The sequence below is a fragment of the Gobio gobio genome (genome assembly GCF_949357685.1).
Source record: "Gobio gobio genome assembly, chromosome: 18".
Classification (NCBI taxonomy): Eukaryota; Metazoa; Chordata; class Actinopteri; order Cypriniformes; family Gobionidae; genus Gobio; species Gobio gobio.
In genome coordinates, this window is record NC_137111.1 from 10,306,757 (window position 1) to 10,450,935 (window position 144,179).

General features: G+C 40.1%; 1 protein-coding gene across 4 annotated transcripts; it reads left to right on the top strand.

Moving 5' to 3' along the window:
- Positions 1-20,780: 20,780 nt before the first annotated feature.
- On the top strand, positions 20,781-87,234 carry meis1b (Meis homeobox 1 b). 4 transcript variants are annotated; one of them, XR_013818449.1, is made up of 13 exons: positions 20,781-21,434; positions 22,627-22,847; positions 23,973-24,114; positions 24,301-24,351; positions 24,730-24,780; positions 25,607-25,753; positions 35,165-35,276; positions 50,170-50,315; positions 68,283-68,359; positions 80,505-80,563; positions 81,458-81,654; positions 82,060-82,153; positions 85,525-86,821. XR_013818449.1 is itself a non-coding variant. In XM_079842935.1 (13 exons), the coding sequence occupies exons 1-12, from the start codon at positions 21,423-21,425 to the stop codon at positions 82,116-82,118; spliced, it is 1,167 nt and encodes a 388-aa protein (XP_079699061.1). In that variant the 5' UTR covers positions 20,781-21,422; the 3' UTR covers positions 82,119-82,153; positions 85,525-87,234. The 4 variants fall into 4 exon arrangements, 3 of the variants coding, with proteins under 3 accessions (XP_079699061.1, XP_079699060.1, XP_079699062.1); XM_079842935.1 differs by having other exon boundaries at positions 81,458-81,547; positions 85,525-87,234; XM_079842934.1 differs by lacking the exon at positions 82,060-82,153 and having other exon boundaries at positions 81,458-81,547.
- Positions 87,235-144,179: the final 56,945 nt, after the last annotated feature.

Genomic DNA, 144,179 nt, shown 5'->3' on the forward strand with positions numbered 1-144,179 from the left:
CTCTCTCTCTCTCCCTCTTTTTGTGGGTCCTACAAACAGTCCGACTCCTTTCTCAGCCATTGGTTCCTAACCCAGATCAAATGTTAGGGTTTAAAAAGCTAAAGTCTGATGTGGATGAGCAACTGCCCATAAAACACTTTAATCCCTAATGCTGTAATGTATTTAATTTCACACTCTCTGATGCTGTTGCCCCTTTTTAGGATTACTGAGGGTGGGGGCTGGGTCAGGGTCTGGGACAGAGGGGGCCACTCGAGCCCTTCCAATGCAAAAGATGAAGATTGAGGACGCCGCTCTAAAACAGTTGAGCTCTTCATAGAGCTGGATCCACAGAATGCCACTGCACTATTTGGATGCTTGTATTTAAATTGGAGCGGAGGGCTTTAAAGAGAAGGGGAATGCAATGATATCTGCATTGTCCTAAACCCTGCTTGAGAGACCCGGGCAAATCCCATTGAATGCGTGTTACTATGGAGCTTCATAAAGTTGAAGACCAATATAGTTGTGCCTTTATTAGATGAGGATCTGCACAGGCGGATGGGATATTGGATGCAATAATTCCCTGCTAGGAGCGCACACATAGCCTCTTTTATATCGCCCTCTAATATCCAATTTACGGGCGAGAGGACCTCAGCCAACTGAGCCCACTAAGTTAAAATGCAAAGTCTTCAGCGTGAGATGGAATTAAGGCCAACTTTTCCTCTCTTGTGTTTGCCAACACTTTTGAGGTTTAAAGAAATATGAAACTTTTCTCTTTTTTTTCTCTCTTTTCCCGCAACTGAACACAACAACTAACTCAGTTGTGAGATGAAAACTTGCAGCTTTGTGGTTTCGCGTGTTGTGCGATAAAAGGGTTTATATCGTGTTTGGATGACTGTGTGTTTAATTAAAAAGTAAATTAAGAAGATGCAAAGTTAGCACTGTTGGACATAGTAGCCGCTTACAGTTTCCTTTGGACCTATTAGAATCCCGTTATTCGGTTTAGGAAAATAACTTAAACTTAACTTTGTGCTCTTGACAAAAAAAAGAACAGACTTCTATCAGTTTAGACAAATCCTTTGAAGGCATTGTATTCAAGTGCTTTAGTTCTCCAGATCTTTGCTTGGTTCTTCTAAGAGGTTTGTTTTACAGACACACACACACACACACACACACAGTCACTTTTTCACTTTCTTTTGCTGTCTAATTCTCCCATGAACCCTGATACAATCACTGCCAGCGGATGTATTTACTCATAACAAGGGCTTAGCTGAAGCCCTGTAAATAAGAATATATGGTGATTTATACGCTAAGCACCAAGGATTGTGTTGCCCTGCTGGTTTAAGCATTTTACACTTTGATAAACTCACCCGAGGCTCTCTGCCACTTTGGGTACTAAACCCCAGTGTTGACCCAGCCCTGCTGCCTTTTGCCCTATTAAGCAGGCAAAACCAATCTGATAAGCGCACATGCCGTTTTCTGGCTCAAAATGTTATTTGTGCTTGCCATGTAGTGTCTAGGTGGGAGTTGTTGTGACGATTTTTTGTGCAAAAATACCACTGAAAACAATGACAGAATCGGTTATCTCAACAAAAAAAAGCAAACACTTTCAAAATAATGCTGATTTCACCAACACAGCTGACACCAACATTGTAAACCCGAATAAGTTGACAAAACTCAAACAAAATGAGGCAATCAGTTGCCTCAAATTTTTTAAGTTAAGAAATTTAAAGTTCAAGTAAGCAGAACTTGCAGATTTTAATTGTTCTGAGCTTGATATATGTGAGTAAGCTCATTCATACATTTAACTTAAAAATGTCATGTAATATCAATTTTTTTATAGTGTAAACTAGACTAGCTTTAACTAGCTAATTGGTTACACTGTGCTTTGGTAGCATTAGTAAAGCACTTGCTGAATGAGGACAGTAATATACATTGAACATATATCTGTTCTCAAACTAAGCTCATGCTCCACGCGTCACCATGATGGCAACACTACAAAAAAACATAACAGAAACTCTTCTAAACTAGCATAACAAAACATTAAACACTACTAAACGTTAATCTTGCACAGAAAACATAATATAACACTTCATTTTGGCATTTACTGTCCCTTTTTGAGTGTCATGGCAATGCATGCTGGGAAATGGAAATCCTAGCCCAGGTTTGGTTAAATTTAAATTTGTCTAAATGAAAAGAAACAAGTTGATTAAACTCAAAACAATGAAACAATTCAGATTACTTAAAGTGTGTCAGTTTTGAGAACTCAAAAGAAAAGGAAAGTTCTATAAAAGTGAATTTGTTTGGGCTAATTTGTTTAATTTGAGTTGGCTCTACTGAAACCAATTCATTATTTTGAGCGTTAGGGGTTAGGGTTTGAAAGCTAGCTTGAAATAGGGGACGTTTACTGCATTTGTTATTTACTTTCGTGAATGCAAAAGCTAATGACAGTGTGCAGAAGTCATAAAACAATCGTCCATCTTATTATTTGATCATTTCTTCTTGATGGTTTCATGGCCAAGAAAATGGAATGAAATACTGGGCATGTCAATAGTGGATCCATAATGACTGTGCTCTTTGGCTTTTGCTTTAGAATAATTTAAAAGCTTAGTAATCAATAACTAATCTTGGCTATAGTCTGATGAAATGAAATAAAGTGGTAAATGATGAGGTACACTATCATAAGATACACTCACACCTTTCTTAGGAAAAATCACTATCACAATGACTATTCGCTAAGGTTTTTTTCCCTGGCATTGTCTGTCGTTTGGGGTGGAAAATCTGCTCAGTTCTGCGGAATAGATTTAAAGATGGCAGTTTGTTAAATGAGCTGCATGAAATCTTTTTCTAAATGACTATGTTTGTCTTGTTTTACAACAACAACAAAAATCCAATTGTCTGTAAAATAAGAGGAATTAACCTGAAGTAAATGCGTAAACCAAGTGGGGGAAAAACTGTAAATGCACGAACAAATAAAATGTCATCAAATTTTGTTACTTTTTTCTTGGTTTTAAGGATACTTTTTTTTTTACCTACAGTAGTAAAGTTAGATAATTTTAGAAACATTACTTGACATTTATGAGAAAAGAAAGCATCACCAAGTTTTGTCAAAATATTATAGTTTATCAAATATTTTGTAGAATTGTATGAAAGATCGATTCTCTGGAAATCTGCAAATATTTTTTTGCGAGTAAAGATTCCCTTTAGGAATTTCCAACCTAATCTCGCAGCAATTCGTACGTATTTTACGAGGTGGCTATGAGTGAGTGAGGTCGAACAAATTCATGTTTTTTGCTAAATCGTAAGTATTTGACGAGTAGGTCAATTCGTATGATTTCGTATGAATTACCTACCCCTAACCCCGCCCCTAAACCTACCCATCACTGACAAATCGTACGAATTGGTAGTGAGATATGCATTGGAATTTCTGAGGATTTTAAACACCACAATCTGGAGCAATACAAAAAATAACTGTTGAGATCGTGCTGAACTACTACATGTGTTGATTTACAGTGGCCCCAAAAAATGTGAACACTGTCTGAATGACATTGCATTAAAATACACTGCCCGACCAAAACATTTAATATGATTAAAATAGGCAAATGCTTAACTCTTTCCCCGCCAAACACAGAATTGTCCATGTTTCCATGTTTTCACTGTTATATGCTAGGGAGCGCTATTACGCATCTTCTGAATGAGTACAGAATCTCCTGATCAAAACACAGATGAAGAAGACGCAAAAAAACAAGCAATCTTATGTAAGCAGATGCATATGTAAAATAATTTAATGAAACTTACCCATATTTAAGTGTTGATAAAAAAGGAAAACTTAAACACTGTTTTTTGTGGCCGGGCAGTGTATCAACCACGTGGCATCTGCAAACAAACTCTTTTGAGCCATTTTGGCAATGTTTTTGAATCAACTGGTGTTTTCATTATTTTTAGTGGATGTATGAAGTCACATCGTGTGGAGAATCACATTAACTATCGGATCAAGAAAAACATATTGGGGGACTTACTAAACCTTATTAAACCTCCGTTTAGTAATCCCAGAAGGTGCTCTTTGGTTGGGTTTCAAACTTGTATTTAGAAAAACAAAGAATCCAAGGCACTTATTCCAGTTCAATCATTTTAAAAACGTTTAACATTTTCGAACCAGAAGAAGTGCCTTGGAGTCTTTGTTTTTCTAGATACATAATTGACTATAACGTTTGACAACCAGTATTATCTATTTTTATTATTTTATCATTTAAAACCAACAAGCATCCCTTTGTGAAGTCCAAATACTTGGGCCACTGTATGTAAAGGACATGACTTTCACAGTGCAACATTTGAGGCATGCAGTGGAGTTCGGCTGCTTGCATTTATTAGCGCAGGCCCATCTGTAAATGTTTCTGGAGCTTTAGTGTGTAGTATTTAGTGGACATGCTCACAGCTGCTTTGAAACAGACCACTGCTTTGTGCAGTCACCCTGTGCCCTCTATGACCTCTACCTGCACTGCAGAGCAAACAGAGAGTCAGGAGAAGAGAAAGGATGAGAGAGAGAGAGAGAGAGAGAGAGAGAGAGAGAGAGAGTAAGAGAGGAGGGCGCTGGCGGAGCTCTGTTAATTCTTCCATATCTAAGCCTCTTTGCTGAGGCTCTCTTTGTCTTCAAAGTCCGAGTCATTAAGGACTAATCCTATCACTCCACCTAATCTGAAGTCGTGGAGTCAGAGTCCAGCTTTCCCTAAAATGGCCTTTGTAGAGCACAAATAGACATGGTTAAGTTTTAGTCAAGAGCATCCAAAAGTGCCTCTCTCCCATTTTGCGACCCCGGTCCTTAAAGCTCAGTCCTCCCAAAAAATTTAATGGAGTGCTGTTAATGAATCTTCCCCTCTGCTCCTCTATTCACTCCCGCTCATGGGTCTACAAGCCCCACAGGGGGGTGGGGGGGGAAGAGCACCGCTCACTTTCACAAAGAAAAGCCAAGTTTGAGGCCTGATATACTGGCCGAATCAAAGAACACAATCATTTCTAACTACATTTTTTCAAAAAAAATCTGGCCAAAACAAAGTTTGATTGGAGTTCGCGTCGAGAGTTCAAAACACCTAGTAAAATCTTTCAAACTAGCATTGGCCTGTGGCAATTATGTAATAGGTAGGTGTGGTTCTGGGGCTCCGCCTTCTTTGACGTGGAAATATTCTCCGGTTTATTTCATCTGTTCAGTCTGTTCTGTATATCTGTGCTATATAAATAGATGTGATTTGACTTGACTGGAGTGCGGAGCTAGTGCAAATGTAACCGGTCCTACTCGAACCGCTTCGAGCAGGATTCAAATCGTGGTCTCCTACGTGGGAGGCGGGCGCGCTAACAAGGAGCCTAAATACCACAGCCTCTAATGTTAGTCGCTAGTGTGCCACTTGAGGCCAGGGGAGTGAGGTTTACATGCACAGCTCTTACTGGCCTATGTCCGTTAGAATCCCCCCATCCCATCCCATCCCATAAACCTTACTCCTATCCGGGTCACGGCACCAAATGTAACCGGTTGTACTCGACCCGCTTCGAGCCGGATTCGAATCGTGGTCTCCGGCGTGGGAGGCGGGCATACTAACAAGGAGCCTAAATACCACAACCTCTAATGTTAGTCTCTAGTGCGCCACTTGAGGCCAGGGGAGTGAGGTTTACATGCACAGCTCTTACTAGCCTATGTCCGTTAGACTCCAGTATACCGCTGCAAATGTCTTTTGAACTTTTACCCCTAAGCAAAGAATGAAAATAACTTTTGCTTTATAGTATAAAAGGGCCTTTATTTTGTGGAAACCACCATCATAGACATTGAGACGGACTTGATATTCAGACTGTTGCTTGATCAATATGTGCTTTTCAATGATTCTTAGACTTGAACCTGCCATCCTGTCTAAACTTGAATATGTGGCCACATCCTTGTTTTCGAGCGTGCTTTATAGAAACATGACATCTGCCAGCATGGATTTTCCCCAGTTGTGTTTGAGGACAGCTGTTCCTAAACACACTGTTCAGGCATAGTTGTCTGGCGTATTAAACCGTTAAGAGAGCATTGCTCAAATAGTTCAAACCATTTGATTCTGGAGAGCGTGCACTGGAGGAAAGTGTTTACATAGTGTCTTTCTGGGGTTTGTTAGCCAGGCTGTTGTGGAGAGAGTTGGGTCTGCTCTGGTGAACTCGAGTGCTTTTGGCAGTTACCCACCCTACTCGACTAAATGTGGCTTAATTAGGCTCAGACAAACTTTGTAAACATGTTAAGCTAGCCTGCTAGTTTATGTGTCCCTTATCAGGAGCTGAAGCAAAAAAAAAGAATGATAAAGAAGTAACCCAAAGCTCCATTGATTGGTAAGTGAAGAACTTCTTGATCTCTATATATTTACGCTTGTTTTGTCTTTCGTCATGCTTGTGAGAGCCAAGTTCTTAAAAATGTCCTGGCAAGAATCTTGTCATGAATATGTCTGGGTCATATTTCATGCCAAATATCAAACAAAATTAATATTTTTAGAACCATTCATATTTTTGGCTTTTATTGACAAGTTAAACACATTTTCAACTCATCATCTGTGCTTCCTTTGCAGTGTAAAGACACCTAAAATGCCTAGAAAGATGCAAGAAAGAAAAATCAATTCAAATTCAATATGGAAATAAATTCAAGAAAGAAGACTGATAGCATTTTGGTGTGAAGATATTACAATGAGTTCATTCTGTTAGTTTGAGGGTGAAAAGCAAAGGCAAACAAAAATTCGGTCACATTTTACTTTAAGGTCTAATTCTTACTATTAACTGGCTATATACTACGACTTTTGCCTCAATAAACTCCTAATTACTGCTTATTAATAGTTAGGAAGGTAGTTGTTTAATTTAGGTTAAGGGATCTAGAATATTGTCATGCAGAATAAGGCATTAATATGTCTTTGGCTGGTATATGCTTTACTAATAAACAGCCAATAACCTAGAAATATGCATGCTAATAAGCAACTAGTTAATAGTGAGAACTGGACCCTAAACCAAAGTGTTACCAAAAATTTGTATAATGTAAATCATTGGGAGATTTTTAAACTTTAATCTTAAATTTCTTAAGAAATGTACAAAAATTGTTTTATCTTAATCTAATTAATCATTAGATTGACGCTTCTCCAAGACTGCATTTATTTGTTTTATATATATAAGTATATGTATATTGCACTTAACTACACTGTAAAAAACAAAAAGTTGAGTTAACCTAAAAAAAATAAGGCAACCAGCTGCAATGCATTTTTGAGTTTACTCAACTTCATTGGTCGAAGTTGTGCCAAATTATTTTTGTTCAATAAACTTCAATAAACTTATTTGATTAAGTTAATTATACCTTCCTCTGTAAGTTCAGTAAGGTCATCTAACTACCAGTCTAACTCTAATATATAATATTTATCTTGCAATATGGTTATTTTCTCTTTCTTTTAATGAAATAGTATATTGTATATTTAATGCACATAACACATACTGTATAGCCATCTTCTGCCTAAAACCTAGTGTCTGTCTTTTTGCTTTTATTGTCACTGGAGAAACAAATGAAAACCATGTGTTGTTCAAGGGTAATTATGGTGCTGTAAAGTGACAGAACAACAAGAGTGTAGTTTTACTGTGCCGTAAATGCAGGTACGAGTCTTTATCAAGGGATCTCGTGTTGCAGGGATGCTGGTCTGGGAACTCCTGCTCATGGAGACAGAAACGGCCCTCACTGCGGCTCCAGGGCCCCCACCCACACCAGGAATTACGCCAACACCAAAAGGTCAGGGGTCAGTCTCTAAAATGTTTATGCTCCGTCCTGTGATTTTGAACTCCCCCCGCTATTTTGGTAGGAGCCCCAAATTTCAAAATGACTTCAAATGTGTATTTTTGTTGTCACAGGCTCAAACTCTGAGAGACTGCTGGGGTGTGTTTATCAACACTGTCTCCGATGCTAAAGATCAACGGCTGCTCTCAGGAGTTATGGCTACACCGTATTGACTGGCAAATAATGGTGAACATAATGGAGGCTATGTTTTATTTTGCTTAATTATAAAATCAGGGTTCGTTTCGTTCCAAGTCAACATTTCTTTTTCTTTTATTTTTGTTAAGTTTAACTTGTAGCCCTAAAATAATTACAGCTAAATAAACTACAACTAATACAGTTTAAATAATAACAAAAACTATATAGACATTTTAAAATAAACAAAATTACTAACAATTACTAAAATTATATTGTATAAATTCTTTTCTAAAGAAGAAGAAATTGTGGAGTATCATGCATACTTTTTTTAATAAGGAAAATATCATCTATATGTCAACAAAGTCACAGATGAGGGACACGGCTAGCTCACGCCCATATCAACCTTCTTGTAAAAGCCACGCAATCACTATAGGGGTGTAAAACTCTGACAGCTTGTTATCTTTCAGTGACAGAAGCCAAATCAGCACGGCTTACCGAACCAATGTAAATCAGCGGCGTAAAATAAGCAGTGGCTAAATCAGCCAGAGACAGAGAGGCTCTTTGTTGCAGCGTGCAGATTAATATCTTAAGCGTGTACCATTGTTCAGAGTTATGTCACCAGCGGCCGTAATGATATCTTAAATTAATGAAGTGATGAAAGCAGCGAGGGAGAGGCCTGTGATTTACAGGATTGCTTTTAGCTGATGCACACCGCCATCAGTGGAGATAAATCAGCCGCTGGGAGCCATGGGGGAAAATGAATGGATCTGCACACGGGTTTACAGTTCAATTAGTAAGGCACAAGGACGCCAGCGCAAAGTAATTCGCCCGGCCAGGTGTTTGGATGAAAGAAGCAGCAAATGAAACAACCGAAGATGTATTTTCTGTCGGAGGAGCATCTTAGGACTTTGCAGAGTTAACGTCTGAGTTATGCTTGTAAAATAGATATACAGCAAACACCCCATTTAATATATATATATATATATAATGATGTAGCAGGTGACAAATTCAATCATTTCATGGTGAAGTGTGTTATTTCTGCACAGAGATAATCAGTTTCTAAACAAGCTTTCCGAACAGTCCCAGACAGACAGTCCGAGAACACTTTATTTTGATAGCCCACTTTAGACATTCAACTAACCAAGTAACTTTGCAACTACATGTCAACTAACTCTCAGAGTATTAATAGACTGTCTGCTCAATATATGTTAACACTTTATTTTAATGCTCCCCAACAGACATTCTACTGACTATAAGTAACTTTGCAACTTATCAACGTATTATACTAACCTGAACTCTAAACCTAACCTAACAGTCTACTACACCCTACTAGTACTCTAATGAGAGTTAGTTAACATGTAGTTGCAAATTTATATAGTTAGTACAATGTCTAAAGTGGACCATCGAAGTTTAACCGACAAAGCCTGCTTCAAACTCACGCCATTGGTCCAGCTGACCGAGATGCAGTGTTTTGATAGAACCAAAACTGACAAATGACTCTTATTGTTGCCTCTGCATGTGCTGAGAAAATATTTTAACAGAAAAAAGATGAAACCCAAAAGTCATCATGAAACAGAAGTCTGCAATTGTCTTTTTTTCACTATTGTGACCAGGGCTTGACATTAATGTTTTTGATCACCAGGTTTTCCAAAGTTATTAGCCACTCAGCATTTTCACTGGCCACAATTTTGACATTGACACCATGGGGGAAAACCGCCAAATAGATATTTAATATCATCTCATAATTTGGCAGCAGGTATATTAGGCTGCTGTCACTTTAAGACCTGATGGACGGATCCATTATACTGTTACACATGCGTGTTTACGTTCACTTAAAACATAACTAACTGTGCATTCACACCAGACGCGACTTGCTATTCACGCGTAGTTGGACGCTTAAACATTTTGAGTTTACTTGCTTCATTCGTGCGTGAAATTCACTTCACAACAGACATTAATTCACGTCATTGGAGGGGCTTCTGCTCCAGTCTCGTTGCAAAATGGCTGACATGGATTTTGTTGAGAGGGTAGCTGCGCTTTATTTGCTATGGATATATATAGCTCAAATTGAGTAAAGAGCGTTTTTTACAACTTACCAGATTGTCCGACCTCCTCACTCACTTTCTTCCAAGCAAGGTCCTTATTATTCCTGTTTCTATAATAATACGAAGATGTATCGTACATGTATCCACATACAGCATGTTTGATTTTGTCCTCCATTTTTGTTCGGATTTCTGCCTCAGCTCTTAATCACGTCACTATTAGAGCAAGCTCCTGATTGGTTAACACGGCGCGAATATCCACCAAAGTTTAGTTTTTTTCAACTTGCGCGATTAACACGAAACACGTGTTACATGTGTCAAACGTGTCATTCGCGCCGCTACATTCGTGCGAATTGTGCCGCAGAATGTCTATTTGCGCCTTTGCATTGACTTAACATATAAATCACTAGCGCTTAACGCTTCATTCGCGCCTGGTGTGAACGCACCATAACTGTGTTTACATGAATACTCGCCAAGACTGACATTTTGTCATTATTTTGCATGTATTTGACTGTTTAAGCGCAATAAGCAGTGAAAAAGAACTCAATTTAGTACTGAGAGGTGGCTTTATGTGCGCACACTTTGGTTGTGAGCACAAAATCTGCAGGAATGAGTAAAATTATGCGCAATCCCACACCAAATTTCAAGCCCTGTCACACCAACAATATTCATCCTGAGCAAATGAAAGGAGTGAGTGAGGGGAGGCGGGTTTGTGTGTAACTCGCTGTCGGAAAGATCATGAGAGAGCGACAAAGCGCAGCTGGTATGGTGTATCTATTTTGCTGAAAATTAGTATTGGGAGCGTTATTTCAGTATCGATATGTATAGAATTTTTTATATTTTTGACAACACTACATTGCGCACAGTTTATTATTTCAGATGCCTTTTTAAAAGAAAATGAAATGTGAAAAATGTATATTATAGCCTATATTATATATAAAGTTCAACCCGCCAAAGGGGCAAGTAGAAGTGACTGCATTACACGCCACTGCTGAAATACGTCTGCATTTGGCAGGTTAGCGGGTGTTAATGTCAAGCCCTGATTGTGACGTATATCCGAGTGAAGCAGCTTCTCGAACAAGAACAAATGTAGGCCGGGACTTGATTTTATTCATCTGGAATTGATTGGATGGTTGTGATGTCATGTGAGTGACAGGTTGTCCCGTCCTCGCGTCAGTAAACACGACGTCAGAGAAGAGATGTCGCTGCAAGAGGGAGAGGAAATAATTTTGATTAAAGATTACGAGGACACATACGAGGACACACAGATAAATCATTTATAATAAATACTGCAATATTCAATTAAAAAAGGAGGAACTGTCAATTTTGATTTCATGGTGACATTGAAAGATTAAACATGTGTTACTGCTAATGGCAAAGTTAGCCCTAATTACTACCAACCTGAGACGGTTTCCTAGTAAAGCAGAATGACCTCCACATGCCCTGACCTTCCTTTTATTCTGCCTAAGAGGCAGGCTTAGGTAACTACTAAGGTAACTGATGCTTCTTTTTCAGAAAATCAATAATTAAATTCAGTCGGACGCGGACCGGTGGCCTGCACCTGAACTGGAGTTTTGTTTCCCATTCCCCCTTAAAGTGGTCCAGCATTCTCTCCAGATTACTTTACACCATGTCAGATCGCATACACTACCAGTCAAAAGTTTGGACACACATACTCATTGTTTATTTTTGACTTTTTCCCACATTTAGAGTAATAGTAAAGTCTTAATTCAAATAACTCAACTGGAAGTATCAGAATTATAACACTCAAAAAAATAAATAAAATCTATCACATATTTGAGCTTATTTTTGCCAGTGCCTCAGCTGGACATTCTCTCAACTAACTTCACGAGGTGCATCCTGGGATGCAGTCAGACACTTGTTGACTGGTTTTCTTTCACTATCGGATCCATCTCATTTTTTTTTTTAAATGTTTTAATTAATATATAGGCACCATTGATATTCGTCAGCAAACCTAAGATCTTGTTGAAGATGACTGGTAGCATACATAATCTATGGTGTTTTTTTATTTGATACGTGATGACAGCAAATATTCAGAATGTTAAAAAGATTTGGTTACACTTTATTTTTAGGTGTCGTAGTTACAGTGTAACAATATATATGTAAGTACTGAGTAATATTAATTAACAACACGTACTTACTATACACTGTAAAATCGAATTAGTTAGACTTAATGCTTAAAAAAGCATGCAAACCGATTGCCTTTCAAAAACAAGTAAAGTGAAATAGGAATAGTATGTTGTGCTAACAAATGTTTGTTAGTATAGTTCACTTAAACAAGAGTTCTAGTAACTAAAAAAGAACTGTAGAGAATACTTGATCTTTTACTTTAGATTTACTCTGGACTTAGTATTTCTACCATTGTTGTGTTGTGCGTGCTAAATGTTGAAATGTGTGTGCAAGCATGATTAACTGCATGATATTGTTACAAATATAGAGGGATTATATGAATCCGATTAAAAGTTTCACAGGTGTTTATGATGTAAGTGTTAGCAATAAAATTGTAAACGATCATTATACGACATAAAGGGAAATATTACATAGGTTAATTTTAAAAGGTGACCTTAATTTCTGACTAAATCATCAACTACAGTAAATGATTCAGTCAGAAGCATTGGTGCATCAGAAAGAGAGTTTTAATAATATAAATGTTCCAAGTTCCAAAGCAAATGGAACACTAATCACCATAATGGCAAATGACAAAATGGCACTCAAACTAATCAATTCATCTTAACTTGGGTTTTCTGAGTAAACAATGAATAGTATGTGAATAGTACAGATTACTAGATTTTTACAATTAAGTTAAGACATTAAGTAAAGTTAACTAAAAAGTGTTAGTTAGAATCACTGTTGGATTTTACAGTTAAGGGTTGGGTAGGATTAGGGTTTCGTTTGAGGGTTAGTTGCATGTAATGATGCATCATTTACTGTAATTACTACGGTACGTGCATGTGACATATGTAACAAGGACACTGTAAAATAAAGTGTTACCATAGATTTATATGACAAATAAATCCTGTTCTTTTGAACTTTTAATTCATCAAAGAATCCTGAAGTTTCCTCCAAATATGAAGCAAATATTTCAACATTGATAACAATAAGAAATGTTTCTAGGGCAGCAAATCATCATATCAGAAGGATTTGTGAAGGATCATGTGACATTGAAGACTGGAGTAAGGATGCTGAAAATTTGCAGGAATACATTTGTGAAGAAATTTTTTTTTTATTTTAAATTGAAAGATTTCAAAATATTACTGTTACTTGTGATCAAATCGTTGCAGCCTTTGTGAGCTTTCAGAAGTATTAAAAATCATAACTTTTGAACAGTGTTGTAAATCTTTAAGGTCTTGCTATAACATCAATTCTCAGCTGTCAGTTTCCTGTATATGTTTAAAGGGTGTTTTGGCATTACCATGTTGTAGTTATCACCTTATCTGATGTTGTTTTTTGTTGAATTGAGCTGTAAACTCATTTAACGGGGTGCTGCATGTGACCGGGGTGTAAACTTCACTCTCAGCAGCACCTCAGTGTAAACCACATTCCCTCTGGCCCGGCTCAGCGCTCCTGTTCCCACACCATTTGTTCACAGACGCAGTCCCGCTTTCCCGTGGCACGAGAGGCTCACCTTGAGACTGAGAATTCCTTCTCTGGTGAACCCATTTTGTTTTGTACTATGACATTTCATTACATAATTTTTGGATGTTTATGTTGATATTTTTTATAAGCTGTAAATCTGATTACAGATCAGCACACGACCAGCGATGTTCGAGCTGCCTGAATGCAGCCTGTATCGCTTTGGAGCACCTCTCTCTCTCTCTCTCTCTCTCTCTCTCTCTTTCTGGTTTAAGTTTCCATTAGGGACTCGGCGAGACCCACAGCGTCAGAGCCCATTCAGTCTATTGTTAATCGAGAGCGTCTACAATCAAAGTGTGGAGTGTTTGGGTCAGAAGCCTCAGCGATTGTGGCCTACCCCAGGGCAAGAGTGTGGCCCCCAGGGACTCACGCTCACCAACCTCCTTTACACCGGGGACTCGAGTGCTTCAAAGAGCTAATGACCAACTCCAGAAATATTTGCTTGATTGAGTGTGTGGTTGACTTGAAGGCTACCTTATTTTCTCATATTGATCCACAGGTGAGGTCTTCTGTTTCACTTACTTAAAAAAAAAAAAAAACTCAGCTATAGCTCATCAATCAAACTTGTTTAACTATTGAAATGAAATTGTATTAGTACATTTTATATTGAAATCAGTTTCATGGCTTTTATTCCATGCCTGTTGTCATTGAGATCCTTTATATGCTAGTTTAATAATTAAAATGAAATTGTAGTTGTAAATTAAATATTGAAATCTGTTTTGAGAGCATATGTTATATATATGTTAATGTACTTAAATTAACTTAGCAGATAGAAATATTAAACTAAAAATATTGATGACTCATCTTGCACTAATGGGTGTTTCCAAATTTTGGTCAAATAAAATGCTCTTCAGATGAGGATGTCCCTCCCCTTAATAGTCAATCAACCTTGTAGTAGGCCTAGTATTCAATTCAATTCAGTTTACTGTATTTATAAACCATGTTTAAAACAACCATGGTTGGCCAAAGTGCTGTGTATAAAAAGAAGGAAAAAAAATAAAAGCAAAAATCTAAAATTGAAGTAGTACATTGCATATTACATTTCATTTTAACCAACAAACAAAAAAAAGTTGTCTGGCTTTTATGCCACGTCTTTGAGCATTGAGATCATTTGTATGCCAATGTGCTTAACTTAATTTAGCAGATAGGCATAATTAAAATAAATGAAAAAAGACACAAAATATTGATGACTCATCTTGCACTCATGGGCGTGTCCAATTTTAATCAAATAAAATGCTCTCCAGATGAGGAATAACCCTTCCCTTAATACTTAATCAACCTTGTTGTAGTATTGTATTGTATAATATTAAAAGTGCTGTCAAATTGAATAATCGTGATTAATCGCATCCAAAATAAAAGTTTGTGTTTATGATATATGTGTGTATATAATTATGTATATATAAATATGCTCATTAATGTGTATATTAAAGAATTTTTGCATGTGTATACTTTATAATATAAATATTTTATAAAATATAAACAATGATGCACACATGCGTATTTATATATAAAAATAATTATACACAGTAGCCTACACACACATATATTAAGTAAACACAATCGTTTATGTTGTATGTGATTAATCGCAATTAGTCGATTTGACAGCACTAATATATATATATATATATACCAAAATTGCAGCTGTATACCTTTTATTCCATGTCCGTTAACATTGGGATAAACTTTATGCTAGTGTAATTAAATGAATAAAAACAGACCAAAAATACTGATGACTCATCTTGCACTCTCAGGCGAGGACTTCTTAATACTACCTGCTTTGCAATATCAAGAAGCATGATGTAAAAGAAAGGCTACTGGCTGTAAAGGATGTAAAGATTTTAATATGTATTAAATTAACTTGCTCGGCAAGCAAGGTTTTTGAAGAGCTATTTCTATCTCAAACCACCCTCAGGAGTCATGTTGATAATATTTTTGACAAATGAAACTTATTTTTAGGGTACCGGATTTACAGTCCATACTCATGTAGGCTATTACCTTAGTTGGCATTAGTGGGATTGTACAGTACATCCAAAAAAAAGTGTCATATAACTTCTGAATGTGAGGAGGCGGATGTGACGGTGTACATGAAGCGCACTGGCCCGGCCCTCAAGGATGGTCTTGATATTAAGACGTCGCGTGTACGGACAGAGCGCCGCTGAAGAGCTCATTAGTGTGCCGGTACTCGGCGCCCAGGCCCGGCTCTCTCCCTGTGTCCTTGCGCGAATATATGGGTCTTCACACGTCCTCCGCTAAAGCACTCTTTTGCCGTCACCCCTCCTTTTTTCCCTCTTCTCTCTTTCTCTCAAAGGTGCTGATCAATTCACAGCCTCCTCCGGAGGTGTGAGACTCATCCCTGCACTTTGTGATTGGCTCAGGCGTCACAAACCCTCGGTCGTCCTCTCCCGTTCTCTTTTCTCCCCTTGTCGCTATCTCTCATTGAGGGCAGCGGCCTACTCTTTTCACCTCTGGGCTCTGCCAGCCTGTGGCTAAGCTCCGGTCAAATGAAATCACACTAATCAAACCCCCCCACCTCCTTTCTCCTCTCTCTCTCTCTCTCTCTCTCTCTCTCTCCCACCTTCTCCTCCTCCTCTCTCGTGGCTCTGAGCCCATTAGCACACCTGAAATAATAACTCAAGTGACAAATGTTTTGGCACTTATAGCTGATAGACCAAGAGAAAGGGTGGGATAGAGCACACCGCGCTCTCAGAGACTCAGACACGGTATTTTCCGATCCCAACTGTGTCAACAGGCAAAGCTGACACATTCAGAACTCATGTGAAAACTTGATGTTCACAATAAAAACACAAATTCAAGTGCAGTATGTGTGTGTTGTTTTAATAGAAATCTCATTTTCAGACATGTACAGTGTTAGTTTCATTGATAGTAATTTTCAACAAAACAATTCAATTCAACAATACAAACTTCATAATATCTCACAAGTGATTTTCTTTAAGCTTTTCCACCTATTGATCTTACTGCAAACTGCATCATATTGTACAATCCGATAATAATCGATAAAACTGATTATAATATTTCAAACTTTAAGGTAAGAAAGTAAACGCTGTCGTATAATTTGCGAAGTGCTGTTGACCCTTCTGTTGTTTAGTTTTTCATTATTATTATTTTTTGACAGACGTGCGTAGATGAAAAGTAGCTATTATAAATACCTGCATATTTATCTTTTATTTATTTAGACTTATAATTTTCATATTGCTGTTCTTGTTTTACTTAGTCCTAATTGGTGTTTGTCAGTTACGGGGGAAAAAAAAGATTTACAGCCAAAAAACGTAAGAAATAAACATGCAATTAATTTTGTTAGCTAATTAATAGCGCGTGAACGCAGGCGAAGTGTGACATTTCTGAAGTTTTGTCATTACCGTTGTTTGTAACAAAAATGTCCAAAGGGCTACATCAGTATCATATCATGCGATAAACAATGCAGATTTTTTTTAGTAATAGAGGGATAAACATAAAATAATAAAGACTGAGCGTAAACTGAATACCAGATTTTAACCTTTGACGGATCTGTCACAATGGTCCGTCATCAAACTTTGTCAAGCAGTTTTAAATTATTCACGCATTCTCCTAAATTGTCATATTTGGTTATAATCATTAATAAACTAAGAATTAGTATTATAACAATGATCTAAGATTAAAGCGACGGCAATTCTCCTGTTTTTGTGCATGTCAGAAAAGTCATTCCGTCTCTCATTAAGAAACAAAGAAAGAAAATTCTGTATGTTTCCAGTAGAAGGCGCACATGATCAAGCATACAGGCCACTGCGAGCCTTTGCATATGAAAAATATGTTTTTCTTCTGGATCTTGTGTAGTAGTTTACATTATTGCAAATCCAATTGGCCTGCAGTACGTTTCTCAATTAAGAAGGTTTTGCAAATGAAATAAGACCAAACTGAATAAAACAACAACGTAGGCTAAAATTAAATCACAAATCGAAATAAAATCAAAACACACTGATTTATAACGTATAATTAGGCCTGTTCATAAACATACAATAAACAAATGCTCACTGTCAAAATAGCGCGTTCTTTTCAATGTTTCCAACTAATAAATCGTAAGTAATCTCATCCAAATCCAGTCGTTTAAACTGCACCTGTAGAATAAAAAATATTTTAACCATTGTTTTCCTTACTCCGAGTATTTGTACTTAAATTCCTGGACGCAGTGCACGTTCATTCAGGTGGCCTGGAAAATGTATGAACCATCAAAAGAGCCCAAAGTTTTTGTTTAGTTGTACAGCCTTACCGTGCACGCATTTATTTCCCCCCATATTAGTAAATAATTATTATCTTATTATTGTAGCTTGTCTAAAACGTCTCCGTCGAGCGCTTGGACAAGGAAACGCATAAACGATTATTTGAATATTCAAACATTTCAACATTTGACAAGCACTTGAAACACGCTGTAAGAGCATTATACCCAGGCAGTGGCAAGATTTAAAAAAAATAAAAATAAAAGTTAGTAGCCTGCTGTTTTATCCCAGTGCGTCTTACCCATTCCCGACAGTCTTGTAAGTCCCAGGCAGTTGTCAGCAGTGGAGAAGGCAGGGTTCACTGCTGACTGGCCCCTGGTCGCAGATCGCTGCGGGGGGATATAAAGGATGACCTCCGTTTGACTTCTGAACCACAGCGGCATGTTGCTTTCAATGGAGAAAGATTCAAATGAATAACAAATATTGAGGTGGAATGGGAACTTTTTTTGTGTGTGTTTGTAATAAACATCCACACGCGTTCCAACACGTTCTAGTTTTCAAGAGTGACTCAAATCTGCTAGATGGAACTGCCGAATTGTTTAAAAGCTCCTTGTTTTTAAAAATAGATCTATTTATGGTATAGCTACTTCATATGTGTGTATTACAGGCAACTTGGTACACGTGCTCCTATATTTGTATATATCATGCTTTATTAAAGTGTCCTTGTTAATGTCTAATTATACATTTAAGTTCTGAGTAATGTTAATGAACTAAATGTAATGGTTTAGGGTCAGTTGCATGTAATTTAGTTATTACTATAGTAATGTAACGCGTAACAAGGACACTGGAAAATAAAGTGTTGCCATATTTTTAAATTAAACCTATGAATTAAGCCCAAATGAGGACTTTGAATCACACTCGACCCTATTGTTGTACAAATGCTTTTCCATGTGATAATCAGTTTCCTCAACTTTATTTTGAAACGTTTTACGCGGAACGATTCACATCTCTTTCTAAGCCCAAATTATCCGAAACGATGGCATGGAGTCAGTGATGCGTGCTGCAATCTGCTGACCCTCACTAAAAGGCAACCTAAACAGTGAAAGTCCATGCCCTCATTGTGCTCTTTAGCGTCCTTTTATAGATGCTAATTGAAGGAACTTAATTACTTTATAATGCTATTCTGGTACTGTGACAGCAGTTAAGCGTTTGGGTAAGTACAGCTTTCATGTCGTCCCGTTTGCTTCTCACATAATTGAGACAAACACAAAACTAATGTTAAGATTACAAACATCAATAAAACAAACGAGTTGACTCCGGCATATATAAATGCGTTACATCTATAGTACTGGAATTATAAGATTTGTTTTTAAACTATAGCATTATTTTAGATAAACTTTATTGTAGACTTGGAAAAGACAATAGGCACTTACCAATTAACGCGTGCGTGTTTATCTGTCGTACGGCGTTGGGTTAGTCGTATATCTGTTACATTTGCTTCACGAATCCTCTCATTTGTGTTTAAGTCCTCGTCAGATCCCGCACCCGCGCGGCGCGCACCCTTCGTTTGCCGAGCGCTTTGGGGATTTGATAGTAATTTCATGCCTGTGAATGCGCGCGGCGGATCCTACCGCCGCTCTTCCGCGGGAAGCGAGGGTTGTGTGATGCTCACGGCAGCTGATAAGACACTGTTCCTTGCATTAATCGCTTCTGATCGATGACAGATGCTCCTCAGACAAACTTCATACACCTTGTCACCGGGTCAGTTGTATTGCCCACAATGGTGCACTTCAGCCTACATCAGTCGGTGTATGTTTAAAGCCGCTTATTCGGCTTTCATTGGAGCATTTTATGGACGATGTATTATTTATAATAACAAAGAGATTCCTTTATTTAGGGGGGGGGGGTGCATTTTAAATTGACCAGAACACAAACCACCTCTCCAAACTGTTTAAGCAAAAGGGAATATCTTGCACATCACTGCACAGACTGACACTGGAATGCCTAAATTATATCCACAACTTTGAACGATATAGAAATATGATGGTACTGCAAATGACAAAAATAGCTCAATAAATAAAACATTTAGATTAAAAATGATGAAAATCTTGTCTTCGAGTATTATGTGTGTCTGAATGGGTGAGAGAAGGAGACTATGTGGGAGAGAAAGAGAGAGAGAGCAACAAAACAGAATACCAAGACTACTTTTTCCCTCCAGATTACAGTATTTTCATTCCACCCTTTCTTCATTTATGGAAGCATATCGAGCGATAAATTAATGATTGATCATTCTTTGAACCAATAGACGACTTGATTCACTGTAGCACGCTTTCATTGGACACTGCACCAAACTCCTAAGATCCTACAGTAAGTGGATGAGCCCATTCACAAACGGCGGGGGTGTTTTGGCTCAGAGCGCGCACAGCACTGCCGAAGTGCAGCATATGCTGTTTCTGAATAATGATGTTTGTGTGAAATGCAAAGTAAATAGGCATATGGTTCCAAAAAAATCCTGATATTTCGTATTATCCATGCCGCACATTTCTATAGGCTCCCGCGTAATAGCGCGGTAAACTTCATTACGCAGCTCAAACAGGGTGTTCAAGTTTCTCCCATGTTGTAAATAGCATTCTCCCTCTCGGATTCTAAAAACATAACAGACAATGAACATAAGCAGGTCTGTGACCTGATGTAAAAGAGCCCACGCTCCTCTAATGTTCATATTTGATGTAAACGCCTAAACGACTTGAGAACGCAGTGCCGTCTCGGGACGCAACGCGGTCTCTACGCGTTATACCTCGGCTCGTGTTGAATCGTGGTAGTGGTCTGCGCTTTTCTGCGTCCCACACAATCCACCCCCCTGCTTTGGCTGGAACTTGATGTGGCCCATCGCATTGTGCAAGACGCGACCTGTTATGGCCACCACTACTTCCGGGTTTCAGCAGTCTGGTCCAGATTCAGCTGCTGAGCCGCGTTCAACACACACTCATTGTACACAAACGGGGAAAGGCAGCTCGCAGCTTCGATCGTGGCTCCTTTAAGAAAAACTAAGCCAGAATTATCAGCCCACCTCCTCTTGATCTCATTTAGAAGCTATTGCATAAAAAATCAACTCAGGAGCCGAGAGTGATCAAAGAAACGAGAGAGAGCTTCATTTTTTGTGCATTTGAGTAGTATTCTCGTTAGGGGTGCTAACCAGTGGAAGCGCGCAGAGGATCATCATTCATTCAGCACTTTGACAAGCTCGCGTTTGATTGATTGACAGCCGGAGTGGCAAAAAGCCATGAGATGCGCTAGTTTTGTTTGACGGGCTATTTTCACGCTGCTTTGGAAAAGAAGATTTTGCTCGATCCTTGTCGCTGTCCAGGGGAAAGAAAGCGAACGGGACTTATCGGCGAACGCGCCTGGCTGAACTTGTGGTGAAGGACTGGCTTCATCGCTCGCTTGAAAGAGGCGTTTGGATTTTTGTTTGGGGGGGGAAACAACATATCCCGCATTTGGAATTTGCGTTGTTCTTTCCTATTCACCCTGGCCTCATAGGGGATATATTTTTGATTAAAGGAAGACGAGGGAGCGTGGAGGGCGATGGCGCAGAGGGTACGTATCCCGAAAAGTTTCCTCGAGTCGTATTGTTGAAAGCAGTTGGAAATACTGAAACGTGGCCGATGACAGTCTCGCAGTCAAACTTTCTCTTCTTTTGCCTGCCAGTGTTTTTTTTTTTTTTTGACATCGCTCACTTGCGTGCATGTCTCTTTTGGGACACTGAAACAATTTAGGGAAAACGACAGGGAACAATTCCTCATTTCCAAAACTATGCTACTTTTACGTACTGCACTTGTTTAGGTATCTCTTATGTAAAGCTTTTCAACTTTCATAACTAATACATGCTGTGATAATACACTGCAAGAATATTGACAGGGAGCAAAAATCATATTTTTCTCTATATTCTATATAGTCACTTTCAAATAGCATGCACAATGAAACAGTTGTGCGCTTGAACTTGTAAAGTTGACATTTGCTGCTTGGCCACTTTTTCCTTTGCATTTGTAATCAAATGTAAACAATCACAAAGTAGATTTCATCGCAACCCTCCGACCTTTTGCTTTTGATGGTGGAGCTACAACAGCTCCCTGCTGTCCTGCTTACACCTCTGTAGATTTCCAATTCAAATGTGTCATGTTCTCATCATAACAATATCTTGAAACTTATAAGAATCACGATGAATTATCAGTGATTGGTTATTTTAAATAAACTAATCAAATATTACATTTAACTGGAAGGCACGAATCGACAATGCTAATGTGTGTTTAATCAGACTAATCTTAATAGTGTTAATATTTGAACTGGCATATCAAGCATTTAGTTTGACAACAATATAATAGGCATACACACGTTATTACATGCAAGTTGCACTTGTGAAAATAAAAATGCACATCAAAAGTAGCACAGTCGTGTGATATTTTTGTGATGATCTCAATTAAGCTGTAGCTCAATACTTCATGTGAATGTGTCCGACGCTACATTCTAAGTCTGTCTGTTTATTAAAAAGCACAAGATCGTTTTTATGTGTGCAATAAATGGCATTTTTGTGCGCATGCACGGGATAGTGCATGTACAGTTGATATATTTAATTACTTTGTAATAGCACAACAAAAGCCATATTTATTTTTTTAGTCCGAGAACATCCGATGTAGCTGCCATTTATATTTTCTTTTAGTGTAGTTTTTGTTCTATTTATGCATTCTGTGAGAGTGACAACATGGGAATGTTGCCCTTCGTGTGTGTGCAGTACGAAGATATACCCCACTATGGGATGGACGGAGTAGGAATCCCGAGCACGATGTACGGGGACCCGCACGCTGCCAGATCCATGCAGGCTGTTCACCTGAATCACGGGCCCCAGCTCCACTCCCACCAGTACCCGCACACAGCCCACGCCAACGCCATGCCGCCCAGCATGGGCTCATCCGTCAATGACGCTCTAAAAAGAGATAAAGACTCCATTTACGGGTACGTGTAGATAGCCAAGACTTATATTTTATGATGAACTTTGCCGTAATAGTTTCTGTAAAACAGTGAGAACTTGAGGCGCCATGAATGTTTAGTTTTTGTTTCCAAAAGTCGCCCCCCTCTCCTCTTTGTGATTAATGCATCCTTTTAAAACCATGTTTTACTGATTATTTTACATTGTTGTTGTTGTTGTTGTTTAAATGTCTTACTAATATTTAGTTTTAAACGTCAATATTTAAGTCGATAAATATTGCATTAAAAAAATCGGGTAGCACTTTATTTTACAGTCGTGTACATACTATGTACTTAATAATAACTGGGTAATAATAACTAAGTACTAACCATGTAGTTACCTTATGTTACCCAGTACTTTTTTAGGCAAGTACACTGTAAGTAGGCTACACATACTGTAAAAAAAAAAAAAAAAACGCTTTTTTTCCGTTTCCATTTTAACTTTTTAATTGTTAACATCAGGCCAACTTGTTTGTTAAATGGATAAAATAGATATGTTGGACAGATGTATTCCCCATACGATGGTCACTCTTAAAAAAAAAAAAAAACATAAAGGATTTTTCCCCACATGTTCTGTGCAAAACTATGGATGTGCGGAGTAACTCCAAATGCGTCTAGAATACAAAAGCTGCTTTCGCATTGAGTTCTCGTCACAGTGCTGTGTATAAATGTTGTTGCCGTTCGAAATAGTAACACGCTATAGAATTTCCTCTCATTCATTATGGATTAGATACGTCCCTAAACATTTACTCAAGATATAGGCCAACTATTTGAACCATTAAATTGCATGCTTGGCCTAGACTCAACGCGAGCATTTTAGGTGCTCTAACCCTGTACTCCACTGTTTATATCGACTGCTGGAATCCAATTTACATGTGATTTGACACAGTATTATGCACAATCTCGTTATAGTGCAAGTCGCAGGATAATAATCGACACGAACAACGTAGCCTACGTTCGAGCACTTTATATATTATCGTGGCGCTAGATTTGCTAGTTAGTTTAATATACTTCTCTAAAACAAGATACTTCTCTGCGTTCTTACACAAGTTGTGAACTGTTATAAAATGTCCTGTGCTAATCCAGAGCTTGACCTCTGTGCTTTTATTCCAGGCACCCCCTGTTCCCACTTCTAGCACTGATTTTTGAGAAATGTGAATTAGCCACTTGCACACCTAGAGAGCCCGGTGTGGCTGGGGGCGATGTGTGTTCATCAGAGTCTTTCAATGAAGATATAGCAGTGTTTGCAAAACAGGTCAGAAACTGGTTTATTGCACAAAAAAAGTTTTTGCGTGTTTTAGTTGATGTACCGTAGGCTATACTTTAGGTACACCATGCTATGATAATACTTTATACATATGTGATGATTAATTTGCGTAAAAAAAAATGAACGTATTTTTTATCTCACAATTGTAAATTATTCACATGCATATCGTCTCAGATTCGAGCAGAAAAGCCGCTATTTTCATCAAATCCTGAGCTGGATAATTTGGTGAGTGCCAATTATTATTATTATTATTATTATTATTATTATTATTATTATAATTTTCTATTTGCATGCAAGTGTTTTAATGTAAAACTTTTATAAAAAATGTTCTGTTGATTTCTTGATAGCATTGCTAATCATTATGGATTATTTTTTTTAATTCTTATGTTGATGGAGGACACACGTCCCTCTCATTAAAACACGGATTAAAGTGATAATGTATTCATAAATGAAGTATAATCTGATTTAATTGCAGTGCATCGCCTATGGTGGCTAATCTCAAATCGTAAATGATCCTAAACGTCTTAATTGTGAAACTATCGTTTGTTAATTTCGTCACCTTTAACGCGAACCCCCTTTTCTTCATTTGTTCATTTTCCCCAGATGATACAAGCCATTCAAGTTTTACGGTTTCATCTTTTGGAGCTCGAAAAGGTAATCAAAGTTTAGCCCAACTGGCCGGTCCTCTCTTCAAACCTATGGGCCTCATCTGCATAAATGTATTTTTCCTGGTCTGTTGTAATTAGTGTCAAAATCAATCACGCTGCCTATTTCTCCTCCGAGTTTAATTACAATGCTTCCGAGGCCACAGATATTTCAGAGCAGGAATTTCAGCGTTTCTCCGCTTGTTGTGTTTTGATCCTTTCTAATATGACGTTGATGGCACGTTCTCGCGCTTATCTGTTATCAGCAATACACTTTGGAGGAATTTTCTCAACACCTGTTTCCGAGCCTATCAAGTGATTTATCGCCTAACCATATAGCTTTACGGTATTGAATACTACACACAATAACCACTGGCTCCGAGTGTCCTGATATTTGCATGAGCCTCTAGGGTTATGCGTGTGCTGAGATAACGCGAGATTTTAGGCATTCAACCATAAATGAAGAATTCTCCCCTCGCCACCGAATGTCATCCACCGTATTATTCCCGTGTAAAGAGGTGGTAATGAAATAACTAGACGAAATTAAACAGTTTACCTTAAATGTCAGTCAAGCAGGTCATCTCTCTAATGGCCACAACCCCGGGAGCAGATGAATTTAACACGGGTGTTGAATACGGTGTAGCCCGTGAGTCGTCTTGTCAGTGTCAATTTTCTGCGATATCTCTATTTTGAGAGGGAGTAAAGTTATTTCCCATTCTGATAGCTATCAGAGAAGGCCTTTGGGACAGGTTTTCCATGTCAATAGGAGTTCTGGATGCACTTGTCAACTCGCTGTGATGACCCTTTGTGATTTTTATTTCCATTTGCATCTATAGGTACATGAACTTTGTGACAATTTCTGTCATCGGTACATCAGCTGTTTGAAGGGGAAGATGCCCATCGACTTGGTTATAGACGACAGAGAAGGAGGATCAAAATCAGACAGTGAAGAAATCACGAGATCATCGGGGCCCCTTGATCAGGTACGTGAAGGAGTCCATTTCTTTTCTGGCCATTCAGATCGCCTTTTGGGTCACTTTCTCTGCCTCGTCGTTATTTGCATATGATTAAGGCTTTTAAATTCCATCGGATTGAAAATTTTTGAATAATGTGGCCCATTATTGCTTCATTACGGTTTGATCCCGGAACTGACCCGAGGAGATTAGCTCGTGAAAGCATTGCCATAAACTTGACCTGTTTCTTGTCGATTTTAATTTAGTCCTTTCCCTCTTCTTTTCTCTCGTCTGCCTTTTTTTTTTTTTAATCAAACCAAATGGTTAGGCTATCTATGGTGTATTACTGAAATATCACGAGCCTAATGGAGACATATAATATAGTAGACATTTCGAGATTTGGTGCTTTGGTTTTCTGCTGTTGTTCACGCTTCATTAGTTGCCTTGTCAGTGTTTTTCCTCAGACAAGAGCGCGCATTTGCTCAGAGTTCTACATATGCAGCGCGCGTTCATGTTTGAGTAGTACTGTGGCGTACAGTATTCTGTGTGTATAGGAAAATATACATAAATGGAATTTTGTGCCTCTGTGCATTTTTAACTATATTCTGGTGGATTCTATGACGTTTCCTGAACTTTACGCACTTTAAATGAAACTTTTACGCGGCCGTTTCTTTTAGCGCGACACGTCGATAATATTTATTTAAAATGTAGGCCACCTGTATATTTTTTAAACATTAATAATACGAGTCCTGGGAGGGGTAATTGTTTAAAAAAAGTGGTTGTATTAAGGGGATTAGTGGATTCACCAGCATAAAAAGTAATGAAGCGATTAGGCTAAATAATTGAAATCCGTCATCTTCCATATGGCTGAGTGATCGAATAAAGCATTGACCAGTTTTAGCTTTCCAACGAGTGCGTCGACCAGCTTTTATATGAGGAAGAGAAAACTATCCCATTCATTACTCAACGACCTCTGCTTGCGTATTTAGTCTTCTATCTCGGCTGTATTAATGATTATGTTAATGAGCAGATATGTGCAGATAATGCTTTCAAAGGCAGAATTAAATGCATAATGTCAATTCTGTTTACAACTCTTTTAACAAAACTCTATCAGAGAGGGCATGTCTATTATTTTTTTTTTGAGCAGAGATGAATCTAAGCGATGGAAATAAATTAGGCTTATATGAAGACCCCTGGGTATGCAGGTATATCACTTGATAAGAGCAATTTATGCTTTGCTCGAGGGCACGAATTCAGATCTTTAATTGACTTTAAGATGAAGACGTGTCCTATATTTTTTTTTCTTGATGATGTCTAACGTCTAATAAATATTAGGGCTTGTATTAGGTGTTTACATCTTCATGAAAGTCTGATTCCCCAATGTAAACTGACCAACTTTTCAAAAGTTTGCTAAAGCGAGGGAGAATCTGTTTTTGTTTTATTATGAATCGTACGTAAATGCCGCTGGTTAGGATTGTAAAACTTGAAAAACTTTCAATATGTCTATTTTAAAATAAGTAACTATGTGGTGGGCGATCTCTGTGTGTTTTTTGGTTAACAGTGTTAAAGTTAACTTCACCGAGTAGCCTATTTGACTCGAGGTCCTATATATGTATTTTACATCTTTATTTTGTGTGTGTGTGGCTACAGTTCTGAGCTTGCGGTGACATCCCTAACGAATTTGCGTCGCTCATGCATTATCTCGTTCCATATGTATTTTTAATATATGCCCTCGGGCATAAAGTCGAATTGGACTGGGGAAAAAAAATCTCCTTTGTGTAAATTCTCAACAATGTTAACAAGAGGGAGAGAGGCGGTTCATTTATTCAAAGGCCAATTTATTCCAACAGGAACGCTGCAGCATAAGAAAATCAGAAATATACATAGATTTTATTAAAGTCTGTGGTCCAGCGCTGTTCTGTGTTTCGTCCTCCGTGCACCGAAGCATCGTATCAATAATGTCTCAACTCCAGCTTTGCATTGTTTTGCAAGTATCGAGTGAGGAGAACGAGGGCAGAGCTCAGGGGTGAAAAAGTCAGAGCCTCTCTCTCTCTCTCTCTCTCTCTCTCTCTCTCTCTCTCTCTCTCTCTCTCTCTCTCTCTCTCTCTCTCTCTCTCTCTCTCTCTCTCACACACACACACACACACACACACACACACACACACACACACACACACACACACACACACACACACACACACACACACACACACACACACACACACACACACACACACACACACACACACACACACACACACACACACACACACACACACACTCTGTTGAATGCGGCCCAGCCAGTTTGGATCACGTTGTTTTCCTCGTACTGCTGATAAACGCGCGGCCATATGAGCCTCAGGTGCCATATGAGCGGAGGGACTAGTTAACAACCAGTTAACCCCTTCACTGCGGTCTTCATTCTGGTCTGATCCTGCTCAGGAGTTTTGTGTTGTTTGACTGCTACCACTTTATATTATAATTGTACAATTACCACAATAATGGGAAAAATAAATTGACATAGGCCTATAATATAAAAATCTAATATTAAGTAGTATATTAATTAAACAATATGAGCGCTAATGTAAAGTGACACACACACACACACACACACACACACACACACACACACACACACACACACACACACACACACACACACACACACACACACACACACACACACACACACACACACACACACACACACACACACACACACACACACACACACACACACACACACACACACACACACACACACACACACACACACACACACACATTTTTTAAAACTATGTTTCTCTAATACTGATCTGATCACAGGCATGATCAACCTTCAAGTGTATTTTTGTAATGAGTTTATGACAGTTCTTGGAGAAAGTTTATATCAATATTTTTTTAAGTAAAACAACAGGTAACCTAGTATTAATTAACTTGAAACTCATCAAATGAAATTGGTTGTTTCTGAATTAAAAGGATGAAATACTGACTCAATTGGTAAAAAAGCCACTCACATATTTTCATCTAACTTTTAATGAAAAAAACTTTTAATTTCTCTAAAATGATTTGTAAGATGGTAATGACATCAGTATAGACTGTGACTTTTTTTCTAAAACACTGAATTCATTGAGATTATATAAACTGAAATTATTAAATTAATTTTTAATTTTTAATATCTTCTTTGATATTAACACTTTGGTAACACTTTACAATAAGGTTTCATTTGTTAACTTGCATGAACTAACCATGAACAATACATTTGTTACTGTATTTAATCATTGTTAATTTTAGTTAATAAAAATACAGCTGTTTATTGTTTTTCCATGTTAGTTTGCAGTGCATTAATGTTACCAAATACAACTTTTGATTTTAATAATGTGTTGGTAAATGTTGAAATTAACATTAACAAAGATTACTAAATGCTGTAGAAGTATAGTTCATGTTAACTAACTAATGTTAACTTATGAAACCTTATTTTAAAGTGTTACCGACACTTTTTATGCATTTATTATCAAGGAGAAGTTAAAAAGTCAGGGGACAAACCGGAAATAGTGGAAGTATGACAAATTCAACTTTTAAAAAAATAGTGGAAAAAATAACATACAAAGCTACAATAAAAATATAAAGCTAATGTACATTTTAAAACTGCTTGGTTAAAACTAGAATGATAAACTTTAAAAACAAAGTTGTCTTTTCTTTTCAACCTAAGAGACGGAAAAGTTATTGAAGAATCACCCATGTATTCCTCATGTGTTACAATTATCATTTAAATATTAAAAAGTGTGCTGTGTTATAGAAATGAAATTAGTCGTGACTGATTGATTTTGATACAAGCATTTATCAACTAATAGATTTAGTGTCGTCAGAGTAATGACTTTATCTTTTGTTTCGGCATGTTTATTGCCTTCTTGTGCCTCAGCGCAAAGGAGGATAATTTGTTTTCCGATTGGCTGGCTCATGGTAACTTGTGACGTATTTGCTCCGTGCTGACGCTCAAAGTAAAGAGTCTGAACACATTTCCATGGGCTGCAGCGTTTGCACAGTTGTCTTTAATTGCAGAGAGGCACTGCCATTTGCTAATGAACTCAATGCCATGAAAACCTCTGCAGTGCTTAAGACTTCAGTACTCGAGGGCTCTTTAGATTATTCCATGCGGCCTGAAGAGGGGTTGAAATAATTGAAATGCTGAATAGTTTCTCTGTTTGCAGTTTCCGTGCCGTTTTGTTCAGGGCCAATTTAAAAACTAGGGGTGTTATTAAGGAGTAAGCTATGTTATTGACGAGTCGTATAGAGGCCACCCAGAAGCTGCACCATTTTTCTGATTCAGAATATCATTTTGCATGATTTCATCATAAGCTCGGCTTTTAGCGAATGAGAACACGAGGCCTGTTTTGAAGGGTTGTATAAATAATGTCCCCGTCATGAGAGATTCTTTTGGTCGTACTGTCGAATGTATCACTTGTGCTCAAAGCAAACATCTTTTTACACTCTATTAATTCTGTCTTTTTTAAAAATGCATATTTGCGTCTTTTGATAGTACAGCTGGGCAATGTTACGATTATTATGTGATATAATCGTTGTCTTTGTTGAAGTAATGAGAAGTAAATCTTTATCTGGACAAATGCTGGCTGCTGTCAAAGATTCAACAAGTGATATAAAGAGGAAACGGGACTGTTTTACCCTTTGAAAAAGTGCCAGGAAAGTCATATATGTGACCCTGGACCACAAAACCAGTGTCAATTTTTTTAAAATTAAGATTTATACATCATCTAAAAGCTGAATAAATGAGCTTTCCATTGATGTATGGTTTGTTAGGATAGGACAATATTTGACAATCTGAGGGTGCAAAAAAATCTAAATATTGAGGGAATTACCTTTAAAGTTGTCCAAATGAAGTCCTTAGCAATGCATATTACTAATAATAATACATTTGTGATATATCTATGGTAGGACATTAACAAAATATCTTCATGGAACATGATCTTTACTTAATATCCTAATGATTTTTGGCATAAAAGAAAAATCGATCATTTTGACCAATACAATGTATTGTTGGCTATTGCCACAAATTTAAAAGGCGCGACTTATGACTTATGGATCATATATATGTGATTGATTAGTTCAATTGAAAACAGGCATCGCTCTGAGTTCATGAGATTTATTACAAAAATAAAAGAAATAAATAGGGTCCCACTTTATATTAGATGACCTTAACTACGATGTACTTACATGAAAAAATAAGTACAATGCACTTATTGTGTTCATATTGAATTGTAAAACACTTTTGCTGATATTGAGGTGGGAGACAGGTAAGGTTAGGGACAGGTGTGGTGGTATGGGTAAGTTAAAGGGTAGGGTTAGGTGTAAGGGAACGGTCAACAGTGTGTAACTACAGAAATTAATTACAGATGTAATTACGTGCAGGTCATTTTTAAAATGTAAGTGCAATGTAAAAACATGTATGTACTGTATCAAATGATTCATTCAAACGTTAGTACGTAGTAGTTAAGGCCACTTAATATAAAGTGGGTCCAAATGATTCATATTTATATAATGTTGCTTCATGCTAAGTGTAACCTTCTGTCTAAATGATATAGTTTAGTTAAACGTCCTTGCAGTTACAGTTTTTACATGATTTGTCTAAGACGGTGGTCTACTTATAAGAAGTGAAGCTTGAGGATTCCAGTCTTTAAACCAGTGAGGTGAAAGCTTTTGTAATTAAAGGAGACGTGCGATTCTCCTACAGTGGGTGACTCTACTGGTTTTTAAACGAGATCTCTCACCCACAGGCCATTTGAAGAGATTTCGCTTTCTCTGTAGCCCAAAACGCCCTCCTCCCTGATTTTGCTCCATTTTGCTTTGTACGATTTGTTAAAGGAGGTGTTTGGGGTATTGGACTGTTCTAGCATTCACCCTCCCTTTTTTGTTTGGTGCATGCCATTACCACATCCATTCATTTCAGAAGCCCTAATGCTTCTCCGCCGAGTTGAACCAACAGCCACGTGGTCTGTTATCAACACTGAGGATCTCGGCCTTATCAACAAGCCAGGGTAAACAAATAAACAAGTGTCCTGAACAGATTTAGTTTTTGGTTGCAATCCACTGGGCAAAGTTCATGTGTGAATCTTGTGCTTCCCAAGTATTTCCCAGCAGAGCTTGAGTATTTTAGTGAGCTTGTTCAAGTGTCCTTGCTAATCTGGTTTGATGAGGCATATAAAACTCTCTCTCTCTCATTCTCCCTCTCTCTCTCTATCTCAGTCCGTTTTGTTGTGCTATCTAGATAAAGCTAGAACCAAAAATAGTACAATGTGACACTGGTGAGTCTGTGTTAAAAAAAAAACAGAGAGAGCGAGAGAGCAGTCACTGTGGCATGAAATTGTAAACATATACTGTTTATGAGTTTTCTTTCCCCTGTGAAGTCTACAGTAACCTGAAACATTTTTCTTTATTATTATAAATGAATTGGAAGCCCAATATTCTTTGCATGAGTGCGTGTATAATGTGCAGAGAAAGAGAGCTTCCATCTAAGACCCAACACAATGAAAATGCAATGAATTGGAATGCCTCACCGATCATAGCAGAATCAGAATTTCCAGCAAGGAAAATCTTTTCATGGCGAATTAAGTGGTGGAGGAAGAAAATGGTAATAAAAAAAAAAAAAAGAGGAAAGGCACAGATGACAAACGCTTCTCCCTGGGCTACGCACTGCAGATTTAAGAACTTTAGCTAAAGCTATGCAGAATAGAATGTGGAAAATTGAATTTACTAAACAATTAAGCATTGAATTAATCTACATCCTGCACTGGAGAGAGAGAAGGACATAAGGAGGGAGAGAGAAAAGGAGCAAAACAGGGAGGGGGAGGGGACGAAGCCCCCCCACCTAAAAAAAAAAAAAGAAAAAAAAAAAAAGCACTGAATAAATTCTAGCTAGCTCATTAGAGGGACAGTGAATATATCAAGTGTGTTGTTGTGTGCAGCAGGACAGCATTCTCTCCGCCACGGCACTCATCTCTCCTGTAACCATCTGCATCCACACCGCCTCCACCCGCTGTTCGTTTTGGCCCACATATTTACTCCTTCTCTTATGCGCCTGTGTGGTTTCCTCTGGGTGTCTGTTAGACGGTGGACTGCTCTGCGTTTTGGGGGTTTTTCTTTTTTTTTTTATTTGTATTAATTAGCTGTTAGATCTGGGGTGGACGAGATTGTTGGGGCAGTTATAAATAGACTGGAGTGCACCCTGGAGATGTCACTCACCCTCGGCCGAGACCCTCCCCCATTCCCATGGGGCCGAGCGACAGCCTCCCACAAGCCCCGCTGCTCTTTTGTTCAATTACAGTTAATGCTATAGTTTGCTATTTTCTCCGTTCTAATTATATTTTCAAGTGGGATTTGTTGTGCATAAAAAACATCCTTTTACGTGTGGAGACTCTTGGGTTCTCGGTCTCCAGGGTGCTGTACCATTCTTTTCCACAAAGCTCTGAATAAACAAGTTCCCTCCATTTCTCTCTCTCTCTCTCTCTCTCTCTCTCTCTCTCTCTCTCTCTCTCTCTCTCTCTCTCTCTCTCTCTCTCTCTCTCTCTCTCTCTCTTTTTTACAAAGAGTTGAAGAAACTGGCAATTTCAGTTTTAACTGTTTGCTCCCTGGGCATGTGTTCTACATTACCTCTTACGGCATACTTTTGGTATGCTGCAGAATACACAATTTTTTTGTGACTGTTTCTGGACTTTTTTAAATGTATATGTATATATATATATATATCTCTCTAGAGCAGCTGGCACTATTATGCCTCACAAGTATATCAAATGCAAAGGCAAATATATCAAATGCAGTTTGGTTTGTTCCATCATTTTTTTTTATAAATTCAATATTTACCAAGAAATGTTTTGTGTGGTTTTCATTCCAAGAGTACAGTAGAAATAAAATGCATCAATATTTACACGTTTAGCTACTTTGGGAGTGTCATATATAGTTATAAAATCAAAGGAGCTAAAACTTTCTCTTTTTTTCTATGCATTTGTCCTTACATCCATCCATTTTCCAAACCGCTGTTCCGCTTATACATTTATGCATGTTATTAGACATAATTATCAATAATGAAACCTTTGGGTAACTTTATTTTAAGGTGATATAGTTACATGTTACTACATGTACTTACTATAGTAATAGCAGTAAATTATGCATAATTACAAGTAACTAACCCTAAACCAAACACTTAACAGTAACCCTATAGTAAGTACATGTAGTTAATTAATATTACTCAGTACTTATTCGTGTAAGTACAATGACCACAATCACACATTTTTTTTTCACGGCTATGTTTTTGCAAAACTCTTCTCAGATTTCCACAGAAATGAAAAGTTCTAAAGTCCTTCCTGATGTTCTACTCATTCGCACTTTTTCAATATTTTGTCTATTTTGATTATACTTTCAGCTATACTTTAGCACATCATCCCAAGAACTGTGAATATTCACCTCAAAATCTGCATTTAAAAAGGCAAAAAAAAAAAAAAAAAAGATTTCCTGGGCCTGCTCTTGAGCATTATCATCTCTGATGCTGTGGCCTTCATCTCATATTTTCCTCCCACACTAATGTTACTTTTGTGGAGGCACCCTGTGATAAGAGGCAACATCTGTTTTGTTCTATAGTACAAGTAGGCCCTGCATGGGGCTGAGTGTGTGCAGGCCTCGGCTCGCCATTGTTCCGTCCACTTCTCTTTATCCCCATGTCTGCTCCATTTGCCACATACCATCCGCCCAACAGCTGACACTTTCTCTCTATTATACACCTAAGCTTAATTGTCAATAGGATTTCTCTCTCTTTTTTTCCTCCTCCTCTTCCCAACTTCAAGGAGAATGGCTCTTATTTGATTTCATTTTGATTCGCTAGGCCAGTGACAAGTGAACAGGCACACACACACACACACACACACATATATACCCTCCCTCGCTCTGGGATATAAGAGAGATGACTGACTGGCTCTTGTTGTATTCAGAGTTAGCCAGTGCATGTGCATGTACAGGCATACACATCTTAGCTGCTATTGCTAATTCTTCTTTCATTATGGATATCCTGTCTTGGGTAATACAACTTTTTTTTAAACTTACAATTTACTGTGTGTTAATTAAAATAGTTCTGTATAGTACCTGCCTTCTGTTTCGTTTTGTGAAAGTCTAAGGAAGCCAGCGATTGTGTGCGGTCATTAAAATGCTCCGTGACAGGGTTTGGTTCATAAGTCTTGTGTGCTTTTTCTGATTGAATTGCCGTGTGATGTTGTAGGGACTGGTACAAGAGGATGGAAAACAACGAAATGAGGAACATCTGATAAAGCCAGCTGTCTTTGTAACATGGGACCGTAGCGTGTGCATGTTTCCCTGTGATCTGATGCCTGATTGTGAGCCTTACTCTCTCTCTGTCTGTCTCTCTCCCCTTCCGCACAGACCTCATGGAACAGAGACCATGATGATACAGCTTCTACACGCTCCGGGGGCACACCGGGACCATCCAGCGGAGGACACACATCGCACAGCGGTGACAACAGCAGCGAACAAGGTAAGGTTCTGAGACATCCTTTGATGCATATGTAAGAGATAATGCACAGTCAGCACGTCATTATCATAAAACAAAACCTTGACAGTGTCATCAGGACTGTAAATTATCTTGCATGTTAAACAGTTACTTACCGATGAAATAAATCATGGGAGATTGATTTAGAAAGAGAGCACCGAGTGAAACGAGAGAAACTAGTATGGGATGACGATCAGTTGAATAGTTTGCATGATATTTGATTGACCAATCAGAGAGCAGTGTAAAAAGTATGTTTCTATGAAAGTGTCACTGTCTGACTATGCAGATGTGTCTAGCTTACCATCTGAAGCCAAGCTTGTGTATGGAGAGAGAGCAGGAGAGAGTTAAAGCAGATGTTTAGGCCGCTGCTGGCCGGTGATGTGGCGTAGGTCCATCAGCTGGTTGTGATAAGACTGCATTAATGAACCTTCTTCTAAGCCCATCTAGACAGGGTGTCTGAAGAAAGCCGCTGGTGATGACAGTCTAACAAAACAGATTTTACACTGATGAAGCTTTAAATGTTCTGTTATGATCCATTTTCAAAGAGAAAGCATATATTCTCAAGAAACACTCTTCTTGGTGGGATTTCCCTCTCAAAGGAATGAAAGCCAACTTCACTCACTTCATCATGTCTGTAAAATTCAAACTGTTGAGTCATTTCGATTGGCCAGTTGTGGGGTTTAGCCAATGAGAAACGGCGTAGGAGGTGCCGAATGGTGGAGTGGAGGAGGGTTTCAAACAAACTGTAGGCAAAAAGCAACTTCATTTATTATTGAGAGGGATGTCAAGGCAGCAGTTTGAGGGCTGCACAGCCAGCAGGCAAAGCAGGATGAGAGCAGAAAGGACCACATTATGTTCCAGATGACTGAGCAACGATTTATATACCAGCGCCGGTTTTCCCCCTCCACAGAGAGGGAGAGCAATAAGAGAGAGGCCGGCCTGGCCGAGTCGGTCAGATGGCCGATGACTAATGGCCGGTTGCTCGCCACACTCTGATTGGATGCCTTAATGAGCACATTTTGTGCCGAGTTTGGGCTCCTGCTTACGGTGACCTTTGCTCTTTATTGACCAAAGTGACACGTCATTTTTCACATACTTCCAATTATCGCCAGGCTTTTAATGTCCACTCCACCCCCCCCCCCCCCCCCCCCCCTTGCTCCCCTCATGTTCCCTCACCCCAGTGTTTTGGATGAGTGTTTGTTGTGTCATGCGCTAGCAGGAAGGGCCGCTGTGAGGCTGAGCTATGAACCTGGATGTATGCTGAGATTGTTCAGCGTGAACAAATGACCCGAGCTCTCCAGCCCCTTCGGTCTTATTCACGCCAGTGGAGGTTTAGTGGAAGTATTATGTTAATGTGGGTTAATTGCCGATTGTGTAAAGCAGTGCTGCTATCCGCATTAGCATGTTCTGTAAGGAGTGACTTCATAATCCCAATAAGACCATTATTCTGCTGTTAGCCAAGAAACTCATGCCAATAAGTCCCCAACTGGTCCCCTCTCTCACTCACTTTCTGAGACTGCTTCTTCCCATGTGCTTACACTTATAATTAGCTTTAACACGTTATCTACCTTATAAATATCTATAAAACCACTGAAAAACGAGTCTTGTTGCTACTTTGCTGCATCTTGGATTCATGAATGAAATGAGAGTAGCTTCTATGCAATAGCAGCATCATAACAAACAGTCCTAAGCTTTTGAACTGCAACGGAACATTGTACCCACACGCATAACATAATACATCTGTAACCCATCAACATAGAGATTGGCACCATAGCTGATGGTTCTAGTGGTTGCCATCCACACCATGTTTTCCATACCGCACCTAAATAGCATCTTGGTATGACTGAGGACAGCGTTTTCCTTGTTCATGATTCTGTGCCCTTCAAAGTGCGAGTGTCCCCCTTTAAGGGGGGAGAATAAAGCCCGCTCCTCCCTCACTGCACTCACAGAAACTTTCTAGCGGAGTCCAGAAGAGACTCAGTCCGGCCCATCTCTAATTAGACCCTGTTTAGTAGCGTAGCGTGCTCGCATGCACCCGCCTTTGTTTAACAGCTGCCCTCTCGGGGGACATCTTTTGGAATTGTATCTTGAAGCCATCTTTTCTGAGCATCCACCCTCAGTGGGTAAAAAAGAAAACAAATCATTATTATGGACTGTTGAGTATTGCTCACTCCGGACTCTTGGCAAGACCAGCGCCCACCCAGATTAAAAGAGACACCCTTGGGCTGCAGCGAGTACGAAGGCGATATGAACCCCTACCAAAAAAGGGCAGGGCGCGTGGAAAATGACATGCTCTCACATACGCAGAGATCATGCTGAGTGTTTTGAAAGGCTTTGGGTTTCTCTGCCTCATCAAAGGGTCTGGGAACAAGGTGATGACTACAGGAGTCAGATATGTATCAGCAATTACCAGGACCCATTTGCGAAAGGCCCCATGTGTGCCAAGCCAAATAGTTCCTGTGAGGCTCTTGTTATTGTCTGCATAAATTTACAGAGCCTTGGACTCCAAAACTGTTCTGCGGTACAGTCAGAGCTCAAGTGGGTTACTCAAAGTGAGTTAAGAAGTTCGACCAAACTCGTCTGGAGTGTCTATTGACGAATGCGACCATTCAGCTGTGGCGTAAACAGGTCAATGTACGGTAAACCCCAACTGAAACATTTATGCGTGATACATTTGGAATGTGCTGTCCTGTGAATGTTACACGGACTCGTTTAGTTATATTACTTGTGTCGAGAAAAGCTGCAGCTAAACTTCATGCATCAAACGAATCATTATTTCGTTAGATTGATTGTGGTGAGTGCTGTTGTCATCATTGACTTAATGGTCAGTTTGCTACCGGCTTGTGTGAAGGTCAGTCTGAGCGAGAGCTCTGATTGGCTCCTGGCCACCATCTCCGCTCTGCGATTGGCTGACATCTGAGACTGACCGGCAGACATGGCCTCTGACAGGATGCCAGCGAACCTCTGAGGCTGGATCCGCCCACCGAGCCCCCGCCTCACGTGTTTGTCAAAGTCACCCGTTAATTGCAACGATTGTCCAGCAGACTGGAAGAACCCTGCCCCTTTCTCTCTCGCTCTTTCTTTCTGTCTCTGAGTGCTGCCTGCATGCCTTTGCATTTCTCATGTGCTATTTTCAGTGCTCCCCTCGATTGCTGAGTGCACTACAATGCTGATCACTTTCCTTTTTGATTTTACAACAGGGTCCTGGCTTTGTTTAGCTCAGTCACTTTGAGCTGTTAGGAGGACGCTTCGCTCACTATCTGGCTGCCCTTGCTCTTTGACTTTGTTTTTTTGCTTTAATCGTGCCTGGTGTGTGCGGATGTTGTGCTTCAAAGAGCAATGGGAGCTCTATGTTGTCATTCAGGTGTAGTCAGTCAGCGGTTGTTCCTGCCTCACTAGATTCTCCTCTGTGCATGCAAAAGTGCTACACACAGGAGGGGGAGGTTGAACGCTCTATGCTCTCCCCGTGTATCAGTGGCAGCACGTTAGTGGGGTAATCTGGTTAAATCAGAGGCATAATGGCTGATAAAAGGTGTGCGGTTTTTATAGTGCAGGGATCTAAGACCGGCAACGGGCGGCCCGAGCAGCCCCTGCTGTTTTTCTCTCTCATTCACATCACACATCACATCATGCACACCCACAGAAGGAGCAGAGAAGAAAGAGAGAGAGAGAGGGAAAGATATAGAGAAAGCAAGGGATCACAGGAAAGAGAGCAAGGTACCAATTCCAGTAAGTGCAGGTAGGTGTTTGGGAATGCACATGCTTGACAAGAAGTACGAAATCAAAGAACTGTTTTTATTTCACACAACGCATCATGTTCTCTCTTCCAAGCCCTTTGCATGATGCGCTCATGAATTTCACATTGGCTGAATTGTGCCATTACGACAAAGTCATGGAGATTCTAGCCGATGTCAGTGAGGGACACGTATGGAGCCGTGTCCTCAGGAGTCAGGAGGTTACCTAGGGGAATCTGATCCACTGACGTGTTTATGACCCCACTGAATCTCAGTAGTGATGGCACAGCCAACAAACTACCACTTGTTTCTCTGAAAACGATCAGCGCCAATGGCTTTATGGCCCTACTCCTGATAAGACCGTATGCACGCACAGCGGTCCCATGGTTAAAAAAAAGGGGAAACGCCACTGGTTCCCACACCAAGGGACAGTTTGCCTTTGGGATTAGGCTGATGTCCTGTGTCATGTGGGAAAAAAGGAGAGTGAAAAGTGAGAAAGTGCAAGCAAACAACCTTCCCCCCTCCTTTCCCCATATATCAGCTGTTTCTTCTGCTTTCCTAATCATTGCCTTTAACTAGCTTTCATAGCCTGATTGAGCACCTTGTCTCTGGGCAGATAATACTCATAAAGCTGGTATGATAAAGTGTCACTGTTGTGTTTGCTCTTCTGTTTGCTCTGGGATTTAACTACTGCTGAAGTACTTCTCTTATCCCCCCCACCCACGACCATGTGAACTCTGGCTATAGCGCTACTGACATCTTCTTCTTCCTCTATCCACTGTGCTTTCTCTGAGCTTGATCTGATATAAGAGTTTGGTTTAATGTGGTAATGTTGCATCTCTTTTTGTTGTTAAGACTCTCGTCATCCTCTTAAAGGTTTTGTTTGTGCCTCTAGAATTGAAATTGTTTAAGCAACCCAACAAGTCTGTTGCGAGACTACTGTTTATTCGAGAAATGGAAGGGGGAGTGCGTGAAACATGTTTGAAAGCCATCATAATTTTTGCAATTCTCTTTGGTACCACTAGTAGAGCAGAAATCCCACACTTCGCCTTTAAGGATGTTTTGCCCCAGGGAGAAGGAGTTTCGGGTTGGAGTCATTTGCTATGTGATGTTCAGTTTAAGTGGGAAGCAGTTGTAAATTTAGATCATATGCTATAATTGTGGTGTGTTAATGATGTAGACACTTTGCATCCGTCTCCATGTGTACAGGAAGTCCTTCTAAACCAATCCTCTCTTTCTTGCCAAAACCAGATTTTTGGTGTTTGCTGAATATCCCCTTCACAGCCACTCACTGTCATCATCGCGCATCTGCTTGTACATTCTGAAAACGTGAAATTCTTTCATCTTATTTCTGATGTTCCGGTTAGTGACTAAGTTACTGTAGGATCACATTGACTGTCGGATTATTGGTCATCAGTAGAATACCGATAATTTAATATTGAGATAGCTAGTTGGAAAGGGCTCTTTTTCGTATAAATACACTTCATTCATAGTTGATTCATCAGATGCAGGGTCACTGTTTAGAGGGGTCATGGTTTTTTGCGCAATTTCTGTTGCTTTTCCTGATCTGCTCCTAATGGCTGGGAAACTCCATGGCTCCATTCAAAAAATCCCCACGCTGTAACCCCGTCATCTGATCTGTGCCGTAGAGGTTCATGTGAATTTGGCAAATCAGCGCAGCTCATCACTGATGTGTCACAATGCATTAGGTCTGCTTTAGAAGACCTGAGTGAACATTACTCAGCACGGTCCTGGAGGAAAAGTGCAAACCCACCGGGCGTCTATCAGATACGCTGTATCCAAGTTTTTAGGAAAGAGCTGATATCACCCAATGAGATATGCTATCACCGTTTGGCTCGCCTGATAAAGAGGGCAGGAAGGCCAGAGCGGGGAGGCAAAAAGGAAGGGAAAGGAAGGGAGGGATGGAGGGGGATGCTGGGAAGAGAGTTTAAGGAACAGTGAGTGACAGTAAACAAACAGGCTTTAACTCTTTGTTCATTAATCAGGTGCTCTTGTGTGGCTGTGTCACATGCACTCGCCTTAGTTTATTTAGGCCTTTGATAAAGAGATTAGCAATCTCTTTTCGGGTTATCCTCTGCCTAAAAGATGTCTCTTGTTGACGATTCCCTTTTACGATATCCCCGCTGACCTGTTGGAGCTATTCTAGTCATCCATGATGAGTGCCTGATAGATTGTCTTTGAATAAAATTAGATTAAAAGTATAAATCTTTCTGCAGCCATTGCAGGAAAAAACATTATCCCAGCAGGATAATCCTCCCGTGATCTGTAGGGATGTACATTCTTTCTCTAAGCAGGAGGCCAGTCTTTTTATTAGCGGTATCACAGTGGGTTTGAGTCCAGCTTAAAGCCACAAACAGTATTGTGCTAATTTTAGCCTCCAAAGAGGATGAGGATGAGTAGCCTGCTGCTAGTTTGCCATATGCTGCCCTACCGATAATACGGCACGAGGAATATTTTCCTGCCGATAGTGACTGGGACTGTGCGTGTGAGGTCCTTGGACTGTTATAAAGACATGTGAGCTTTCCAGAAGAGATATGACGAGGAGATGCTTGGTAGCAGGTCAAAATGTACTCTCTTATAGACCAAACTGTACTCACTGATTGTCAGTTTTGTCTTTCTCGTCATGTTTATTGACATTTTCCAGTGAATTTTTAGTATGTCCTTTGCTGTTTTCCCTGACATGTTAATTTAGCCTTACAAATAACCATGTATTTTCCACCACTTGACAACAAATAAATAAATTTGGACACATCAGAGCTTCAAACGCAAAGACCTTTAATGCATGAAGCCCAACAAAGAACGAAGAAATTTACCAGGCCTTTTTGGAGACACCCCAGAGAGCCAATTTCATGCAAGCAAACACCACCAAAGCTCCATATTTGGGGAATTTGGCTTCCCTTGCACTGTGTGCTAAAGCTATTTGACCTTTGTATTTGTCACCAGAGACTTCTCACAGAGAGGGATTATTTGCTGGGGTGCTGGTGTTTTGGAGTGGCGGTGGACGAAGGTGTGTGCAGATGGAGGCCGGTGCAAAAAGCACCAGGGGGAGGGCTGTGTTAACAACGGGCCGAAAGCTTGACCCAGGACTGACCCTTACTAAACAATCCTCTCCCAGAGCCCAGCCCTGGTCTTTTGACATGGATACCTGCTGAAGGGATTTAGGGGGAAAGATAAAGACCTCCTCAAGCGTTTTTTTAAGATTTAAGGAGTGAAAGAGAGATAACAAACAAACAAAAGATGTATGCTTTTCGAGGGTGTGTATGTGTATGGAGAGAGGGTGTGTTTGCTTAATGTGTGCTTTAGAGAGAGTGAATGCATATGTGTGCGAGCATGCATGTGCATTTTTTTTTTCTTTTGCAAGCCGTAACCTGATCACCAGCAATGCCCTGGGAGCCCGAATGAGTCAAAGAATGGCAGGAACCAGAAAGATTCCCAGCTTGATAACCTAAAAAATGCCCCAAAAATTCCTCAGAGCTGTTCCCTGCTCTTTGTGAATATATGCGTAAGTGCGTGCGTGTGTTTTGTGGTCTCAATAGATGACTGGACAGCCGAGCTGTAATGGTATCGCCCACGTCCAGCCGTCCCTGCTCTGTTGCTGTCAGGAAGCAGACGTTCAGCCCAGCTCCGTTTCCGTCACTTCCAGCCCTGAGCCTTATCTCCCTAGTTCACCCCAAGCTGATAGAACTACAATTCCCCCACATTCCCTCTGCTCCACTTCCTGTGGCCTCAGCATGTTTGACAGGGGTGAAATTGAGGCCTTCGTTAGACTGCAGAAAGTATAGGCATAATGGATATGCCACATTGAATGAAGGAGAGCCTATTAAAGAAATGCCCCCTGATGTTACAGTTCAACCTCAAATTACTTTGTAATTGTACATTCTTAACCATTTTTTTCACAACCAAGGGGTCAAGATTTGGCTGTTAGCATGGCTGTCTCCATTTAAGCTCCATTCAAAATGGGCTTTGTATTCAGGACCCGTGAAAAGGTTTGAAACATTACATTTTTTGTAATGCTCTTATACTCATTAAGGCTGCATTTATTAAATCAAAATACATGTATCTTGTGAAATATTATTACAATTTAAAATATTTTAAATACATGTAAAAATGTAATTTTTTCCTGTAATGGTAAAGCTGAATGTTCAGCATCATTACTCCAGTCTTCAGTGTCACATGATCCTTCAGAAATCATTATAATATGCTGATTTGCATTTATTATTAATTATTATTATTATTCATATTATTATTAAGTTGAACACTGTTTTTACTGCTTAACATTTTTATTTTGTGGAATCAATGATAACATTCAAATATTTTTGGTATACTTACAAAATTAATACTTTTATTCAACAAGGATGCATTAAATTGATCAAAAGTGACAAAATGTTACTAAATATTTATATTTAATAAATGCTTTAATAAATGTAGTAAATACATTTGACTAAATGCAAATAAATGCTGTTCATTGAACTTTCTAATCATCAAAGAATCCTGATCCTGAAAAAGTATCATATTTCCACAAAGATGTCAAGCATCACAACTGTTTTCAACATTGATAAAAATGATAATCAGAAATCTTCTTGAGCAGCAAATTAGCACGAAGGATCATGTGACACTGAAGATGCTGAAAATTCAGCTTTGTCATTACAGGAATAAAATAGTTTAAAATAGTTATTTTAATTTTTGTTATAATATTTTGTAATATTACTGTTTTTACTGTATTTAAAAAAAAAATGCAGCCTTGGTGAGTATAAGAGACTTATTTCAAAAATATATGTTTATATTAAGTCACCAGCAAAATGCCTGGAAGTGTGTTCTTGTAGTTCCATCAGCCAATCTGTTTTCGGCATCCAGAATTATTAATCACAAGGCATATATAGCAGGTTGTCTATCTGTCCAAGGAAGCTATCCAAGCAGATTGAATTGAGATGAATGAGAGTACTAGCTGTTAACTTTCTCCAGTTATTATACACCCTTTAGGGAAAACGGGGGTCTTCGTTAAACTGCAGTATGTACAGACATAATGGATCTGAATGCAGAGCAGCTTATCATTGATAGAGGAGCTATTTGATGTTACATTTCATCGTTTGGATGACTTTTTTCTCCATCTTTTCTGTAATAACAGTACCCGCCTTTCCTTTATAAGCAGGGATCATTGTGTGTAATTCTGCCATACAATTCACTCTCCACGTTAACTACATTTAACAAACGCAGGGGAGGCCAAGCAGACTATTATTAGAAGTGAAATACCCTCACATTATCTACTGTACTACAGCCCAATGGATGGCGATACGCTGTAGTTGGGGAAAATCCCTGTGCATTAGAGCACTTATCTCAGCCTGTGTCATTTAGATAGCTGCCATGTGGAAAATTATCTGCCAGAAGCCAATAATGAAGACGGCCGCAGTTAACCACACGGCTCTGGTTCCGTTTTGCTCATTACCAAAATATACCAAAAAACACAAAGGAACAATACAAAAGCGTTTGTCTTCGAGCCTCTGTCTGTTACAGATATTGAAAAGTTGCTGTGCTCAATTGAGTCGGAGGATGGGTGTCATGTCTTTATTCAGCTGCTGCGTGTGTATTGTTTTAGGTTCACCTAGAGTAGATGATGAGAGGTTTAAAAGCGCTCAGATGAGTTGAATTCCGGGCAGATTGCTGCAGTAGTGCTGTTGTTGCGACCAGCGAAGGCTCTTAGCTTTTGTTTGCGAGCCATGTTCCTTTTTTTAAAAAACACTTTCCTCTCAGCCATCCGGTCTGCCTGGATATCGAACAAAGCTGGCCCTGGAGAAGGTGTCAAAAGCTGTCTGAGAGAGAGAGAGAGAGAGAGAGAGCGAGGAAGAGAGAGAGAGCGAGGAAGAGAGAGGGAGAATAGAGCATGTATACTCTTTGTGAGTGTGTGAGTGTGTGTGTGTGTGTGTGTGTGTGTGCATTGCCCCGGTGGAATCAGAGGACTCTTAAAGTGTTCCCGTTTGAACCTCACCAGCCTGCCTTTTCTGCCCGCCTTATATCTTCAGATTAAAAAAAAATTACAAAGGAGAAAAATCAATAGTTACACAGTAAAAGTGCTCGACATGAAAGGGTAAACTCAGGGCCCTACACTTTCATTTGACCGTTTTCCCCCCTCGACACACGGACCGGAGGAAGAATGAAAAGAGGAGGAGGGGAGGGAAAGGGAGAGAGTGAGAGAGACCTCAGTTTAATGCTGTGTTTGTGCCCCTGGGCCTCAGTACGCTTTCCAATGTGTCGGGGGCTTCAGTGGAAGTGACCCCTACACAGACATGGACGAAAAAGAGCCGTAACATTTGCAATGACATTTTTGCCATCACCTGTGGGTATGTCAGCGGCCTGATCCCGGAGACCTGGGAATATGCATGAGGGGCTCTCAGCTAGGACTCACGCGGATGACTCCGTTTAATTAGAAGCATTATAACACTGAATACGAGCCACATTATGCATTACCCTCTCTGTTTGCCCCGCTGCGAGGCGGTGACAGAGACGCACGAGGTACGGCTGAAAGACTTGTAATTACACTCTTTTTCCCCTCAAATTATGAATTACAGATCTGTCACTGTCATCATATATGTAATAGAAGGGTGGGGGGGGGAACAGTGTGATTATTTAAGATGCCTGCAGTTATTTAAATCCGTCATTATTTACTGTCATTATTTAAAAGGATTCCCGGGTAATTACAGATTGCAATTATGACTCTCCGCAGATTAGTATTTACAGTGCTATTTTTTCTTCATAATTATAAATAGAAAAAGTATTTATCTCAGCAAGTTGAGCAGAAATATGCACAGCTACGCATATCACAAGACGCATGTGATCAGTTCTCAGAAGCAATCGTAGTCAACGCAACTAAAGATCTGCCACATCGCCGCCATGTCGCATCTCATTAAACCCTCTACTTTCGTTTATATGTCTCCTTCCAAGTCAGAAACTGGAGGAGCTAAGGCCATTTTGCTGGAGGAGCAAGTGATTGCAGTCAGCAGACCGCTACTAATGTTTGTATGTATTTTAGGAACAGAAAATGTATGGTGGGGCAAGCGCGCACGGCAAGCTCCCTGCTAATCTGAGTGTCTCTTGTTGGGAATCATACCGCAGGAATTCCTGCATGTTCAGAATATTTTTGAGGTGGGAGGCGCTTGTGACCCATGCAAAGGGAACCCCCGCTGCCTGGTCCATTCTAACCATGTGAATGGCCTGAATACAATGAACCCGGCTTTATCTTTTCTTCCCCGACCCTCCCCTCTTCCCATTCGCCCACTCTCTTTATATGCGACTCTCTCTCTCTCTGTGTGTGTGTGTGTGTGTGTGTGTTAGAACGAAGAGTGTGTGAACGTGTGTGAATGTGTGCATAGTGAAAAGAAGGCGGATGGCAGGCCCTTAAGGCTGAGGTTTTGCAGGACCAGGAAAGCCGTAGTACAGTCATATGAGAGTGTGTTTGAATGCTAAGGGAGAGTGAGAGAGCAGCACAGGTCACCTGACTCCCTCCGCAGGGAGAGGCCAGAGGTGCTCTAGAAATCATCCATGGACCAAATGTGGTGTAAAGCAAAAGCCAATCTGTTTCCACAGCCCGGCCCCATCCATCAGACCATGGCCAATAAAATGTAGTCAAAACACTTCTTAAAATTGGGCAAGAAGCTGTACCGCATGAACTATGACAGCCTGACTTATCCAAATGTTGAAAATATTAAAATTAAGCCCCGATGAAAAACAGCACGTTGTTATCCCCATCTGCACCACTAATGGTACCAAATGCAAAAATAACATTCCCCTGGCATTCATTGCTTAGATAAACCGGTAGCCCCACCCCCAATCTCACACCATCCGATGCTATTAAATATTACACACTTCACCTTTAAACTAGCTTTACCAGCAAGTTCTGCTCTCTGGATCTCTGGCCACCATCTAGACCCAACCAGACAACTAACTAACTGCTCTTTTCAGCAGAGGTGGCAGATCTCCATCTAAAAAATGTCACGTCAAGTCATTTTTGTAGCATGTAAATGAATGTTTGACATTGTGCTCGATGGATCGGAAGTGCCACTCTGCTAATTTGTAAAGCAGCAGAAAAACGGATGGCACTTTGGAGTTGTCTATGCACGAGGCAAGAGGAACAGGTAGTGCCCCCTTTGAGTAATCAGATCATAACAGATTAGCCTACATCTTTCTGATAATGTCAGAAAGCGCCTTTAGTAAGTTAGAGAGAGTGGTGGAGATAGAGAGCGAGAGCGAGCGAGAGAGATGGGCTGGAGAGATCGAGAGAGCGGGAGACAGGTATTGAGATGGAGTAGATGAGCCAATCAGAAGAGCTGGCTGACAAAGGCATGTTGGTAAGCTAACCTGATTTTAGCAGCAGCCAGGCATCTAGAGCGTCATAGGCTGATCTCACACACGGATATGTGTGTGTGTGCGCGCGTACGAGGGGGTCATAAAAAATTCTCTCCCTGGTTAGCCGCGGGGCATCCTCCTCAGCCTCTGGCCTGCTCCAGTCACTGGCCTGCTCTCTAATTGCTGCATAGACTCCACCACACATGGCCAGATGAGATGACATTTTCTTCTCTGTCAGTGGCGAACCGGACCGCGCGTCCCCCTCCCTGCAGTAGTTGCTAAGACGCTGTCATAACCCATTAGCAGTTGGCCAAAGTTCGCCCGTGGCATTTCCTCATGGCATCAGCGAAAAGGCGCATAAATCTGCCAGTGGAGCCTGCTGCTGGACTAATGAGGCTGTGAGCTTGTTTATGGACTAGCATCATTTTTATGATTATTTCCACCTTTTCAGTCTCGCCGCCATCATTCGTCTTTATTTGGCGCGGGGAGAGTGCGGAAGCTCTGCAACGGCCTGACATTTTGACACAAAAGCGCCGTATAGACACTGCCATATGGCTAAGCTGACACACCAGTGCTAAAATAGATGCGAAATTAGCCCCAGTCGAATAAGGTGAGCCAGCATTAAATTGATGACAGCACACTGTATGCATGAGCACACTGAAATAGCTAGGTGTCCTCTATCCCTGTTACAGCCCTAGAATCGGTGAGCCGCGAGAAAATGACACCTTTTTAGCCAATCAGAAATGCTCTCTTCTCGTGAACCGTTTAGCATGTTTGATTCTTAAAGATTTTAAAGATTGATTCTCACAATTTAATACTGACATTTTGACTCGCTGTGTAGACACTGCCATGTGCTCACACTGACGCTTCAATGCTTAAAAAAAGAGGTGAAATTAGTCCCAGACGAGACTAAGTTAAATCGGTATCAAATTGCGTCAAAAATGGAAATCCCAATAAAATTGACAGCTTTTGTTTCCCTCCCCCTCGTTTGCCTTGAAGGTGGAGGCCTTCAGAGGTCAGTTTTTAAGGAAAATATTGGGGAAGAGAGGTTAAACAGTTCAAAATGACTAGAAGAGGCGGAAGACCAAAGCTCAAGAGAGCACACACACATCAGAGTTACCTCAGACATCACTCAAACGGCCCATGCCCTTTTTTACTCTTTCGTCGTACCCCCCTTCTCTCTTCCTCCGTCTGACCTGATATCCAGTGTTTGCTTCTGTTTTGCTAACTCGCATGGGACAAGCCCTGGGTTTATTATTTTAGGCTTTGCTGAACACGAACTAGTCTTTACACCGGATTTGGAGCATTTGCTTCTAATGAAAATGGTGTCTTAGATTACAAACTAGCGTTGCCACTGCCCTTCCAGATGGGAGCCGGGAAGTTCTATTTGCCTAAAAACAGTCGGAAGACAAACTGAGCCAGGGCTGTTTTTGGCATCGGTTAATTATGTAATCGAAACTCGCCGTTGACGGCTTATTATAGTGTGACTATGTTTTGATGTCTTTTGTTTTTTTCTTTCTCGTGTCTGTGTGTGTGTGTTGGGAGAGGGCGATTGGGCTCTGGTCAGTTTCTCAGACTGAGGGAAAGTGCCCTTGTGTAAAAGGCAAAGCCATTGTATCTACATAAGTCTTCACTTAAAAAGTCTCAGCCTTTTCTGGGGCTTCTCTCCTAGTCAGAGAGGGCTGGCGGAGTGTTTTATATGGAATGTAGAAAGCCTTCTCTCTCCTAATGGCGTATATAATTCAGGTGCCCGCAAGGCATGCTTTCAGGAATTCTTTTGCCCGAGGTAATGGGGAGCAAAGACTCTTTTAGACCCTTGATTATTCTATTGATGCATGGAGCTGGGAAAAAAATTATCTCCAACCGGATTACTGCAGACATTTCCATTAATTATCAATGATACAGGTGCCTTATGTCGCTGACTGAAAGCTGCAGCGAGAGAAAGAGTTAACCCACCATAATCTCTCTGTACGAATTGCGCTGGGGCTTTTGGAAGCGCTTTATATGTAATCAATAAGTTACTGTGCCTCTGCTATTAAAACCCTTGCTTCGTGCTGCTGTTTGCCTAGCTCGTGTTTCTTTTATGCTTTATTATTTGAATTGCGGATTCATAATAACAATTATCAGAAGTCTTCTCGGTGGGCTCTCATCGAGGGAGAATTGGGGATCTGAATGAAATCAGCGTACGCAAGCAAACTGGCAATGTGAAGCTGAAAAGGCGACGTAAGCCATCTCCTCTGCTCTGGTATGTCGAACTGCCCATTATAAAGCCTTATCGAGCACCCACAGGTTGCTGCGAGCACCCATGCAGCATTGTTATTAAAATGCAGCTCTTTGAAAGGCTGCCGTTTTGTGCAGCAGCCATATTCACCCCCCTCCTTCCCCTTTTTCATAGTGTGTAACTCCCCCACCTGAGGTAAAAAGACACCGGGGCGAGCTTCAATCAATATTTCCCTGGGATAATGAAGACTAAATCTCTCTGTCATTCTCAATTCTTTGGTGACTCACTGTGTTGGAAGGCAGGGGGGAAATGCGACCTTACAAGTCCATTGTACTCTCTCTCTCTCTTTCTGAGCGTTGTGTGGGGGATGAGAAAGGGGGGTTATTTATAAAAGTATTAAAAATGAATGCATTCAGACGTGACGCTTCAAAGAAGCACTATTGTTGCCAGCTTACCCTGTTGCCTAGTTTTTTTTTGGGGGGGGGGGTAAGCAATGCCTGCTTCTGTGTTTCTGTGACTGATCACGAACTGACCGTCTATTGACTCCCTGTGTGTGTTTTGACAGGTGACGGGCTGGACAACAGTGTGGCATCACCCAGCACAGGAGATGACGACGACCCCGACAAGGAGAAGAAGAGGAATAAAAAACGGGGTATCTTCCCTAAAGTGGCGACCAACATTATGAGGGCATGGCTCTTCCAGCACTTGACGGTGAGTTCAGTAAAGGGATCTTTCCTCTTTCTGCTTCTCTTTGAGTATTCTACAGCCAATACTGAATGCTGCACTTCAAAGCCCTTGAAATGGTCTATGCACATGCTTTCTCACACACACATTCACTTTATCTTGCCTATCCTTAACAACACATGCTCTAAGTTTTAGGCCAAGAAATGAAAAAAAAAACAGTCTCAAGCTAAAGATAGGTGATACAGAAGTCGTCACTGAAGTCTACAGTTATTCGTGGAGAATTTTGGGAGTTCTCCATAAAGTGTGTGTCAGCGTATTATACATATTAACAATTATATGGTATATACAGTGGCCCCAAAATATTTGGGCACTAAAGCAACACTTAAAGATATCTAGATGTCATTACATTACATAAGAAAGTGTCACATTTTTTATAAAATAAAACAAATGCACTTTAGAAGTAGCCTGGTCCTACCAGACTCTCGTACATATAATTTGTACAGAGAGTCTGGCCACTCTCCATTGACAAGCGTTAACTTCCTTGAAGGCGGGTACTCTGTTGAAGTTTAAAACTATTGGATCTGCCCAGAGCCACTCTGGATCTGCCATAACCAATCGCTAACGTTTGGTCGTGACGTATGTCATCTCAAACTAGCGCCCTCTGTTACCTGATTGGGCCGGTTAAAATTTGACCGGAGAAAACCAGAGAATATATCGCAAGCCAGGCTACTTTAGAAGTTTGCAAGGCTTAAAATGGAAATTCTCTCTCTATATATAACCCCATAGGTGACCATGGACCACAAACCCAGTCATAAGGGTCAATTTATTGAAATTATCAAATTGGTTTGTTAGGTTATTCTGGAAATCTGCAATCTGAGGGTGCAAAAAAATTTAAATATTGAGAAAATTGCCTTTAAAATTGTCCAAATTAAGTCCTTAGCAACACATATTACTAATAAAAATAAATTTTTGATATAATTACGGTAGGAAATTTACTAAATATCTTCATGGAACATGATCTTTACTTAATATTCTAATGATTTTTGGTATTAAAAAAAAATCGCTAATTTTGACCCATATAATGTATTGGTGGCTATTGCCACAAATATACCCGCCCAACTTATGACTGGTTTTGTGGTCTAGGGTGACATAAATGAAATGAAAAATATATATCAAAATGAAGACAAAGTATTCATAGTAAAATCAAGTAGCATACTTTTTGGAGCCACTGTACATCTAGGTTACATGATGAAAACTGAGTCAGCTGGTTAGTTGAATGTGTTTTGAGGACTGGTGGTTGGTTCTCTTTACTGTGGCTGTCCACACCTGTCATAGAGAAGTGATAGAACAGCACAGGCCATTGATGTGGTTGGCTCTTCCTCTTGCTTTGATGGATTTCACTTCCACTATTTCATTTACCACAAAGTAATCGGAGTGCTGTCAAGACACCACTTATCTCCATATATCTACCCTTCTCACAGGCTTAACGCACCTCTGCCAGCCTCTCTCTCCCACACACACACACACATACACACCCATGTACACTCTTGCACAACTCATAATAATAATGTCTCTTTAATTAAAGACAGTGAAATGTTCACGTAGGTGTATTTTCAATAAACATATTACTTAAGCCTTCACTTGTTTGTCCTACTCTTTATGACTGAAGTAGCTATTATGGCCAGCAGCGTGCATTTTTAGGTGTTGAAAGGAAATGTGTTTCTAACCAAGCTGGAGTCAAAAGGGAGCCCATTTGATCAGTGCCAAAAGCCCCCACATGCTCGACCCCCCCCCCCCCACCCCCCCCCCCCCTTCTATTCTTACATCTGTGGCACAGAAACTATGCCTGAGCACCCCAGAACTTCACCTGCCCTAAGCACACACACATACACACTCAAACCCCCATCAACTACCACCTTTAGCGGCCCCAGGAGAAAGGTGTGTGAAAAGAAAGCCATTTGCCAGTTCACACAGGCACACACATAAGTACTCACAAACAACAGTGTGCAATATCCACAAGAGCACAGACTGATGGAAGTTTTGTTTCCTGTTTGTCTTGGCTGACTATTAAGGTGGACAGTATTGTGTCATTGAGAGCTTGTTCTGTCTGAAGTGTTTGTATTTAACTATACTTTAGGGACAAAACTGTCTCCTGGTAGTTTTCTAAAGCTGACAAAACCTCTCTTTTAGGACATCTTCAAAGTAAAAATGATTCATAAATAGTAAATGTTTTATTATTATTATTATTATTATTATAAAGATGCAAAAAAGTTTCTTTTAGATGTACAGTTAGAGTTCAGGTTAGGCTTCGAATACCACTCTTACTATTGCTCAACAAACACCTTACTCTAAGTAACTATGCCGCGTATCTTGCCCTGTATCGTTCATGCTCTGTATATCTTAAATTTTGTGATTTTTGTTAAAGGGATAGTTCACCTAAAAATGAAAATTCTGTAATTAATTACTCACCCTCATGTTGTTCCAAACCCGTAAGAATTCATCCCGTTCTGAATTCATCTTCAGAACACATATTAAGATATTTCGGATGAAATCCAAGAGCTCTCTGACCCCTCCATAGACAGCTATTTAATGAACACTTCCAAGGTCCAGAAAGGTAGTAGAAACATTGTTAAAATAATCCATGTGACTCCAGTGGTTCAACCTTATTTTAAGAAGCGATTGGAATACTTTTTGTGCGCAAAAAACAACAAAAATAACGACTTTATTCAACAATTTCTTCACGTCTGTGTCATTCTCCTACTCTGTTGACGTAGTAAATACAGTAAAGCGCTTCCAAGTTACGTCAGAGCTATGCCAGAATGCCGGCTTACCATTGGGCGATGCTGTTCACGTGAACACCACGACGCATGCGTGAGATGCTGATGCAGGAGCTGGCCAATGTAAAATGTGTATGAGACCATCACATTCTCATGAAATGCGTATATATAGCACAAATTGTATTTATCATGCGATTTATACGCCAAAATTTGTTTTTACGTGCATATGATACGCATTGTCACCCCATTGGGTAGGTTTAATGGTGTGGGGTACGTGCATATAACACGTTACAAAGTGCATATCATACGCACACGAAAACTGCGTAACATATGCATGTAAAAACTCATTTTGCCGTATAAATCGCATGATAAATACAATTCGGGCTAGATATGCATTTTCATGAGTTCAGGCTGAGAAGACTGAAACAGACGTGAAGAAATTGTTGAATAAAGTTGTTATTTTTGTTTGTTTTTTGCGCACAAAATGTATTCTTGTCGCTTCATAAAATTAAGGTTGAACCACTGGAGTCACATGGACTATTTTAACAATGTTTTTAATACCTTTCTGGACCTTGCTGTCTATGGAGGGGTCAGAGAGCTCTCGGATTTCATAAAAAGATATCTTCATTTGTGTTCCGAAGATGAACAAAGGTCTTACAGGTTGGGGACGACATGAGGGTGGGGAAATAATGACAACATTTTCATTTTTGGGTGACCTAACCCTTTAAGGAATGATGTGCTATTACATTGAAGCAATCACCCTAGCCAGCACTTAGCACTTAGAACACTTAGCAAACAACCACATAGCATCAACCACAAGCAAACACCCCTAACAGCCTTGTATTGTGATTGTGGGACACTTTTGAATGAAATGACAGAGATTACTAGTAGACGTTTTACACTTGACATCAGTATCCAATTCTATCAATCTCCAATTAACTGAAAATGACTGTAAACACTCCTTGGAGAGAGCGCAAAACAGTGCTTGAGATGAAAAAAGGTAAAGAAACCAATGACGTGGCGTCAGAATTCCTGCTAAGAGAGAGTGAGAAAAAAGGGGATCGATTAGGAGACAGATAGAAGGAGGGAGAAAGGAAGTTGACTTTAATGCAGAGACAACGAGTGTTGCTTTGGTCAGATCGAAAACATAAATGGAAACACTTTCGGGCTCTTCCGTAAATTGTACCGCGCTCCTTACGGCAAACATGAGAAATTAGACTCGTTTCACTCCCTGCTTCGAGTGCTTCACTCTGACAGCTCAGCATTTGTATGGGGAACAAAACAACACGCAGCACGTGAGGAACGGATGACTGATCTTACGGACAATGCAGTCGTCTCGCCTTCCGTTTCCAACTGGCTTTTACTCAAAGGACGTCGGGAAGTCTCAACTGGGGCCACAAAGATGTAGGAGAAAGTGTGAGAGCCCAGGATTGATGTAAGAGGTAGTTGTGATGTCCCTTTTCCTCTGAATCAATGTGCGAAGGAACAGTACTCAGGTCTGGCCCTTGGAGATAAAGACGGCAGCAATTAGCAAGCGGCTCAAAACACACACACAGATGATAGCCTTGTGTCTTAGAGAAATATAGATTACATGTGTGTTGCACAGTTCACGGACCAACCGCAGAAAGAATGTGCTCTCTCTGCATGTCACATGAATCAACCAGTAAAGCCATTGTGCTGAGACGGAAGTGTGAAGTGGGTGGCAGTACAAGATTATTCTGATGAGCCATTCGGTGGAAGAGGAGGAGAGGAAAACAATAAGCGGAACGGAGAACGATACAGAGGAGATGGTGAGGGCTTATGGGGTAGCTACACCCTAAAGCTGCTCTTTAATCAGCCGTTTTCAGTTCCCAGTTATTAGCCGGCGTGCAGGGCGAGTGGAAGAGGGAGTTTTGCAGGTCTGAGAATAGCATGGAGAAAGAGAGGGAGAGATGCTAGCTAATTACTCCTCACTCACAAGTGTTTTAGCATGCTGTAAAGCTGGCGTGAACACATTCCAATAAACTTTGTGGCAAAGTAAAAAACAAAAAAACAAAGACAAGAGGCCCTAAACTGCTGCTATTTTTCCTGCTTTAACTGTTGTTAGTTTTTGTTATTTTATCTGAACAAAGATGGTGTGATTGTGCCAGGCATCCTGGAGAGGAATGCTGGGTGCACTGAGCAGCTTTCCTGTTCCCGTGGCCGTGAAATTGGACTCTTTGCCCCCCTCCTTCCCATTCCTTGTTCCCTCCTGATTTTCACCCTCTATCTCACAAACAGTATTTTCTTGTTTAATTTAACAAGAAATGAGTAATAAATGGAAGCCATTGCCCCAAATCCCGCTGTGCTTATGTTTTTGCACTCAGCTCCCCAGTGAAAGGGCAATTTGCAAAATGATGTGATAGAGTAATTAGATGAAAGCCAGGCTTCAGATTGTTGCTATGAAGCCGCAATAAGGACCGATCCTGGAACGGCTGAATATTAGGCTGGCACGACTGTTTGTACACAGAACCGGAGAGCGGGAGGGAGCCTCCATCACAGCTCGTAAAAAGCAAACCACAGCACAATGTGCAATCGCTCGTTTTTTACGTGGTGTTTTGTGTTCAAAATGAAACTGGAAGGCATAATCGCTTTTAATGCAATTAGGCTCCAATTTAGCACCCTCTTCACACACATGTAACAATTCTGGTGGAGGCAACATTCTTGTTTTTTCTCTTACTCGCTGCGAGCACATTTTGCCAAACCTCAACTGTGCTGCATCTTGAGCAGAACCAGGTGTGAAAAACGCTATAACTCATTTCTGCACTCGATGGACTGAATCGTGCAGAGCTGCTTGGACCAGCAGGAGGGGGAACGGGCTGTGTCCTCTTCGGGGAGTTGGGGTGAATTTGTTGCCCCATAGTTGGAGGCTGGAGTCAGGGGGAGAGAGTCGGTTTGAATTGGCCTGCTGATGATTTCCTGGGCAAAATTACAGATGTTCAGCATATGACCTCCTCAAAAAGTAGTGCATGGAAAGCACAGAGGGGTTTTCAAAAGGCTGGGCTTCTCGGTTTTACTAAAAAAAAATAAAATAAAAAAAAAACACTGAAAGAGAGTCATACATTTGGCACAATGCAGTGAATTTTCCTACATGTACATTTTTATTCACTAAGTCGAGATAAGATTTGCACTTACATGTCTCATGGCCTTCAGAATATACTTTTGCATGAATATCTGAACATTTAAGAGTCTATGCTTTTAAATAAACAAACACAAAAACCCCAGTTTTATTCTAGCTTCATACATTCTTTTTTATCTACACTTGAATGTGGGTAAGTTTCATTTAAAAGAAAACACAACATTTTGAGCAAACATTGAGAAAATCGTGTTTTCGTCAAAGACTACAACCAGATCGGTTTCAGAATGGTGATAAAAACATAGATAGAGTAGATCGAGTGCATCGACAGCCCCTACACTTGCACAGTCCTACACCTCATCCTGGGTCGACATTTAATTCAGTTACATTAGGTAGTTTTGATATATATGCTGTTTAATGTTGATAATCACGTTATTTTACATATTCATCTGCATACATATGCTATCGCTTATTTCTGCTTCTTTTTCGCCTGTGTTTTGCGGCGGAGATTCTGTACTCTTTCAGAAGATGTGTAATAGTGCCCCCTATCGTATAACGGTGAAAACACAGAAAAACTGAAATTTCCGTCTCCTTTGTCTCAAAAATGAGGGAAATTTCCGTCAATGTCAGGGAAAGAGTTAATCAAAATCTAGGCACTTGTGCAGGGAAGAAGAATATATGTGGTGGTGTAAGTGCTGTGCATAGCAAAATAAGAGCGTTACAAATTTACTTATTATGACCAACAGATAGATCTACAGTTTTTAAAAACAGAACGAGAAAAGTGCCATTTTATTCATAGTTCTCAGCATCTTAAAAGTTGTCTGTGAAATGATTGAGATGGTGCTGTGTGTTGACATTGTTCAAACAGCAAGACCCGCCACTCATATCACCATAGCAACTGGGTTCCCAAACAGATCTCATCACAAGGGTTTGGACCAGACGATATTCTGCCTTGACCACCTTTTGTTGTCAAGATAGCCTGTTATAACCTCAATGAAAAGTTTTGAGAGATAAAAGTTTTGGGAGATACAATTTTGATTATCAAACATATTTTTTTCTAGACAATATATAATTTCTAAAATATACATTTTCGCAGTGTGCCTGTACAAAATATGCCATGAAGAATACCCTGAAATTACCATCATGGAAGTGTTCAAGAACACGAAGATACAGCAGTAACAAGTTTATTGTCAATAAGAAAAATAAACACCCCCAGAGTTGTCTGTCTAAATAACATCACAGCATCCATTTTGTATAGCTTTAAAACATTATTGTAAGTGAGGCTCTTTAGGCATGGTAACAGTTAGCCAAGAGCCCCCTCTGAATGGGCTGGTCAAAAAAGCCACCAAATCCATTAGAGGTCAGAGGTCAACCAGGCCTTAGATGCCATTAGTCCATGGTTGTTTATTGCCATGTCAGCGCACTGGTCACCCATGGCAACCCCAGCGTGGCACTCCGCTTTTGGCCTGGTGGGGAGCCCTACTCTCAAGTTTTCTCTCACCTCTACCACACAAGGCCAAACCTCAAGAGAGCCATGCGCTTACACGAATCAAATGACCGCAGCCAGTCGCTCCTAAGAAATTGGAGCTCTGAGTGTATATTGTTTTTACATTCATTCATTCATTCGTTCGTTCGTTCGTTCATTCATTTTTAACCAGAGCAGAAAGTCCATGCAGATTAATATTTGCAAATTGAATTTAGCAGCCTAAGGTCGCTGGTTATTTCTTAATTTCATCTAAGTAGCAATGAGTACTAGAGGCGCCACAAAATTGAAATAGCTTCAAGGAATTCTTCAGACAGTGAGGATCAAGCACTGTGGATCTTTGAAAAAAAAATTGCTTCTTTCTTGACTCCGTCTGTACTTTGTTCTTCTGAACTGTGTGTCTTTGCTGTTTTACTATGTTTCTTTCAGCCAACTGGGTCTATACCTCAGCTGTTGTAGCTTTTCTTGGTCTCTGTGGTGTTTTTGTTTGAGAGAGAGGATACATGTTTATTTGTGTGTGAGACATTTGGAAGCAATGACTTGATGCTTTTTATAAAAGTTGGTGTCAAAGAAGAGGCAGCTGAGTCAATCTTGGGGCTGTGGCTGCCCATTGAGGCAGGATGCGCCCCCCTGCTCCCACATCTTGTAATGAAAACATCATCAATTACCCCACTGACAGGCCCCTGGGATGTGGGGCAGGCAACTCTTTGGGGCTGGTCTTTGTGGATAGACAGCCCCCTGCACCCCCACCCCTCACCCCTAGAGAGGGAAAGAGAGAGAGGGTGGAAAAAGACTGTATATCCATCATTGGCAAGGCTTCGAGGGTGACAGCGTAAAAGGCATTGGTGTGTCATGGGTAGAATGGATCGATTTGGCAGACTCCACATGGTGCATGGAGAGGTGGATGGACGCTGCTCTGTCACTGCTGACACAGCCTTTCACAGGCCATCTGTGCTCGTGATTGATGAGCACCACATCAGTAGATCTTTTTCTACCCAAGCCCACCACGGCGTCCCCAACATCAGCTGCACCTTTGGACTGAGGCTTTGGAACAAAGACAGAACAGTGCTTAATTGACACCACTCTCTCTTTCTGCGTCCTGACGCAGTCGGTTGGCTCCCTTCCTCTGTAATGTCCCTGAAAGGCAGTTAAGTTTTACTTCATGTAACCTCTGAACTGTTGAAGCATAGCTGATCCAGATGAGAGCTGTCCCTCAGTCTTCCTCGCTGCTCTCAAGAACCTGACAAATTTATAATGCCCACAGGGCCCGCCACTGTTGCAGCCACGTCATTGGAGAAGATAGTATTCATGTACAATGTTTTCCACTAGTACACAGGTGGGCCTCAATGAATTCCACCCGTCCGGCTTGTTAACATGCACTCTTAGGCACTTTCATTACGTTGTCAGTTAGAGAAAGTTTTACTACGGCCTGCTATATCATAACAGTATTGTATTTCATTATCAGCTACTTGTGAAGGATTAGCCGCTAACTACTGTTGAGTGTGAGATCATGCTAGGCCTGCATGGTCTCCTGCTGCATACCAATCATGGCCTTAACGTTACAAACCATGCTGTCTGTCTCTCAATCCTAGTTTCTGTGTAATCCCATTAAAATGCTCAGGTGTGGTGCAAGGTTCTCCTATATTCAGCGCCTAATGAGCAGTCTGTCTGTCAAATAAATTCAGTAGCCTATTGTGGAAATACAGTAAAAAAATATCTAAAGCCATTCCATTTAGATCTCAACTAATCACTCAGAATATAGTAGTGTTAGCTCGGTTGTCATTGGGATGGACTTATGGGGCATTTAGGGAGGCTGTTAATCAGGGATTACGGTAGATGCTTGATCCACAACTGCCAGAGCTGGGAAGGGCAGAGGATACAACCTGAGGTGACATAAGGACAGTCATATTTGGATGTCTATACAAGTCTACTTTCCACAGCATTGCCAATTTTAATATTTGGGTGTCAGTCCAGCATGCTCTGTTCTGTAATGCATCTTAATCTGAGGAGTACTGTTGGCCAGGGTTTAGCTATGGTCTTGCCAAGAGGTAAAGGTCCATTGATGATTTTAGATGGCGCTATGTGTGGAGATTCAGACTAGGCTTTGCTGATTTACCCTAGCTATGCTGTAATCGTCAGTGCTCAGGGATCTTTCCGCCTGCAGTCACCAGCTCAATACCTTTTACTTACAGCCACTGCAGAGCATTCCCCCACAGAGCAGAGCTCCAGCAGTCTGTCCCAGATACTCTTGGCTCACTCTGTTTGTGTGTGCATGTGCGCCAGTGTATGCCTGATGGATTATATGGCAGCAGAGACGCGGTAATCAGTTTGCACGTTTGCTGAACTAATTTATCAATTCGGTTCCTCCTACTTGTAATCTCAGCCATGCGTGCTGCTCTGAGCTCATTGTGCTTTTCATCTGGGGACAAACAGTTCTCCAGGAGAAAACGGCACTACCCTCAGGCCCCTTGATGGGGCTTTTTCCCTTCGTGAAGGAGTCACAGAACATCAACAGCGTAATTGTCTGGCAATGTGTCTGAAAAAAAGTTAACACATGCACTAATTTCTGCATCAGTATCACCTAGACTGACACTGCTTCCTTTTGCAAGCAAAGTGGGCCAAAACAGGAAAAAGGGGGCAAGCATTTTATAGCCTATCATTAACTGTGCTGTCTTGGAGAGGAGATAAATAAAAAATATTTTACTGTATACCATCATGCGTAAGTGCATAAATAGTTTAATGGAGCTAGCGTGTCCTGTGCACTGAATCCAAAACCCTTTTAAAGTGCCGTTGTCTTTGTTGTCATTGATTTCCCAAGGTGATGAACAAAGGGTAAATGGTCTCAGACACTTAAAACCTCTTAGATTTGTCTTATTTGCCTTAACTTTATCCAGGACCTGGCACGTACTCAACTATTGAATAGGATTCTCTCCATTTAGCTCTGATAGTGGATCTTGACCTTTTCCTGCCGCGCTGAGTGCATGGTGTTTCCTGTCGCAATAAGGGATGCATGGCTGCATGGGAGCTGCATTGAGAGCACCTGCTGATCCATGTCGTCCCCATGGAGATTTGCCGCGTGCAGCCAGGGGATCACTCCCCTGTGTGAGGCATCTGCAATATGCGTCTTGAACCAGACATGGCCGTATTTCATCAGATTAGATTCAGACGTTAATAGAAAGTGTGAGATCACTAGGAGAGGAAGAGAGAGTTGGTCTATGGGCCTTTTTATTTTTCTTTCTCTCTGTTATCAGCGGAGTGTTTTAGCTGTGGTGGAAAAGGAAGCAGACGGAGGCAAGGCGCTGCTCACTTGTTTGTTACGACAGATTAAGTCATCGATTTGTATAAGCTGTGCACCGATGGAGAAGGATCTGTCTTCCGCTCCGTGAGAAAGAGGGAGAGAGAGAGAGAGAATAAAAGGTAAGAAGAGGTGGGAGAAGGAGATAAAATGAAATCGCCAAAGAAGAGGAAAGGAGAAATATGTCTCTGTGTTCTTCCTTCCTTCACTCTGCCCACTTTTATCCAGGCAGTGAAATGGCATAAGGGAGCAATTGTAAAATACCTTTACCTTCTTTTAACTCTTTTCCAACCGTGACCAGGTTTCTCCTCCCCCCCAGGCCATCCATTGAACATTAATTAAAATGGCCAGGGCAAAAGGGTAATTATGATAATAACATAATAATATCGTGCAGGTTATTAGAATTTTTTTGAGGTTCCGAAATTGCTTCCTTTGAGTATCACATTTCAGTGGAATTAGCTAAAGGATAATTTCCTTGAAAGTAAAGGCATTGGAAAGGATTCTTTGGTCAAGGTGCAATATAGTAACCCGATTCTCTTAACATTTAATGCACCATGAGTTCCTGCTCCTGCCACTCGGCCCCCACCTTCAACAAACCCAGTTTTGGCTGTTGGGAGGCAGGAGGGTGGAGTAGCTTGTGTACCGGAGCATGCATTAATAGCCCTGCTTTGCATTTCACTCGCAGTCCTCTTGACAATAGCTAAAACAATCATTTGGGTGTTTATCAGCTTTAAACGATCTCAAGCCGCTCTGATTTTGTGTCAAGCACAGCCGCTGGCTTGCACTCTCCGGAGTGGGTCGGCCGAGGTGGCATGTACCTCTTTGTCTGTGATGCTACCTGACTGACTGTGCTAAAATCCCCATCCCCACAGATATTAGACTCCCCCGCCGAGTGCCAGCAGCCCACCTCCAGCTGCGGTCGGCGTGGCAAGGCACGGCGCAGCTGAATTGCTTTTGAATGTTCCCCCTCAAATAGGCTGTAATTACAAGCTTAAAGAGGTTTAGTGGTCCAGTAAACTACATAATCACCCCTGAATTAGCCCGGGCTCATCAGCCGCAGTCCACCAAGCTCCAGTCAGTGTTTGCTGGCTGGCCCCCTTATTACCGTGTGACTGTGAACAGCAGGTGTGGAACAACATGCATCCCCCTTAAACACAGACTCCCCACCCTTCCACTGGTATCTGTAATGAGACTGAATAAGAGACTGCCTACCCTACTGCGACTGACTTTTATATCAGTGCCTGAACCTGGCTTACCTCTTTGTAGGCGCTTGAAGCTATAGGCCACCTCATGAAAAATATAGCTCTGCTCTATGTAAAGCTATTCAAATACCAGCCACTGTCTTCAAATGAAGTGGCTTACAAATCCGGGTGTCCAGATATGTGTTATTTTGTCTTTTGCCTGTTGCACTTTGCATTTTTGGATGCAACGCCCTTAGCTTAAATTTGATGATGTTGATTTAGAGCATTGTGGGCTTGGACGTTTACACAGATATGGATAGATTTGTATTTCAGCACACACCCATCTTTTAATTTTAGACCTACATTCTGTCCTCAGCTGCCTTCAGAACAAGAGTGCCTATTCCTTACCCAAAAGCACTTGTGTTACACCCTATTCCCTAAACCAACAAAACATGTTTTTAAAAGGATGACTAATTAAAATGCTGGGAACCAAATTAAACATATCCTCTTTTATCAAAAGTAGAGATTAAATGGTGAAAACATTTTCCAAGGGTGAAATTTCCCCAGCTTTAGCTTGTTGTAGTACAAGGATTTCTAAAAAACACTGTGTGTGAATAATTCATGTGCCGGCTTTGTGTTGACTTAGCTCGCTACAAACTTAGTGGTGCTCCCAATGAAGCATTCCCACTTTCTGTGAGCCAGCCAGTCACCAACTCCGCCAGGGCATCTTAAACCCTGGCCTCCAGTTGTTTTCCAAATCTAAGATCTTTCTCTCTCTTTTGTTGTCGTCTCATTGGTGAATCAATCTTAGGAAGAAATTGGGTTACAGAGGCTTTGCTGTTTTGTCTTTTCTGTGCTCTCTCTCTCTCTCTCTCTCTCTCTCTCTCTCTCTCTCTCTCTCTTCAGTTTTCAATATGAAGCATGTTTTGTTTTTCCTTAATGAAGGGCAAAACTTCATGTTTATGCCACGTACACAAAAAGGAATTTGAAATGTCTCAACTTTTCCTCAGCCAAGACAAAGCTCTTAGGACAAGATTTATTGTGCCTTTTTGTGAAATAACACCTTTCAATGATAGAAAATAACGTTGCAACAAAGCTGTGATGCCTCTCATACCTATTTTACTGACGAAGACAACAAGTGCATAATTGTCTGGAGAGACGATAATGCTCTTAGCCAAATATCAAGGGTAATCCTTCCTCCCCCGGCCTAAGGTTTGGGTTGGATGTTGTAGGTGGCCCTATCTGCAGAAGGCCTGAAGCTGTGGCTCTGGTGCAGTTAATGCTAGCAGAGCTTGAGTAGGTGGAGCACTAAACTTCAGACATAATCCTGTTTTCTCAAGGGCCAAGCCACGGAAGAGCGGTGGACGCAGCCCACACGTACAGTGGCTGGTTCTGAGATGGGATATTGAAATGATACTCAGTAGACACCTAGGCCAGAATGGCCCCTGGATCAAGCCTCAGGCATTCCTCAGGGGCAGCTTGGCTTCCATGGGGATTAGCCACAAGGAATATGGAAGTGAGGCTGCAGTAGGAGACCTAGCTGAAATTAACCCTCACATACCTTGAAAGGACCCACTGACCTTAGTCGCCCCTACAACGTATTTAGTGGTAGACATCACATTTCTCTGGGAGATGGGCACTTAGTGGACTCATTGTCAGATGGAGCCACTAGGATTAATTCTGTGACTGTGTCCTGCGACTCAAGATGCATGTTTAATTTTTGTGCCATGCCTCCCCACTAATTTTCTGTGTGAGGAATAAGCACCATGTTCAGCACACACTTATTTTATTAAGTTAATCTTGTATGGAAAGCTTCTTTAATCCAAATCACACAGGATAGAGAGAAATGTTCCCTTAAATAGAACATAACGATAATAACGGTAATGTGGGTAATGAAGGCAGCAGAGTGGGGGAGAGGGGGATTGTGGCTGATTGTAATTAACTGGTTAAATGGAACACAAAAAGATGTGTCCACAGCGATTGGGGGGAGGATGTGTTCAGTATGTGGCCTTAGCCAACCCTGGGAGTCGATGGGTAAAGAAATACTGCTGGGATTCTGGCTTTTTTTTGCGGGGGAAGCAAAATGATGAAGAAAACGCAGAGATGAAAGGAACTTCCAAAATAGTTCTCCCCTCACAGTGAACTAGAGGATCCTGTCTAAGGACCTGATAAGGAGCGCAGCTGGAGCTCATCCAGACCTCCTCCTCCCTGTTCTACATAGACACAACTCTCCCCACAAAAGACATAAAGACCAAGAGTACACACCTCTCATGTTTCTGCTCTCATAGTCTGGGTTGTACCTCTCAGCTTTCAGGGTACAGTGCAGTAAATACTGGAATTCTACCCTCTCCCACGGAAAGGTCTCCTGACACAACTTGACTCCTCATATCTTGGCTGTATTCAAAACAGCATTCTCGGCCATCGCTCTGAATTGTGGGTAAGGAGAGCAGAGTCAACCGAGGGTTAGGGGGGAAGTCTGAGTTCTGTTTCGAGCAGCAATCTTCGGCTCAACCAGTGAGAGCACGAGAGAATGGGAGAGACCTGTTCACCTCTCTTATCTTGCTGATAGGACACGGACTCTACGCTCTTCCCCACCATTCCCTGTCTGAGGGGGCCATGGAGGAAGACCGGGAGGGACAATTGTTGATGCACTGGTAGACACACACACACACACAAAGATAAGATACATGATGGAGAACTGAGCACGGGGAGGATTGTTGGGCATCATTCACTTGGTATCCACCAGTGCAGAAGAGGCTGGAAATTCTGATGAAAGGAGTAGTATATTTGGACAAGACGTATCATTAAGATAGGCGAAGGGAAACAGGGAGGATTCGTTGAGACTTTCCATCTGTTCTTTAGGCAGTGTTATTGCTTTCTCACTAAAGCATCACGAGACCCTGAGAAAACAATTGTCACCCTGTACTGCTGCCAAGAGGATTAAAATACTCAGTCGCTCTCTGACTATAATAAAATCTGTTGGTTTCTCTCAGTTAAACCAGAATCTAAATCACACTGTTTTGACGCATAGAGATAATTTGGTGTTTCGAGACCCAGACAAAGGGGAAAAAATGGTTTCTGAACATATCCACTTCATGAGTTCATGAATGCTTTAATATTATGAAATAAATCAGCAAGTATGGAAAAGATGTGTGTGAAGATTTTTGCAAGAGATGGAATGGAAGAACATTTAGGGATGCCAAGAGGGAGGGGGTACAAATCTGAAATCTGCAGAAAGAAGTTTGCACAGTAATCTGTTTGAGAACAGGCATCAGAGCACCCTACAGATAAGAGATTGTTGCAACAAAACAATTTGTAAAAAGAAAAATAATAATAACCAAAAGTCTGGCACAGTACTTTTAGTACATTTATGTATCCCCTGTTGTGATTGCAAATAGACACTGGACAATTTACATATAAGCCGGAAAAAGATAGGACCTAAGTTAGAAGTGTATTTGGGTGTACAGTAATAAGTGTAAATGGGGCCTCAGTCACTGCTGCCCCATTCTACTCAAATACTGGTGTGGCTATGTTGAGGTCATTATGACAACAAAGGTGAGGCATGTATATGATGCTGTAGGCGGAAGAGCTTGACCCAGTTGGCGTTTGTACAGGAATCCTGTTTGGGTACTGCTGAATGCTCACAGTCGAAGCCACCTGTCAATCACAGAACGAGTCTTTGTATGGGGTTTCTAGGATTTAATGAGAAGTTAGGATAGGATTAGGTTACATTTAAGTTGAGCTGAAACTTGACTGCTCGTTTTCTCCACCCCATTGTGCATTGTTGTAACATTTCATTTTGTAAAGTTGTCTAACAAGTTGCCTTAGTTGACAGTCCTCCTCCCACTACTTTTCTTAAAAGTGAAGCCAGTACACTGCATTCTTCTTTTTATACTTCATCAACATTCTTATGATATTTAACATTTGCATTTTAGTGTGAATCACTCCCCTAGTTACCCCTGCCTTTACAAGTTTGCACCACATCATCTTTGACTCATAAAACGTAGCTGTGGAAGAGATTTCAAAATAGCAGTTGCAAAAGAATCTCTCATCTCATTTCTTCTTTCCAAATTGTGTTGTCTGAGTGAAACGGAATTTTAAAGGTTTTAGTGTAGGAGAGGTAGTGAGAAGAACACAATGATGTGTGAATCTCATCTGGTCCCAGTGTTCTCATTCCTGGAATTGCAGCAGCCCAGAACTGGAGTCATTCGCTGTGGGGCCAGCAGCAGAACAGGCAGCGTTAGTGCTGTCATATAGCCTTCGGCACGGCCTTCCCCCAAAAAGTCACGAGGCCTTTGATTCTTTTGTCCAGACATGCTCTTCAATATAGGGCTGACTAGCCATTGTGCCACACTTAATGCCATACTTTTTCAACACAGTCTGTGTGTAAAATTGAGCAGGACTTCTTTTCCCTCTCAGATGATTTGGTGAACTACAAAACAGGACAGGGATGAAATAATTCTAATGTTGGAGTTGATTTTAGGATTATAGTTGCCATTCAATTTTTGATGCTCACAGGCTTGCTATCAACGATTATCACCGATCAGATGACAGTGAGAGATGCAGGAATGTTGTTTTCTCACATTTCCAGTCCTAGCCGTGCATTTACACAAACGTTATCAGTTTGTAGTTTACATCGATGGACTATGGATGTGATAAGGGAAAAAAACATTAAGAATCAGAAATGGCTGGAGGCGTCACTACAATTATAACTTTCTGCATGAAATAATCCACAGTTTGTTCCAATTACCTACAATTGGATCACATGAAAATGACAGAGCGACAGGAAAACAGCTTGCTTTCTCTGGCAGTACCAGTAAATAAACATGCATTCAGCAACATGAAAGACATTCCAATTTATTATTGCTCAAAAAAAGAGCAGACAACCCGTGGCGCCAACCATTTTTACATTTCTGTTTGTTCATTTGGAAGCCTTGTTCTTATTATACTTCTCAAAGGGTGAATCAGAATCACAATCGGTGATGTCTTCCTTTTAGATCACATAAGTAAAAGCAAATTATATTCACAAGCACCCTTTCTTTGCTGCATACATTGCTCAACCAGTAACTGTGCTGCAGTGTCAAGCATGTTGACTCACTATGGTTTGAAGTCCCATCCATTGTCACAATGGTTGATTTGCAACCCAAAGCCAAGTTAAAGCCCCTGTCTCAGTTAATCTCTAGCAGGTTGTGCCAGGTTTGGTAAAGGACTTAGAAGTTCCAAATCTGTTAGCATAGTGAGGCAAGGGGAACACTGAGCCATTCACAAAGACTGGAGGTGTCTAGGTTTGCGTATTGTGGTGACAAAGCATAATATGAAAATAGTGTCCCATAGAAATGGGAAAGCAGTTATTGCTGTGCTTTGAGGCCATGCACAGGGTTCTCTCAAACTCATCTCTCTCTAGGTATAAATATGGTGTAAACATTGTTGCTCACTGTACATCCCATTTTACATGCTCAGCAGAGGCCTCAACGCAGGCTCTGTCTTGTCTTTTTCGGGAACAGCACATTGTTTAGACTCAAAGCTAGCTAGCTCCATACTTCACACTAACGCTAATATAAATCAAGCCAATCTCACCTCACCTTTATTTAAACAGCTGGATCAGCTCAAATCAAGTTCACAACTTTAAGAACTCAGCTGTATCGAAGAAGCTTATTTTCAGTACTTTGGCATTGTGCATGTTGTTAACATTTAGATGTTAACTGGCTAATCATCAAGAATGAGGGTTATCTTACAGCTTTTATAAAAAGGGAAGAGGTCTGTAAATATATGTGGTCTGTATTCCACGCAAGGCTTCAGATATCCATTCTCCATCATGCATTCATGGCAGCAAGATGACTAGAATACATTTCAGTAAGGTTGCCAGCATAGCACTCTAATTACTGTTTCTGTTCCCACACTTCACTTAACTTTATAATTGGCTTGCCTTTTTCGCTGCCATTAATTACACGATTTCATATTCCATTAATGACTCTAAGAAAGAGACACACCTCACTTTTTCACACTAATTAACAGCTGCTTTGCCACTTTTCCGCACAAACGTGTGAGCAACGTCTCCCTTCTGTACCTCAGACCTTTCGCTCACTAACAAATGTGCTCATTAATTGATTTATTTACAATGTTTCTCATATCATTTCCTGTGTTTTTTTTCTCTCCTTTATCAGCACCCCTACCCTTCAGAAGAACAGAAAAAGCAACTGGCACAAGACACCGGACTCACTATACTACAAGTGAACAACTGGTAAGTCAATTGTACTTTTGTGTTTACATGCAATCAATAGCTTCGCCCCTGGCAAGCAGCTCCTAATGATTTGAATTAATACACTCCCCTCCCCCCGCTTTTACTCGCCCCTCCCATCAGTCTTCCACTTATCGCCTCATCTCCCTGCAAATCAATTCACCCAAAGGGATATTGCCGCCAGGATTTTTCCAACATTTTTCTTTTTTTGTGTGTGTGTTGGCTCATTCAAATATGAATCCCTGTGAGAGCAGAGCCTCTCTAAATCCCCTCTCTCGAAAGCTGTCTGCCCCGCACTCACTGTGACACGGAACTCGTTGTTTCTGTCTGACCAGCTAGTATTTCCCCACGTCAAACGTTCTGTAAAGTTTGACAGAACCTTTTGCACGGGTGCATTTGTTATCAGAGATGGCTATCAGTACATACTTACTGTTATTAGCCGTGTCTAATGAAGGGCCTGAGATAGGGAGTGCAGAGGTGAAACTGAGCACAGGAGGGAACGTTTGATGCAGGAACACAAAGAACAACCTTTGCCACATATTTCTTCTCAACAACCTCGCCAGACCCTCACATGAAATTCTGTTTGCAAACTCTCTCCGCTCTTGTTCTCTGAGTGTCGGAGATTGATATTGCCAAGGATCTGATTTCACGCCCTAATCCATTTTGCTAAATAAACCCGGCCTTGATGTGGGCGCTCTGAACATGGGATGGGTTACTTTACTTTAAAAATGCATTCTGAAACTAATTACTAACCACAAAATAATTACCTCACAAAAGGTAATTAGTAGTCTAATCATCTTTTTAGTTACAAAAGAAAAATGATAGAAACTAAATTACTATATAACGTCCTCATTCAACTGCTTTCCCCCCCAGCAAATTTCTTAACGTGTAAATATTTGTATGAACTTTAAAAGATTTAACAACTGAGACATAAATTGAACAGATTTCACAGACAATCTTCTGGTGTTTTTCAGAGTCTGCAGAGAGTTGTATTTATGGCGAGTTTACACTGTACGATTTTAGCACCGATAGCATCAGATTTCGCGAAATCGAGGCAAATCGGTGCTCGTTCACGCAAGTGACAATCATGCAGTGTGCATTATCAAAGACGCGATCTGAGAGAATCGACGATGCGCCGTCGACGCCTGTGAAATATTTGGCATGCTAAATATCTGGACCTGTCAGAGATTCAAAATTCTGCTGTGTTCTGACTGAAAATTACATCGCTGATGACCTGCAGCCAATGAGAGAGCAAGATACAGGACAGTGGAAGGGTTGGGGAGGAGTTATAGACCAGAATATCAGAAATTTGGTTCGCAAACTTCTAGCTATCATTTTTAATAACAATTCGGATCTCACACACGCGTTATCCTGCGTTATTTCCTTATCACTAGCGTGTGTTTGGTTGTGAAACGTAGTTTGCGGACCAGAGTTGTCGGCAATTCTTCCTGTTATAAAGTCATGCGATTTGTAACCCCCTGTCATCTATCCATCATGCAATGTTAGCAACATGCATGCAGTGTGAATAGAACAGTGATCTGACGACTTTGAAAATTGTGCATTTTGAACTCGTTACTTATTGTAACTGTGACCATAATTGTCTACCGCTTGTAAACTGTAAGTGTCTTAAGGACTGTTCCATAGGAACAAGTACAATAATTGTTTATGGTTCATTGAACTAGCATGACAAACATTGTTCAAAACCTTTCCAATAAAGATCTGTGAAGCTTATTTGTATTTATACATTTAAAGCAATTTTTCAGCAGTCAAGTCACTTTATTTATAAAGCGCTTTTTACATGCAACAAGATTGTTTTGGCTGTACAGCCGCTCTAGAAGAAAGAGTCATTGTCCATTTTACGTAAATTCAGCATTGATTCATATCCGTTGTAAAAATTATTAGTTATTAATTTAGGGGCCATTTACTTGACACCGTTTTCAATTGAAAAACTTTTTATGCGTTCCGGCTGTTCATTTACAGGACAAAAGCGTTTTGGTGGCCAGAGAACGCAAACTTTGAAATAGGTTTCAAAGTGCAAGCTTTTGAAAACGATGCGGTCATCTCCGAGGACACTTCAAAAATCCTCCAGCTCAGCTCAGTTCAGTTCTCATACAACGTTGTCAAATCAGGCAGATCAAAAATATTGTTGAATATTAAGTGTCATCGCAGTGAGTTGGCAACAGTAAAAAAAAAAAAACGAATACGTTTGAATATGTTTTACTTGTGCGTCATGTCATTTACATGTGATAGTTGCATTTATCATAGAAACTGGCAGGTACAAAGGGCACATTGTTATGAACTTGTGCTAAGTGCTATGGGATGCAAATCTGAAAGTTTCTACCATAGTAATTATTGGTAGTACTATCATTTTTTATTTAAAAATGTATATTCTGCTAGCAATTGTTTTAAAAAAAAATGTATTGCTAAGCATATTAAATTTAACTGTAATGCATACACTTTTGTATCCTGATTACATAACAATGTTATTCCGTCGGGCTTCTCAAGCTTATTAACAAACAATCTCTTGCTATGTACACCAGATGTTAGGAGAGCTAGAGAGATGGGAGATGTATTAAAGCCCATTACACAAAATGTAATTTCTGACAACATAATCCTTACCATTGTTCAGTTTGGTACCTTGGAGACAACCGGTGACTAAGAATGAGGATTAATTTACAAAAGTGGCCTATCAGTGGGACGCAGGCTGGCGGACACCGGGGAATCTTGTTGGGGTTATCAATTTCTGTGACCTCACAACAACCCATGGGAGATCAATTCTTTCAGCCATATTAGTTAGCAGAGAACACGCAGGCAATTACTTCACACACCGTCCTGTCCTACACCAGCACTCTGGCTGCTGGGATGACTCATTTTAAGCAGGGTTTGCTGCCTGTGTTGGTGCGGGTGCAAGAGAAAGAGCACTTGTCTAAGCAATGAACCAGAGGTGGTCAATTTAAGCGGTATTAGCCGCTAAACCCTGCATGCTGAGATCTTGCTGCCCTCTCCCAGATTGTGTGCCTCAATGTAGATGAGTGTTCGGGTGTGTGTAGAAGGGCGCAGATGACATGGAAAGTCTGTATGAAAACACAGAGAGGGAGAGAGAGACTCGGCACATTTGGGGTTAGAGAGTAGGATCTGTCATTTCATAGGCCCGTGGTTGTGCTTAGTAGGAAGCTCACCATTGGGTGTCTCCATGGCAACCCCTGGTGATGTTACCTCCTGACCTGCTGATTTTAGAGGCAATTTCCCTAGCTGTGATTCTATTTATCAGACTAGTCAAAGCACAGGGCCAATATAGCTTACTCCCAACATACAGTATTCGTGCAAATCCAAAAAGCATATAGATTTAATTCAATTAGTATGCAAGTCCATCATCTAGCTATGTCTCCGAGCAAAATTTAGTTGATTATCGGACTCAAGGGTGAACATGTAGAAATGTGACACCAAACAAACAACTAACAGATGGAGCTAAACAAGAGATCAACCGAAAACGACAGCTTCCTTAAGCCCTGCTCTCCTAGACTTGTTAACACACATGTACGTGTCCATTATTGATGAAGACTCAGAGAATCCGCGGGCTGAAGATTAAATAAAAAATGCTAAAGGCCATGCGGGGTGCTGATCACTCATGAATTATTGGCGTTAACATAACGTGAGGGACCGCTGCGAATCCGGGTCCACATATTAACAATCGACCCACGTGTTGTTTATTCGACATATATTGCGAGTGTCTGAAAACTATTCCTCAAATCTGGACGATGCGCAATAGATGTACACTTAGTCACACCCTTATGGACACTGTTACGCACACATGAGCAGAGACGCATGCGCACCCGTGGACACGCATGAGCACACAGAGACAGCCTAAGACACAGTGAGCGAGCACGGCATCAAAGAGAGGATGTGGATAGACGGTGGGATCTATTTTTGGAGGGAGATGTCAGAGCTTTGATAGGGATTATGTACAAGCGCATAATGATGTGGAGGTACAGTCGGTTTTTACATCCAAATGCAAAACTTCGAGGGGAGAGTGAGAAAAAAGAAAGATGCAGAGAGGAAGAAAAGTTTTAGCCTTTGACGATAAGAGGAAGCATTCTCAGAACACTCCATAAAGATCAGTGATGTAAAATCAATGGCGGGGTCATCGGGTTTCACATGTTGCCCGGTCTTCCCTTCCTGACGGAATTTAATAATCCCTTTAAAGATGCTGTTTAAACCTTAGGGATGGATTGTTTTGTCAATAAGGCGGCTTTTATGAAAGTCTTAAAAGCATGGAGTGAAGTGTGGCGGGGCTACTTTAGAGAAACAGCGTCCACACACCCTGGATCAGGTTTCTGCGCCTGAGAGAAAAAAGGAGTGAGAGAGAGAACTGGATGACTGGCATGCTTCACTTCTTTGACAGCCAAGCCCGCCCATGTCAAGAGAAGTTGAAACTTGTTCAAGAAAAGCTCTGGATGATTGCTCTATGTGCATTTCGTGTGTAGTATCTGGCAGCGTTCTTATAGCTTAGGGGAAAATGTGACCCCTGACCCAGTAGGTTTCTTGGAGAGGTGATGCACAATGTTTTTACCAATACAGAAGCAAAATCTATGCGCTATCTCAGTTGTTTCTCCCAGACTACAATACGATTTAAACGGAAAGCAAACAGAGACTTGTTTGAGAACAAAGATTGTGGTACAATAGATCTCCACATCTGTGCTTGGATTTGTCTTGCCATCAAGCCAGTATTTTCATTATGAACCTAAACATTTCCCATCCAGATATACTTGCACATTAACTCCTCCTCCTGTGTCAACAATTTGCTTTATATTCCAAAAGGAATTCTTGGAGAAATATCTGAGACAATGTACATACTTGCACCAAACGGAGAACTCAATTAAACCTCTCGAGCTGTAAAATTGAAATGAAGACAAACATAACTAGTTACATAACTATCCACTTCGTTAATTCTGCTGAGCTATCAAAGAGCAACATCTGAGCAATAAAATGTTTCTACAAGTTCTTGTTTTAGACCGTATGTGTGTAAGTGTTTGCTAGATCTATAATTCTGGGTGTAGTGTACATGCACAATTATTTGCTTAAGCTGAGCATGCATGTATATCTGTGAGCGTCACTGTGCATGCATGCATATGTGTGTATGTGTGTGTGCATGCAACAACGGCCCAAAGGACGCGAGTAGGTCTGGGTGAGATGAGCCATAGCCCATGTCCCGGAGCGGCCTTCACACAGCCTCCCTGTCAAGGTGCTTTAGCGTGAATATCCGTGGCCTTTCAACAAAATACCAACACACCCTGGGGTCAAACCACCAAACAAAAGACATATTTACACCAGCGAGACACAGGCATGTGGCCCAACCTACACCCTCAAAATCCCCCTGCTACATCAGGCAAAGATGGAGACAGTGGAAAGCTCAACTCCATGAAGCTGGATGGATATAGCGATTGTTTGCCTTTCTGCACAGTTGGGCTCAGTCTGTTCTCAAGTGTTTGCTAACAATTCTGCCATACTGGAATTTCAGCACTTGCTCAGACCTGATCGCTGTGTTGTGTCAACAGCAGACAAGTTGGAGTGGTTCTCTCTCTCTGTGTGTGTGCATGTGTGTGCGTTTAGTCATGTGAAGTCTTTAGTAATGTGTGTTGGACTGGGTGTGCATATGTGTGTGCGTGTAAACGAGACCAGCGCAGTTAAAATAGTTTCTTTGTCTCGAAGAGAATGTGTCTCTATATGTGGAGATATATGTGCATGGATGGCTCTTTGGCAGTAAGTTGTCGTAGGATATGTGTGTGTGTATGCATGCATTCGTACAGAGTCTGTGAACCATACAAGGGTGCACCCCCCTCTTTCTCTCCCTCTGTCTTACATCACAACAGGCCTCAGGCAATGCCTACATTTTTCTTCTTTTCTCTACTTTTTTCATCCTCTCTTTTGTGGGGGAATGTGAACATGACAGACGGAGGGTGGATCGGCACTAGAGCATATTGGTTATGTTTATAAATCTAGGAACAGATTGGACCGCTGATTAGCGAGCCGACCACTGATTAGCTAATGAGCTTTTAGCATTACAGTGATTGCAAGGTCATGCTGAACTTCACCCCCTCCAACAACAACCACAAAAAATAAGCACACTAGAGCGACACCTCATATATTTATCTATAGGCTATGTATAAAGAGTCAAAAATATTGTCCTAGCCAAAATGTTTCCTTTTAATGTGAAGTGTGTCATGTCTGCACAATTAGCTTCACACCAAATTGCTAAATTAATGGGAATAATTATTTTTAAACGGGTTCCATGAAAACTCCTGTCTGTCATTGGCCGACAAACATAAATTTGGTCATTTTGTATTGACGTCTTACATTGTTAACATGCGTTTTGCAACACCTTACATTACATATTAAATATAATGGGGATTAAATCAAACAGTACCGTGGTACTTGATGGAATGTTGATCTGATACCAGCATGTATGCAGCATGTTTTTGTAAGGGAAGCAAAAAAAGTGACTAAACTTGTCAGAACACAAATCTTAATAATTTAATTTATGGTCTGTACTGGTTATTTAAATAAACACACACACCATCAGTTATTAAAGTAAAAATAGTTTTTTTTACTTAGTTGGTTAGTAAGGCCAGTCAGGTCTTATGTGTAAGGTCTTGTATACGTGTCAATAGAACTGGCGGTGCCAGCATGAGCTCTACAGCACCCGGCAGAGACCACCACAGTGACAGCTAGGCGGAGGACCTATTAAATCTGCCGCCGTGATGTCATTTCCTCTCAAATGTGCCATGCGCTCTGCCACACACACGGCTACAGTTGACATCCCAAGACTGTGCGGTTGTTTGTTTGCATGTTTGCCCAGACAGAGAGAAGCCTCTGGCCCAAGCGCTTGCCCTGCGGCATCGGGCTGCACGAAGAGCCCTCAGAGACGGGCGACAACATGGAATGGAAAGCGTTCCAATGTTTTGTTTGTGAAGTGGGCATGTGATGGTGCCCTCCCTCACTGATGTATTATTGCTCTCTCTCTTTCTTTCACTCTCTCTGGACTGGGTGGAGAATCAGAGGAGAGCAGGCAGGCCGCGTTCATGCCAAGAATGACCTCATAGTCCCCGACTCCAGAGGAGTGGGGAACCGTCTCTGAAGCATATCCAGCACCTCGCAGCAGTTACGCTCCGCTTTGTTTTTCAGTGGTCGTTTGAATGCCGCAACAGAGGTTGATCACAGCAATGGTCTGCTCTTGCCTCTAGCTGGAGGTTTTCTGGTCTGAAGTCTTCACGCACGTTCCAGGCTCAATTGTTCTCTCGAGCCAGTCGTAGCGATCACTGCTGTGCCCCTCTCTCTTTCTCACAGACCGAGTATGTGTTTATAAAATGTGTTCCTCAGCCCCCAGGCGGCGGCCCCACTCTTTAAAAAGCGGCTTTAGAGGGGACTTCACAGCTCTGTTAATGGAAAGGTTTTGACTTTGTTTGGTGAGAGGAGCTTGTGGGGGTGCACCAGGGGTGAGTTTGCTGAAGTAATAGCCAGCCTCTGTTGGAGGGGGGCTGATGCAGCAGGGATTAGACCAGTCCCTACTTGAGACTTCCCCAAAAGCCCCCTTTACATCTCCTCTGTTTTCTTTGGGCAGGCTGTTTGCTCTGCTAGAGTGGGCCAGGTAATCCCGGTAATGTCTGTGGAAATTAGAAGCAAGGAATTGCTGGCCACGTACACACTGCAATGTTTTGATGACTATGTTTAAATGTGAGAGTCAATCCCCAAAATATTGTTCTGTACGTGTACGGAATACCGGAGTCTCTCTAGAAATTCCAGTGGTTGACATGATGATAACTATGGCAAATCTCACAGTTGTACGCAAGAAAACTGGAAGCCAACAGGTTTGGTTTTAGCTGGTGTAAGCAGCTACAGCAAAATTTGCGAATAAGTCCAGACACATGCCTATGTTTCTGTGATTTTCTAGCACCACACCTCAAATGAGCTGTCAAGTGTCTAAAAGAGAATGATGTCACTGCATTAACAAGTAGTTCACATAAGCACTCTGGAGAAAGAGTGGCATCCATCTTTAGCAGTAGTATGTACATGGCCCCTGTTTCCCCAGACCCACCAGAGTGGGTTCTTCTTTTGGGACTCCACCAACCAACAGTCTAAGAAGCAGCGGAGGGGCAGAGGGGGGAGACCTGTGTTATTAAGAACATGAAGAGAAGTGAGAAAGGCAGAAACATGCAGTGCGAGGGGAGGAAGAGGGGTGTGATGTGGCTGAATGGAATTGTCTGAGGTGAGAGATGCAAGCGGGTGTTGGAAGTTGGTCCTTTATGTATGCCCCGTTGCCCCTCGCCTGTCTCCAGCAATGGAACAGGTTAACACCACTCCGCCAGGCCTGGCTTGCTGTGCACTGATTAAAAGGAGTGTGTAAATGTATGTGTGTGTGTGAGCGAGAGTGGGTGGATCGGGGTGGGGGGAGGAAGAGTGTAAATGGAATTTGTGCAGCAAACAGCTGGACTAGTTTATTTAAACACAGGCAGGCCATAGCGACTGACCCCAGATTGACTCAGAGAGAGGAGGAGCCGAAGTGGACTTTATGACTTTTAGGTCGAGATGAGATGCTCGCATTTATGAAATTTGCCTTGAGGCATGCCAACATGTGAATTACTAATTACTTAAGTAAATGGATCTCTGGAGCAGACACTGATAATAAAGTTGGTTTCACCAGAGGGGTCTTATTGCGTGATTAGCAAGTTGAATTAAAGCAGCTACTTCAAAAATGTAGTTTCCCAATGTACAAGTTACACATTATTTGAAATTGTTACACAGTTGAGCTATCATTTTGAAAAAGTAGTTCATTACATTACAAGCTAACAACTACATTGTATAATGTAATATATAACTATTGGATTATTTCATTTATCATTTAATTCATATGATTTAAATGTGGCACCAAAGCTTTCTTAATTAGGATGATAGTGTTGAATTTGAGCAGATACATTTGTAGCTACAAACTTAGAAAGCACACTAATTTAAATAAATATTTTTATTTAAGTACTTTAAAAAAAGACCTAAAATTTCAAACAGGGTTTCATTTCCCTGTTTTTAATCAACTCAATGAACATTATTATGTATAAATATTACTTAGTTTGATGTGTGTGCAAAATACAGTGCAACATTAAAAACAGCAATGTATTTTTATGTCACAAAGAAACTTGTAACTGGAAAAGCTACAATGTTTTAAAAACAGCTGAGCTTCAGTCACACTACTGAAAATGTAGCTATTTATAGCTTGTTACTCCAAAAAAACAGAGTTAGCACTATGACTAAATTGATAATGCGCTCTTACTTCATTTTAACTGATAATTATCCTAAAACCGTAACATCTTTTATGTATTTTCTTTTAATGCATATTTTTACTGGAGATTCCTGTAGAGCCACAGATGCAGATCCGAATCATCAGATCATTCTATTCCATTGGTATTACTGATATGCCTGTTTGTGGGTTTTTAATATACATGTAAATGTAGCTGAGTGTGTTGAAATGTGATTTCATGAGTGAATTTGGTCCTCCGTAGTCATGCATGCGCCCCCTCAAACAGTTTACATCTGAGAGAAAGGGAACGAGCAGACGACGGGGGCATTTCTGAGAAAAAATGACACACTTCATATGCATTTAGATAGACATACTGAAATATAACCTTTTGTATCTTCAATCCGGATCTTTCCAGCAACACTTATTAAATTATTCCCTAATTGGTCACGCAACAAAGGCAGCTGATGAAAAAGACAATTTCTTGCTTTTAATTGGCCATTTCACGTGCCGTTCGTGCTACACCTGTGCGTTTGTAATGAGAGTGGGATATTAGCGGAGGCCCTGGCAGACCCGACAGAGATCAGCTTGACTGTCAGTGAAGTCGGGAATGAGCACTAGTGCTCCAAAACATTACGAAACACACACACACACTCCAACAGAATGAGAAGAACCAAACTGCCCTCTATCAAGGTTCATTTGGCTTATAAACACTCTCATTTCAATCTTTTTTTCTCGTCCTTTTAGTGAAGCTCTGTATTTTTAACCCTCCTCTTTTTATCCTTCTTTGGAGGTGCCACTAGTGGCGTTTTGCTTTAAAATAGCCCCCCATTGTCCCAAGCTGGACTGAATAGTTGGCTTCATTGTGTGCCTATGGGAAGTAGAAACTGAACAGGCCATAAACGCAGTCCTATAGCGCGGAGAGGTCACGCAAAGGTGAACTTTTACTCCTAATGGAGGCTCCAGCTTTAGCCTGGCCCGTATGGCTCTCTGCTCCTTTTGATTGCCTTCTTAACCGTCAGCGCCAGGGCGTCCGCCTGGCTCACAGAACAGAGCATGACCATTCTTTCTCTCTTTCCTCACACTCCTACACCCCCACCCTCACCCCCACCACCTCTCCATCCCCCTGCCTGGTATTGTGTAGCACTTGTCCTTTGTTCCAGCTTTTGGCGCATCTGGCCTTAGATATAAGGAGGAACGAGAGGAAGCTTAAGATACCTTTTTTTTTTTTTTTTTTTTTTTAAGAAAAGAAAGAACAGCCATTTCCACAATTTGAAAAAAAGCAAGCGGAAAAAAGACAGAGGGATAGCGAGTGAGCGAGGGAGGAAAATCCAAACGGCAGAGGTCAGCAGATAGACAACAGTGCCCCCCCTCTTTGACCCCAGCCTGAGATGAAGGCAGTAAAAGGAATGCCTAGTCTGAGACTCCCCCTGCTCTCCAGCCCACTGCTGGTGATAAAACTCCAGACATTCTCTCATTTGATGGTGCACTGCCATGTCAGTACATTCCTCCCCGATCCTTTAAGGTGATTCCGTAGAGTGATATTGGTGATAAATATATGAGAAAGTTGTGTTCTCTGGCAAAATAAATTAAGGAATAAAAAAACCAGGCTTTATGGCACATAACATGAAGAGTACATAAAAGTCACCTTACATTTAAATAAAACAGCCTTGAGTGTATAACATATTGTTGAGTAGTTACATTTATTAATAATAATTATACTTTGAATAAAAATAATATTCTGAGTAACATAGCTCATTATTCAAACTGTAGGCGGTTTCTGGGTCAAAATGTGGCTCACACAATCAAAATTTAGAGTTGGAACGATCCATTTTATAATTAAGAAGCAAGAAGCTTAGCAGATGCCTATATGAACATTTCTTTGTCAGTTAGTTCTGCTCTTTCTCTTTATTTCTCCCTTTCTCTCTTTCTCTCGCTCTCTCTCCCTCCACCCCAAGCTCTCCTCCCTTGCTTTTCTCAGCCTGAAAAGAGGAGTGGAGCTATTGTTTCCTTAAAAGTCTACTAATTCCCCCCTCAAAGGATGAAATGGAAGTGTCCAACTGTGGTAACAGCAGGAGGACATAAATCAAGTTGGAAACCCTGAGCTTAGTCTCCTGGAGGTGACCAGGGTCACGGGGTCACTAGAGGGGATTTAGGCACAACAAGGCCAGAGCACTCCGATGTATGGCGCAAGGAGGTTGTGGGTCAGAAGCTACAGGGGCCAGATATGTTTTTGTCGCAAATGTTATGCACAAAATGCAGAAATGCAGAGCAGCCTGCTCTTTTCAGCGAGGTACAAAAAAAAAAAAACTCCTCATTGAAGCCACAGTTTCATTATTCTCCCTCTAGGGAGACACAAGGAAAAAGAAAACATGGCTTGTACTTGTGTTCTTTGACAATGCAACACTTTTTCTGTTAGCAAACATTTCCTAAACACGTTAATTCCTGTGGTGCAAATCAACTGCGTTACATCTGGCATTGGGGTTTGAATTGTTCAGTGGTTTGAAATAAAGTTGATAAAAAAAGGGAAAGGAGTGTCTTGAACTGCATAGATGGAGAAAAACAACACTTTCTTCAAAGTGCTTTTTGTGCACTTTGCTTAGTAGGCGATATATATTAAGCCAGCGCAAGTTTGTACAAGTCATAAGCTTTGTGAACATTTCTGTGTAATGGAACAACTCTCTGACACTCCCACTGGAGTACTAGAGGATTAGAGAAAAAAAAAATCCCCCAATTACCCCTCTGATTAGTTATCTGGGCTGATCTGGACAGCAGCAGGCATGGACATGACTGTGTTTACAGAAAAAGACAGCAAAAACTCCAGTGACTTTTCCATCATATGTTGCATCTTCTTGTTTTTTACAGGTTCATTAACGCAAGAAGAAGAATAGTGCAGCCCATGATCGACCAGTCCAACCGAGCAGGCAAGTCCCCCATAGTTTCTGTATTCAAGTCCCGCAGGCGAAAGCCCCCTGCAAGCCATGCACCCGGAGGCCCACCTGCCGGTAAATACTTAGCCCAGCCTGGATGTCAACAATGATTGACCACTAAAATCCATCCAATTAACCCAAAGCACTAATCATGCTGACTTGGGCGCTATATAACCCAGTGACAAAAAGAAGCGAGCAAACGCATCCGATGGGTTAAAGTATTGAAACAGTAACTACAACTGGATCCTCCTCCTCCAACTCATTATCCTCCAAAAGTTAAGTGGAGAGTAGTTCGGCCAAGTAAAGAGGATATTAATCAGTATATTTTATTGTGTAGTGGCTGTTTTTGCCTCCTAGTCCAGTTCTTCCTGTTAGTGAACAGTGCCCCTGGTGCATGGCTTGCTGTGGACTGCTGTAAAGTTTATTACCTGTAATAGGGTTCAGGGGGCAGGGTTGCATTAGGGACTCAGTAAAGTTCAAAGGCATTCATTGGGGTTGAGCTGTTGTTTTTGACCAAATAACCCCCAAACACACACACACACACACACTTTCAATAGTGTGAACTCGCGGTAAGTACATCTCAATTAGTTGTGTGGGGGGACAAAAAAAAATAATCACTGTATTTTTTATTGAACAGTTTCACTGCAGTGCTGTCTAAAAATGTTTTCCGCATCTATAGGATATAGGCTTAGTTCTTTGATCCCAGTACTTAAGCTTCATTGGGCATGTTCTGTCAAGTGTTTTATCTCTCACAAAACCCAAAGAAAGAACGCCTCAGTCTGCATGTGGGTTAACAGATGATGTTTCTCCTGCGACTGAAACTTAATTAAAAGCACTAATTGACCACTGTTCATTTCCCCCGCATTCCCTCACCATACCCTCCTGCAGTAAGTCAAGGAGCTCCCTACAACCCAGATGGTCAACCCATGGGAGGCTTCGTGATGGACGGCCAGCAGCACATGGGAATCAGACCACCTGGTAAGACCTTGGCGTGTCGTCTTCTCCTCTGACATCTCCCACCTTCCCACAAGCCCCCCATCACTACCTCCTTCTCAGACTGACTCTGAGACCCTTGGCTAGCACAGGTGTGGTCCAATGCATTATACCCCCTTTGCCCCTTCATGTTTCCTTTCTGAGTCTTTTGCTTTCTAATACCCATCTTCACAGAATTTGCTCTCTTCTCTGAATCTAAGCCTGTTCCACCCTGTGCAACCGGTCACTGTTGCTAACCACTCATTCCCTCCCACCTCACCAGTTAAGCTGCTGGATTTGTCCAAAGCCAGGCTTCCTTCCAACCTTTAGCCTTTGAATGCATTATTTACTTGTTTGTTTTCTTATATAGTCTTATTTGTACCATATGGTGTTCTTCTCTTTTCTTTTAATAAATGGGGATTGTGCTTTTGTTTCTTGACCTCCTGTCTCTGAGCTGTTGTCTGTTTATTTTCTCATCTTTCGGCATCTTCTTCTTCGATTGTTTTCTCTCCTTCTAGGGCCTATGAGTGGGATGGGCATGAATATGGGCATGGAGGGACAGTGGCACTACATGTAACCTTCTAGTTAACCAATCGCAAAGCAATGGGGGAAGTAAGTACAAAAGCAGGGTCACCAAGCATCCACAATGTTTTCAGCAATTCATTTGATTTGCTTTTACGAAAAATGGGAGAGAAATGTCTCTCTTCCTCCAGACAACACGCTGCTTTTTCCTGCTTCCCAATACTAATATTTCTTGTTATTGTGGGTGACATGCTTCAATCAGGGGTTTGTGTGCTTAAGTGTGTGATCTCTGTTATATTTTCTTACTTATGAAAATTTCTGGCCATGTTACTAAACAGTGCATAGAGTCGTATAGAAAGGAAAAACGAGTGTGGGCGAGAGAGAGAGAGAGGCAAGGAGGAATAGCTGTGTGGGGAAAGAGGCGAATGGAGGGTGGGGGGATTGAGATTGGGGTTTTGGTCGGAGAAAGGGAGGGGTGTGTTACCATAGCAACAGACTGATTGGCAAAATGTAAGCAGTCTGCAGCAGTGCAAGGAGAGAAAAGTGCATGTCCCCAAAGTGTCATAAATCTGTCTCCCTACAGTTGATGCATGAGTTACATTTATACACCAACCTGCGAGGCAACGCACAAAGATTCGCTCTCTCACCCCACAGACAAATACATAGCCACACATTTGGAAATTATGTCAGCCTTGCCTGGAATGTTTTAGGTGGAGCTGCTTCTATCGACCCTGACTTGGTCCACTATTTTCTTGTCTGTCTTTCCTAATAGGATTACTAATGGCAAAGGCAGGGGAGATGAAGGAGTGCAAAATGGAGGTGTGCACAGCAGGGTACACAGCTTAGTCCAGCCTAATTGACTATATCCAAATTAAATATGCCATCACAAGCGGTGTGACAAATGGATTTGACTTATTCAGTATACAAAAATAGCGATCATTAATGCAGCCAAGCACAGAATGCATGCCTCTGTTGTCAAAGATACTCTCTACTTCACTGTCTTTAACCGAGAGACATGGGCTGATAACACAAGCTCTGTGCTTGAAAACGTCACGTCCCTGCTTTGTGTGCATATCTAAACACTGAGAGTGTTTCCCGGTGTCCAAATGGCTGCTTACAGCAGCTGCCGTAGTTCCCAGAAGACATGCAAGAAACCTGCTTTAAACAGCCTCAATTTGCTTGCCGAATTCTGTAATTGGGCCGCGTGTGGAATCTTAGATGAGATGGGTTGAGGGGAAAAAGAGAGCGAGCGAGAGGGGGAAATGAGGAAAGAAAGGAGGCAGAGTGTGACCGAAATATGTCGCCATGGTGAAGAATGCCTGGTCTTTATGGCTTCATCACTGAAATTTCCTAGCTTGTCTAATTTAAATATTGTTACTATAGTTTCTAGGTCAATTAAATGTAAGTGATGTGTTTTATACTTCGCGACCAATTAAATTAATAGGTTATTACAAAAACGCTATCTTATTTGATTAAGAGACCAAGGCTTCATTATATTTTATAAGCAATTTTCATTAGTTGAGGAATTCTCCTCAAGGCGAGATTAAGCAGTTATTTGCTGGGAAGTCCCAAGACCTGAAATTAAGGTGTTCCAAGCAGTCACACTGCAACATTACTTAAAACCAAAGCCAATTAAACCTACTTAGCAAAGCGTTATGCTTTCTGCCCATGACGATTATAGAGCTTATAGCTCTCCGAAACAATACACCTGTCAGCGTGGATAAAGCCAGGCTACTCAAGCAGAAGAGGGCGAGCCTTTGATAAACGAGGGAACGACTGTTTTATGACCATTTCCCCCTGTACCATTCTTTGTGTTTCTTCAACAAAATTAGCCAAGGGTGGCCAAAATTTTTTCATTTTAATTTCAAGACAATAGTGAACGCAGAGAGCATTAATTATGGGCATATGGACAAAAATGTTGCCCTCCCCGTCCATACTTGAACGCAGCTGGTATGCTTTGGTGAGCTGGAAGCTCTGCTGGAGACTCCTTTGTCTGAAATTTCATTCCTCCCATTCATTAAGCAGAAGTTTGTTAACCTTTTGCAGGGTCAGGGTCCCCATTTTTCTGCTCTGAACTTTTACTTTTGGGGGGGAAAGGGTCTTCAGGGATTTGGCTGCCGGTATTGTCTATGTAAAACATCCCCTGTTGATTCGGTCCCATGGCACCTCTGAAAATAGACAGGCAAGGAACTCAATGTATTGATTGACTTATTAAGTGAAAAAACACATTTGCAACGTGTGCCCTTTTCACGTCCGAGCATTGCTTTTCTGATAGAGTGGATGTTTTCCTCCCTCCCTGAACAACGTGTTCAAGGATTGAAATCAAATACAGCTGATGACCCCTCAAAAGCTTGGGTCAGGCCTTTAGTAGTAAATAATTGCTGGGGCATACAGATTACCACTTCACATGCTAGTGCAAAACACCAACCATTATATATGTCATTCTAAAACTGAAACCTAAAGACCTATAATCAGAGCAATAACAAAAGGGCTGTTTTAACTTGAGGTTGATTTGTTGCTTTGTATTGCCGCTGTCACAGGGTTAGTGGCCTTTCTGCTCGTGGCACGTGCACGCACCCAGGTGAGGCCTCTCAAGTGACGGCCTTTGTAAATTTTCACCTTTCGTCTCTAATTTAAGCACAATGGTGCCGTTTCTCTGAGGGGCTCTCAGAGCGAGCCACAGACCTTTGCTCATTGTGTTTAAAGTGAGATAAGTGAGGGGAGAACGTAGAATAAAGGCATGGCTTATTTTACCTCATTTGTCATTGTTGTGGCTTCCTCTGGCATAAAGACTTGGCTCGTGCTTAGGACAAATGCCAGTTCATTTCCACCTATGTGCCATTTAGTGTTAGACTTTGCGTTGGTATCATTTCAAAAATACGACCAACGTGTGATTCAAATGTTGAGAAAATGTTAAAAATGTTAAAAAAAGAGTCAATGCCTTTTCTAATATAGGCACATCATAGTCACTGTTATCCAGTGGGAAGCCACTTCTATAGATTTCATCACAGCAATGTTCTCTGAGATTAATATAAAATTAGCATATTAAGCCTAACAACAGCTACATGTCGACTTTTTGGTTGACCTTAGTGAAGGGCAACCTTCCAGTTGACAAGTCGGGTATGACCATGGCAGATTCCAGACCTGATGGATACGGCACTGGTGCAGGCAAGCAAAGTGCTGTGTTCAGGCCAGTGAGTTAGTCCCTAGAGAGCGGCCCTCTCCCGATACACAGATTCCTCTTCTAGTCTCTTCCCATTCATTACAGAGGACAGTCCTCTCTCGGAGGATTCTCTTACATCCACATGACTCGCATGTTTTCTGCTGCTGTGATTGTGGAGTCCAATCTTCCTTGAGACGAAAACTATTGGCTTGATGACCTCCCAAACATAATATAGATAATGTAATGTCTGACTATTACAAATGCATCATCAGTAATTTCGGCTTTTGTTTTTCCCTAGGACTACAAGGCATGCCAGGGGATTACCTGTCACACAGTGGCCCGGTGGGAATGGCTATGGGACAACCAGGCTACAGTGCCTCCCAGATGCCCCACCACCCTGCTCAGTTGCGGCACGGCCCTCCCATGCGTTCCTACATCCCTGGACACCCCCACCACCCAGCGATGTTAATGCACGGAGGACCGCCACACCCTGCCATGCCCATGTCAGCCTCTAGCCCCCCTATGTTCAATCCAGGAGACCCTAACATGGGAGGACAATTCATGGACATCCATGCCCAGTAATTTACTAAAACGGATTCTTTAAATGACTGCGATGGACGGATGAGGAGCTGCGATTGGTTTTTCTGGGGCTTGCAAAGCACCGATTACATACTGACTTGTTACAGAGACTGAGGAGCTTGCATCTTGGCTATAGATTCGGACCAAGAAAGAAGCAGATTTCTGTATACTGTGGGACACTTTAAAAGAAGGTGCCCTTTGCTTAGACACAAAAAAGAAAGAAAGAGAGAGAGAGAGAGAGCGAGCGAGCGAGAGCGAAAGATTGAATTTATTACTATATCAGCCTCTAAAGGGGAGGGATGAGGACATACTGTATACTGTTGTAAAATTGCATTGGACTTTCATAAGAACTGGGAAAAAAAGTATTGTAAATGCTATCGTATTGTTCTGCATATTATGCTGTTTCTAATAGATTTTTTTTTAAAAAGGATGTGAACTTTTTTTCTTTCCACACTATGTGTGTGCCATCTCCATAGACTTTTGGCCTCCTCCATAAATCACTTTGCGTTTAAACAAGAAAAAAATATATATGTGAATAAATCAATAATTCATTATGAATGTTTGCCAGGCCATTTTTTTGTCCTATGGGAGGGCGGATTTTCCAAGACCCAGCATGGCCTTTGGAAGAAACTAAGTGATATCCACCTGTCTGAGCCACATCCTCTTGCCTTTCAGGAGGTCTCCATTTTGCATTCCCAATTTGTACATCATAATGGAACTGGCCCCACAACACCATTGGAACCAATGAAAATTATTTTCACTTACCTTTACTGGATGTGTGAGAAGCTGAATGTGAAGAACAAGCATGTGTGAATGATTGTGTGTGTATGTGTGTGTGTAAAGCCAACCCATCAAACTTTCAGAGTTTAAGTTATAAATGGGATTTGGGATTCATGCTTTTGATCAAGCAAACCTGTTTTATGGGATATTGGTTTAACGTGTTGCTATCACTTGTTTGAATTTTGAAGAGTTTATGTATACATTGTAAATGAATAAATTTTGTGTAAAAAGAGGGGAACATGAGCTATTTTCATATATTTGTGGATTCCTGGCCTGGTTTGATTTTAGGACTCTGCTTGGTTTAATGAATATAAACTTCAGGTTTTGTATGGCTGTCATTCACAAATACTACAAATCCTTTAAATATTTTGGGCAATTTAATTTCCTTTTTTTCAGCAACCAAATAAGAGTGTAGTTTCCTTCAACATTAGATTACCCCCGTTAGGTAACTTTTACTTTTTAATACTGAAGATTTTCAACGTGGCTCTATTATTCATTAGCCAATGTTCATTTTAATTTGATTGGCAGCTTTTTTTCCTTGTTAATTTTGATAATAACATTACATGCTTTTCCCACCCTTCATAATGAATCCAAAATTAAACTTCCTGATCTAATTCCCCAAACTATTAAACTGAGGTATTTAAATTTGTGATATGATCGAGACATGAGCTTATGTTTTTGCTTGAATCAAACTTTATGAGTCTATAAGCCACCTATGTTTTCAGCCAAGGATCATAATTTGAGACTTTTATAAGCTAGGCCTACAGGTTTGTCTCGTCTAAAATCTTTGGGTCACACCTTTCATTGCATTGTCCACGGAATAATTAATTTATGAGTAACACAAATCAACAGGAAGTTGTTATTGTATGAGTTGCATGTAATTAAGTTGTTGTAATTAACACCAGAACAATGTAATGCAAAGTGTGAACACGGTCTGAACACGAGGCTCAAATGCACAAGGTGAGTCTAACTTTTTAAAGAAAGGACAACATATAAGCTATCACACGTCATCAAGCAGAATGAAATTGATGACGTTTGTCTAAATGCCGCATATTCAACTTTCCTACGTTTGCTAATGTGCAACAAATGTGCGGCCCGTACGAAGGATAGAGGCTCAAACGGGGGGCTAGATGAGGTGGAGGGACGGATAAAGGAAGAATTATCCCCCGTTTAGCATTAAAATTCATTTAGATAAAATTGCCACAAACACTTAAATGGGAAGATTAGTTCCCCCTCACGCCTTATTTCACTCACTCAATGGCTCCGTCAAGAGCGCTTGAAACGGCATTATCCAGGCGATGGCTGTTTCTAAGCTACCCGCTAAAACCGGGCGCCTAAATAATTCTAAATCAGACACAACTAATCGAAATGTGTGTTTACGATGGATTCGACACGACTACGGCAGGGAAATGTGCTACATTCTTGTGGGAATTCTGAAAAAACTTGCCCAGCTTGTAACTAAACGGGTGGTGCCAGGTTAAACTACACTCCCATAATAAATCAATAAGTCCCCTTTCTCAAACCCGTCTCTCAGTTTTCTATCGCCATTGTATTTTTATTACCTTCTCTTTGCCGAATGTTTTGCTCTCAAGCAACGCGGAACACAGGCGACGGTTTAATGACACCGCTTCAGCTCCTCAGATTTGAATTCCTCAACCATTCGCCATTCAGTGCTCTGGAGACGCGGGTGGAGATAAATCCCATGTTTGACTGCCATCTTTAGGGGATCTGGAAAACTGTCCTTAAGGGGCACATATATATTTAATATCTTGAAGTTTATCCAGGTATTTCACTATGAACTGAAGTAGTCAATTACAAAAAATATTTTAAAAATATATTTTTGATAATTTTATGTGAAATTAAAGAAGGTAACAGTTTTGGGTTTTTTTCTTCTTCACACTTTTTAGTGAGCCTACCACATGTTTATGTTAGCTACTACTAAGTAGCCTAATATTAATGTACAATATATACATGTTGCCTAATATTTAGGCCTAATCATTCTTATTTGGAGCACCCGTTTATTGTTGTTGTAGCTAATTATTTTAATGTGTAGTAGGCTAAGTGTATTAAGCGTTACGTGCAGGCTACTTTACTGCCAATACACAGCTAAACAACCGTATAGCAAATATATGATTTTTAATAAATGTAGTAGGCCTACACATATGAACATTGGTTTGGAAAGATCGGTTTAACCACTGGCTAAGCAAGTTTCCTAATGAGCGTTTCGTGACCTTTGCAAATGAACATGATTATTGATTTTCTTCATTTACCCGCAGTCAAAGACATATAAAGACGACGCCTTTTCCATCTGTTGTTTAAGAAGAAAGAAGAAAGCTTTTATCTGGCTTTGACCACATACTGAACTCTGTGAGTAATGACTGAAAGAAATTTGTTCCATAAGCACAGAGGTGCCCAAACAGGACTTTCTGCCTCCCATAAAGAGCAGCATGGGCTGTGCTGTTGCATGTTTCTGTCATCTGTACTCTGTATTCAAGTAGTTTTGCTTCAGTTTGAAAACTTTCACAAAGGGTCATGTGTCTTCGCAGCACGAGGGCAGTAGCAGTGGCAGATGCAAATGTGGTCCACTCTCCATTCATTGGCCATGTTTGAGAGGGTTATGTCCACGCTCCATCAAGTGTGTGTGTGTGTGTGTGTGTGTGTGTGTGTGTGTGTGTGTAAGTGACTTTTTGTATGTTAGTGAGAAATACCGCAGAAACAAAACATAAGAACATTTACATTGTCCCACGTTGTATTAATTATTTTATTTGCAAATGCATTATAAAAAGGCTTAAATAACAATAACAACAATAATAACAAATGTATGAAGTCATACAGTATATATTTATTGAAACCACTGAAGTTATAGCCTAAAACAAATCATTTTACAGAATTACAAGCACTTACAAAAAGTGACAAACGCAACATTTCACGTTAGTTCAAGTGAAGTATATATACATTTGTATGTAAAAGCCTACATGCTTATAAAGTAAATTTATATGTCACTTTCTTTTAAACTAACCGAATCAAATTATGACTTTTACGACACATTTAAAATATAGGCAATCCCACAAGGCCAACCCCAAAAACAAATAAACAACAGCCTAAATAAATGAACAGTCAGGTCGATTTATATAAAATTGCAAGACCAATAAATAAACATAATTGTGAGAAACTAATGCCTGATGTGTCTGTATGAAATTGCAATTTTGTTCCACTAACGTCTCGAGCGTGTTACCGCATAGAATAATGTCCTGTGGCAGCTGGTGGACAACCAGAGAGAAGTCGGGAGAGAAGAGATGGACTGTCCAAAACTGCAGGGCCATTTTGGATGTCATCTGTTTCCTTGGTGACTTCGCCCACCCCTGAAAGCCCCTGGGCTCCAGGATTGTTGGAGAGAAACGCGCTATTTTCTGCACTATCATCTATCACTGTCACCACGTAATGATTCCCCTCGCAGCTCCTTATTGATGTTTGTAATTGCATTATCTCATAAGGGGGTGATCAATGAAAGCGGACTGCATTCGGGGGTCAGAGGATGCAGGATTGCTTTCTTGCCCGTTCAATTCAATAAGCGCTTATTATACAGCTTCGTAGGCTACTCCACAATTAAAGAAAAGATTTGTTACACACAATAGAGAATAGCTGTGTAACCTCCTGAATAATTCGACATTTTGAAAAAAAAATGTTTACGTGCGTAAAGAGACATTTCGCGTACAAAAACTCGAAATTAAATTATGAAATAAGGTTTGGGATAATAGACTGTTTATGTGGACTGAACGCACAAATTGCCTATTTATTGTTTGTGGACGGACCTGAAGAATATATTTAAAAACACAAAGTGACTTTGTTTTTTTTTCTTCTCCCCGTTTGATGGCCTTAAGAAGTTGAGTCCAAAATAAAGCACGTAAATTGAGCAATAATAGCGTTTCAGCTTCCAGAGCCGAAGCAAACAAACGTATGACGGACAATAGTAGAATTTCCACTGACAACACACGAAGAAACATGAGAATGATAAATCATAAAGACTGCATGCACCAGAAATAAAAATAGGCTAAACATAATTATTTGATGTGTGCTTATTGTGTGTGTGGTTTCTTTATATTTTACGCTACTGGCATTAACCTATTTTTAAACGTTTTGAATGGAAATTGGACATTTCAACATATTTATTTATTTAGCTGCTGACATCAGATACGAATATAGATATTCCTGAGACGGCGTGTTTTAGTCAGAAACAATTACGTGTGTGTCGGAATAGTATCTCTAAATGTAAAAGTTCTGTTTTACACATACATTAGGCTATTATTAATAATAATAATAATTTGTGTAAAATGTGGTAGGCTACTGATTTGCCTGTTTAAATGGCAAAAGTAAGCTAATATGCGATATTGCTGAAGTAGAAGGCGCGCTGCTATGTTACAATCGGGGCATCGTGCAACAGAAGCGCGTAGCCTAGTATCTCTCTCCCACTTTCTCTCTCGATCACTATCAAGGTCACCGCGGCTGCAGCTTACGAAGGACAAGAGCCGGCAAAGCAGCCTCGGATGTCAGTGAAAGGTGCGCCAGCCCGGCTCCCATCTTCACCTGCTGAGATCCGATCCAATAATAGCCGTTGTGTGTTAGGCTTTAATGAGGGCTCGCCGACCCCCACCTGCCCAAAAGTCTCGATGAATGCCAAAACGCACTCAGCAGCATCATCTCTCCGCTCTCTTTTATGTTATGAGGTATTATGTTTCGCTTACAATAACCACTTATGTTCTCTCGTCGCTTTGATCCCGGTGAGACAGTGGAGAACGACGCATCTGCTGTTAGGGGCAACACACTAGAGCAAACTAAAAGAGAATATCAAGTTATGAGAACTTTTGCACGATTGCGGAAGTGGAGGAGTAATATAGTATTTTATATTTTTCGATAATATTTCAACAGGCATAGACATACACATGCATGATAATTAAAGGCTATTATTGATTCAGAAAGCACACGCACCTAAGGAAAATAATTATTAATTATATTAACGAATGCATTACATTTACTTTGTCATAAAAATGGATTATTGTGTTATTGTATCTCTTACACCGCTTGCTTATTATTCTAAGGTTGTTGAGCAATTAATCACATATGGAAATATTCTATTGGAAATCATTATTTAAAGGGCATCTTATATGCAAATCAATATTAATTGTTAATGATTTGTTAATATTATATCATAATTCCTATTATTAATGTCATTTTAAATTTAAGGTGTAAACGCGAAGAGAGAAACTTTGATACAGTATAAAATCCCCGTGTGTCACATGACTGAAACCGAAGGTGAAAAGGTCACGACTACTTTAGGTAAATATGTGAGCTGCAAGTTGAGACAAGGCAGAGAGTCACAAATTCCACTCGCATAGCAGAAGAGTGATAAACCTCTGACCCGAGGCCAGTGGCCTCCTCATTTATTTATTTTCGGAGGCTGTAATTCGGTCTACGGGAACGTTTCTTTTTGATGTGCCAGTTTTGCTGCAAGAATCTGATGGACAACGAGCCAAGAATGACCAAAACCGATGCATCAAAAAGAACCATTCAATATTACATTACTGAATTACAGTTTATTATAGGGCGAACTGCCTTCTCTTCAGTTTGAATAGGCTATCCTACACATTAAGGTAAAACTCGAGAATTAATCAATGGATTGAAAATAATAAACAATGTGCAATTTCATCCATTATAACAGCTTTCGACGTTTTAAAAAAAAAATAGCATATTGAGGAGACTTCTACGTAATTATTATTTTCAGAAAACCTTTCAAATAAAATTTAAGGGAAAAAAAAAGAAATGCAGTATGATTTTTTGAGTCATTGGGTTTACTTGGGTCTCGTTGACCTTTTTATTCAAGTCAAAATATCTGATATAGAAATATTAGGTAGCCTAATAAAAATCTTTACATAAACAACAAAAATAATCTGACTTTACACAGTTATGAGGGTTTGTCCCTGCAGATATCATTACCTGTTAATTGTCACTTAACAATAAAATTACTATGTTTGTTAAGAATATATATATATATATATATATATATATATATATATATATATATATATATATATATATATATATATATATATATATATATATATATATATATATATATATATAGCCTATATATATAGCCTATACTTTTTGCAAACCCTAAAATTGCAAACCCAGCAGGCATTTAGTTTGTCTTGACGCGTTGGTCTGCTCGTCTTTGTGCTCTGGTTCTCTAGCAATGCTGCAAATGAAACAGTTGTTTATTCACACGTCAAGCTCCGTTTTAAGACAACCGTTTCCTAATGATGAATTAAATCCGGTAGCGATTTCAAAGTAACACCCAGAGTGTATCCTTACAGCGCGCATAATTATCAGCCACACATCCGTGGCGGGTTAAAAAATGTCAGCAAGAAGCTCTCTCACCTTGTCAGTTTTTCGAAGTTGCGCGTTTTCACGAATCAGACACCAATACTCTGTTATTGTTGCAGTGAAGAAGCGCGCGCAGATCCACGGGATATGCTATCAGAAATGTATTCGCAGTGTTCATTAAGTAAATCTAATTATGCGTTTGGGTATGCAGCTGTTTTTATACTTTTAATCAACGGGAGTCATTTTCACACTTTATCACACTTGTAAACACCGTGCAAGCGCGGGGAAACTATTATTTCGATAGAATGCAAATTCCTCAAGGGTGAAATAGCTCGACTATGATATATTCAATTGCTCAGGTATAAAACAATCACGGACGTTTATATTTCTTTGCGCAGCTTCATATCATTAACACGCAATAAAGGGCTGTGCAATATGTTATTATCGTTAGAGCAGGCTTTTTAGCGTGATTGACAGTGCTCATTATAAGAGATTGTGTCATTGCAGAAGTGGGCTCATTCATGCGTCCTTTTTGAAAATCTTTATGCTTATCCATTTATTCATCTGTTTTCTTTTCTTTTCTGTAATCTCCCACTGTAAGCTTATTGTTTCGAATGTTGTGCTTTTTCACGCTTTGCTGTGTCTGGCTGTGAATCGGGCGTTAGAGCATGTGACAGGCCGCAAGTTTATACCAGTAGGACTGTTTATTTTACACACGCATTTTAAGGCGCACCCATTCAGGCAACGCAGGGATGGGCACTTGGCTGGATTAGCAACTTAGCTGCCATGGTGTCATGATGCCAAAATATTAGAACATCTGGGAAAGAATTCTCTAATACCCAAATCAAAAGTATGCCCACGTTTGGAGCACATGAAATAACCTGTTATGTGGAGAAAGGAAGGGACCCGGTTACAGTAATAGAAGCTTTCTGAGGTCTTAATCCTCAACCCGAAGCCACGCTTTCTGCTGTGTAGTTTATGGACCATAGACAGTTTATAAAGAGCAATGTAGTCTATCAGACTGGCTGACTGCCTCTGCACAAGAGATTCAGTTAGAAAGAGTGCTGTGGAGGTTTTCAGGTAACAGCGGGGAGCCCATCGGCTACTTACCCTAAACCAAACATTAAAGGAAGTGGAGAAGCCTCTTCTCCCTCTTTAAACTGAAAAGCAGAGAACATGACAAATGGATGACGTGACTTGCTATATATTGTTGTTCTGCTCCTGCGGTGTTGTATTTGTCCAGAGTTTGACAGAATTACACTGGTAACACTTTATTTGGCAGTGTCTTTTTTAGCACAGAAATAACATTAAATTATGCATTATTACATGCAACCAAACCAACCCTATAGTAAGTACATGTTGTTAATATATACTATATTAAGTGTGACCCTTTATTTTAAGGTGTCTTTGTTACAGTGTAATTATACAATTAAGTACTGAGTAATAATAATGACTTCATCTACTTATGTCATGGTTAGGAATAGGGTTTGGTTGAAGGTTAGGTGCATGTAATTATGCATCATTTATAATAATTACTATGATAACTTTGTGTAACGTGCAACAAGGACACTTTCAAATAAAGTGTAACACTATATTTTAAGGTGTTCGTGTTACAGTGTAATTATACATTGGGTAATAACAATAATTAACTACATGTACTAACTTTAGGGTTAGGGTTAAGTTTTGGTTTAGGGTCAGTTGAGGGCAATTATGCATAATTTATAGTTACTACTACAGTAGAAAAATAAAGTGTCACTGAATTAAAGTGTACCATTGTTTGACAGAATTAATGGTACTCATTTCTAAAATTAATGAATTAATTCATATGATATTTTGATAGTGTCCTTGTTACATATACTTAATAACAGTAAATTATGCATACTTACATGCAACTAACCCTCAAACCCTATAGTAAGTACATGTTGTTAATTAATATTACTCAGTACTTAAGTACACTGTAACAATGACACCTTAAAATAAAGTGTAACCAAGTTTTTTTTACAGTCCTGTTCCACATAATATACTATATGTATTACAGTAATTATAATAACTGGGTAATAACTACTAACCCTGAACTTACCCCTTGTATTGCACACTACTTTCTGCGGTAAGTACACTGTAAGTGCATGTAAGTGCACATACTGTAAAATAAAGTGCAACTTTATTTTTTCAAACATAAGTTGTTACAAAGCTATAGTTTTGCCGGTTGCACTTTATTTTTACGGTGTCTTAATTATACATTCAAGTGTAATATTAAGTGACTACATGAACTTACTATAGGGTTAGAATGATGATTTGGTTTGGTTTAGGGTAAGTTGCATGCAATTATGCATAATTTAGTTGTAGCATGTAACAATGACACTGTAAAATAAAGTGTTACCGTTTTGCCTTAAACAAATAGTAAATCCCCTACAATTGTGTTTTATACAATCCCCCTCCTTAACGTCTATACCTGTGGCAATATGTTGAAAGCCCAATGAAGGATTAGCTGAAGTGTGAGTAAGAGACAAATTCACTGATGCGTGAGAAACAGAACGCCCAAATATTTGAGCTGATTCAAAGATGTGCCACCTCTGTTCCTGCATCTGTTTATGTATGAGATAAATCCCTCTCCACTTAGATGTAGAGGAAACAAATCCATCTGATAAGGGACCCCTTGCCCCGACCCCTCACGCTTTACTTTGGACGGGGCTACACATTTAACATAAAAGCTTTTAGTGCACCGTGCCACAGTTAAGACAGGCTATTGTTAGGCTTTGTGATGGATTAGCCTGAGAATGTTAGTGTTACACGCTATAACATTTTTGAATTATTGGGGTTTGTATAAGCAGGGTCATGGGCACTAAATGGGATGTCAATGGGTAAAGCACAACACGAAGATAAATAATAAGCGCTTTAAATGAGTAACCTGAGTTGCACCTCCGCAGATCCGTGATAAAAGCATTATTTGAACTGAAGGGTGTTGGCTAAAGGGTTAAGAGGACAGGCAACCCGCTCGAATGCCGCCAGGTGTTTTTCGGCTCGATTTTACATTAAAAACAACATCCGTCAGCCCGAGTCGTGTTTTATTTTATTTTACGTCTTTGCTCTAGATTTATGTGGTGCTCTGATGGCTTTCTCTTTTCATACGTTATCATTCGTCTTCATCAGTTTCACCTGTGTTTCAGCGAGTTATGCTAATTTCCTAAACATGGTAAGGATACCAATATTTTTACGCTTTTCGACCACAGTATGGAGTCATGAGCAGGCCAGTGCTCCATAGTCTTTGTGGTGTTGGTTTTCTTTTCCATCATGGAAAATACAGGTTTAGAAGCCTATTTTAATGCCCGAGCCAAAAGTATTTCAAATATTCGGAAAAGAGAAGGATACAAAATTAGCCGTTTCTCTCCCCTTCTCTTGTTGTGATGGTGTAGTCCACGGCCACTCTTGGGACAACAGACCTTGATTTTTCACTTACAGCAGCCGTTCAGTTTACCGATGAATTGTAGCTGGGTGCTAAACTGCATCCGGGCCGCAGTCAATGTTTATGTCTACCAATCAACTGCAGTGTGCTTATGTTATATGGCATTATGGACACAGCAACCTTAAAACATGCCAGGCGTATTCTGAGGGGTAGATTTATGACATGCTGAATTTCAGGAGCAGGCTGGAGATGTATGCGTGAGAGGGGGGGTTGTTTTCTTTCCGTGAAGAAAACCTCTATTGTTTATTCTACATGTGCCTACAGATGATGCAGATTCTTATCTCAAACAGACGTTCATATTCTCATGAATGCATCTCTCGTCCCTCACTCATGCCAAGAGTCTTATTTTTTTATTTAAAATAAAATCAATATTTATGATTAAGCGAGGCACGTTGAAAATCTCATTGCAAGCTCACTTAAATATGATGCATTTTCAATCAGCAGGCACTGTTTTATAAAATATGAGTAATGGAGTTATTAAAAGATGTTTTTTGTGAAATACAGAACTTCGAAAGAATAGTAATTCATATATCAGGGGCACACAGAGCAAGAGAGAGATTAAATGAAAGATGAAAACGAAAGAAATCATTAACAACCAATGAGAATCTGCTTGATAAATGCAAGATATACAGCGAATCATTTTGCATGTGTTCTCAAAATCACTCATTTGAATTGGTCCCTGATGTTGACAGATATAAAACATATGTGTGAAGAGTTAAAGCTTTCTAATCGTTTCTGCTAGCTGAAACTAGCACTGTTTACTTGCAAGGTCACAGCATGAGAATAAGGTCACTGATTTCTATATCAACAGATCGTTATTCCTTTCAATAGCAATATCACAATACTTCACATAAACAAAGGAGTAAGAGCCATTTTAAACTGACCACTTACATTTCAAGTTATGCATTACCACTTTTAATATATTAGTATTAGTATATTATTTACAGCACTTTAAGTGCTGGTTCCTTGATAATTGTCTTTGTTAACCTTTGAATTTCTTGGATTCTGCATCATTTATTAATTATTATTTGATATTTGACAACCATCTTTGTCTGTTTGTATCGGGTTTTTTTTCCAATTGCTAACAAGCATTGTTCAATATTGAAACCACATTTTCAAAACTCTTCATACAGTCTGCATTACCAAGATTAATTTTGGCCAAACAGCTCACTCAGACAGACAAAACACTTCATACATGTCTCAAAATAAGCTCATTCCACCAATCACTGGCAACACATTTTCATTCAGAAAACAAACATGCATGTCACTCATAACACACTGATCCAAAAAACACATAGCAACAGGGAGAATTGCATCAATGATGACCTTTTATTTTTAAAGTTTGAATGAATTTTCATATAAACAGTATTTCATTATAGAATAACAGATTTTTCATTTATTGAATGTACTAAAGCATACGCATGTAACAAGAATGAATCAGAAATACTTTGTTTTCTTTGAATATAGTACGAAAAAAAGAAATCAACACATCAACAACACGTGTAGTCTAATCACTCATTGTAAAGTCCCGTGAAGGTTCTAGTCCTCCTTCTCTTTTGCTTTAAGCCACAAGTTCTCATCAACATCACATACATGGTCAATAATTGTGGCCCTTATTTCATCAGATATCACCGCTCTTGGTCTTCCTCTCCTTTGTCCTCCAAGCACTCTCCCTCATACCACTCCTCTTTCCCCACCAACCTGTCTTCTGTGATCCATATTTCCAAACAAAATCAGTTCCAAGCTATCCCCTTTTACTAAAACATGGCGATGAGACTAAAGCAGGACAGCTGGGTTGGCTTTGAGCTGAAATTGCAATTAGCTTGGAATGATAATTATTTCATTTTCTATATTTCAAAATAATTACTGCAGAAATGCTTGAAATTTACCACCATTCTGATTTGAATGTGCTTTTATCAGTTTTGAAAGCAGTGTGTTAGCATGTGAAACATATCCTGCAAATATATCATTTTTTGGTAACACTTTACAATAAGGTTCATTAGTTAACATAGTTAACTACATTAGTTAACGTGAACTATGAACTGCACTTATAAAGCATTTGTTTATATTTGTTAATGTTAATTTCAACATTTACTAATACTTTATTAAAATCTTGTTAACATTAGTTCATGCACTGTGAACTAACATGAACAAACCATGAACAGCTGTATTTTTATTAACTAATGGTAACAAAGATGAACAAATACAGTAACAAATGTACTGCTCATGGTTAGTTCATGTTAGTTAATACATTAACTAATGTCAACAAATGAGACCTTATTGTAAAGTGTTACCAGTTTTTTGCAGTTCGTGGACAATGAATGACAAAAGTGTTTGTGGATTTTGAAAAATGTGGTGATTGAATCCATTTTGTCTGAAAGCAGTGAACAATTATTCACAGTTTGGTCCATATACACTTGTGTGTCGCTGAATGTTTGAAGCGTTTTGAAAATGTAGTTTCAGTATTGAACAATGCTTGTTAGCAATTAAAAAAAAACTGTAAATATGTATACACTGTAAGAAATAAAAATACACAATATCAGTATAATATTTTAGAATTGACAGCATGTCACTTTATTAAAAAATACATGCACAAAAACATAGACCACCCTTTTACAAACAAACAAACAAACAATAAATAAAATATTTGAATATTTCACATTTTCCAGTTCACAATGACAAAACATGCAGTTTGAGGACATTAGAGGATGAAATTCTTGAAATGTTGAAGCTTTATAAGGGACACAAAACACTATAATTAGAGTAATCATGGTCTATATGATATCATGGATATTTGGTCATTATTCCTCCAGTGTTTCTTCTTTCTTTGCGAAGCTTGACTGCTCCAGTGACTATTAATTGTAATTACTTGGAAAAGAGTGACATCAAAATTCTTCAAAGTTTCAGCTTTTTTGTTCCCTGGAAGAAAGTCAGTCGTACTGGTTTGGAACAAAACGAGGATGAGTAAATGATGACAGGTTTTCATTATTGGGTGAAGTAGTTGTTTCCATCCCTCTTTTTAAACAGGGATCAAGTTTTTGATTTGCCCAGAAGAGCTTTTTTATTCATCAAACTGCATGTGAGCAAAAAGCAAACAGACACTTAATCCTGACGGAGAGAACAACTTGACATCAATTTGTCCCTAGAGGGGACAGACCGACAGTACTGAGGTCCTCTTTCCACACACACACCACACACGTGACACACACAACACACACACACACACACACACGCGTACACACACACACACGTACACACCCCTTCATTCAGAACTCGGTGCCCCAGTGATAAATCCATAACCAGGGTGCTGTTATAAACGTAATGCTAACCATGGTTAAAATCAAGGGACATCTATATTTATTGTAACTTTGAGTGCCCATGTTTTCCCCTAGTGCTCTCTACACATGGAATCCCCATCGTGAGGGATCTTTAGTGATTGAGAGGTTTTTTGGACTTTCGGAACCCCTAGGGAGAGGTCAGCGGGCCAGAACACACTAGTGCGGACAGAGGGAGTTGCCTGTCCCTTAATCCCAGACTCTCTACATGGCCGTCCCTTGGAAGGAGAGGCCCAGGCCAAGGGGAGCATGGGGGAGTGTCTGGTAGAGGCCCAGTCAAACACCCCCCCCCTCATTCCCCCCTCTCCATAAGGTAAAAAGGCAGCCGAAAACTAAGGGGTGACTCAGAGGACACAGTGTCTTGTAAAACACATGCACTTAATATTAGAGCCATAAAACTTGTTCAATTAAAAGCTATTTTGGAAAATAGAAAGGGAAATATTTATGTGTCTGGCGCGTGATAGAATCCATTTTATCCCAGGGCCAAGGGTCTGCCAGGGCACAGGTAACTACTGTCAACAAGTGAGAAACCCCGCGGTACCAATTCTCAAGTGTGACGTGGGCCTTTTAACAGGGCTGCACAATTCATTTGACTCAGTAAAAAAAGAAGAAAGACTAGGACTTGAGGTGAAATTAAGAATTAAGAATGAGGTGAAAATACCCCAGGGCCGTTGTGTATGGTTCAGTCCTTAGAATAGGGCAGGAGACAAAACAAAAAGAGCTCTCAGTGATTGAAAAGCTGCAAAAAGCAATTATGATGTGAAAATATACAGACCTCTGGTTGTAGCCGCAGCAAACGCCATAAATCGTGCCGTGTGCTGTGTTTACACTGCGCTGACCTCACAGCGCCCGAATGGATTGATCGTTCTTTATCTGCGGCATATAGGACGCATGACCTATATAAATACAAAACTGTTAAAAAATTTTACATTTTTTTTGTAATTTTTTCTAAAATTATCTTGATTTTTTATTCACTTACAATACAAGTTTTCCTAATGATCTTTTTTTTCTTCTTTTTCATAGGAACAGTGCAATGTTTGGTTTGCATGAATGTGCCCCTGAACCTTTTGATGCTGCAAAATGCATTGGATGGTTTGCCTTCCAAGGATTTTTCGATCTTTAATGTAAACCAGCAAGTACGTGAAGGAACTCCATAGAGTTCTGAAGATTTATGGACCATTTGATCTTAGAATGGAAAGGTGCTTTAAGGCCCACAAAGGTTTTGGTATGTGTGTGTGTGTGTGTGTGTGTGTGTGTGTGTGTGTGTGTGTGTGTGTGTGTGTGTGTGTGTGTGTGTGTGTGTGTGTGTGTGTGTGTGTGTGTGTGTGTGTGTGTGTGTGTGCGTGTGTGTGTTTGTCTGTGTGCATACCCTTACTAAAAGTGAAAAGCCATTATTATTAAAAATAATAAAAACACAGACGCACTCACACGCCGAAAGACACATGAACAGACATGCATTTACCCAAACACATAACCAAAATGCACTAAAAATTTACAGCTCTAACATTCCTACAGGGTCAAGCAATTTATCAAATCCTCCACATTCTGGTTTCAATTACACAGCCTATTGTGAAAAGCGGCTATTTTAGCAGGTTCATTTGACTCAGTAGGGGACGCGAAAGCTCTCGGTTAATGCGCCTTCACCGAAGGCTGCTGTAGTTCGGGCCTTGCCGAGGAGCCGAGCCGGAGTTTTGCGAGAATAATGGACAGTGGCCTCCCTCTCTCTATCGGCTCTTAACAGAAAGGGCTATGACTGTGGTAGAGAGGTGATAAATCCACGTTTTATTACTGAAGAATTCCACTCTCTCCACAGGCCTGACAGCTCCCCACGTTCTCAGACCCTTTTGGACAATTTCGACACCGTGTCCATCTGGTTCTGATTAAGTCCCAACTGGCCTGCATCGCATCCAGAGATGAGATGGTGAGAGAAAAAAAGAGAACGGCGGCAAGGTGAGAACGAGGAAGAAACGGCAAGAGCCAAAACCAAACGTGAGATAGACGGAGAGCGACTGGAAGCCGATGCCAACGGCAGAGAGAGCCGTAACTGATGCCCAACATGGGCGTCATTACTGAAACACAGTATTGTTACATCAATGGCCCAGCCATAGCCAAAAGACATTATTTGGAGTGAGTATCCAGCTTGTAGCTGGTGTTTATTAGCCTCTCTTCTGGCACCTGCTCCCACACAAAACATGGCAGCAGTCTTGCGCTGCCTTATTCTGCCTCTCTCTATCAAATGGAAGAGTTTGCCAAAATTGAAAATGTCACTATTCGCTTGTTAAGTCGTGACGTAAGGAACGCCGTTTCTGGGTCCAAGCCTCAACTCGCTTCACTTGAGAATGCCATCGATGGCCGTTCATGAGCGCTATTTATTCATATTAAACATCAAACATTTAAAAAAGTTAAACATTTTAAATACTTAGTCTACACAACAGTCTCTGTGCTCACAGCGTCGCAGACATTAATATTTTAACGATTTATTAAAGATGAATCACTGCCATGGCCATCTGGAATTTTGGTATGGAGATAAAGGTTATGATTCTAATTTTTTTTTGTAGTATTACAGCACATTGTGTGTGTATATTAGCACCGTTTGTTGTTTTTCTTGTGGTATGAGATGGACCCATTTGGACCCGGAAGCGCTGCCACGTGATGTCAGACTTAACAACTGAATATGCTCACCTTCATTTCGTCTTCTGTATGTGTGTGTGTGTGTGTATGTTTCTTTTTTACTGTGGGACAAATGTTTTGCCAGAAGACAACATTAACTTGTCCACTGAAGTGCCTTGAAAGGCACAATATTATTCAATGTGTTGACGCAATTTTCACTGAAACAGGAAGACAGGTGACCATTAAAATAGTCACAATTTGTTTATATCACAGCTCGGCCAGAGCCGTTGAGCTCGGAAAGGCCGCAGTTTCTTTCATATCACTTTAAAATACAGCTTTCTGTGCAGAATTCAAATGAGTCCAATACGTTTTGTGGTCTGCGCCGACTCGTGCATATGATCTGTGCCGGAGCAGACTGTGGCTGCGTCCCAATTCGCCTACTTATACTACGTCCTAAAAGTATGTACTCTTTTTGTTAAGAAAAAGTACATACTTTTGAGTGTGTAGCAGAAAAGTATACAAGCTTTGGGACATACTACTTCGTCATCTTTAACGGACTCTGTTGCTTATTTACGTGAGTCCCGTCACCGTTTAAACTGCCCTGTCAATCATCGTCACAGTTAAAATCCTCCACATTCAATTTAATTTCCTATCGGAGAGAAATATAGTAGCACGTTGATCTGACATTCGTGGGACGTTAATGCAGAGACTCTCCTCATGTGTTTGCAAAGTTAATGGCCAAACGTATCATTACAAAAGTTCACAATGCTGCTGCAGGTGAAATATAATGTGGCTAACATTGAATAAATATATTTTCGTCAGGTTAAATACTGATAATTGCTCACTCAAGTCCCTTTATCTAATCCTCTCTACTTACCCGTCAGACTCGCGTAACCGTCATGTTTGTAGTTTTTAACACTTTTTATCCGCGTTTGTAGTTCTCGCAATGGGTTGTGGGCAATATCAGCCGTTAGAGTGCGGATCGATCTGCACTTCGAATTCTGACCGGAAATAGTAGACCATCCGGGAATCTTTGGAATACTCTTTTCAACATACTACGATTTGGGACATACTAATTATTTTTTCGAAAACTATTTAGTACGGATAGTATGCGAATTGGGACGCAGCATGTGTGTGCGCTGCGGCGGTTCACGTGACACTTAACTTGAAATCAGACTTTATTCGCCCCAATAGAAAGCATATTTACACTGTCTGAATCGTTCCCTATCCCCTATATAGTGCACTATGTGCCCTTCACCATATAGAAAATAGTAAATGTGAGAACAAGAGACCGATTTCCGCCGCAGTTTCACACCGTGTCCTAACTACACGCAACGCGATAATATTCCAGCGATAAGCAACTTGTCTGTCCACACCACGCGCGACGCGACGCGAAGCGACTACGAGATGTGAAAATCAATCAAAAACTACAGCCAATCAGAACAGCGTGTGGGCGGGCTCTCGCGGCAAGTGCAGGGCACCATAGATTAATCTTGATGGCACTCACAAAGAAATGGAGAAGTACATAATTAAATTCACAAATATCACACCATTTAAACATTACTAAAATACATACTGAGTTACTAAAACAATCTTTGTCAAAGAATTTATTTGTTTGTTCACAGTTTGAACGTTTTTGTTTCCATATTTGTTTAATTTCAAGCTCTTAGGCGAATTATCCATTGTTACTTTTAGTACGACTACGTCACAAAACTGGGAGCTCTAAGTGATATTCAAAGTCACATTAAACGCTTAGCATTAAATAAAGCACATAAACATAACCTGAGGTTATCATTGCCATTTTTTGTGTTGTTGTTCCAGCCGCAACGTCAAAAACGTTTCTAAAATAGAATCATTACGTGTCGGCGTTAACACGGAAAAGATACCTTTTATCGTGTGTCGTGACATCGGGTCGCGTGTAGTTAGGACACGGTGTCAGCGTCTAGTTATAATCAGATTCTAGAGAGCATTTTGATTGGACAGAAAATCTGATGAAGCTGAAGTGCAGAGTGAAGTCATCAAAATTCATATTGGCGGAAGTGAGAGACTGTAAATGTTGAATGCTTATATCTTTTAAATGCGACTTTTGTTGTTGTTTTGAAACACACTAGCTTATAGAAAATAAAGGTTAGGCCTATTTATTGGCATTGATGGTTCCATGAAGAACCTTTTACATCCATGAAACCTTTCCATTACCCAAAAGGATCTTTATAGTGGGAAAAAGTTCTCCGGATTATTACAATTATTTAAAAAGCTCTTCACACTAAGAAAAAAAAAAAGGTTATTTTGAGAACTGTTCACTGATTCTTTTAGGGAACCAAATGGTTCTTCAATGGCAAAACCCCCTTTTGGAACCTTTATTTTTAAGAGTGTAAGGTTAACTTATTTATACTAAAAGCCAAAAACTCATTCTAGATATTCAAACTGGCGCATCATGTTTGACATGCAAGAACCAAATGGCGTTTCCAAAAGTCATCAATGGAGCTTTTCTTTTTTATTTTTAATCTGAACATTGAATTCTTGTTTTAGGTAAACCTTTAAAAGGAGGTGTCTATTCAGGTAATCTCACCAAATCATAACCCAAATATTGCCCTAAGCAAAACTCATCGACAGCATCTGGCCAACTCTCACCACAACAACCTTCACTCCCATATCACACTGATTAAACAGCGATCAGCACACTCAAAGATTAACCAGCCTCTGTTCTTCCCACAGGAAACGTCAGCGGAGACGGATTAAAGGAATAAGCACCATATTAAAGGAAACTGTACAATCCAGTGCTTATTTCTCACAATGCAGTAAGGAGGTAATATGTGTGTGTGTGTGTGTGTGTGTGTGTGTGTGTGTGTGTGTGTGTGTGATGGGAAGGGAGGTGGGGCAGATGGTGGAGGTGTCATGGTGTGTCTGACCCTGTGGAGACCCCACGCCTCATCAGACGATGAAACTCACCTACGCAGCTCTGCCTTTTCTCTTGAAGAGGTTTCTCTGTAAAAATAGCGGTATTAATAAAAAACAGATGTGGACATGGACAGCCACAGTCCAGCACTCAACATGTGCCTCACAATGAAAGAATACTTCTGCATATATACAGATTAATAAAAGGAAAAATCATCTTTCAGCACCTTTATACCCAAGTGATGAATAATGATTTAACCCTTTTGCAATAAATTCAAATGAAATGAAAACCCCACTCCGTTGTACACAAATAGATTTTTTTTAAAATTTATTTACACTTTATGATCATTTTACAAATCGTTACACAGACTATAGAGATCATATAATATGAAAGAGTTTAGTTGCAGTTTGGGATGAGGATGCACATAACTGTGGAATAACAATATCATTAAAAGCCAGACTGGAAAAATAAATCATTATTGCCATTAATGTCTGCTCGCCTATTCAAATAGGCTTCTCTTTCCTAAAGTCTACCATCTGTGTGGGCTTGTGTTATATTCAAATCACCATAATCAACTTTGCTGTGCATGCTGCATCTGGAAACAATAATTAATGGCATTGTTTAAAACCTAATTTTTGCATCCTTGATAAATGAATAGATTGTTAATGGTATCATTTGAATAAAAAATGGAAGCTTAAAAAAGCAGGAGGGGATTGGGCGCGTGTTGAAAAACGTTCCAATCTGTCCCATGTCTACGGTTATTTTGAAGACCCGGGGCGTTGTAACGGCGTTCTTTAAAGGAGATCTTAGTTCAATAATCATAAAAGTAAAAACGAGATAAGAAAGCTATTTCATGCACCGACATCACTCTGTCTAGAATTCCCAAATAAATGAAGTCGCCGCAATCAAGCCTCTGTCATCACCTGCCATTTGAGCCTCATATCATCATTTGGCCCCTGCAGAACTAATTTCACACAGTCCTCTGATTTTTATGCTATGGCTTTTCAAAGAATATTTATCATAATCTTCTATTTCAGATTTTGTAGTCTGCTCCTTTTCTTTGGGATTAAGTGATTTTAATGAGCAATTGTCAGAAATGACAAGATTCTGGGACCCACTTTATGTACTAACATTTTAATTAATAATTTGATACAGTGCACTTATTGTGTACATACATCGTACTTACATTAAAAAATACCTGCATGTAATTACATCTTACAATAAATTTCTGTAGTTACGTTTATAACACTGCTGACGGCCCCACTTTATATTAGGTGGCCTTAACTACAATGTACTTACATCAAAAAATAAGTACAATGTACTTATTGTATTCATATTGTATTGCAAAACACTTTTGCTGATATTGAGGTGGGATACGGGTAAAGTTAGGGACAGGTGTGGTGGTATGGGTAAGTTTAAGGGTAGGGTTAGGTGTAAGGGAAGGGTCAGCAGTGAAATAATAAACACAGAAATTAATTACAGATGTAATTGAAGTATTAAAAATGTAAGTACAATGTAAAAACATGTATGTACACAATAAGTGCATTGTATCAAATGATTCATTAAAATGTTTGTACATAGTATTTAAGGCCACCTAAAGTGGGTCCCTGATGACCGTTCCCTTACACCTAACCCTACTCTTAAACTTACTCACACCACCACACCTTACCCATATCCCACCTCAATATCAGAAAAAGTGTTTTGCAATACAATATGAACACAATAAGTGCATTGTACTTATTTTTTTATGTAAGTACATAGTAGTTAAGGCCACCTAATATAAAGTGGGTCCCTGTTGACACTTCCCTTACACCTAACCCTACTCTTAAACTTACCCATACCACCACATCTGTCCCTAACCTTACCCATATCTCACCTCAATATCAGCAAAAGTGTTTTACAATGCAATATGAACACAATGCGTACATTATACTTTGATGTAAGTACATAGTAGTTAAGGCAACCTTTGGGACCGTTCTAAGAAATCCAAGAAACCCAAAGCAAGAATAGACACAAAATAAACGATTAAATGAATAATATTTCCTTGATTTTCATAGGTTCAGGAAATAGTAAAGATTGTTACTGGGAACTCAAAGGCCCAATTAAATATGATGGATCGCACTGCTTGTGATTTTATCCGCTATTGATGAGTGTGAGCTTTGGCTGCAAGAAAAACAGAAATGCAAGACGCAGAAACGTTACGTCAAACGATCAATTCCCACTTTAAACTCGGTGACATGCTTCTTAAACTGAATTTAACACATAAACACTCCAGATTTGTTTTAACACAGAGAGAGGCCGATATGACGCAGACTGATATGTCTCCTGTAAGCAGCGCTCGGACTGCGATGACATTGATTATGATTTTCAGCCTCTCTGAGGTTGATCTGCCCGCCAGCACAGTCAGACTGACCTGCTAATGCCATATGTCTAGAGTGAGAGCTTCTGGGTAGAAAGGGAAATCTGACTCTGGCTGAACTGTGGCGAAATCACTCTGCCTGGTGTTATTTCTGACACAATATGATTTTTTTTTGCGAAACTTTGCGTTGACAGAGATTTTAAATCAGGCTGACACAGCTTCATGAATGCTCAGATATGCTCGGAAAGCATTCGCAGGTGAAGCAGACGTTGAGCTCGAGACAAGCACAATTTACGAGTCAGGTTGGAGAGCAGCCTCCCAGAGATGGGGGAAGTGTGAACAAATTAATTTATTTTGGTAATCTCTCTCTCTCTCTCTCTCTCTCTCTCTCTCTCTCTCTCTCTCTCTCTCTCTCTCTCTCTCTCTCTCTCTCTCTCTCTCTTCTGCCTCTCTCTCTCTTTTTGCTGTCTTTGTCAAAATGAATGACAACAATTTGGCTGAGGATCTGGGATGTGCGGGCAGCATTGACAGGCGAATTATCAGGGGCCCGGCGCTCCTTATTATCAGCGGAGAACTCATCAGAGGTGCGGGTCCAGGAGTCCTCTCTGCTGTCACTATCTGTCAGTAGGACAAGCTCTGCTGCAAGGGCCAGCTGACAGGTCATTTCAACAATAACAATTACTCCGATTACTGGTGTCATAAACAATTCACCCAAGGCAGAGCAATAACAAAGCTTTATAATTCACAGCCACATAAATAAATGCCAGCAGGTAACAAGTAATTTACCAGAGGAATGGATCCCCAATACATGACGCGTTTCATTGTTGCGGGGCAAATGAAAGCCAGGCACTGGAAACATGCATGATAACAAGAAACAGGAATTCAGCCATTAGAGAAATTACACGTTAAACTACTGCAAAAGGTGTAGTGTGCAACATTACAATACAACGCAAAAAAGACTAGATAGATAGATAGATGAAAGATAGATAGATAGATAGATAGATAGATAGATAGATAGATAGATAGATAGATAGATAGATAGATAGATAGATAGATAGATAGATAGATAGATAGATAGATATTATAGCCATTATACATATTACATTATATGTGCTGATATTTATTTATAGGCTACTGAGTAAAAAATTAAAAATAAACTATTCAGAAAAAACCCCCCGCTAAAATGTAAAATACTGTGACGTGATATAATGCTATAATGCCGTTTATATGTGGCAGCGCGTTTGATTCGGACAGACATCTTCTATCCGCCCTGCAGCACTTCAACAATTGCAAAATCCCTAATGAGGAGAGCTGTTGAGCAATTAACACATGTCAAACTCGCCATCATCAGGTGCCTCTCTAATTTTCTCACTAAAGGGCTGCATTTTCCCTTCTTTTTTTTCCTTCTCTCGGTGTCTTTACCCGCGGGCACGAACGTAGGAGTCAGATTGTGCTCTACTGATTCCTGTGTTCCTGTCGCGCGCGTACACAGCTCCTCAGAGATCACAAGCTCGCGAATCCTTCACTCGACACTCGATTTGTGTCTTTTAGACGCAGTCAAATAAGACAGATGCTTTCACGAGATAATAATAATAATCGCAGCGCTCGCGACGACCATCGACCTCATTGCTTACAAAACACACACTCAAATACTCCGGGCTAAAATGCTTTACGCGTGGGTTATTTTACCATGGATTTGTACAAAACATTTGCTCTTGATGTGATGTAAATTTAATATTTTATTCTATTCTATTCTATTCTATTCTATTCTATTCTATTCTATTCTATTCTATTCTATTCTATTCTATTCTATTCTATATTCCTCGATTTAAAGATGCGCCAAAGTTAATAAATAATAATTATAAATGTAAAATAAAACAACATAGCCTATATATATATATATATATATATATATATATATATATATATATATATATATATATATATATATATATATATATATATATATATATAGTAGCCTAGCCTAGACTTTGATAAGACTGTCAGTTGTAATGTCACCTGTTCAGACGTAAAGCATATTCTCGCTTTGTCAAATAATTCGATTTTCAAATAATTTACAAACACCTCAAATCAGCCGTCAGTCATTTGCCTGAATTTTTAAACGATCATTTGTATTAAAAACGATGCATGACATGTTTAATAGCCTAATAAAAACCGTTGAAATTATAAAATGGTTTAACGAAAAACACACGCATGAAAATGCAAACATAATATCAGTTAAAATGAAAAAAATATTACATTTCTGCCCAGTGCCCAGCAACATAAAAGAGGCAGAAAATCAAACCCGAGAAGACGACACGCTTCAGAAAACAATTACGTGAGAAATGAAGGCTCTTTTATATAAAGCAGAGAATTGATATACAATTACACTATACCTTCATTTTCTTAAATGTGAGCGAATAATTTGCATAACAAACATGATATATAATATATTGTATTTATTAGAAATGTATGTATTTATGTGTGAAAATAAAAATAAGCAATAGCAATAAATAAGTTTACCAAAAAGAGAAAATGACACCTTTAATTAGGCTATTTATAATAGCCATAACTGTAAACATCACATTTGTTTTCTGTCAGATAATAAAAATGATAAATGTTGTAAGCGTTGGTTCACCAAGAATTAAATTTACAAATGAACGTGCCAAGATTACACACAGCAAAACACTCAATCATTTTTTTTCTGCCAGCGTTCCTATCCATAAGGATACTCCTGACATTTCTAATTATCCCAACTACTCCTGATTGACTATATCTAGAGGAATCAAGATCTAACTTCACCCTGACTCCTGATTAACTCAACTAGTTAAGCACAATTCCACGGGGTGTAGTTGAACAAAAGCCGGAACAGTGGAGGATGAGAAAATGTGCTTTTGTTACCAGTTCTCAGATGAGAGAGATAGTCGAGCTCATCCTGGCTCATCCTGGGAGGGGTGGGGGGGGGGAGAGACTCACTCCTCTCTCAGTCAGCTGCAGTTCGTCTTCTCTTCTTGGACCACCATCCTTTTTGGGTTGTGCATCTCATTTGCATACATTTGTTTCCAGCCAAGGAGGCCTTCAGCTCATTAAGGCGTTCTCTCACAATCTCCCAGAATCCTGCTGCTCCCAGCCACTACCTGCTGCGGAACGAGAACACTGCTAGGCGCTGGAGAGAGAAAAAAAGAAAGAAAAGAAAAGAAAAAGGAGAGGGGAAGAAAGCAGAAGGGAGGGGGGAAAAGGCAACACGTTCTTCAGTCCAAAACAAAAGAGGAGGGCTGGTATAAAGGAATCCTCTGTGTGTGTTTGCGCCTTGTTTTCTACTCTCCCTTGGAAGCGGGCACCGTTTTGTGTTAAGTAGCCTCCTGTCATGACAGATACCTCTGTGGGTCAAGAGTCAAAGTTGAGGGGAGGGTCAGCAGCACAACATGCAAGCCAAGCGCTGAACTGGATACCTATCTGCCAGTGGGCAGCGTTTGGGTGTTACACTCTTAAAAATAAAGATGTTTTATTGGCATCTATGGTTCCACGGAGAACGTTAAACATCCATGGAAGCTTGCACAACAGGTTTTCTATAGTAGAATAAAATGTTCTTTAGATTTTTTAAATGTTCACTAAGAAAAAAAAAATGGTTATTTTACAGAAAGGTTCTTTGGGGAGCCAAAATGCTGTGAAAACCCCCGTTTGGAAGCTTTATCTTTAAGTGTGCATGTGACTCTAAAACATAAGGGTATTGAAAGGGGAAGAAATTGCATTGTTCAAACCTTCCAATTAAATTAGCGCGCACACACACACACACACACACACACACACACACACACACACACACACACACACACACACACACACACACACACACACACACACACACACACACACACACACACACACACACACACACACACACACACACACACACACACACACACACACACACACACACACACACACACACACACACACACACACACACATGCCTATGCAAGCTCTGAGTTGTTTTTAACACATTGCTTCTATGGTTGCTATGGTGTTCTCTGTGGTTGCTAAGTGGTTGTTTACCGGCCCAGTCTAATAAGTCTCTATATGCTGTGTTGGTTTCTAGCCCCAGCTCCCTCCCTCCATCTCAGTCTGTGAGCTTTTTAGTTTCCAAGGCAAAAATTGTAAGTCTGATTGCTTGGAAAACTTGTGATATTTGAGGTATCATTCATGTCAGTAGAAAAGATGTTGTCAGACAAATTTCCAACCAAAGTATAGTTCTTAGTGTTATGAGTTTATTCAAATCCATAACCCCGAGTATATGAGAAAGGGTAATAGTGATGCTCGCCTTAGCAAACACCACTAATAAACAGTCCATTGAGTCTGAAGGCAGGGGTAAATGCTGATATACAGGGTGAAGTACTGGAGCGACTTGAGTTTATTTAAAGCATGACGACCCCTGGCCAAAACCTGCTTCAGTGGAGGGATGAATAAAATTTTAATGGCTCATAAAACACAGCAATTCCTCTCAGTGCGTTTTTTGACCGCATTATTCGTGGCCGCGCCGTGTCGCCTCTTTTTGTCTGCAAAGTGAAAAGCTGCAGTGAGTGGCCACGGCTGGAGCTCCACTGGCATGAAGAGAGGTGGGAAGAAAAGGAAAGCCATGAATACGACCGCATGATTAGTGGAGGGAAAGAGACTTTCACACGCGCACACACACACACACACACACACACACACACACACACACACGTTTACTTATCTAAATGAGGACATACCAGAGACTTCTATTGTATAACACTCAGCTAAATATATTTTCTGTCCCCTAAACCTTTTTTGCATTTTACTATTTTTATTAAGGCATTTTTGAATGTGTTTATTGAGCCGGTTTCCTCATGGGGACAGTTGTCTGTGGGCGATTTCAAGTTTTACTATCCTAGTGGGGACATTTGGTCCTCCTTTGTGGGACACACACACACACGTTGGGTTTTCATGTTTCATGGGGAATTTCCATAGACAAAATTATTTTTATACTGTACAAACTGTATATTCTATCCCCTAATCCTAAATCTACCCATCACAGAAAATGTTCAGCATTTTTACATAAAAAAAAAACCTAATCAAGTATGATTTATAAGCTGTTTTCCTCATGGGGACCAAAAATGTCCCCACAAGGACAAGGCTTTTGGATATTGCCATTTTTTTGGACACACACACACACACGCATACGCACACACACACACACACACACACACACACACACGCGCACGCACACGCACACGCACACGCACACGCACACGCACACACACACACACACACACACACACACACACACACACACACACACACACACACACACACACACACACACACACACACACGTGTTAAAATTGCAAAACCTTAATACCCTAACCCAATTAATTTTACTTACACTTATTTGTGTAATTACACTGTAACAATGTCACCTAAAAATATTTTACAGTATGTGCACTTACACTGTAAAAAACAGCTATAACAACATATGTTTTTACATTGCTTTAACTCATCAAAATAAGTTAAACAAGATTCAACTCATTTTTTTAAGTCAGTTAAAATATAAGTTGCAATTTAAGTTGAAATGACTTAAACATCCAAGTTGATTGTACATAAAAAATTAAGTTTGTACAGTGTGTACACTCTAAAAAATGGGTTGAAAATTGGGTTGAAAATGGACTAACCCAGCAACTGGGTTGTTTTAGCCCAGCGATTGGGTTGTTTTAGCCCAGTGAATTGGTCGTTTTAACCCAGGGGTTGGGTTAAATGTTTGCTTAAAACAACCCAATCGCTGGGCTAAAACAACCCAATCGCTGGGTTAGTCCATTTTCAACCCATCTTGGGTTGTTTTTAACCCAGCATTTTTTAGAGTTTACTTACAGTGGACCTACCTAAGAAAGTACTGGTTAATGTAAGGTAACTACATGGGTTAAGGTTAGGCTAAGGTGTAGGTTGAGGGTTAGTAGTTATTACCCAGTTATTGCAATAATACCTTATTATTTACTTACTTACTTATGAATCAGTATTCCAACTGTCCCCAAAGGGAAATGTTGTCATATTTAGCTTACATCTAAGCACAAACTAAGAGTGGAAGCTGTCACTTTCAAATGCTTTCAGATGTAAAGCCAGCAGGCACACGCACAATGGGAGGGTTGAAAAAAAAATCAAGCATTGTCTTTTGATTAAAAAACCCTCTCAGCCATATTCATGTTTGCTCCACCCATGACATGCGCCATTTGCTTGCATGGAAATGGCCCTGGTGTTGATTCACTCACCAGTCGAGCTGGCCTGGGGGCTGGATAAATAAACATGCATCTGTTGTGTTATTTAATGCTCTGTGTCTTAACTGTCGGGTCCGAGTCTGCAGGCTTCACGAGCTGAAACTCTCAGCCGCCCGTCTGCCCTCAGCACGACAGCTAATGCTGTTAGCATAGCGGCAATCCATCATTCTCTGTATGTGTGCGTCTGAGAAAGCGTATGAAAGAAATAGAGATGTAAGCTGGATCTCCCTGTGTGCTTGCTTTCAGAGTTTGTGTGTATTGGGGGATTATGGAGAGCGGGTGTCAGACAGGACTCTATATGTCAGTGCTCAGCACGGCTGTTCAGGGTCTGAGGTTTTCTGCTTAATATTTGAGGGGTTTGGTCCAAAATGTCGCAGCTGTACTTTATTTTTGATATCAGTTTTTGACAGGTATATGCTATCTATTTTGTATTGTTGTACTTTTACATTTAGCAAAACAAGATTAAAGTTTGAAAATCTCCTACTGACTCAAAATCGAATTAACCGCGATGATGTCATCAAACTATTTGCATAGAGAAATGCGATTGGTGTTCTTTCGTACATCTATTTGCATAATGAATGCAATTAGTCTTTTCTTTTTCCATATGTTTAGCACTTTACTTTGTATGTTATATCGGGTTTGCATGTTGCTTTCCCTCTCACTTTCTGTATATTGAAAACATTGTATGAACTTTTCTGTCTATAATTTTTAATCTATATACACTACCGGTCAAGCATTTGGAATGATTATGATTTTGATTAAGTCTCTTATGCTCAACAAGGCTGCATTTATTTGCATTATTAAACAATAACACTGTATATTATAGGATCATGTGACACTGAAGACTGGAGTAATGGCTGCTGAAAATTCAGCTTTGCATAACAGGAATAAATTACTTAACTCAATATATTTAAATAAAAAAACAGTTAGTTTAAATTAAAATAATATTTCACAATATTGCTGTTTTTACTGTATCAAATAAATGAAGAAAAATAATTTAAAGTTCACTGAAATGAACACAACTGAGCAATATTATTATTCAGACCCTTCTAATGATGACAAATAGACCCAATGCTTTGGAAAATTAGCATGGAGGTTTGTTTATATGAATAGAATTTGTAGACAAAAAGGTTTCTACGCTGGTTTTAGATTGTTTACGGAGGACTAGAGCTCTGCTCTTGAACTGTGGATCTGCTCAGGTCGTGAGACTGTAAATATACAGACAGAGACCTGAACCTATAAATCTCTCTGTGCAGTGCTCGCCGTCTCACACACACACACACACACACACACACACACACACACACACACACACACACACACACACACACACACACACACACACACACACACACACACACACACACACACACACACACACACACACACACACACACACACACACACACACACACACACACACACACACACACACACACACACACACACACACACACACACACACACACACACACACACACACACACACACACACGACCTAAACTGCGTTAACAACAGTTACTGATCTGTTTCTCTCATGCAGCCTTTTAGTTTCTCTTACGATAGCCTCATAATGACATGAACGTGATATGAAAATACATATATTTGACTCTTTTTTTCCTTTTCATTATTTATTTTACAAATATACATGCTGTATGAATATATTAGGAGTTAAGAAGCATTTTGCCAAACCATAATGACTTTCCAGGGAGGATTTCGTCCTTTGTTTTCATCCATTTGTTTAGTAAAACTCTTTAATTAATTTGTGTTCTCTCAAGGGCATGCACACAAAAGTGTTATGCTATTTTTGGCATCCTTATTCACCTAAGACATGCTGGGACTGTTCCAGCTTGATTGCAGGCCATTATTTGATATTTAAAATAATTTAAAATAATTTATCATAATTGAAATACAAATCTCACACACAACAAATGTGATTCTCCTTGAGTACTGTCAGTTTAATTTGTTTATTCTTTGAAATATAATTGTTTCATTCTTCCATTTTTATTTTTTTCCTTCTAAGCTGTGCACACACGTGTTGGATAGTGTGTAATTTTAATTGATTTTCTTTTGTTTTTCTTCTCTTATTTACCATTTGTTTGGATTCACAGTGCGAATAAACATCACCTGGTGCCTGGGCTTTCTTTGTCTCTTGCACAATGCACAAAATCTCAAGGCGCTTTAATGTTACCCTGGCACAAAAAAATGTATGAGTAATAATAAAAATAATAATAAAAGAAAATTATATATATTGATGAAATGTAAATTTTTCACAAAAAAAAAAAAAAAAAAAAAAATATATATATATATATATATATATATATATATATATTTATGGCAAGGGAATTTTATTTGAAATTATTATTATTATACACAAGTAGTAAATTATAATTACTATAATTATTATAACAATATATTAATATTATAATTATATATAAATACAATAATAATAATAATAATAATAATAATAATAATAATAATAATAATAATAATAATAATAATAATAATAATAATAATATCAAATCAAATCAAATTCCTTTGTTATATTTTATTATCATTATTTTATTAACTATATATATATATATATATATATATATATATATATATATATATATATATATATATATATATATATATATATATATATATATATATATATATATATATATATATATATATATAATTATTATTATTATTAATTAGTATTAATACATAATACATGCAAATACATATTAATACATACAAAAAATAAGTATTATTAAGTATTAATAAAACATACATTTAAAAAAAATCTAACACATTTATTTGAAAATATTATTAGCCTATTATTAATATTATTATATGATTTTTAAAGTAAACAAATAGTCACACAAATAAACAAATAGGGATGACAAAGTAATAAAAACACACACATAAAACATATTAAATGTATATAGCATTTAAATTCAAATGAATCACAATGGTGTCATCATAATATTTGGATTATGAAATGTGATTGGTATTCTTCTGAACATATTCGTTTTTTTTTCTTTTTCCACATATTTATCTATTTGCATGTTACTATCAATCCCCCTCTCCTTGTCACTTTTTGGTATTTGTTATAATTGTAATATATGCAAATATATGAGTAAACAAATTGTCACACAAATAAAAAATGGTGAATGAATATAAATACACAATACTAAATACTGATTATATGTATATTTTGTTATATATGTATTAGATTTGTGGGTGTTTGCTTCAAGTTTCAATTCAATTCAATTCACATGTATTTGTATAGCGCTTTTCACAATACATATCGTTTCAAAGCAGCTTCACAGAAAATGACATGACAAAATCACATCTACATCACAATTTACAATGTACAAGTTTCAGTCATTTATTAAAAATAAATAAATCAAAAACTTAACAAATATGTCTTCTGTGTCCAGCAATTAGAAACTAGGTTTCTCCCAGCACACATGCCTTATCTCACACACTGTCACTATGTGTGTGTGATTGCAAGGCTGCAGCAACACTCAGTGCTGACCTGATGGATAACACTCTCTCAGAGCTGCTGCTGCTGTTGTGTGTGTGTGTGAGACAAAGCCCTGCTGCCCCCTACAGCCCCCCGTCATGACATCACTACCTCAATGTTTTCACACAACACACCGGATGACGTACGAAGTCAAATTAGAGGCCCAAACGAATGCTTGGAATTATGGAGGAAAGTAATTACAGTATACCAAAAAACACACTTAAGTAAATATTGACTCCACGGCATATAGCTCAATAAGGCAGTCATTTATAGATTAAGAGGTGGATCTTTAAACACACATATTTTTAAGGCTGTGATGTCTGTAATGTGCTCATTAGAATTCATTGTATTCACACAGTTAGCAAGGTCACCACTTTGTATTGAGCGATGAGTGCCGGAAGAGAGCGAGAGAGGGGAACTGTCTAAAAGTAATTGCTTTGATTCAAGCACACTAGAAGACCTTGAACCTGTAACTGAAGTTTAAATCACCTTATGGAGAGAGACTGCTGTCCTTTTCAGGAGATGAGCTATAATGAGTGTTGTTACAGCGCTCCTGCAGAGCGGCTTCGTATTACGACCATTTCAAACCTGATATAATTGATGGAACATCATAAAACTATAAAATATATATTGTATTACACACGGAACATGGTAGCAAAAGATAATAATACACTTGTCTGCATTCCAGAATAAATGTGAGCACTGTGTGGCTCTGCAAAAGTCACTAGCACAGTGCTTGGGTGTTGTAGATGGTTACCAGGGTGTTGCTATGCAGGGGTGCGTTTCCTGTACAACGATGTAACTCACTGCTTAACTACCATAGTACGATGCATCGTTGAAGAAATCAACTAGCTAGTCACGACTGTTTCCCGAAACCGTACTGTCGCAAATCTGCCTTTCAACCAAGTTGGTTGATGATGTCACGCAGGTGGTGGAGAAAAAACTGCTTTTAATGAATTAGTTTGAGATCGAATTCATGCTAGATTTTTTGCTATAAATTAACGGCATCTGAGGACTAATTCTTATTTTTCTCAGTTATTTTGCTTTATTTCCAGATTCAATCACAGCCTAATCAAATTTTGTTAGGCTAATTTAGAAGAGTTTCTGTAATGTTGGGTTTTTTGGGGGGTTGCCATCATGGTGACTGTCACAGTGTCACGTTTTGTTTCATGTTCATGTTTGATGTTCTTATTTTGTCATGTTCACTATCATGTTTCCTGGTTGTCATGTGATCCCTTGTCCTCACGTGTTATGTTCTCATTGGTTGTTTTTGTCATGTGTTTTCAGTTCAGTTCTGTCATTGGTTCTTTGTCTTGATCATTGTTCACAGGTGTGTCCTGTTAGTCATTAGTCTCTGTGTATTTAAACCCTCATGTTTGTCGTGCGTCTTTATCTAGTATTGTTTCCTGTAAACTGCTGTTGGTGAGTTTGTTAAGTTTGCGCATGGTTCATGCTCAAGTCTGTTTTAGTCAAGTCAAGTCAAAAGTCAAGTCAAGTCATCATTGGATTCTGTTTATTGTATCACCTTACAATAGGCAGACCGAGGCTACGTGAAACACTGAAACCGTTGAAGCAAATGTGCCGTATTGTGTCGAAGCTTCGAAACAATCCAACCCCCGATCCGACCCCTGCTGGTCAGAACAGTGTAAATGCAACAAAAACCCAGGCCAAACATGCATAAAGCACCTTTTTACAAATCTATTGCAAATGTTTTTTTGAAAGTAAAATCTTTCAAATGCAATTAACTAATCATGTAATAAAATTAAATATTAAGTGTCTACAAGTTCTTTTATCAATTGTCAGGGTTTGTTCCATGGATGGCTCAGCTAAACATGCGAATAAGAGACTATTAACTACTATTATTCCTTTTAATTATCCACAAGTTTCCTACGCCCCATGAAGCCTTGCGTCAAACGGTTGCGTCAAACGGCCTTGCGTCTTCCGGTTCTAAGTAAGCAAGCGGGACTTTATGCATTTCCATCGTAGTTTATGCGCACGTTTTCGTATCGGATAGAAAATGTATCCAACTCAAACGAGCGCATACATTTTTTATGTGCATTTATAGAATTCATGCGCATCTTGGCGTTTCCATTCAGCATTTTTTTGATGCAATAACGTTGTCCCAAAATGCGCATTAAAAATAGGTGGATGGAAACATAGCTTACTGACATTCAATAGTTGACAGTCATTCAAGCTATCCAAATTGGCTAACGATGTGGGAACACAACCTCAACGAACGTTCAAAAGGGTGAAACAACAGTACCTTTACCCTCCGCGGTAGTTGGTTGGGAGGATGACGTGAACAAGTGGCCTCGTATCGCGTACGGTAACGTAGCATTTTTAGCTATTTTCTAGATTCTAGATTTTATAGCCTGTGATGGAAAGGCGATGAGCAATTTGAAAAGCTCAGAGGCGTATCAGTATCTGTCGGAAACCATCGAAAAGCGGACATTGAGCCGAGCCCGAGCCTACACGTATCCCATCACAAGGCATGGGTGACATAGCATCAGTGACAGGTGAAGTACAGACAGCGCGTTATTCATGAATTAGGTCCAGGACGCTGTTGTCCAGCAGCACTTTGATGGAAGGTCAGTAAAGTAAGGAAGGACAATTAAGGACACGACAATTGTATTGTTTATTGTATTGTGATATTATTAATGAACTTATAAATGTACTAAATTAAATGTTTAGTGTGTGTCATTCTGCAAATGTTGCTTCACAGTAACCTTCACTTAACCCTTGTGGCACCATCTGATAAAAAAAAAGTAAAAGTGATAATTTTGAAACCTTGCCAATGATCCGAAAAACACTTAGCCTCTCCACTAACTAGCACACAAAATACCATTGGAATACTACTTCCGCCGCCTCACCAGAAGTTGTACCCACGTTCTTTTTTACAGTAGCGCCCCCTGGAAACAGGTGGATACTGTCTAATTAAAATATCTACAAATGTATAAAACTGATCAGAGATCAGGTAAAACCCACATACACTTGTTCAATGGTTCTCTGACTGCTCATGATTCATGGGTTCACAGAGTCACCCCCTAGCAGTGAACCATTGACATTTCGAAGTGTTTCGAAACGTTTCTAAACAGTGATGACGTAACGAAGCCTCGTTTACTGAAATCACGCAGTTTGATACACGCGCCAAGCCAATTGATTCGAAACAGAAGATTCGTAAAGCTTCAAAGCTTCATGAAGCAGTGTTTTGAATCACTGCTTCACTGCTTCATCACTAAATAAAACTGCACTTGGGTTCTGGAACTTGCCTCCAGTGGACTGTGTTACAGAGACGAGTGGAGCATGAGCCTGGAACAGATATATGTTAAATGTTCTATATTGCTGTACTCATTCAGCAAAACATTTAGTTAACAAGTAGCATGTTAGCATTTATCGAATTAGCAAAAAAGTGTAACTGGCACAACAATGAAGTCGGACATAGCATAAAAAAACGTTACTGGTGCGATGATGATGTCGGACGTAGCGTAAGTGTTTTGAACTGCGAGAGGCGTTACACTTTCTGCGTAAGATGAATACGGAAGGCGGTCCAACGGAAGATATTTCACTTTATAACGTGTTAAATATGGATAATTTTCATACAAAAACCCATTGATTCACTTCAGAAGGCCTTTATTAATCCACTGGAGCCATGTGGAGCACTTTTATAATGGATGGATGCACATTTTTGGTCTTCAAATTTTGGGTTGCTATTATAAAGCTTGGAAGAGCCATAATATAACTCTGATTGTATTCATTTGAAAGAAGAATGTCATTTACAGGATGGCTTGAGGGTGAGTAAATTATGGGATAATTTTCATTTTTGAGTGAACTATCCCTTTAAGTTGAACTAGCTTACTCAAATATTTCAAGTTAAGATTAATTTAAATGTATGAGAACAAAATAAAAATCAGCCAACTTTGCTTAATTAAACTTAACATTATAGCATTAACATTTTGATGTAACTGATTTCCTCTTTTTTTTTTGCCAACTTATTTGAGTGTGGTTGTGAATGGCTGCTACATGAAACTCATAAATCTGATCACTTACCACCTCTCTCACGTAATTTAATACATCATTCAAGTCTGTAGCACAACGTTAATAATTAGAGTTGAAAAGGGTTAAAATAAAATAAAAGGGTTTCATTTGTTAACATTAAATGAGTTAACATGTTCTAACAATGTTCTAACAGCACTTCTACAGCCTTCGTGTGAATTTCAACATTTACTAATGTCTTATATCAAAAGTTGTATATTTTAACATTAGTTAATGCATTGTGAACTAACTGTGAATTAACCAATATTAATAAATGCTTAAAAAAAAAGAATGTATATGTTTCTCAGTGTTAGTATGTTAAATAATGCATGTAACAAATTATACATTTTTGTAAAGTGTTTCCAATAAATGTATAATAGTGTGTAATACCGAGGTTTGCCTTAGCAAGCACTGTATTAATTTATCTTGTGCAACTTTATGTATTAAGAAATAATTAACATGCATAATTGGATAATAAAGACAGTTCAAACACACTCTTTTATCCATCATCAGGAGAAGAGTAAAAGGATCTTGATGTTCTGGTGTTCTTTACCGCATCGCATATTTCACTGGATTTCACTGGTGTAATTGCAGATTTAAATTTCCCTTTCCAGCAGGCTCTGGTGTCACATTCAGAGGTCATGTCTACTCCCATCATCGAGACAGCAGGTATGCGCATCCCGGGCCGCTGCCATTGTCTGCACAGGAAAATAAAACAGCATCATGTGGATCGCCTTTCTTTCCAGCACACCTCCTGCGCCAGAGCTGAACTCAATCCCACAACAGCGTGCTCACTCCCCCCAAACATACCCGCCTTCCCTCGGGATCAACACACCCCTTCCACCAGCATACTGCTGAAATGCCCTAATGCGGTATTTTACAACTAGGTAGCACAAACAAAGGTTTACCATGGTTGGATATTAATAATTTATTAAAACTAATGGTCACACTTTATATTAGGTGTCTTTAAGTACTATGTACTTACCCCTAAACCTACCCCTAAACCTAACCTTGGCCATGTTTACACCTGGTATTAAGATAAACAGGGTATTAAAGGTTTTGAGCACTTCCAGAGGTATTTGAAAATGCATTCGACCAGATTGCTTTCGTAGTGTAGACGCTCATGTGATCAAATGTGTTCGAACAGCCACAAAAGACCGCCTGCTCTCCACCTACAGACCTAATGAGTTTCTAATATAGTTTGTTGAAAATAATAAATAAACATAAAAATAAAATCCCAGTTAAGCAGGTGGGGCATGTTGTCACACTGTGTTACAATGAGCCCCTATTATTGGGAATGAGTTAAATTATGCGCAATACACGCAATCTCATGCCGAAATTCAGTTGCGGCCAAAGCCGATTCGAAAGACTACTGTTCGCCAACTTCTTTGTTTACAAGTAGCACGCAGAACCACCGCAACTCTGTCGTCATTATGTTAAGCCCGCCCACCGACTCTATACACGATTTGATTGGCCTGACTAGAGTTTGGTTTCTCCAGCTCGCAAGCCAACGGAGAGTTGCTAGACTACCCTGGCTGCAAATTATCTAGATTTCTAGGCTAGCAACAATATTCATCCGCAGCAAAAACAGAACTAATAAGTAAACATTATGGTAAGCACACTAGCCAGATGGGATTTAAACTTTGTCTGCTGGAGACCCAAGCTGGTCTTGCTGATGCTCTCTGCATGCTTTTACATCATCTCCAGTAACGTTCAATATGTAAATTGCGTGAGCTTATTTCATCCATTTGTATTTTACCAGGTGTAAACGGGAATGCATTTCCCTCATATACTTGTGATCCAATCAACTAAAACGCATCTTAATACCAGGTGTAAACAGGGCCCTTAACCCATGTACACTGAACAAAATTATAAACGCAACACTTTTGTTTTTGCCCCCATTTTTCATGAGCTGAACGCAAAGATCTAAGACTCTTACACAAGTACACAAAAGGAAAATGTATCTTAAATATTGTCCACAAATCTGTCTAAATCTGTGTTAGTGAGCACTTCTCCTTTGCCGAGATAATCCATCCACCTCAATGGAGTGGCATATCAAGATGCTGATTAGACAGCATGTTTATTGCCAGTCAGAAACCAGTCAGTATCGGGTGCGAACACCATTTTCCTCACGCAGGATATTGGCAGGAACTGGAACACGTTGTAGTATACGCCGATCCAGAGCATCACAAACATGCTCAATGGGTGTCCGGTGTGAGTATGCTGGCCATGCAAGAACTGGGATGTTTTCAGCTTCCAGGAATTGTGTACAGATCCTTGTATCATGGGGCCATGCATTACCATGCTGCAACAGGAGGTGATGGTCGTGGATGAATGGCACAACAATGGGGCTCAGGATCTCGTCACGGTATCTCTGTGCATTCAAAATGCCATCAATAAAATGCACCTGTGTTCGTTGTCCATAGCATATGCCTGCCCATACTATAACCCCACCGCCACCATGGGCCACTCGATCCCCAACGTTGACATCAGCAAACCATACACGCTGTCCGACTTCTGCCCTGTACAGTGAAAACCGGGATTCATCCGTGAAGAGAACATCTCTCCAAAGTGCCAGACGCCATCGAATGTGAGCATTTTCCCACTCAAGTCGGTTACGACAACGAACTGCAGTCAGGCCGAGACCCCGATGAGGACGACAAACATGCAGATGAGCTTCCCTGAGACGGTTTCTGACAGTTTGTGCAGAAATTCTTTGGTTATTCAAACCGATTGTTGCAGCAGCTGTCCGGGTGGCTGGTCTCAGACGATCTTGGAGGTGAAGATGCTGGATGTGGAGGTCCTGGGCTGGTGTGGTTCAAGCGGCAACCTCCCGCAGTTTCTCTTGAAGCCAATACGGAAGTGGCATATACTGCAATTCATCGACTGGCCACTAGGGACAGGCTCCAGAAGTGAGCAGAATCTCATTGAGCCCCATGTTAAAATGGCCAACTTTACAGCCTATTAAAACATGTTTACAGTCTGGTACAAATTGTGGTTTTGGTCTATATGGCTAATTTTGCCCTTCATGACAACTGTGAGGGGGGTGAATTTTTTTATAACTCATTCATTTACATTATATAAAGCATTAAAGTTCTGCATAATTAAGGGCGTGGCCACTTCGAGTGACAGGTGGAAAGTCATTTATCTGCTGTCTGATAGTCATCACGTCACTTCAGCTCCGCCCACGTCACGGCTTTTTGTCCATTTTCTGTTATCCGGGAGTGACACGCAACGGCCATCTCGTCCATACTTTGCTCTTCAGAACGACACTACGTACATATTTTTTTACAGTCTGTGGTGTGGTTACACGTGGTCTGCGGTTGTGAGGCTGGTTGGATGTATTGCCAAATTCTCTGAAACGCCATATGGAGACGGCTTATGGTAGATAAATGAACATTCAATTCACGGACAACAGCTCTGGTGGACATTCCTGCAGTCATCATGCCAATTACACGCTCCCTCAAAATTTGCGACATCTGTGGCATTGTGCTGTGTGATGAAACTGCACTTTTTAGAGTAGCCTTTTATTGTGGCCAGCCTAAGGCACACCTGTGCAATAACCATGCTGTCTAATCAGCATCTTGATATGCCACTCCTGTGAGGTGGATGGATTATCTCGGCAAAGGAGAAGTGCTCACTAACACAGATTTAGACAGATTTGTGAACAATATTTGAGAGAAATAGGACTTTTGTGTAATTTTAAAAAGTCTTAGATCTTTGAGTTCAGCTCATGAAAAATGGGGGAAAAAACAAAAGTGTTGCGCTTATAATTTTGTTAAGAGTATTTCCCTTATATTACCCAGTACTTTGCTTAGGTAAGTACACATACTGTAAAATAAAGTGCAACCCAAAACACTTTTGCTGATATTGAGGTGGGATACGGGAAAGGTTAGGGACAAGTTTGGTGGTCTGGTTAGGTTTAAGGCTGGGTTAAGGTGTCAGGGAAGGGTCAACAGTGTAATTATAGATGTATTTACTAGGGGTGGAACTGTTCTCAGTAAAAAGTCGAACCGTACAGTTCTCCACCCACGGTTCGGCAGGCACTTGAACTGCGGTTCATCTCAAATCTGATGACGCATCTATAATATGGTTTGTTGAAAATAACAAGTATAAAAATAAACACTGCGTTACAACGAGCCCCTATTAGAAATATGCTATTATATTCAATACTTTTATGAATTCTATTGAGAAACCACGAGAAAAAGGTGAATAAAGACTGAGAGTCAATGCTCAGAAATGCTTAATTTTTTTTTTTTACTATGCTGTATAACTGTGTTTTGAGGTGTGTTTGTTGTCAAACTAAAAAATTTTTTTATATTTTCTATATTAATGATTAAAAAATGCCATTATTTTATTTAAAAAAGTTAATGATTGTATTTTATTGACAAAATATTTTAGTTTGTCTTCGATATTTTTTTGATTATATCACATAACATTTTAAGCTGTAATTTGGTCATGTTACAATGTACCCCAGCTATTTCACTTCCATTCTTTCGGGTTAAATCGAGAAAAAAGTATTAATGAAACAAAACCACATAATTGTGCTAGACGTGTGAAATTAATATGGGGAAAAAAGAAATAGTCTGAACCATGAGTGGATTTACACAAACTGAGAAAGTCAAAAAGTGCATTGAATCAAATGATTAATTTAAACGTTAGAACAAAGACAGTTAAAATAAATTGGGACCAGACTGATTATTACATTTCTAAACAAAACTAAAAAAAATCATGTTCATTCATTCATTCATTTGCTCCATTTGGCAGCCAAAAAGTGAACTCCTTCTAATAGTTTAAAAGTATGAAGTTGGTTCCTATTCAACAATATTATTGATCTGACTGTACGCTGTTGTATGAGAACTGAACTGCTTTATAGATTAAAAGATCTAATTTAATAATTGATGATCTTTACAACTGAACTGAATCAACAACAGCGGAAATGCATAATTTTCCTGTAAAGCAGCTTTGAAACTATCTGCATTGTATAAAGTGCTATATAAATAAAGGTGACTTTATTTATAGGCAGAGTTAGAACCTACACATTCCCAACTAGTTTTAATTTCTTAAACACTTTGGTCACTCAATAATTCTCATACGTTCATGTGTGAATTTTTTATTAGTTTTTTAAATGTATAGCATTTGAATATATCACAGTGTATATCAAAGTACAATAGTAGTATTAGCATGTGATGTCATTACTCGTCTCGATCCCGTGCTTAAATGTTAACCTTTTTCTCTAATATAAACATACTATGTTTGCGTCTATGAAGAAGACGTGAGCAGCCTGAGCACATTTCTCACGGCGGGCGCTCTAGTCATCTTCTCCTTAGCCTTGCGATTAGCTGCTTCCTGACACAGAGCCACAGAGGAAAGAGACAGCAACGGTCACAACTCACCACACGACAAGCCATACATCCGCACACACACACACACGCTGCTTCTGAGCTGTATAAGCCATGATGGATGTCATGATGAAAGCCAAGCGCAGATCGTTAGCAGGACGCATGGTTGTGTATGCTTACAGACATCACGCTGAGAGCACAAAACATACTCTACTTAGGTAGGTTTGTACTGTTTAAGTGTGCAGTGGGATGAAAGGCATCTGACACGTATCATATGGCTTTTAGGGCAAAGAGCTGGGGCAGAGCTGTTTTTGACATGCTTGGATTTTTGTTGGATTTAGTCAGGACATTGGAACAATTAGTTATGCAAAAGCATATGGCTTAGAGTAGATGTTTGCAACTGGAGGGTTGTTACCTGACAGATTTAGATTCAGTGCTAAACACAAATAATACAATGTATGATCACGCATACCTAGGACAGCTTTAAAACGATTCAATAAAAGGGAGGAGGAAACACTTCATGTACTTCATGTATCTTTTGTCATTGACGTCCAATATAACATTATAAGATTTTGGCACAAATTAATTTGTTAATAGGCAGAAGCCAGCAGAATTAGACTAGCAGAATGCCACCATAGACAGACATCTCATCTTTGTAAAAAAACAAGAATAATACAAAAATGCAGGATATATTAATAGCAGTTTCACTTGTTAGGATGACAAACTTGACATTTATCTGCTTGCATTTGCATTTATCTGACATTTATCCCCTAAAATGCGACTATAAGGCATGAATATAATTATATGTTATAAACATTATAATTTTCTGTAAAGCTGCTTTGAAACAAAGTGTACACTCTAAAAAAAATGGATTGGAAGTTGACAAACCCAGCGATTGGGTTGTTTTAACCCGGCGGTTGGGTTAAATATTTGCTCAACCTGCTGGGTACTTTTATTTAACCCAATTATTGTTTCAAAATTACTATATGGCTGGCTTAAAATGAACCCAAAATAGATTGGAAATTAAAAATCAGACACATAATTACTAGAGGGAACACTAATAATCAAAAGGTGAACATTTATTAATAAGCAATTTAATAAATGTTTATTGTTTAATTATTATTTCTTATGTATAAATATTAATTTATTAAACATATTTAATTCTCAACATATTTTGGGTTAATTTTAAGCCAGCTATATAGTATTTTTTAAACAATTATAAAATAAAACTACCCAGCAGGTTGGACAAACATTTAACCCAACCGCCGGGTTAAAACAACCCAATCGCTGGGTTTGTCCATTTTCAACCTAACTTGGGTTGTTTTTAACCCAGCATTTTTTTTAGAGTGTATTGTGAAAAGCTCTATACAAATCAATTTGACTTGACTGACATTTTCACTTGTTCGGATGACACCCTAATTCATGTCATGTTAATTAATAAAGTAAAATAATTGATGATGAATTAAATAAATCATTTAATTTGATTATTATTTATAATAATCATTTATTAACATGTTATTATTGTGTTATAACATGTTTCCATTTTCAAGCATTTTTAGTAAATTGAGTATTCAAACTGTTCATGCAAGTGTGAAGTGACTACAAGGTAAATCACAAAAAATTAATTGACAAATTCAATATTTTTTTCAGAAACTGATTTTTTATTTTATTTTTTAAGTTTGGCTTGACTTAGCAGGTACTCTTGTCAGAAACTCACGTCGTTGGTTGAACCAATAGGTGCGTTTACATGGAGCACTTAAAAGTCCAAACCGAATGAAAATGCTTCATATAAACACCTCAATCAGAATAAAAATGCCCAAACCGAATGAAATTGTAATCGGTTTGAGGGGGGTGGGATAAACCTTTCCATGAACCGATCAAATGAAAAATTCCACCATGTAAACGACCTGATCCGATTACTTTGAGTGTACGTCCTTCTGTGACGTGATCGGCGTGATATACAGCGTGCGTTTTCTAACGTTTAACAATTCTTCAATAATTATTTTACATGTGATTTATTGTGTCATGCATAAGAACTCTATTATAATATTGATACAAATATGCAAATTCGTCTCTTCAGTTAAGTCACGGCAGTAGTAATGTTATGTTTGCGGCAATATGCGGATTCGAATCCAATTAGCAGCGCCTTTTTTGTCATAAAAAAATGGCTAAACTCGAAAGAAACACGTCTTGACAAAGATGACAGGACACCATAACACTTTTGTCGTTTGAAAGTGAACTAACTGATAAGTGGTATTATCAACATCTTCAATTCAAAACCCAGCCCACTCCGACTTGTTTAGAACAGACATCAGCCATACAAGGTAAGCTATGGGTAGGTTTTTAGTCTGGCCTGCCGTGGCATGGCAATCAAATATTTGCATGTAATATTTGTGAGCACGTTTATTAATGGCAGGTTGTCGATACAGGAAATTGGGATTTCTCTTCGTGATATAGTTATCAGGACTCGGGTTGGATCTCTCTCCTGCCTTGTTTTTGTTTAAATAAAAATTTCACGTTGCAGCCACACACACTTTGATTGATCACACGGAGCTTAGTGCTTACAGTATTTAGTTTCTGCGACACTAGTAGCAATAGCGGAATTTTAAAGCAACCTTGCAAACGGTCCTTCCACGCGTCGTGCTCAAACATCACAAACACAGCTCGTACGGGGGCTTGAGAAGGCGTCAACATGTAGAAGTTGACTATATTAAAAGACAATAGACAATAAAAGGTCCAACCATATACGGAATACTTTTAGCTATGTTTCGGTCGGATTTTTTGATTTTTCTTGCGAATTATTCTGGCCCACCCACACTATTGGAGGCCCACCCATCTTCAACTTTCTGCCTACGCCACTGGTTTCAACCACATGTAGACGTAAATCTTATATACAGTTATATTATAGCTTATTTCGCACACATGTGGTTTCCATGGACAAAAATTTAAGTAGCACGATTGTTTTCAACATTAATAATGATCAGACACGTTTCTTTATCATCAAATCATCATATTATCACACTCTAAACAATGTTGGGTTAAAAACAACCCAAGTTGGGTTGAAAATGGACAAACCCAGCAATTGGGTTGTTTTAACCCAGTAATTGGGTTGTTTTAACCCAGCAATTGGGTTATTTTAAACAAACATTTAACCTTACCTCTGGGTTAAAACAATCCATTTACTGGGTTAAAACAACCCAATTGCTGGGTTTGTCCATTTTCAACCCAGCATTTTAGAGTGCATGATTTCTGAATGATCATGTGACACTGAAGACTGGAGTGATGATGCTGAAAATTCAGCTTTGCATCACAGGAATAAATTACATTTTACAATACACCGATCAGGCATAACATTATGAGGTGAAGTGAAGAACACTGATTATCTCTTCATGGAATGGAATGGTTCGAGGAGCACAACAACGAGTTTGAGGTGTTGACTTGGCCTCCAAATTCCCCAGATCTCAATCCAATCGAGCATCTGTGGGATGTGCTGAACAAACAAGTCCGATCCACGGAGGCCCCACCTCGCAACTTACAGGACTTAAAGGATCTGCTGCTAACACCTTGGTGCCAGATACCACAGCACACCTTCAGGAGTCTAGTGGAGTCCATGCCTTGACGGGTCAGGGATGTTTTGGTTGCAAAAGGGGGACCAACACAATATTAGGTCATAAAGTTATGCCTGATCGGTGTATGTTCAAATAGAAAACTGTTATTTTGAATTGTAATAATATTTCACAATATTGTATTTGCATCTGCATGTCAATTAGCAGTCCTTAGACTATCAGTAGACTGTCTGCTTAATATCTGTTAACACTTTATTTTTACGCTCCCCAAAAGACATTCTACTGACTATGAGTAACTTTACAAGTACATGTAGTTGCAAAGTTACTTATAGTTAGTAAAATGTCTAAAGTGGACTATCGAAATAAAGCATAACCCAATATCAAACTATAGTAATATTTAAAAGCAAAACATATTTTATAATATATTTCCATAACATTATCACTTATGTGGTGAACAGCTGGAAACAAACAAAGAGACAACAAACTTTGATCATCAGCTGGAATATCTAGGCTTCCTATATTTCACTTAGAAACATGGACACACACACAAACGCTCCATTAGCGAGTGCAGGCCCAGCCCAGGTCATTTGTGTGAGAAGGGCAGTGGGCAAAAAGAACGCGGAGTGAAGTGAAGTGGATCGGCACCCGGTGCTCTCTTACAGTTCTGCCATTACAAGCCATTACAAGTGACCTCTGACCCTTATCCGCCCTCAGATGAAACAGCAAGTCTGGTCTTGCTCCGCTCGTTCGAGAGGAAAATAAAAGAAGGGAGGGGGGAGAGTAAGTGACCCATTCTTCAGACATGTCCCAAACCCACAGACGCGCAGCTCCAGGGCTCTCCCGTGGCTATGCAGATGCGAGAGAATGCAAAAAAAAAAGAATTTTAATCACCAGAAATCTCCAATTACCGCACAGCAACCTGCCACGAATCTGTCTCCTCGGGACGCGTTCCAGAAATGACAGAGACGCTTCAGTGAGGCCTTGACACACTCCTCTCCACGGCACACGCCACCCTCATGCACCCATCCTGACAGCAGACGTATCTATAGTGGATGTCTCCTAATTACGAGACGTCTCCTTTCCTTCCCCACTGGCCTAAAGGAGCCAGACACACACATTCTGATCCGGGATTGGTCGGCCATCCTCACCGCAATTGTATGGCGCAGGGTTACCGTACTGTCCGCAGCAGCACGGCACGCCGGATGCATGGAGTTTGTGTTAATTAACATGGGGCTTGTGCGAGGGGGCTGTGCTGTGGGTAACTAACCTCAGATGAGACTTTGTTGTCAGATTCATTCAGCCATGCACACGGTTCATCTTCCTCAAGAACCTTCATTACAATACAAAGACCGATTTAAAGCATTCGAAATCAGTCTTCAAATGAGAAAGTGTGTACTTTTCGTTTAGATTTTATTGGAATCATTTGTTTTCTGATTTAGATTTTAATAGATTTTTTACTTTGTTTGTAAAAACAAATGAAATAAAGCACATTTTGCTCTTTCTTTTAAAAGGATTGGGTTACACTTTATTTCGATGGTCCACTTTAGACACTCTACTAACTATAAGTAACTTTGCAACTGCATGTCAACTAACTCTTTGGAGTATTAGTAGACTGCTGGGTTAGGTGTGAGTTTGGGTTAGTAGAACAAGTTGACATGTTGCAAAGCTACTTACACTCACCTAAAGGATTATTAGGAACACCTGTTCAATTTCTCATTAATGCAATTATCTAATCAACCAATCACATGGCAGTTGCTTCAATGCATTTAGGGGTGTGGTCCTGGTCAAGACAATCTCCTGAACTCCAAACTGAATGTCAGAATGGGAAAGAAAGGTGATTTAAGCAATTTTGAGCGTGGCATGGTTGTTGGTGCCAGACGGGCCGGTCTGAGTATTTCACAATCTGCTCAGTTACTGGGATTTTCACGCACAACCATTTCTAGGGTTTACAAAGAATGGTGTGAAAAGGGTCCAGTATGCGGCAATCCTGTGGGCGAAGATGCCTTGTTGATGCTAGAGGTCAGAGGAGAATGGGCCGACTGATTCAAGCTGATAGAAGAGCAACTTTGACTGAAATAACCACTCGTTACAACCGAGGTATGCAGCAAAGCATTTGTGAAGCAACAGCACGCACAACCTTGAGGCGGATGGGCTACAACAGCAGAAGACCCCACCGGGTACCACTCATCTCCACTACAAATAGGAAAAAGAGGCTACAATTTGCACAAGCTCACCAAAATTGGACAGTTGAAGACTGGAAAAATGTTGCCTGGTCTGATGAGTCTCGATTTCTGTTGAGACATTCAGATGGTAGAGTCAGAATTTGGCGTAAACAGAATGAGAACATGGATCCATCATGCCTTGTTACCACTGTGCAGGCTGGTGGTGGTGGTGTAATGGTGTGGGGGATGTTTTCTTGGCACACTTAAGGCCCCTTAGTGCCAATTTTGTCCATCCCTTTATGACCACCATGTACCCATCCTCGGGTGGCTACTTCCAGCAGGATAATGCACCATGTCAAAAAGCTCGAATCATTTCAAATTGGTTTCTTGAACATGACAATGAGTTCACTGTACTAAAATGGCCCCCACAGTCACCAGATCTCAAACCAATAGAGCATCTTTGGGATGTGGTGGAACGGGAGCTTCGTGCCCTGAATGTGCATCCCACAAATCTCCATCAACTGCAAGATGCTCTCCTATCAATATGGGCCAACATTTCTAAAGAATGCTTTCAGCACCTTGTTGAATCAATGCCACGTAGAATAAAGGCAGTTCTGAAGGCGAAAGGGGAGTCAAACGCAGTATTATGGTGTTCCTAATAATCATTTAGGTGAGTGTATAGTCAGTAGAACATCTGTTGAAGGAATCTTAAAATAAAGGACCCTATTTTAACGATCCGAGCACATGGTCTGAAGTGCATGGCGCAGGTGCACTTAGTCTGAATCCACTTTTGCTAGTTTAACAACGAAAAAAACCTAATTTAACCTAATTTATGTCCTGTACAATGGCTATTTCAACAGCTGTGAATGATGAATACGGAATCAAAAATGAATTCAATTCATTTATTTTGAAAAACACAAAATTAACAATAAAATGCACTTAAATTATTAAAGGGGGGGTGAAATGCTGTTTCATGCATACTGATCTTTTGGCACTGTTAAAGACTTGAATTCCCATGCTAAACATGGACACCGTTTTATAAGCTAAGGTGGACGTTTAATGGGAGTATTTCTTTGCCAAAATTAGTTCTTCCTGTTAGTCATAAGTTTCGGAAAGTTTTTTTCGATCATGGGTCCGCTTGACGTCAACAGGGTGGAATTTCCTTGTATGGGCCGTACGGACAATTCTACCGGAAGAGCGCGCGCCAGAGAGAGAGAGAGCGTGAAAGCAATAGGCTACGCCCATCAGAGCGCTGGCTCGTACAGATGGAATTTGCTTTTCCGGATCAACAACTGAGTTGCGCAAATATTTATGTCTGTTCCCTGCATTTCGGTGCCGATTGTTTTATAAACAAGGCCCAGTTCGACGCCGGATTTTCAGATCGCCTAATACTGAAGGATGGAGCGGTCCCAACGATAAAGGTCCCAACGTTGGAACCGCAGGTTTGACTGCTTCAAATGTCTGTTTTTGCCTATGCCCATCAAGTAGCCCAAACATGATCACGTATTGATCAATGGAGAATGCGATGTATAGTGTGTGTACATTTGTTTAGCTGGCCACTATATGTGTATGTTTGTGTATTGTAAAAGCACTCCAAACAACAATACACAAAGAATGGGGAAATATGTTGAACTAAATAAGCGCGGTTCTTCATTCAAATGCGCTACTATTCCATGTCTTTCTATGTAAACACTAGCCTGACGCGCAAAACCAGTCCGCTTACTACAAATCATGTCTTCACAAACCACGCGTAAACACACACACACACACACACACACATTGTAACACTCGCGCTTGACATGGTGTTCTAAATAACACAAGCCGCTAAACATATTATATAGTTAGTGTAACTTATACCACATAGTCGACGTCCTGCTCTAGTCGTTTTTGCTGCTGCTCCTGTTCAACTTCAGCCTCTGGGTCTGATTCCGGATCATAGATGTATGGCTGTATCTGATTAAAAGCCATTTTTTATGTTGAATAAAGTTTTTCCCCGCTTTTAGGGATGACGCAGCTTTCAGACGCACTCAACACAGTAACAGCGGCGCGCGCTCGACATTCTTTAGCTCCGCCCACACGATACGCCCCCAGCCGCACGGCTTTTTCCGGAAAGACTCGGAACAGCGCATCTTTCTTTTATAATTATAATAAAAATAAAGACTTTTCGGAGATATGCAGGATGCAGTGCTACTCTATAGGTACTCAAGATTGACATGAGACTGACTGAAACTGAGTGTTTCCCCCCCCCTTTAATAAAAACATAGGATAGGCTATACGGTGAAACATGAATGAAGCATTCAAGACGTGCTCAGCATGTAGGCCTAGTACTAAACATATATATTTCAGATGATTAAGGAAAGATACCATAATCACAAAGGTATAAATATTAACAAAAGTAATTAAAGTAGACTGTGGGTAATGTTACTTAACCAATTTGAAGCAGTTGTTGAATTTTTTTTTATAGCTAACTTAACTAACGAGAAACAGAGAGTAGCTTGAATGTTCCCCGTTGAAATGTCAGCTCTCAACGGCCACCAGGACTTGTACAGTTTTATAAAAGCTATTTATGTTGTAAAGTGTAAGAATCACCTCAGAAAAATAAATTATTCTGTCAGGCGCAGTTGAAGCCTAGGACAAACGCTGTCAAGATGAGATGGTGTAGCCAGGCTATGTCTGTGTCATTATTCCAACATCATGTTCATAACATGTTACGAAATAAAAAGTTTAATACCTCAGAAAAATGAACTTTCCTCTCTTGTCAACATTATAGCCTGGTGTGAGCGCGGCGCGCGCTGTATATCACGTCACAGAAAGACGTGCACTCAAAGTAATCGGATCAGATCGTTTACATGGTGGAATTTTTCGTTTGATCGGTTCATGAAAAGGTTTATCCCACCCCTCTCAAACCAATAACAATTTCATTCGGTTTGGCCATTTTTATTCCGATTGAGGTGTTTATATGGAGTATTTTTATTCGGATTGGACTTTTAAACCGATTACAGTGCTCCATGTAAACGCACCTATTGTCTGATAAGTCAGCGAGGCAACAAGTCAGCAAACCTAGGTTTTCTGATGCAGCCCTTAAATGTAAGCAGATGCATATGTAAAATACCGAATGAAATGTCGACCTAGGATGAGGTGTAGGACTCTGAAAGCATTAGGGTGTAGCTTGATCGACTCCATCTATGTTTTGATCATCGTTTTGAATTCGGTCCAGACGTAGTCTTTGACAAAAAATGTGATTTCTTTCAAAATGTTTTATTTTTAATTTTTATGAAACACACCCATATTCAAATGTTGATAAAAAAGGAATGCATCAAAAAAATAATGCATGTTTCGGGTTGGATATTCATACAACAAAATATTCTAGCCATGTAACTTTTGTGAAGATTATCAAAAATGCTGGTGGTGTCTGGCAAATTATTTCAAAAACACTGGCGGGGAAAGAGCTAATATACTTCTGATTAATATGCTGTACATGCACTTTTACTAGTGCAGACAGACTTTTTTTTTAACCAGGAACAACATTTGACATACAAAATGAGTTTTAACTCATACGTTACAATTCATCATTGTCAAATAAACATCCTCTGTGTTCTAGCTTTTGGCGCTAACGAGAATGCGTGCAGCGTCTCAAACTTCAAAACATCGACACAAATCCCTTCTCAAAATCCTCCAGTCAAAGGCAGAAAGCAAAATTCCTTTCTTCGCAGTAGCTTTGATATCCTTGCGCTGGAGCCAGGCTAATATTCAAATGTAAATATTAAACAAGGCGAAACAGAGATCCATGCAAAGGCCTTTTGTTCGGAGGCACTGAGAAAGCAGTCACCCTGAAACAATAGGTCAAATTAGCATGCAGCAGCCCCGGAGCACAGGGCCGTCGCACAGTGACGAATCCCCCCTTCCTGCTGGGACGAGGGGGCGGGTGGTCACTGTTGAAGATCCGTCTCAGGCACTATATCCTCACTTAGAGCACCTATCCAAGAAGAGAAGATGTGGGAGGGACAAGATTAATGTAGGAAATACCTGGTGATCTGACAAATGATGACAGTTGATAATTACCCATGAGCCCTTGAGAGTGGCAACTGAGCAGCCCACCCCCTAGCACGGTTATCTAGTCTCTCTATTTCGGAAAGAAAGAAACATTTTCACCTTAAACCCTCCGGTTTATAAGAACGTTCTCATTATGAAGCCAAGAATGGCTGCTTGGCTGAAAGAAGATACGTTGTGAAAGTGGAAAAACAAATGAATGAAAGGAAAATGCGAGATTAAAAAAGCGACTGAAAAGAAAAGAAATGATGTCAACACCATTACCGCATATCGAGAGACCAGCTATACGCATACGAGCTCCAAAGAAATATCCCTCAAAGTGATCTGCCCTTAAAACAATCATGATTATTCTGCATTGAGGCATAATTGCGGTGCCTGTGATTTGCCATTAAAAACATTTCAAAGCAATTCAGAAAATATCTCAAGGACACTGTGAGGTAATGCCTTTGGTTTTCCATCTAGCTTTGAGGTGGCAGATGCAATTATAAAGACACACACACACTCAACCCCCACCCATCATCACAACCTGCATAAACAGAGACGACAACTTGAGATTAATGAAAGAGCCCGATTTAATTGTCAGGCATCAAGATCAAGCTGAACTTAACCAGAAAATACACGAAAGGTTATCAGGCTTTTAAAAGGTTTCTAATTGGTTATGACCAGTATATAATTAAAAAACCTGATCTGTGAAAAGGGCACACTTCATGATCTTTGGAGAATAATCAAGGACAACAAAAACATAAAATCAATAGTGTCTGGATATAAAAAGATTATACTGCGAGGAAAATACATTATATTAGGTGCCATTAACTACTATGTACTAACATTTAAATTGATCATTTGAAACAATGCACTTATTGTGTACATATATGTTTTTAAATTGTACTTTCATTTAAAAAAAATACCTGCATGTAATCACAGCGGTAATTAATTTCTGTACTTGCATATATTATTACACTGTTGACCCTTACACCTTAACTCACCCTTAAACATAACCATACCACCACACATGTCCCGAACTTTACTCGTATCCCACCTCAATATCAGCAAAAGTGTTTCGCAATACAATATGAAAACAATAAGTACATTGCACTTATTTTTTGATGTAAGTACCCCTAAAGCTCAAAATAATTAATTAATTTGAGTAGGGCAAACTCAAATGAATCAAAATAGCATTGAAACTAACTTTTATGAGTATTTTAGAACTTTCTTTTTCTTTTGAGTTGATTCTCATGCTAAACATGGCCAAAATGTAAATAAAAGTTGGAGTATGTCTGTGCCAAATACAGTCCTTCAGGATTTGAACATGTTTCAGAAAGTTTTTTTCGAGTATGGCCCTGTATGATGTCATTAAGGGCAGAATTCCTTGTATGGGCACTTCTCCCGGATGCGCCCATCATCGAGCTTCGTTCGGTTGTGGAAGTCGCTATCATTTTGTTTTTAGACCATGAAATCAACAATGTCACTAAAGAAGTGTGTTTCTGGTTGTGAGGGAAAGATAACCTTGTTCAGCTTCCCAAATAACCCAGTGTTAAGGAAATTGGATGCAGATTGTTTTTCCGGAGCAGCAACGGAGTTCTGCAAGTGTTTGTTTGTTTGCCGCAGACGATGAGTGAAACTGCATCAAATGTCTGTGTTTTGTTGGTGCGTAAGTGCATATAATGTAAACAACACATTTACATCGAAAGTTACTCAGGGATAATGTGATAATATATTGTGTGTCTGTGTGTGCTTGTGACTCTTTAGCTCCACCCACTGCACGCCTCCACGAGTTCTGCTGTTTTCAGAAAGAATCGGCACAGCTGTATCGGTATCTGTCTTTTATGAATATGATAAAACTAAAGACTCCTCGGAGATATGAAGGATGCAATACTATTCTATAGGTAATCAAGATTAACATGAGATTGGCAGAAACTGTGTGTTATGTCCCCTTTAAAAATAATCTACTTTGTTGTATTGTTTTGAGTTCTATGAACTCATTTATTTTCATTTAGACAAACTTAAATTTACCTGAAACTGGGCTATTTCCCAGCATGCTTTGCCATGGCACTCAAAAAGGAGAGTAAATGCTAAAATTAAGTGTTATATGTTAAATGTTCTATATTGTCATACTCTTTCAGCAATTGCAATGATTTGCTAATGTTATCAAAGCATTGTGCTACCAATTGCTGAATTAACTAGTTAGGTATTCCACTACTAATAATGTTTAAATTGGGATTACATTTTTAAGTCAAATGTATGAATTAATTTACTCAAAATGTTCAAGTTAAGAGCAATTAAAATGTACGAGTACAAAATTGAAATCTACTTAAACTTTGAATTTCTTGACTTGAAAAGTTTGATGTCACCGATTACCTCAATTTTTTTGAGTTTTTCCAACTTAATCAGGTTTACATTGTAATATAAAGTGTGACCGACTGACGTACTGCAGTGCTTTGTGACATACACTCCAAAAGACCGCCAGGTTCACTGAAAGCCGTCTATTGTATGAGGTAAACTTTGCTTTTCTTTTCACATCAGTGGAATTATACACTCAGCGCGCCACTTCAGTCTTACAGAAAAAAAATAATCACATTGTATATACATCATATCATTTGACGTAATGGAGGTTTGTTATTGTAGCAGTTCAGGGGTTGCGCTGCCATTCCACGAAAGATTTCTGCCACATGAAGCTCCGTTTGATATGCTTAGATATACAGCGAGCACACGGCATCGTTCCAACACTGTCAAAATCTCACAGAAATAAATTCACAAGGGCACTGAAGGTTAGAGTCTTGTACATTTCACACCTGTTTTTTCCCCCTTCAGATTTCTCTCAGCCTGACACAGGAGCGTATTTCTGGCCAACCCTCCTGAGTTTTAATTGAAGTCCAGTCCAAGATAAGCTGACAGCACCCTTGCTCTGTTGGCTTGAGGAAGGAGAACTTTTGGCAGTCCTGCGACCCTGTTCGCATAAGCTTAATGGGAAAGAATTTGAAAAGCACTTAACAAATGGAATCAGAACACCGCAGGTGTGACCCTGTACATCGCGAAACACATAGCTGGGCTCATGGCTGCACAATAGTACAGTGATGATGTCAAATGGTAATACCAAGTAACTTCTCGTAGCCTACCGTGTTACCATATTCATATACCTTAGTATTTACATGGTACTCCAAGGCACTTCAAAGGACAGCATGGTTTTACCAGTTATATGTTCACATAAATATTGCAATTATTAAAACAAAGAGATTTTTTTGGTCACAAGTTAACACCTTACAGAATCTGCAAAATATTATTTTAACGAATTAAGAGGGATCATACAAAATGCGTGTTATTTTTATTTAGTACTGTCCTGAATAAGATATTTTACATAAAAGATGTTTACATATAGTCCACAAGACTATACAAAAAAAATATAGCTGAATTTATAAAAATGACCCATTCAAAAGTTTACATACACTTGATTCTTAATACTGTGTCATTCCCTGGAGGATCCACGGCTGTTTTTTTTTTTTTTATTGTGATGGTTGTCCTTTGTTTGTCCTGAACAGTTAAACTGCTCAACGTTCTTCAGAAAAATCCTCCAGGTCCTGCACATTCTTCAGTTTTCCAGTATCTTTTCCGTATTTGAACCCATTCCAGAAGTTACTGTATGATTTTGAGATCCATCTTTTCACACTGAGGACGATTCAAACACAACTATTAAAAAAAGGTTGAAACATTCACTGATGTTCCAGAAGGAAACAAAATGCATTAAGAGCAGGGGGGTGAACACTTTTTGAATTTGTAGATGAAGGTATATTTGACTTAATTTGTCTTGCTTTGCTTTGGCTCTGTTTGCTTTTCCACTGCAGTTTTGTAACACTTCTAAGTGGGTGGGATGATTATAGACTGATCATAGACTGATTATAGACTGTTTGGGGTCTTGAGTTGCAAATCCTAGTGACGAGTTCTCTCTGGCCAATCAGTGATCGTCTAAGGTTACGTATGTAACCTCTGTTCCCTGAGAACAGGGAACGAGCGCTGCGTCTAGCTGACGCTATGGGGGGAACGCCCTCGGCGTGACTGGTGTCTGAAGCTACTATCGAATCACGGCAAAGTCTTTGACCGACGTCAGCCCATGACGTCATCAACGTGCGACCCGGAAGTATAAAAGGGCGCCGTGCCAACACATACACATCTTCTCGTCTGAAGGGACTGTATGGCAGATAGGCCCTGAAGCATGGCAACGCGACGCAGCGCTCGTTCCCTGTTCTCAGGGAACAGAGGTTACATACGTAACCTTAGACGTTCCCTTTCGAAAGGGAACTCTCGCTGCGTCTAGCTGACGCTATGGGGAACGATATACCAACGCCGCCATGCTGAGGGGAGTGTCTGCCATTGGCAGTGACAACTGTCAACTCAAGTAATTCATAGAAAAACCTGAGCGATTCCCCCTCAGGTCCTGGGCTGACAGTGACAGCACTCCCTACGGTCATAGCCCAAGCTATACAACTAAACGGAACCCTAACGCACTGCGTGGAGTTCCATCTAGACAGCTCGAAGGCCCGGGACCACTACTTCCAAAGAAGGGGTCCCTTCAAGGGAATGTGGCTAGGGGACCCGAAGGAACCCCAGCCAGTCACTACTCGGGAAATGTTCTCCCGAGTGCCACCAGGGAGGCCTGACCTGGTGCCCTAAGTGTTATGGACACTTCGGTTTAGCCAACCCTGTCTGTTCAAACAGAGCCTCTGGATGGTGCCCAAGGGGCGTCCAAGCTAAGGGACTGAAACACAGGCAGTCTTACTTAGCCCGGAACTCAGAGACGGGTTATCCAAGAGAGCAACACTCAGCGTAGTGCTTTTCAACCCTTGCTATCGAGGGGAGTCTGCCTGCTCAAATCAAGGATCTACCAGGTGCTTGTGTTTCAAAGCAGTAGGGAGGCCGAAAGGGCCTTAATGACTGATCTAACAGGGAGGCCTCATGAGAGGCCTACGACCGTCTGACCAGGCTCAGGCGGCTGAGCACTCATAGACGACCCTCATTGAGGGGAGCAGCTGAGCCTGCCTGGCGAGTAACCTCCAGCTGTAGGCCCAACTACCACAAGTTCTCACAGAGAACTGGTAATTAAAGTGCCTAGCTCAGGAACTTCAACTTCAAGGAGGCCCTGTGGGCCTACTACTTGATAGCGGGTATTCCAGGGAGGCCTATAGAGGCCTACTACCTAACCGCAAGCCATGCTGGAAACCCAAGCATCCAGGCTCGGGACTCCGTCCTCAGGGAGGCCTTAGTGAGGCCTACTACCTGACAGCAATACCGCCTGCTGAGGTTACCCTTGTTTTCTCAAGGAGGCCTAATGGAGGCCTACTACTTGACAGTCAAGCTACGCAGGCTAGTCGGGCATCCTGTTTAAGGAACCCGTCCTCAAGGGAGGCCTATTAAGGCCTACTACCTGATAACCAGCCTTTAGGGAGGCCTGGAGAGGCCTACTACCTGATTGCAATACGTGCCAAATGACTGGGTCCCAGGAACACCTCAGGGAGGCCTGATGGGGCCTACTACCTCGTTCGAGTGACCACCATCTGGGACTCGACAGTCAAGCTACGCAGGCTTTTCGAGCATCCTGATTAAGGAACTCGCCCTCAAGGGAGGCCTATTAAGGCCTACTACCTGATAAGCAGCCTTCAGGGAGGCCTGGAGAGGCCTGCTACCTGTATGCAATGCGTGCTAACTGTTTTCAGATGACTGGACCCCAGGAACACCTTAGGGAGGCCTGATGGGGCCTACTACCTTGTTCGAGTCAGGGAGGCCTATTAAGGCCTAGAATTAACAGCAGGCTCTCAGGGAGGCCTGATGAGGCCTACAACCTGCCTCTGAGAGTGACCACAATCCGGGAACTCACCCTCAGGAAAGCCTAGTAAGGTCTTAGAGTTAACAGCAGGCCTTTCAGGGAGGCCTGATGAGGCCTACAACCTGCTTCTGGTAGTGATCACAACCTGAGAGCTCACTCTCAAGGAGGCCTAGTAAGGCCTTACACCTACCAGCGGGCCTTCGGGGAGGCCTGATGAGGCCTACAACCTGATAGCCTCCAGGCTAGCTGTCCTGATGCGCACATCGGTACATACCTCCAGTGAGGCCTGTTTGAGGCCTTCCAACTGAAAATGCGCCTTGTTCAAGAGGCCTACTGAGGCCTACAATTGACAGCCGACCTTCAGGAGAGCGTATTCACCCCTATTTAACCTGATAGCCAGCTAGGCTAGTAGTACCTTGATGCTTAAGCATTGTCACCTGCCTTACTAGAGGCCTGATAAGGCCTACCACTATCACCGTTATTCTTGAGAACGGTGCAATCCTTCCTGCTAACTGGGACCGCCATGTTTGAAAAATGTGGGTTGTAGTAATATTAGACCCAACGGCTCGTTTTCATGGAGGCCTGCTGAGGCCTAACACATGATAGCTACCCATTACAATGGGGACCCGTTCCAGGGAGGCTTGTAGAAGCCTACAAGCTGTACGAGTTTCGCAAAAACGAGAAATAACTGCCAGACAAACAAACTGACTGCTATTAAACCCAACGACTCTCAATGAGAGGAGGCTCTGATCTAAGTACAACAAAAAAGGTGACGGTGCCTCAGCAACGCGCCTCCTTTACCACATACCAACTGACGCCGTAGCGCTCAGTCGTAACAGAGACAAACTAATCCAACCTGCAGTGGCTTAGGGGACCGAAGACACATAATAACCCTAGGCGGTAGACAACCACTACATTCTAACAGAAAAGTGTGCTACCGCCTAGTAATCCGCAAATATTTCAAAGAAAAGAGCGGCGGCCTAACAATACTCTCAAATGAGAGGAGGCCCATCTTCTGATAACCATAAGCGGTGGCCTATCTGGCGCCATCTTGACCAACCAGGGAAAGCCAACACACGCTCACACACATAGCCCAGATAATGGTGCTGTGTTCAAGCCTAACTAAACAGGGGAAAGACAGTTCTCTCTGATGAATACCCAACTCTATACAGGAACCTGGGGTCTGTAAGAAATACATATTTTTAGTATTACATACAAAAAAGACCACTCTCACCTGCGGCATGCTGAGCGAAGACTCATTGTGCAGTTCTCACCACCATGTTCTACCGCCCATGAATGCCTGAAAGGGGCGTTCTCACTCTCCGGGCGGGCCATCAGAACATAGTACTACTCATCATAGGCCCGCCTCAGGCCTGATGTAAGAAGCGCCTGGGTAAAAAGTCATAAAAAGACATAGAAAGGAAAAAGGAGAGGGCTATGATGTAACCGCCCTCAAGGGAAGTGACCCATTACCAACGCCTTCGTTGGGAACGTTTGTCCTGGATCACCTCCCTTAAATCCTTTTTCCCCCCGCGGGAGTCCCGTCTCCTCTGTGCCCTGCTCCTCCAAGGAGGGGGGGCACGAGAGGAGACGCTAGCCCTCTGGTCCTGCCTACGGTCCTCAGACCGTGAAGGACCAGGTCCCGCCTGCCTGGGTGGGGGCGCGGATCTCAGCGGTATGCATGTTTTAAATGCCGCTGAGCGCGCCTTCGCCTCCCTGAACTTTCCAACCACCGCCTCCACGGAGGTGCCGAAAAGCTCAGTAGGCGAAACCGGTGAA

Coding starts and splice junctions, on each gene's coding strand:
- meis1b (XM_079842934.1), top strand. Junction 24,781..25,606: donor ATCTTTTGGAGCTCGAAAAG/GTAATCAAAGTT, acceptor TTGCATCTATAG/GTACATGAACTTTGTGACAA. Junction 25,754..35,164: donor CATCGGGGCCCCTTGATCAG/GTACGTGAAGGA, acceptor CCTTCCGCACAG/ACCTCATGGAACAGAGACCA.